Here is a 121896-nt window from a genome sequence, read left to right on the forward strand (position 1 = left end):
CATTGCCTTAGCAACTGAAAATTCTCAGATTATTCTCCCTTGTTTATTGGCCCTTTTGGAGCTAATGTGAGCAGTAAAGATCATCCACAGGCAAAATACAGCACCCATTAACTGCTTGCACCTGCAGGGGCCAAAAAACTTCTTTGACCCCAAAAGGTTACCTGTTCCACACAAGTCAGGTAAGTGTTCTTTGAAACACCAGCCCAATAGATGCACCTACACACACTGACTATACACACTACCCACTAAACCTTCCATGGTGCCCCCAGTGGGGCCTCAGTGCACCAGTACAACAGTTTCCCTTTGCTTTGTGGGTGTACAGATGATTGCTCAATGTGAAAGAGAGGAGGGAATCTTGCTTTTGGAAAACAGCGTGCAGACAGAGCCCTTGGTGTGGTACAACGTCACCTTGGTTTCTTCTCAGAAAGCTCATAGATCTTAGAGAAAGATGTCCAGGATGTTATATAAGCAGGGCATTTGGGTGCCTCTCTGTGTGTATTAAACATTAATAGCAGCCTCACAAATCCCATAACATTTGTGATGTGGCAGTTGCAGCTCAGCAACACCCAGCCCTGTGCAGCACGGGCCCCATGGCTGGCTGGCCGGCGTGCAGCATCCCTGCAGCCGTGGCTACAGCACTGCCAGGAGAAGCAGTGCCGAGCAGCACTCTGCTTGTGTGGAAGTGACTAATGAGGGAAATGCAGATGGGCTTGCTGGGTATTGGGCAAACAGCTCAAAAGGAGCTGGCTCATTAGGTGGGGATGTCTCAGTTCAAGAGCAAACATTATGTTCGTGTTTCATTTTTTTGATTTATCTTTCATAGTGCTCAGTAAAAAAAACCTGTTGGTGGAATCCTTGCTACCCAATGAGTATGCTCCTTGATGCAAAGTCTGAGGATGACAACCTCTCCAGCTCTGCAGTGATGGACCATGGCAGCTATAGACTACTTTTCATATTCATTTGAAACTTCTGCCTAGTTTTCATGCTAGAGAAACCCACTGTCCCTCATTTGGGTGGTTTTGTTAGTGAAGACATCCAAGAGAAGTTACTGGAATGCCTGCTTCTCCTGGCTGTCCTCCCTGTAGGTCCAAAGGTTGTCATACGTGCATCTCCACATCCATGAGTCCTAACAAAAGTCCTGTCTGTTTCTTCTGGAAGGCTTTCCAGGAGGTCTTCTCTTCTCTGACAATCTGTGGTTGCAGGCTCCCCGTGTAGCTGTCTCCTGTCCCCACACACATTGCATAGTGCCTTAAGACCCTGAAAATGCTCAGGAAACAAAGCACTCCCCACTTTTTGCCTTGGCATCTTTTGAAGCCTACCAGCCCTGTGGCAGGTCCTGCAGCCTTTTTTGGGGAGCCTGCACCAGCAAAGGGTCCCATCTCTCCCACAAAGGACAGGAAGTTCCCAGTGGTTATGCCACTTTCCCTATGGGACGTACAACAATTTCACCACTTCTGAAGTAGCTGGTTCTCTATTTTTCTATTTCTATGCAAACACAACCTACCTACTGGTAAACTCTGAGCTTAGAAACATCTATGTGCTGTCAGGTGGAATCTACATTTGCTTCAAGGAAATTAGGTGAGTCACCCCTGCGTCCCTTCTATGGCTGCATGGAGTGAAGTCAAATTCCCCCATGGCTGGGATGAAGCCAACTGCTGGCCATCCTTTTATGAATAAGCCCAATACAAATACCTATAGACATTTCACAGACTGAACTCAGAAATGTGCTTCTTGACACAGAGCCACCATATTAAAGGTGTTGAAGTACAGGTTGTATAAGCCTGAGGGAATGTACAGAATTAATGAAAGGAATGCTGCATACTCTGGGCTTTGTAGACCACAACATGAAATAATATCTGGATTTCTTCACACACATGTTTTCTCACATCTGTGAAAACCCTGATTCCATATATCCTAATAAATAACTAAGTAACAGCCCTCTGACCCTGGCGAGACAATTCCATACTGGGAGATTTTCTTTAAATTTGCAACTGTTGGCTATTAGAAATGGTTTGAGGGTAACCATTTTTAAAGCAGGTATTTTTTCCTACATACTACTTCCACTGCCCTTCTTGAAAGATGCACTGTGAGTTTTTGCAAAAAAAAAAAAAAATTAATATTTGAGTTTCAGGCTATGGGTTTTTTTATGAAAAGAATGTAATACATACTGCAGCTCAGAGCTCAGTGGGGTTGTATTAAGTGATATCCAGAGATGAGCTAGTCTTCTACCTTAAACCAGTGCTTCTCCTGCAAGAATCATGGAATAATAAGAGGAGCTGTCATCAGAGTACCAGGTAAATGTTGCCATGGGCTCAAAGGCTCTCCCTTTCCCTAGAGCTCTTTTTGGAAACAAGCAAATGACTATCAAATAAAAACATATTTACTTGATGCAAACAGCAGCAAAAAGACTGATGTTTGCAAATGCCTCCTTCTGTTTCCAGACACATCACAAACAACAAATTACTGCCTCTGATAGACTGGTTCCCACCAGATATATTTTAATATTTTTTCAGCAGTCAGCTTAAGGGGAGAGGAAAAAGCCAATGCTTTAGAAGCTCTCCTCAGCCAGAAAATGTGAAGAATTAACTCTATTCCAAGTCAATGCTCTTTAAACAGAGCTCTGATAACAGTATTAGTTAATCTTTTTGTCTCCACCTATTGATGGGAGATCACACTGGTTTTGTCTTTGGCCTGGTTTGCTTGAACAGCACAGAAAACCTAGCTCAAATACTTATTTTAGTCAAGCAGCACTTCAGAAAATTACTGATGATGCCTTTGAAAGCCCTGCCTGTTTTACAGGGGGTGGGATGTAAACACTTAAGATTCAGAGATATGAAACTAACTAGATATATTTGAAATATTGATTATATATCTCCTGAAATAGGGTAATGGGATATTCCTGGTTGCTATATGCATGTTTATATGTCTCTGAAATGTTTGATTAATGTGCACCTAATCTTTCCTTCTGCTAATAGACTATCATATTTCTTACTAAGAAATGAATTATTTGACCACTGGTACAAGTGGCTGAGAGAAGATCATTTATAATGCTGCATCTTCAGCTAGTGTTTCTTCAGCAAGTAATCCTTGACCTGGAAAGCTGTTTCACTGAAAATGACTAATTTTGCCAATTTTATTTTTTGCTTTGAATATGTTTTTCTGGTGTGATGCGCGGAAACAAACTCTACAACTTGGAGAGAGTTATAAAGCAGGTATGTTTATTCCAGCGCCAGGATGCAAGGGGATTTCTCCACAAAGCTTGCACACCAACAACACATTTTACCAGAAACTTATAGAGTGTGGATATACATATTCATTGGATTACATAATACAAATATACATATGCATAAGTAAGGCTGGGTTAGTTCAAAAGGCTGGTGTCAGCAGTTTATGCTCTCTTTGCGCCTGCCCATTGCCTCCTGGTGGTTGTTTTCGGGGGTCTTTTGGAGGAAGGCTCACAGTCTTCTTCACCTTGTACTTTTCCTCGGAACATGCACAGATTCTTTTAGCCAATATCTTGAACAACAAGAGTGGTTCCAGCCAGTTTACCCCCTCTATCTTATCTAAAAGCACTAGCCTACTAATTTCGACAGTCCTTATATGGCTATCTATACTCTACAAAGACTCAACTTGTTAGAACACATGTGCTTTCCAAGGACATGTCTCTTATTTTTGCCGAACATAGTAGTTCTTGGTAAGTTTCCACAGAAAACTGCTTTGTTTTGATGAACACAGTAGTTCTTGGTAAGTTTCCACAGAACAGTCAGGGCAAGCAGGATTCTTAAGCAATATTCAGAAATCATTATAAGTTGCTATAAGTAAATAAGTTGCAAAGTGGGTGATCATTTCTCTGTATCAGGTGGCAGTCTAATCTAGCCTAAAAGACTTATTTTATACTTTACAATATTGGTAAAACATAAATCGAAAATAGACAAAGGAAAATACTCATGAAGCAAAACTTCAATTCCATTTGTGGAGATGTTATCTCAGAACTTTGAATTTGGAAGTGCAAACTGATGTTTTGGGAAGCAGAAAGAGAAAAAAAAAAAAAAAAAAGAAAGAAAACCAACCCAGAATTGACTAACCCATGCTTTTCTTTGTTCATAAAATATATTGTCATTCTAAACTGGTTTTGAATTTGTTTTCCTTTTTTATTTTAATATTATCTCACATTTGACTATTTGCATCATTTTCTATACACTTGTTTTGAGCAACTTTTCATATCTCTCAAAATTACTTAGTTAAGAGAATCAGCAAATCACAGGTAGTGAAAACAATAGTTGCTCTTTGCAAGCCTCCTCTGTATCAGCCCTAATCTTGCCATTTATACACTATAAGCAGCACTTCTCCATGCAATCATTTTCAAAATTACAGTGCTAAATTTTAGGGAACAGGGATGTTCACCACTTTTGCACACTTGGTCGCAAGCTCAGCTAGGAACACCCAGCATTATGCGAGCAAACATATCATGGCAACCTACAGCTGTGGGACCGGGTGAATTTTGTAGAGAAGCTGCTGAGATTTAGTTTGATCCTTGGCAATTTCTGTAAGAGTAATCAAGCATTTGCATGTGTATTTTCAAGAGCTCAAGAAATATCAATAACCAATCACTGATGTAAAGGTCCAAGCACTCTGAGTTTGAGTCACAGCCCTGAAGACAAGTCCTAGTGTCCAAATTCTCCTTCCAACCAGCAACTAAAAAGTGGTAATTTGCAATTTCTATCCACTTTAATGAATTGCACAGATTTCAGCCTGCCCTGCATATGACATTCAGAGCCCTTCAGAGAATCACACAAAAGCAGGATCATTTTGAAATGTAGGTCTTTTTTTTGAAAACAGAAAACACCCACTGAATCCACCTATCATTAAAATCTAGCCTTGCATTTTAGCATGACTTCAGCTTTGGTCTGAGGATACCTGAGCCTCTTCTGCACTAAATTTTTCCAGGAATGACGGGAGAAGGCAACGGGTGTGATCGGTCTCTCAATAAGATATCTACTAGGAGCCCTATTAAAAGAAAAAGTGGGGTGTGGAGGGGGAGAAAGTTTCAAGAAACCAGCTGTGTAAGAAGAGCAAAGGATTATGCAGAGCTGGAGCAGGTGAACTAATAACCTCCTGCCCCGCCCTATTCCTCCTCTTTTGCTATTATCTGGGGAGGTGAGAGGGTATCTCTGGTAATGGAAAAGGTTAAGGAAGGTGTTTGGCTTACTTTTTTGAAGACATGATTTTGTAATTCAACAGGGTATTTCTGAGCTGAGAGAGTTGGGAGGAAGAAGCTGTATCTGCCTATGGAGTGAGTAAGTGCCTGTGTTAAGGGCTAATATTGACATTTTTTAGCTGTGCAAGTACTGTAGTTAGCTATGTGTGCTTACCAAACAAAAGGTAAAACAGTCTTCTAATTGGATGAAAAAATTTATGGGTATAGTTTGTTTTTCTTCTCAAAAGCTTCTGTTGAAATAGAAAAGTATCTTTTTGATAAGTGAGAAGTGTCCACTTTCTTTCCCATTAAAAAACATTGCTGTCTAAGCCTGTCTGAGAATCTGGGTTAAATCTTTGCTCTGCATTTTGAGGTATTTTGTTCACTCTTGAGAGGAATGCATGAGGAGCTAGAGAAGGTCTGAGCACCTCCAGTGAAGCTGATTCTGCACTGGTAAGCTATGGTCCTGCTGGTGTTTGCGAAGGAATAAGATATAAGCTTTGCTTGTAGAGAATGATATACAAAAGGGTTTCTAGAGTTTTCTTGCTTTCTCTATTTTGAAAGAGGCCTATAATTTTTTACAAAGAAAAAAAAAGCAGTTTTCTTTTTCTTATTTAAGAGAGATACTTCATAGTGAGCTCCTAAGCATTTTTATCAAGCTCCATACTAAAAGAAAGGGAAAAGAAGCATTGAGCATAGCACATAAATAGCACAGGAAGCTTTGAAAAAATTGGCTATTACAGGAAACATTATCATAAAGTACATCTCTCTTAAAAACAAATACAAGCAAAAATGATCTCTTATCCTGTTTTGCTACATTACTGCTAAGATCTGGTTTGTCTGGGAGAGGCAACTTCTCAGGCGCAGCTCCTGTGCTCTGAGGTGATGTTAAAGCCTCCTGGCAGTGGGACTGAGCGGTGTTGGGCAGGTTCCTGCCAAGAACTTCTTGGTCTCAGTTGGGTATTTGGGTCCTGATGATCAAAAAGAATAAATGCCACCAAGTAGGAAGCCTTGTCCTGAAAGCCTTAGCTCCTCCAGGCTCCTTAGATGTGTTCCTCTACCCCCAGGCTGGCACCCAGCCCTCAGCAAGACCCTCCTGCCACAGCAGCAACCACCCTCCTTACTGGGGAGTGAGATGGTGTCAGTATGTGCTTCAGGACGGCATGATGAGCTGCTAATTAACAGGAGGTGAAGGTGGCCACTGAGTAAGAGCCTGATTAATCCATATTGGAGCAAAAGAGGATGTCTGAAGCCTTTGTAAATTGAATACAACTTTAGGAAAGTGTGTCACTCTCCAGGCTTGCTTGTGAGACAACAGCTCTTGATATCCAGCAAAGTTGAAGGAAAACCTAGAAAAACAATGCTAAGCATTTGAGCGAAAAGTTCACACACGAGAGGCAGAGAAATGTAAACACTTTCAGTTTTCCTCTTTACTTAATTGCATGCAATTTTTCTTTTTCCAGGCTGTGATTCATATGTTCATATCTTCCCCTCTCTCTCTTGAGAGCCCCCGTACCACAGCCAGGCTGTGGCTCTGGGCAGGAGCAAGTACTGGTGCAGCTGAGCTGTGCTGATGTACCCAAAGGCTGGGGGGGACAGTAGTCCCAACCGGCACCCCTGGTCCAGGGAAACATGGGAGCAGCAGGCAAATCTGCAAGATGGACCACAACACCTGCCACTAGTGCAGAGTAATAGGTACCTTCTCACAGTGGCAAGTTTTATTTCCCTGGAAATAACAGATTGCCACCATTTTTCACTTCTATAGATTCTTTTTGTTTTGCACCCATATTGATCTGTTCCACTTGGTTTGGTTTTAGAAATAACTTTTTTATGCACGCAGCTTATCACCCCCAGGTCCCTGCCTGTCACTCCTTAGCAGCCAAAGAAGGGCAGGCCAGGGAAGCACCCTGGTGTGTGAGGGGGGCACCTACCCCAGTGGTACATGCACATATCAGACTGAAACTGAGTTGGAAACTCTCCACGGAGAGCAAACAAATAAATCTTGTAAGGAGATAGTTATGCGGAGAGTAATGAATATCAGCTATTCCAGAGGGAAAACTTAACTAGGGACTTAGGTGTCTGATAGTTAATCGATCTTAATTAACTTCTGATGCCTCTTCTTCCTCTCCAGTGTGGCTACTAGCAGAAAGGAGATGGGAGACACTGTAAGGTCCTCTAAAGCAAGCTACCTGTAAGGCCTCCACATGTCACAAATCAAGCTTTTTGTTCCCTGCATCTTTGGGTAGAAGCTGTTTCAAATGACAGTGAAATATTAGAAGTAGGGAAAGATATTATTTTTCCTTCCTTATTGGTTTCTGAAAAGCGTGGTTTATAAGCTGTCAATCATTTCCAATGATCTCAGTCCAGTGTTTATTCAAAAATCATGTTCAGTGTAGCTGGAAGTGTTGTTACTAACTGATGAGCAAGTCTGAATGTTGAGAATGAGGAATGATTGACATTCTTTAAGGTAAAGAGGGAGACTCTTCATCCAGCAGAAGCTGCCGCTGCAACAGATGCTGTTATAGCTTCTGACACTGATCGTGATGAGTGGTGTGTAATGTCAGTAAAAGATGAGAGGCTACAACAACAAAGTGAAAAGGAAGCCTCTGAACGCAAATCCCATGGCACCCTGGTAGCAGTTAATAGCCATGACTTTCCAGGCTAGAAATATGACTTAAAAAGGTCAGGCATATATTGGTTAACTTATCACCTGTTCAGTAAATAAACACAAGAACTTGCTAATTAGTGATCTATTATTATATGACTCTGGGTTAACCTTTTTTTTTAATTTTTGGTTCCTTTTTCCCATGGCTTTTGGCAAATGTTGCCTGGTTCCTTTTTTTATTTCAGGTTTTCTTTTTGGTTAAATATAGTAGATATTTACAGAGAATAATTCATAGCAAAGCTACACATAGTCTTGAATACTGTGACTTACTTGGGGGTAATACTGCATTTTGGGCATCTTGCTAACAACATCAAACAGCAAGTGGTTATAAACTTTCTCCCTAAGCAGGAACAGTTTTAGATTTCATAACCCCTCCCTCATTTTGCTACAGAAAATCCCTTGCCAGGTGTACTGGAGCAGTATGAGTCTGGTGCAAGGTTTTCAGGGAGCAGTTTAGGAGCTGTGCAGAGTCAGACCATGACTCTTAGCCTCAAGGAAATCTCCCTTGAGCAAGGGGCCTTCTGGGTAGCAGCTTTTCACTGAACCCCCAAACTGTTGATAGAGTTCACTTAAGATGACAGGAAGAAAAAAAAAAAAACACGTGGACTTTTTTCTCTCTCTTTCTGGAGGGATGTTTAGCTTTAAGTCACGATCTAACTCTTGTCCTCCCAGCTTTATTCTTGCACGTAGAATTAAAGTCTTCAAATTGTTCTGTAAATTGTATAAATATTTCCACTGCTGCAATGTGTAAATCAGTCCCTTGTATACATTAGCAGTAAAATTTAATCTGGTTATATTCATGTACCCTCTTGACATGTGTGCCTGTGGTAAGAGTGAAGCAAGTGGAGATCCAGGGCTGAAAAGTGAAACACAACCCCTTGTCAGCCCACAAAGCTGCAGCTGCACACCTATCCCCAACACAGGGATGTGGTCCTGGTGCCTGTGATGGGGGATGTGTTTCTCCATTTTGCTGCCTCTGGTGAGCTGGGAAAACCAACTCGTCACCCTTGTGGGTCCCACTGGTCACCAGTGGGAACTGGACAGCACAGCCTACAAGGTCCCATCCTGCCCATCTCACTGGGGCAGAGCCTGCTGCCTTCACTGGGACTTCACTGGTGGCCAAGCACCCTGAGGTGCTGCTCTGGAGCCAACTCCAGAACTTACCTCTGCTCCCAGTGGGGGAATGTCACAAGGCAGAGCAGGATCACCTCTGCTTCTGCCCTTCATTTCTCATCCTTCTCTTCATGTTCCTTTATGCTTCAGCTTCTTTAATTGCTGAACTTCCTGTTGGACTGTGGGGTAGCTAGAATTCTGTTTTCTTTAAATGCAAGAACTCCCTGTGTTCTCCATTTGGGGATACTGTGTTCAACAATGCAATATTTCTTCATAAAAGTGCTTTCTCTCACATGGAGATTTTAACACATGTTTCTCCAGGAGCTACAGCAAATCCACTTTGAGGGTATGTGTTTTCATATGTTCAGAGTTTAAAAACCCTGCTATCTTCTTCCTTATTTTTCTATTTCCCTTCTTGGCTTCCCTTGGGTCTCAGATATGTGCCTATATCTATCCACACCCAGGGTGTGTTGGGGATTCAGATACATTATGAAGGGCTGGATGGCTGCTTCCCACTGTCTTCTGTTTTTATACTGTCCTATGAAAATAGCTGTGGAGCTGAATGCTAGGATCTGGGGACGTTTTAAGTGGTAACTTCAGTGTCAGTCATGCTAGTCATGCTTAATATCTGTAATCAACAAAATTTTCTTCTTCCAGTAGTGTAGAACATTTGTGCAGTGTGGACGTTTCTGAAAGGCCCTGTGTAGGCATGGCCTCCCTGAATGACCACATGTGTGCCAGGCAACCTAATTTACTTTCTTCCTCTCCCATTGGGGTGTTTGCCTTATGAAGTAGGTACGCTCAGTATTCTGCTCCCCAAGGACCATGCTGTGATTTGTAAAGCATCTTCACCTGGATGGTAGGAATTAGTGCAAGGAGACTCTCACAAAGTTACTAGTCTGCTAGTAGATGTGTTGGCCCACTTCACGTTTTGCATGTCATTAACTCTGAATTTTGAAAGCTGCCTACTGGATAGTGCCTGGAGGTTACAGTTATTTTAGCCCATAAATTCCAGATTCATTCCAGCCTTCTGCACTGAGACTGACGTGGTACCTTCTCCTCCACCGCAGGAGGCAGTGATAGTATCTTTTTGTTATTTGTTTGTGAAATACAGACAAATTAACTTCTTAGAAAGCCTCTTGCAGAAGCTCAGTAAGGCATCATTGCTCTCCTGCTGGATGTGATCACCTCCAGGTGCTGTATCTTTCTGGAGTTTCTGTTGCTTTCCACACACCAAACAAGGCTTCCCTTCTTACTCCAGCCTTCCCCTTAGGAATTGTCCCTAGTTCAAAGATCCTTCTGTAGGACTATGGGCCTTCAAAGGAGACCCTTCCTTTGTACAGCAGCTTTGATACAAATGAACCTCAGAGGTTTAACTGCTAGATAAAAGTAGAGTGCATTAACCCCCACAATTGCTCTAATGAAGTCAGGGTGAAGTTGTGAAGTCTGGGTCACAACTAATGGATGAGCCATTAACACCTCTCAGGCATAACAGCACTTAAAAATATCAAACAGAAAATGCATTTAGTGACTTTCAGGTGCAGAACTGGTCACAGTGTTTTGAGAGCAAGCAGTCATGAAAAGATTGCAATTTCACTGCCTCTCCCCCACTCTTCTTCCTGCCTTCCACATATTCACATTTAAGGTCAACTCTACTCTGGAAGATTTTTGCCAACATGAATTTGCCAGATGGCAGGTAACTTTTTTGTTTAAGCGCTTAAAACTTCAAGAACTTTATTTCAAAACCCCAGCTTAGATCCGCAGTTCTGTACTGGCAGGTGGTTTTGCTGGTATATTCACTGAATTTATATCAGAAAGGTTTGAGGTCCTACTCTTTATCAGAAAGGAATTCTTAATGAACTGTCATGGTTTGAACCCAGACAGCAGCCAAACACCGTAGAGCAGCTCACTCACCCTCCCGTGCCTAGGGGATGGGGAGAGAATTGGAGGGGTAAAGGTAGGGAGACTTGTAGGTTGAGATAAAAATAATTGAAATAAAACAATAATAATAATAGAAAGATTAAACAGGTAATGCACAATGCAATTGCTCACCACCCATTGACTGATACCCAGCCCGTTCCTGGCTAGCAATCCTGGAGAAGCTAAAATCCCAAAACCATAATCCCAGAAGCAAGAGAACCCCCTGCTTCCTGGCGGATCCTCCTCTAATATACTGAGCATGGTGTTACATGATATGGAATATTGCATTGGTTAATTTGGGTCTGGTGCTCTGGCTGTGCTCCCTCCCAGCTTCTTGTACACCCATGCACAGGCAGGACACGGGGAGTTGGAAAGTCCTTGATTTCTTAGCAACATCTGAAAACATCAGTGTATTATCAGCATTCTTCTCATACCAAATCTCATACTAAATCCAAAACACAGCACTGTTCTAGCTACCAAGAAGAAAAAATAACTCTATCTCAGCCGAAACCAGAGCAATAAGGTAATCTTTTCCTCTGACACCAAGGGACTGGATTAAGACCAGTTACTTTCTACAGTGAAGCCGAGCAAAATCGGTGGACAGGCAGGAGGATCTTGTGCCAGCAGAGTAAGATTTATAACTGTTCTGCTGCAAAAGTTCTTGCTCCCACTCTGTCTACTTGCAGAGACACAGGAGCTTGTTTAAATAATTGAGATGATGTTGAACAATGAAGGATGTTTCAGAGGATAGCAGGCTCTTATTGGCAGGAGTTTGCCTTCTTGGACTGCGATGCAAGCTCCAAACATGGTTTTGTGGAGGTGAAGACCTGAAAAAAAAAGGCTCTCCAAAATTTCTTGAGGTTGTTCCTTGTCACAGGATCTTTTGCAGAAGGCCTGGTCATGCTGCTTGCCTCGTCCTGGGTCTTTGGGCCTTTGGAACTGACTTCAGCCTGGATTATGTTCTCCGTAAAACAAAGTTGTTGCATGCTTCTTTTTTTTTTTTCTGGCAAAAAGTTGCTTGAGCTGCAGCTAGCCTGCATGCAAAACCTTCCATGTTCCCACGGCTGAGCCTCTGCAGTGTTTGCACACCTCATCTGTGGGGAGAGGCTTGGCCATGCATGCTTGGAATCTCCCATAGTCTCCTGAGCAGCTGCTGCTTGAGGCATTGCTGCTGCAGGCGCTGCTGAACTGGTCCTCCCCGTGATCCCATGCTCTGCCCTTATGGCTGCTGTTCTCTTGCTAGCCTCTGTGATGCTTTTGTCCCAGGCGCCTCAGAAAAACATATTTATTGCACTTGGTGAACGCTTCCAAGCTGTGGTTGAGTGCGTGTCTTGCATCTATGGCCTTGTTGCAGCTCTGAGTTAATTGTACCTGCATGGGAGAGGATGTGGTTCATTGGGGAAAGCTGAGGGAGCAGAAGGCTGAGAAACTGCAAGTATCCATGCAGATGCATCAGACCCTGCCCCTAGAGTTTGCACTCAGTTTGGATGATTGTATAAGGCTGTAGATGAGAAATTCCCTTTTAACTCCACAGTGCTGTGATAAACTGTCATGGGCATGTTTAAGCTTTTACCTGTGTGTCAAGAACCTCCCTTCTCCAGCTGTGACCAGCCTGTTGCAGATAGTCTTATGCAAAGCCCCTGTGAAACCTGGCTTTGCAGTGCTAGTATCTCCTGGCACTGCAAATGGAAGAAATGTTTGCACAAAATGCTCTCTGTCGCTCCCTTAGCATACTGGAGCGTACAGGTGGGATTACGGAGTCATAAAGGAAAGATGTATGTTTTAATTTCCTGCCAGCAGTTTGTTAGTCTATAAAATTGAAATACTGGATTGTTATTTAAGCCTTCTTTGTATCATTGTTTTCATACTGAGCAAATACTGCATACTAAATTTACAAGGTGGGACAAGAACAGAGTCACTAGCATTCCTGTTAAAACCCTGCACAGTGAGAAGGTGTATCTTGTGTCTAATTCTCCACTTGTGTGTCAAATTTGTACCACTATACACATTCAGAAGGAGGAACTGCTGCTGTAAAACTACAAAGCCTTTAGGCTTGCCAATGAATCCTTAGGGTATAATTTAAGGAAACGGGGTCATGTGTTGGACACTGTTTCTTGCACGATGGTGTCATTATCTCTTATGTATTAGCAGGCTACTAATGCTGACATCTAATTAGCACCAAGAAACTGATTAACTCTCAATAGGGTCAAGAGAAAGAAGAAAAATAGATCTCAGGCAAGCAATTAGGTCATTTATTTAATAAATTAAAATACTTGTGATTATAAGCTCACTCTGGCAATCTTTTTTCTGTACCGCACAGCTGATGGCAGAAACAATGATAAAATTCAAATAGTAAATGTAACACCATGTTAACGGCAGCATAATCAAAACAGATAGAACACAAAAAAACCCACTTGAGATTTCTCTAATGGACAACTTATCATCCAAAACAGATGCATTTATTAGGGAAAAATTGCATTCAAATACCAGTAAAATAAATGGAGTTTGTTCAAATTTCTTATTCTTGTGATTTGGTTGTTCCACACTATGGAAGCCAAGTACATAAAAGATGCTTTAATACACACTTGTTACATGGCAGACATTTATGTTTATTTTATACTGCTTGCAAACTAATCTGAGTGCTCAGAAAGGGCAAGTCAGATAAGTTTTGAGCAGGCAGAGACCACCATCTTTTTATGTGTCATCCTTGCTGATTTTTAGGGGGGTTTTGTTGTTTTTTTTTTTTTTTAAAAAAAAAAAACAAGGTGAAAGATTATTTTTTATTTATTTATTTCTATGCTACTGGGTAGTGCATTTAGCCTGCAGAACTTGGTGTTTACTGCCCTCGTTATAGTGCCTAAAAGGGTTTGGCTTGTCATGCAGTAGCACTCCAGAGCTTTCTAACAGACAAGTCGCCCATACTCCCTTCTTGCATGCTCAGTTTAAAGCATTTCTTAATTGGGTTCATTTAAATGCTAATTTTATTGAATGCAGACTCCTCTAAATCACTGAGGTGAGTTCATGCCAGACTCCTTCAGTAATAATAATATTTCAAAAGGTTTGAAGTTCAGATTAGGTTTGGACAAGCACTGGAAGGTCTGTTTGTGTGTCCAGCATTGACTGCAAACCATGAGGCTTCTCACACCTTGCTTTCTTCTGGCTTCCTCTGCAAGCTCTTCTCTTCCCTGCTACACGTTCAGCTGCTTTATTTACTGCTTTGAAACCCTCTTGCTGGCATTTAAAGGCCACCTTTTCTTAAAAAAAAAAAAAAAACAAAAACATATATATCCACCTGATATATATATATACACACACTATAAGGAAAACCCCAAATTCCTGTTAACTGAGAACTATGCAGCCCTTCCCAGCCATTTTTATGGTTTACAAACAAAACTTTTTGGCATGAGAACTGCATTTTAGTGCACAGCTAATGGCACCGTGTAGTTACCCAGTGTATGTCACAAATACTCCATAGCAGGAGGAAGCGGCGTTTAGCACACTTGTATGGGTATTTGTGGAGGCTTTAGACTGTGATGGAGACTTACAAAAGTGTGGCTTTTTGTTCAGCTTAGAAGGTAAAGCCTGTGATGCCTGCAGTAAGAGGGTCTGCTGGAGGGAGCAGCTGATGGCACGCTTTCTCCCCTTGTTTTTCCTTCCTGGGCTCTAGTCATGTGAAGTGTGGGTTCTGCTCTTGCTCAAAATAAGAGAGCTCCCCTAGCTTTTCTTCAAAGAAACCTTTAGAAGATGAAAAAGATAGTCAGACGTTTTCTGAGGCTTGAGATTAGTTTGGAGCTGGCAGTGACAGGCTTGGAGGGAGCTTGCTGCTTCTTCCCAACTTGCTCCTGTTGCAGTGAGGACAGTGGCTGGGAGGGAACGGTGGGGTCCTGCTCACAGCCCCATGAGCAGCCTCCGGCAACTGCCCTCTTCCTGGTGCTGGCCCTGAACGTATTCTTCTGGGCTGCCAGTGGCACCACAGGCATAAGGGTGGTCCTGGCTGTCGGTCAAAGGGTCTCAGAGGCAGGGAAGTGCCTGGGGCGAGTGAGGCTGAGTCACTGCTGTGCTCCCAGTAGTGCTGTCCTCCAAGAAAGGGTCTGGTCAGTCCCTGGAGGCAGCAGCACTCTCTGACTGCCTCCAGCAGGTCCAGAGTTAATTCAGGGCTAACATAACTATCTCTAAATGAAACAACCAATGCAACAAAGGTTGTTTAAAAGAACAGGAAAATAACCTTTCAAAATGTTTTTCTTCTCTTAATATTTTCCTCTTGTTATTAAAACAAATCTATTGAGGATGAAGTAGAGTATGTAGTATCAAGCAGTGAGAAATTAATCATTGCTATCTAGTCTTAAACAGTTGATTTTTTTTTTTTTGAGTGTGCCTTGAAAAAGTTGTCATAAACACCAACAAATGCAAAGCAGCTTTCAAGATGACTTTTTGTTATAGGCATATTCCTGAACTATTCATCTGTGTTAAATGCATTTTGCCTTGAATCATATGTCATGTTGCCAGAAAAGAGTTGTTTCCATGCCAACTCATTTGCAACATGGGGGAAAAAAATCAAAGCTACTAACATCTGCAAGATGTCAGTACTGATATAAGCCACTTGCAATGAAAAACACAGAACTGCAGGAGGGTTTGCCAAATAGGCACTATATATAGGGTAGAATGTCATAAACTAATCGCCAAACAGTGCATTTCCATTCCTTTTTTGGCTGTATTCTTGATCTAATCTCTTCGCCAGAAAAGGCTTGCAGCAAAAGGAGCATCAGTGTCTTCCACGTGCATTTCTCTTGTAAAGCAGGAATTACTTGGATTTTTTTTTTGACTCAAGCCTCCACAAAAGACACTTAATTTAAAACACATAAGAACTTGTACAAGAAACTGCTGCTTCACTTTCCATACTATTTCCTTTCAATTCTCTCGGCTGTGGGGTCTCCTTTTCCAAAGATCCTATTCATCAGCAAGATTAATGAGACCTGGTGTCTGAAACCGTGGATTCCATTTCACAGCTACTATTTCCTCTGCATTCTTCCCCCCGCCTTTATTTTTTGATAAAAGAAGATTGTTCGTTTATTACCTAAGTATTATGAAATGCCAGAGGCTGAGGCTCCAAAGCCTGAGCAGTTCAAATATCAAGGTATATTTAATTTTGAGATGATCCAGGCATTGTTGTATTGGGATAGACATCGGAGGCAGCACTACCTGTTTTTTTTGCTTGGAGGTATTAAAACAGTTCTAATTTTCAAAACGTTTCTTTAATACAGTGACGCAAATCCATTCTTTTTATATCTGGAGAGTATAGCAGATGCTTAAGTCACCTGTTGCATGTGTTACCATGTTCATTATCATCTTACTACTCATAATACTGTGTCATGGCATTTGCTTGTTGCCACACACCACCCTGCAGAGAAAACCATGTGTGTGTTGGGACGGGACTGAATGCAACCTGCACTAGCAGATGGACCTCCACAAACAAGTGCCCCAGGGAACATGCTGAGTTGGGGTGCCCCATATCTACCTGTGTCAGGTTCCTGCAGCGGTTCCGTGCCCGCCCTCCCTGCTCAACTTGAGTGTGAGCAAATGAGAAGACAGTTTCCTCCGTGGAAAGGCTGCCAGCCAACACCCTCCATGGGCAGCAGGACCAGCTGCTGGGCTGGTGCGGGGTGGCACATCGCTTCCAAACGGCCATTTGCAAAGCCCGTCCCCATGGCGCCGTGCTGGTGATCATGCGACACAAGCCTTCCAGTTATGTGTAATTGCTAAATTTCACAAAGGAATATTCATGCTTTCTGAGTATTGCTTACCCCATGAAAGCAATTACTGGAGTTGTCACGGTGGCGGTGAACGGAAAGGAGTTAATTTCATGGGAGTCGTCTTTGCATAAGAGATTTGAAATATCAAATTGAAACATTTACGGCAAAACCTTTTGTAAAGGGAAGGTCCTGACTAGCTGTACTTGATGGTAAGGTAGAGAGGGGTGAGAAATAACGGATCTACTGCATTTCAGATATTTCTATAATTTCACTTCTATTTTTAGAATGATAAAATTCTCATACAGATCATTTTTATACTTCATAAAGATCTCAATCCAAACTCATATAACTTTGCTTTATTAAAATGCTTCTTCTGAGGCTTTTTAATAGAAGGTTATCACAGGCAAGCAGAATTGAGAGTAAATGTAGGAACTGATTCCTACAGCACATTATTTATTTCGCTGAGTTTTGAAAGTTAAACCACAAGTAAGACCACTTAAGGATATGAAAAATTACCCAGATTTTTTTTTTGAATGAAAATGAAATACTATGTGCTTTGCTATTACAGAGCAGAAGTTCAGGTTATAGCACCAAGGCCCTATAGCACACACCTCATAATGTTTTTCTGTCCAATTTCAGTGTGTGTGTATTTGTATGTATATACACATATACATATCTTGCATATACATTAATATGCATATTAATGTATGTAGTAGGTTGGGTAAGCAATGTGAAATTGGCTTCTGCCTGAAATACACTGTAGTTAAAACTTTGAGACAACAGTAATTGAAAGAGATTAGAAGGTATTCGCTTTCTGCTTCTTAAAATGTATACACTTTGTACAGTGATAATAGCATCCTTATAACTAAGCAGTTTCTTTTTTTCCTGTGTGTGTACTACCTCAGCAGAGCAGAGAAACATGTTTAGAAGAGGAAAATACACCTGTAAAATGATTTTTAAGAGTCCATTTGAAGTCAGTCAGGCACAACACCTAGAAATGCTTTAAATTGGATTTTTTTTTTTTTAAATCAGATTTCAGGTTGACAGTGTCCTGTACTGTTATGCTTAGAATTATAACCTGGAATTCTGTCGCACTTTGCCTATCGCCACTTTCAAACAAGTGCTGCATCTCTTTCCCTTCTCACAAGCGTTAATGCAACAAGAGTAGCTCAGTTTGAGTATGCCGAGCCTTGAAGAAGATTGAGTATATTTTAAACAGGGTTTCAGCTTCAAGAATTTACATGATGAGATAATCTTTATAAAGAAGGGCTGAGCATGGTATGTCAGTTCAAAGGGAGGACTGGCTCAGCGGGTATGTCGGGGAGAGCCTGTGAACCCCTGCCTTGCTCGTTACTCCCCAGGAGGGAGGAAACCAGTCCTTCATCTTCTCACCTTTCGGCCCCTGCTAACTACAGCGTGGGCAAGGCAAGGTCACAGTGCGACAAGAACAATGATGGCCTTTCCACGGTGGGGCTCAAAGTGCTCCTTGTGGGATAATTGACGTCTGTAATTACAGACACTTAGCATGAGGTTGGATGTGCTCTTGACCAAAGGGGTTGATTGTGCCATGCTTCTCACTCAAAATAAATACTCAGTACTGCTTAGATATACTTTTGAGAGAAAATGGCCAGCTGTAGGAACCCAAATAAACAAGTTTCCGGATTAGTATCTTGTCTGGGGACAAAATGTAGAAATGTGTGCAGGTAAATGCATATTGGCAAAAATGCATGGTCCCAAGACACCCCAGCCTGTGCTATAGCTTATGACACTTGCTTCCATTCCTGCAGCAGCTTCCATTCTTGTTCTGGGTTTGGCTACAAATGAGAATGACCCAAAACATAAGTCATGCCCTAACAGACTCTTCTGGTAGCTAGGATTTGTTAATGGACAACTCCTCTTCATTTTTTGAAGAGATGACCAATGGCAGACGAAGCAAATCTGCTGTTGACTGTCTTTAGCCTTTTGCTTCATCTGAAATCCTGTGGCTTCCCTTCTCTGAATGTCAGGCAGTACCATTGCCCAGGTCCCACTCTATCTCTGTGCTGAGCCTCTACCCTCCATCACAGTGATTTTTCATCTGAATTTGAGATGTGAGCTACTGGGTCTTCTGCTGTGTCACAGCCATTGCTAATTTGGTGTGATTTGTATTGTGGTGGGTTATTCAGTCTCTGTTTTTCCCTTTTAAGTTTTTGAACCTATATCTGTCTGCTAGATAGGACATTGTCCTCACTTAGCAGAAGCACTTTACCAATTTTGCTGTGTTGTGATCACAGGGTTGGTTTTAAAATAACAATTGTGTCTACTACCTGTGTTTCCTAAGGCAGTGGTTGCTTGATGAAGTCAAGGATTGCTACTAGGCTCTTTTATTGGAAGTACCTTCCTTGCTGTCGGCTGTAGCAGGGAGAATCCAAATGGCCTCTCTTTAAAAAAAAAAAAAAAAAAAAAATCATCAAGGTAGTTTGATTTTTATCAAGGAATATGCTTTGTTTCTATAAATCAGTTGCTCTTCTAAAGATCTTTGATCCATCAGTAAGAGATGTTATTGTGATTTTGGTCTTTCCTGTGTAAGGAGAGCATGACAGTAAGGTGATGTATGTTGGTGCTCTTTTCTGTGAAGTCTGTGGGCCTGTGATACCGGTTTGGTTTTCAGGACAGGTCAAATAAACAGCTATCTGATCCTGTTATTTGGTGTGGCCCTTAAGTATTTATTTTCTTAACACATTCACAGAATCATCTAGGTTGGAAAATACCTTGAAGATCATCTAGTCCAACCATTAACCTAGCACTGACAGTTCCCAACCACACCGTATCCCTCAGCGCTATGTCAACCCGACTCTTAAACACCTCCAGGGATGGGGACTCCACCACCTCCCTGGGCAGCCCATCCCAACGCCTAACAACCCGTTCTGTAAAGAAATGTTTCCTAATATCCAGTCTAAACCTTTCCTGGTGCAACTTGAGGCCATTCCCTCTTGTCCTATCGCTTGTTACTTGGTTAAAGAGGCTCATCCCCAGCTCTCTGCAACCTCCTTTCAGGTAGTTGTAGAGGGCGATGAGGTCTCCCCTCAGCCTCCTCTTCTCCAGACTAAACACCCCCAGTGCCCTCAGCCGCTCCTCGTACGACATGTGCTCCAGACCCTTCACCAGCTTTGTTGCCCTTCTCTGGACACGCTCGAGTAATTCAATGTCCTTTTTGTAGTGAGGGGCCCAAACCTGAACACAGTAATTCAGGTGTGGCCTCACCAGTGCCGAGTACAGGGGTAAGATCACTTCCCTGTCCCTGCTGGCCACGCCATTTCTGATACAAGCCAGGGTGCCATTGGCCTTCTTGGCCACCTGGGCACACTGCTGGCTCATGTTCAGCCGGCTGTCAGTCAACACCCCCAGGTCCCTCTCTGACTGGCAGCTCTCCAGCCACTCCTCCCCAAGCCTGTAGCGCTGCTGGGGGTTGTTGTGGCCCAAGTGCAGCACCCGGCATTTGGCCTTATTGAAACTCCTACAATTGGCCTTAGCCCATCGCTCCAGCCTGTCCAGATCTCTCTGTAGAGCATTACCATGGTTAAATTAATGTTGGTTTCTGTGATCTTTTATGGCTTCTCTTTACAATAAGAAAGTTTCATTATGCTTTCACCTGATAATTTAATATTTTTAAAATCTATTTTGGAAATAACCTTTGAACTCGGAGCCTTTGAGCATGTTTTTTTGACTTGGATGAGCTTTCAGATACAGACTTCAAGAAAATACTTTTTAGCAAGTTTCAAGCGAACCATTGAAATGAGATCTTTACAAAATTGCTAATTCATCACTTGTTTGAAACTGGAATGGCTTTTACACCAGACCAACCATTTCAACATAACTGAGCCCAGTATGACCATCCTGTAACTGTCCTCTTTAGTCTCTCAGTTGACTACTCACTGTAATCTTTGTAAGCTTCTATTTCTGTATGTCATTTTTTCTATCGCTTTGAGTGAAGGAGTTGCTTCTTTTCATTTAGAGAAAACAGGAATGTTCCTCAAGTTTTTGTGTTGTGCTTTTTACTCTCTTTGCTAAATATACCAGCTACTGCTATCAGTACTGCATCTGAACTTCTTTACCAGTTAAAGGCCCAAGATGTCAGGTATCCTCCCTGGATGTCATTGCTCCTACTGTCAGTACTTTTTGCTAAATCTCTTTCTGAGTCATTCTTAATAAATAAATAAATAAATGGCATTCCTGTCTCCAAAAATTACATTCAAATCTTGGTCCTTGCTTCTTTATTCCTAGTAAATCCTGTTTCTTTAAGTCTTGATTTGATCCTGGTGAACTTCAGTAAGAGAAGATTCCTGCTGTAGACTTCAGTGGGTTGCACAGGGCTCTTGCTTAGGAAGCCATCAGGACCTCTCTCATCTTTATGTTCTCGTACTGATGTTAGTGTTTTAAAAAAAAAGGCAGTAAATCAGATTGTCATCAGCAATGTGTTTTTTCAGGGTCACTGTGGTGAGGTTTCTGTACCTGTAATTTTACAATTAAACTTTAGTTTAAAAATAAAACAATCAAGGAACATGTTCCTCTTGCAGCTTTTTCTCACCATCCTGGTAGTTTTGAAGGATCTCACCTACTATTTTGTTCCCTTTTTTTTTTTTTTTCTCATCATCGTGTGCTATAAGAGCCTTTCACCTATATTTTGAATCAGCTTTTTTCAAGTGCTCAGCCACACTTAAGCTAGATGAGGTTTGTGAGAAGGTATACTTATGTAGTTTCAAAGAGAAAGCAAGCTTTGAAGCATTTCTTGTCTGAAGGAAGATTTGTATGCCTGAACTGCTTTTCTCTATATATTCCCTTGTCTAGTGTAAGATATTACTTCAGCTTACAAAACTTGTTTTGCTTGCATATTTAGGTCATTGTAGTTATAATGATTCTTATTGCTACAGCTACATTTAGGAACTTAAAATTAATTTCTGTTCTAGTGGTCTCCACAACGGGTGCTAAGTCTTTCCAAACACTTAAATGCACTCCTGGGGAGTTTATAATCATCTGTTCCCAGGAACTGGCATCTGATGCTCATTTGAATGTCTTACTATCCACTGAGGGAAATATCTGTGTTGGAGAACCACACAAGCTCTAGTGGGACCTGTGTTCCCTCTATCTCTAGTAGACAAGAAGTATCTCTTGCATGTCTGCTCAGATGAGTTTGCTTTGTAAGAAAAGATGGTTTGATCAAACATAGTCTCTTTAGGTTGTAGTCAGGTTCAGATACTACCTGGTTGAACAACAATGAACAACACCTACAGTTCAAACATTATTTTTGTACAGATTGCCCCTCCAAGATGTTTCTGAGACACTAAGCCTCCCAATACTTTGAGTTGAATATTTTCTTGTGCCTTGATGAAATCAGACTCTCACTCCCTGATGGAACTTTGTCATGACATAAAAAGCACTGCTCTGCAGAGATGCTAAAAGCATGGCTTTGCTTCCCTTGCATAAAACCGCTGTTCCACGAAGCTATATACTGCATGTAGGGGAGCCCCTACATAAACAATAAACATTATGCCATTTTCTGCTTGCAAACAGAAACTATCTGCTTTGATTTCCCTGTGTAAATGCTTTCTTCTGTATCACTTCAGCACATTTCAACCTTCCTACCCTGTGTTAGCAGTTTAAATTTTCAGATTGGAGTACAGGTATTACCGAGGAGGGCCAGAATTAATTCTGTGCTAAAAGAGCTGTTCTAAACAGAAATACTGCTGATGCGCTTTCCCTTTTCACCTTACAGGGGGAGAGGGGAGATTATATATGCATCACCTTGGTTTTACTGTAGTCTGCACAATCATCACTCTTGCAACAACTTGAGGCTATGTATGCCATATTTTAATACTACAAATATACAGTTGTTATGAGCATGCTTTACTGACGTGAAATGCTTTGATCAAATGTATACTAGATACTGTGACTGAGCACAGGAACACACAAAACATTAGTTGATATTGCTAGTGAAAAACAAAACCAAACAAAGCCAACATTATGTAGTACAGTCTACTCTGGAGATAGTATTCCTATTAAGAGTGTGGCTATTAAGTTTAAAAAGACCAAATACATATGCTTCTTTTTAAAGTTTAATCTGGTCCTTGAGAACCTTATATGAGGCCATTAACAATAAGAAGAAATCTACTGTCAAGAAATTGCAGTAAGGGACTAAATTGAAAGCAGAATGGGAGAGTCTTATTGCTACACTGCACCAATTATATTGCCACTTTTGTTTCTTCACAGCAAGACTGATAGGGATCTACAAATGCTTAGATCCCAAGGGATTCGAGCATGTCTGGTGAAAATTGGAAATCAATAGGAGTCTATAATCACAAGCAAACTGCATCATTTTCATTGGGGTGAATGATGGCAGCCATCCACAGAGGTACCATGGACGTGGGTCCATCAAGCGTATTTGTTGGAGCCTTCTGCTCAACATGAGAAGTACAAGGACCCAGTTTCTTGGCAAATTAAGCATATTACTTGCCTCTTAATTAACAAGGGAAGAGGAAAATGTTCACTGACCTTTCATTTCAGATGAATATTTTGTAGCTTAAGAGGAAAGAAGCGGATTCATTTTCTGGATGTGGATTTTAAATGTATTGGCAATCCTGCTGAGGAGGCAAACATTGTTTAGTTTCCAGTCCTGTCAGTAGACTGCAAATTCATCTCAGATCTGGCTTGAAGCAAGCTTCATCTCCAAATCTGAGAGGTAATTTAGTTTCCAGGGTTATTCTGTCCTGGCTTTTGCTTAAGCAAAGGCTACCAATTCAACGTGACAATGAGAATTACTATCCACTAGGGGCCAAACTATGCCCACCAAATGCTTGATTTCCTTTCTGAAGCACTTTTCTTCCCCAGTAGTTGAAATTGCATGCTTTTTTTCTTGATTTTTTTTTTTTGAGCCCACTACTTAATCTATTCAATTCCAGACTGTCCTTGAGCTCTCCAAGTCTCGCTGAAGCCACAAGATACAGTTCACTTGTTCTAGAGAAATATGCAGCAATTATGAATATTATGACTGTATTTGTCTATAGGGCAGGCAGGCAAGATATAAAAGTCAGTCTATTGATGATGAACATAAAACAGATGTCAGTTTTCAGAGATGGGGGAAATTATGTCTATTGAAGGCTCAAAACACATTTTTTCAATGTGTGTAATAACTGAAATGATCTTGCTCACTGTGCTGAAGAAGGGATTGTGAAAGGTCTCAACAGGAGATGGCTTGGTAAAGGTCTGATTCAAAGCTCAATGAAGTCAGTGGGCAGCCTTGAAGCTAGATGTGCTCCTAGACCATGTGCTCCTTGTACATATCTCTGCTTCCTTTAGTGTTTGAGAAAGATGACAAATGGAGGAAAGTACTACCGAGATGCACCAAAGTATATACTTGTTTCAATGTAGATGTTCTTTGTTGTCATTGGCAAATAAAATCCAATGCCATAGGCTTTTAACGGGAATTTGGCATAACCAGTATTCTGTATCTCTCCACAGACTCCAAAAACAAGAATTCTGAGGTTGTTCTTGAGCTTTCTTTCTCCCACAAGGTACTAATAAATGAGCTATTGGATTAGTTACAGCTTTCATTAAAATGTAATTAAAAGATGTCATACTTTTATAGTCGGACTCAGCTGTAGCCAAACATATGGGCATAGTAAAACATTTCACAGAGCTGAAAGATTTTGTGGTCCTGCTGAGAAAATGATAGCCTTACAGCTTCTCACTTAATTATTCTAAAATTAATAATAACAATTGTTAAAGTTCCCCTCATTCTAACAGAGTAGCTTTTAATATTCCTGGCTGAAATGCTCAGTGGTGATGGTAGTTACTCTGCTGTGGATATGGAGAGACTCCAGAGCAGCTCGGGGTCCTCAGTCCTGCTCAGTATTTACAAAAGATGCCTTGCCACTCTAAGCATATGCATGAAACATTTCATGAGTTCAGGGGAAGGAACCTGAACCTCTGCCACTCCAATCTGGAGAGGACGTTCTGTCTGCCAGGTCTGTTGTGCTTTGCTGCATTCTCCGTGGCTGGAGGTGTGGTATTGGCAAATTACTCTGGGATGGGGCAGGCTGGGATGCTACTTATTTGTCATGTCCCTGGAATGGGGAAATATATCTGAGGCTTTATTCCAATACTTTGAAGTTAGTTGTATGAAGTCAAGTAGCTGCAAGAAGAGGGAAATCTATGCTGATAACCCAGTACCTGTTCAGTCAGGGCAGAGGACCTTCAGTTCAAGTCATTGCTCCAGAGCAGGGATCTGAGCAGGGGTTCCTCCGTGTCACAGCAGTGCCCACGCGACTGTAGGTTTATACAGTTTTCAATGCTGGCTTTGGGCCTTGGCTGTGGATCCATACATACCAGTGCCTGGATGGTGGAGGATCTTTCTGCATTGGTGAGTCTTGCTCTGGGCTGCTCATTAGCTGCAGCTCAACGTGGCTGTGTGGTCCAGCTCTGCCCAGCCACAGACATGCATGTACCTGTTGAGGCGGGCAGTGGATCAGTAACTGTTTTGAGGACATTAGCAAGTCCCAAACAGTGGGGTCCACACAGGTATAAAGAAGTGGATAAGCGCTGCTGCCCATCCAGCCTGCTCCTTTCTGCAGAGCTGGCTTTAGGCATAAATGAGTAGTGGAAAATTGCTAGGGGAAACCAAGTGTCTGCAAGACACGGGCCTCAGCGGTGATGAGAAACTTGCCTCCCCTGACCTGGGCAGCTAGAGGTAGGGAGCCAGGTTGCTGCTGCCCCAGGTTGGGGCTGGGCAGGGAGTGATGCCAGCTGCAGAGGGGGTGCTGCAGCTGCCCCCACCTTGGGGTGCAGGGCCACCCAGCATGGCTCCCTGCAGGACGCCTGCTCTGCCCTCTCCTCTGCACCACCCCAAATGCCAGCCAGGGAGGGGCACACCAGGGAGGCACACCTTGGGGATGCAGGCTTTGTTCCCTTCATTTTTTGGAAGACAATAATGTTTCAGCTCCTCTGAAGATCTTATCCATATGTAATGTCCTCTGCACCCCATTCAGCTATGGTATTTTGAATTATAAATGCAAACAGAGTTCATTCTCTGAAAGTAACCAGGGATATGCTCTTTTATTCTAAAAGCTTCACAAATTTTAACATGAATCCAAAAATGTAATTTAAATATGCATTACTTATTGTTATTCACTTTTTCCACTTGCTTGTAAAACTTGTTCAGAAATAAGAAATTGCATCATGTACCTGTAGCAGGTGAAAAAAAAATTATATATATCATAAACAACCTTACTGCAATCTATTTGCATGTATTATCTGAACATTTATAAGTAACTAATCTGTTCAGAGGAACCAGAATCAGCCTGCATACATGAAAAATGCAGAAGTTGCAAAATATAATTTGAAATAGAATTAACGACTCTCCAGTAGCATCACATATTGCTAGTCCCAGGAAAAAAGACCATGTCACCTTGTATATAATACTGGGATATTGAAAGTCCTTGCTCAGCGTGAATGCTGCAGTTGGTATGCGTGCAGCCCTACTCTTATTTGTGTTAATATTAATGAATTGTCATTAATGGCTAGGTCACAAAGCAATGACAACAGGGTAGAGGGGGCTTCTTAGTGCCAGCATCTCCAGCACACGTGCAGGTACCCAGGCACACAGGACCTTGCAGTGTCCATGCCAAAGTCCCAGGCATGAGGTCCTCTGCTTGGCTAGGAGCGAGCAGCCCTGATCTCCCAACCTGCACACAGCTGGATTGCACAAGAGTGAGACTGTCACTGCTTGGGGCCAAGATAAAGGTTTCGGTGGGAGAGTAAGATCAGTAGTGTTGGCAGGATTTGAAATAGTAGGAGAAAGAAGTACATTTCTGCACTCTTGTGACTGGTACATGGAAAATGTTTCCACTTCACAAGAGCTGCTTTCCTGGAGAAAGATATCAAAGTGTTACTTTAAACAAATCTCTTATTCAAAGAACTGTACGAAATCTATTTCATCATGAGTATGTGGTTTCCGAAGGCCCTGACCATGAGCCCAAGCCTTCCAAACACTGTGAATTAGGGAAGGCTAGAACATAAAAATGGCTAAAATATAGAAATTAAACAAGTTGTAGTAAAGTCAGTTTTATTTGGGGTATGAATTCCAAATAAATGATACAGCGTGGGACTGACTGTTCAGATATCATGGACATCTGTCTGGAGATTATTCCCCAACAAAAGAGTCTTAGAAATCATTCATATAGTTTGTATTCATGTCAGGTTTTGGTCACAGACAAATTCACACATTCAGCAATGTAGTTAATCTCCTAGATACCCACCACAGAAGAACAGGGATTAATACATTTATCTTGTAAAACAATGCAGTCCTCCTCTGAATTACAACCAGAAATTAGACTGTAGTTATCAAATATGCTCAGTGAGGTTATGAATCAAGTCACCACATTGTTAAAATTCCCGTCTCTTATCGCCTCCCATTTTGAAGGCTGCAGCTATCGAAGCGTCAGCTGCCAACTGGGTTTGCTGAAGGCAGGGAAGTGCCTTCTCCAGCAGAAAATTTCTGTGTGAGGGCAGAGAGAGGGCTTTGCCTTGCAAATGTCATCCAGAAGTCCAGAAAAGATATCGGGAGACGCCCCTGGACTCGGTGATCCATAAAACCTTTATGAAAGTCAATGACTGTTCTGTCAGGGATTGAAGCCATCGTTTACATGGCATGCCAATGGTGATAAATCTGTCCCGCAGATGTGTGCAGGACTAGTGGCTGTCACACTGCACGCTTGCTGAAGTCTCTGTTAAGCTCAGAAAAACTTATACTAATCTCAACCTAAAAAAAAAAGAAAACCAACCCAAAATAGAAATCAAAAAGCCACTGCTAGCTATAAGGGAAGAAATTCTCCTAGCTTGTAGTTTTGGGAAGGGGAGTGAGGAAGGGTTCTTTCATTTCTTATTCCTTCTAATATATGTGGCACATATATTTATAGGTTAATGGTACCTTTGAGGAAATGCAACTCTTGCAGTGATTAACAGAATATTTATTTTCTACAAGCAGTGTTATAAAATCCACATAGTTCCTGCTTCCTAAATGATAATTAATCTGCTGGTGTGCATTGCCCATCTCAAGACTTCCGCAGTGCAATGCTGGCGTTTCTCATTAAAATGAATCCTGGAGGCACTTTGTTATTGTTTAGACTGTGAAAACCACTGTTTTGCTTCCCCCCCCCCCCCCCCCCCCCCCGTATGTTTTGTAAGTGCTAAACGCAGGAGGAATTTAGCACGGTTCTTTAAAGGACTGCACATTAATAATACATTCTCGACCACAAAAAGAAAGTCAAATTGCTGAATGGTTGTTGTATAAGTCAACAGCATTCAGGAAAAGGCATTCTCCCTTTAATCTTTGCTACAAAGAGATGCCCTCATAGTTGAGACAGTATCATCTAGAAGTTGACTGATTCTTGCTTGATGTGCTGCTCTTATGCCTTTCAACAGTGCTTTAGGGGGTTATTTCAACAGCATTGTAGATGACAAGTCTTGGATTAATGAAACTTTTCAATTCCATCTTTGTTTTCTAAAAGGCTGCCTGCTGTATGAGAGCACTTGTATGGCTTTTTTATGCATCTCTGTCTCTTGCCATAGGTAATTATTTATTAATGTAAACCGTGCAAGAAAGATTGACTGTGTCAAGAGGAGAGCAAGGAAATAATAATCTAATAAAATTCTATCCTGATGCCTTTGTCTGATCCTAATATGAGAGTCAGTAGTTCTTTTACCACATTGCATCAGCTAATTCCCAAATTCAAAAGCAGTTTTGTTCAGTAGTGCTAAGACCATACCAAAACATGGCTGCTATTAGGATCCTCTTTCTGTTAATTGATCAGAGTTGATAACATTAGCGCTGTTCTGCATATAAGCCTGTGGCAATGCTGCAGTATTTACACAATACAGAGGATTAGGGTTAGTGGAGCTGCTGGTAGTTGTCAGAAATCAGCTGTCACATTAACAAAATGAACAGGGGAATACATGCTAGGAAAGTGGGTTTACTCTGGGTTTAGGTTTTGGTTTCACTCCTAACCTCATCAGTGCTGTACGCTTCTCTCACAAATTTCTCTGATTGCAACATTTTCTACTTTGTGCTCGGACAGACACTGCTGCCACTCCCACGTGCTGGGGCTCCAGGCCATGCATATAAGTGTATAAGCAACACCTGGATATAGTAAACCTTGGGATTCAAAGGAGGAGGATGGGAAGCTCATCACTCCATTTGGCAGTTTGGTTACGTTCCTGGTTATCTGTACTCCTGTGATCTATGATCTTCTGTCTAGGTTCTGATATGGCTGTTTATGGACCTTGTTGTCCATGAATTTGTTTAAACACTTCTTGCATCTGCTGTAGTCGTCCTTCTCTGGGCTCCTGTGGCAGCAGCTTTCAGAATTTTGCTGTTCACTGCATACAAAAGTGCTTTCTTTTACCTCTTGTAAATGAATCTTCTTCATGTTCCACCAGGTGCCTCCTCATTCTCACACCACAGGAATAAATTCTGAATAAAACCAGGATGCTGTTTTGCACTTGTTCCACCCACAAGCAGTTGACAGGCTTTATTAAAAACTAAATTTAAATCTTACAGCTCTGTGGAGAGTGAAGGTATAGCGAGGTTTGTGCAGACTGGTGAAAGACGGGGAGGTTTTGAGCTGTCAGGAAGTTTTGTAAAAGCTCTTAAATTACAAATAAATTTTCAGTTTCAAATTACTCTGACTATAGCTTCTTTTGGTCATTTAGGGAGGGTTGCTCAGGTCACACAAAGTATCAGCCTCCTAATTTTACTTTGTCTTAAAATAACTGGCAAGTCACTTGTCCCCTCAGTCATGCTGTATGGCAGAGGGACTCTGTGGTTCCATCAGGTAAAGCTTCCCTTGTATGTGAAAAACTTTGGGTTAGTTAAAAAGCAAAACTTCATGAATTCCTTCTTAGGTTTCTGATTCCACCACCCCCCCACCCCCCAATGGCAAAATGCCCAGTGCAAATCAAATTCTTCAATTCAGCTTCCAAAAAAGAAGAAACTATCCTGTATGCCTGAAATATTAATTAAAAAGAAGCAAAAAAAGAAAGATTTGGACAGATCCCAAACCAGCTACTCAAATATAAATGTCTGCAACTGTCATGTGAACTTCTCAGTAAATGAGACTATAATCCTTCCTTCCTAAAGTGGAAATACTACTTGATTAGCCCAATTAAGAGCGGATTTCTGACAGAATATTACTTTAGGGTATAGTTTCCTAAAGGATGAAAAGGTGCCAATTTTGAAACAACTGTATGTTACTCATGTTATTAAAAAATAGAAACAAGAAATGACATAGTAAATTAACCACTGGAATTACACATTGGCTTGAGTTTCCCTTCAAAGCAATATTAAAGATGTAGTGCAATTAGGCTATTTTTACACAGAGCGAATTTGTAAATCAATATCCTACATTAAGCTTTTAATTTGCACAAGTAGAGCATGATCACTGAAGTATTTTGGTTTGTTTGGTGGTGGGTTGGGTCGGGTTTTTTTACTGGTCCATTTTAAGACTTTCTCTTAGCATGTTCTGCGTAGAGAGTGGACAGAGCAGGTGACCCTTTCCTCCTGGCGCATCCTTCCCCAGGAGGCTCTGGCATTCAGACTCCTTTCCCTTCCTGAATGACAGAATATTTTAATGTGGCACAGAACAGCTCAAAGCTAAAGCCCGTCTCCCACCACAATAAAGAAATGCATTTTCTAATATTGCGTTATCAGGCCAAGGGGAAAAAATTCACTCAAACAAAACACCTCATTTGATCCTGGTAACCTCTAGTTTTTAGGTATTAATTTGGTTTTGTTGCCGTAGTGGTCTGTTTGTTGATAAGAGTTGTTTTGAGAGGTCTGTCTGTGATTAATTTTGGTGAACATACCTGTAAACATACCTGTAGGCATCTCTGAGCTGTCTACTTGCCCAGTTACCTGCATATGAAAGTCTGGGACCATTACTGATCGGAGCCGCCTGTGTTTCGGCTTGCTTATTTTAAATACTCTGCTCTCCCATTACCAAGTTAGCCTGAGGTCTCCTTGCAAGTACTCTTGAATTCTGTGTATGGCACAGAGAAGAGCTACAGGGAAGCCGTGCCGGTCTGAAACGCAGCGTACCGGCCCCGGGCAGTGCCACGGGGCGGTGAGGGCTCCCTTTGGGGCGCAGCCGGAGGATGCTGCCAGGCGGTACCAGCAGGCCGGGGACGTGGCAGGCAGCCCTGGGGTGAGTGCCGGTGGGAGACACCCCGCTCTTGCCCCGGGCACTGCAAAGCTCCCGTTGGCGTCTGCAATGTGGGGAGCTGATTTCAAAACTTTTCTTGTTTTGTGCAGTATCGTGTAAATATTTTACAGGGTTGCTTAAAGTTCCCCGTGTTTGTTTAACTTCATCAAGGCAAGGAACATAAATTTTCTGGGAAGACTTCTGCTCTGCACGATCCACAGAATTTCATATTGAAAGATTGTCTATCCACGCAGCCATGCTTATTTTCCAGTTGCCCAAATTAAGACAATCTATAAAGAAATGTTCATTTATTAGCAACTGGTGTTTGACAGTTTATTTCATGTAAGCCTCCAGCTTTCCTTGGCAAGCTTATTTGCATAATGTGTTATTATGTCTAAATGGAAAACTAAATGCCTCCATGTGGTCTTTAAATGACAAGTGCTTGTCAGCTTCATGCAATATTCAGAAGTAATAGATCCAAATCACAACAGCACTCACTATGATGTACAAGAAGAAAAAGAAACAAAGCCCAAAAAACTTGTTGCGTATCCTTCCCTGACAAATTTACACTTTGGTACAGAATTGTCAATTAGAGTTTTCATGTGTTAAACAGTTGAGTTCAACTGTGAAGGAATTTACTGTAGCTTTATTCTGCACTGCTTTTCAGTAATTACAATTCGTGCTGCTTTTTTTTTTTCTTCCTGTTTTTTTTCCCCCCTCTCAAACAATGCAGCTCAGGGAAAATTCTTCAGAGGACCTTGACAAGATATACCCAAGAATTTCTGCCTTAATTACTTCTGAAAACATGAATGCTCCCTGACAATGGTTATAATAGCTTTGGAAGATCTATTATGAAGTTCAGATTTGAAATAGTCCTTGGGTCTGAAATTTGCAGAGTTACATATTGAATTAATGCTTTCTTAAAATAGAAAACTGGCATGCTTGTGTGTAGTGCCATGTTATTAGAGGCTTCAGGAATGAAAGGTCTCTGAGTCAATGCTCATGTAAACATCCTCTTTACGCACTTTCCTTGCATGTGTATGGTGTGCTGCTCAGTCCCTCGCAGCCCCCTTCCACCCTGAACACACCTGAAACATCGAAGCAGCTTCCATGAAAAGTCTGAACTCTGTGTTTCACACCAGGGCAGAGCGTGGTGTGCTGGTACAATGCAGGGGTGGGGTTCAGCCCAGGAAAAAATCCTGATAACAATTAATGCTACAACATGATACAGTCAAGGACAGTATCAGTGCCGCATCTCCTTTTTGATAAATGCTATTATTTTCATCTCCTGTTAAAGGTTAGAAAAAGTACACAGTATTTTACATATCAGATTAATTTTTAATTTTTAAAGTAAACTGATATCTTGTTTCCTATTCATCAAGCTGCAGAGAATATTTTCAGCTTGGTTTAACATTAGCAAATGCTTTTAAGGATAGCATTAAGTGATTGAAATGGTTTGGAGAGGGAGGTTTGGTTGCGTAAGTTCTATCTTTTTTTCTTTTCTCCCTATACAACAAAAATCCAGAATGAAGATAGGGAGGAAACAGAAGGAATTTGCTGTCTCTGGGATAAATCTGGTGGGGGGAAAGAAATAAAAAAGGCCAGATACTGCATGGAATTTTAGCACTAGTCTAACACCCAGGGAAGATGTATTAGTGTTGGACTGTTTGAGTTTGTTGTTTCTAACTGCCCTCTCTGGTTGCTCAGTGTTGCAGGGCAAGGAGATAAGGAAATGTGGCTTAAAAGGACAGAAGGAGAAGAGAGGAGGCATAAGCTGATAGAAAGAAAACATCAAGTGAGGGGTAGGGCAAGTAGCAAGGACTTGTGTCACACATCCCAGGCTGACTTTGGGATCAGTCTGCTTTCGGGTGCCATCAGTCACCACCATCTGGTCATTTTGCCTCTTGGAAGCTGAACAATGAAGGCTCAAATAAATGCCTGATGGTGCATTTTTTAGGTTTTGGGAAACAATGGAGGTAGTAGACAGGGAAGTAAAAAATAAAATCTGTGCTTCGTCTGTGCTATCCCTTCTAGGCCCTGTGGACAAACAAGTTGTCACCAGCCACACACCATTAACATTGGCTACTCAGAAGTTTGGGGTTTTTTGTGCCTCTCCTCTCCGCACGCGCTAGGTTACCCTTGTGCATCACATTCAAGAAAAAGGGACCAACTTCTGGTTTCAGAAGCGAAGAGAGGCTGGAAACACTCTGGGTTCATGCCCAGTGTGGGATGCTTGGCAGCGGTGAGCAGCTGGAGGCTGGTGTTGCTCTTGAGCAAGCCCTCATTAGGGGAGCAACAGGAACTGCAGTTAATGAGGAGGTGGGAGCTCCCGGCTCGGCAGCATGTCTGCTGTGAAAGAAGGCAGTGTGCAGGTAATTCCCTTCGGGAGGTCAGGGGCACACATAAAGTAAGGGAACAGTTCATCAGTTCTATTAAAAAATGTTTCAGTCCCAGGCTATGGCTCCCCTCAGTAATTTCACTGGCAGCTCTGATTGATGCAATCAGTGTAATTAAAGTGATCGTATCACTCGTAGCAGGCCTGGTGTCAGCAGGGCAAGAGGCATTTCCAGCGCAGGTGACCTGTGCCTCACAGTGCCTTTGACTGCCCAAGCTGAACTGGCAGCCAGTGGAAAGCTGATGCAATGCCTTGCACTGGGTTTCAGTCACAAAGTCAGTTAAATAGGCTGCGTTTTGTGCTCCAGTGACCCATCTTGATGAGGACACTCTGTCATTTGCTTCTCCTCAGGTTAAAACCTTCACTAACCCAGTGAAGGAAAAGCGAAAATGCCAGTCACAAACAGCCAGGAAGGTGAAGCTGGTTTTGACTTGTCCTCCCCCTGGCGCTCTTGTAAGCCCTGGTGGCAACTCCCCACGGCAGGCCCTGGAGGAGGTGGCTCCTGGGAGGGTCTTCCCATAAGCTGTGATGAAATGGGGCTCCCCTAGCTGTGGCAGGGCTGGGCCACCCCAAACGTGTGGCATGTCATGGACAGGCAAAGCGGGCAGATGATCAGGCACTTTGGCTAATGGGATCCACTGGGGGAATGCTCAAATATTCTGAATAGCACATGCATTAACTAGGGAAATCCAAAGACTGGCTCGCAAGTTGCAGCCAAAAAAGTAGCCAAAAATATTCATAATGAATAGTTTCATTAGCTGTGTGACTATGCAAATAACACTATTTGCTATAAAATTTAGAGGTGGATTGCATAGGCTTTGACAGCAGGTGTGCTCCATCTCTAGTTGCTCTTTCAGATCTTTGGCTCAAAATACTGTGCAGCGCTATGTTCTTCTGCAGCTTATATCCCTGGGTACTTTCAACAGTTCTTTTAAATAGTAACATAAGAGTTATCATCTCATCTCAGTAGGTGCATCAAAATGAGGATAAACTGCCTGATGTTAGAAAACAACAAAATACAAAGCTTTCTGTTGCATCAGTATGTACCTTTCCCTTGGCAAAAGAATAGGTAAACTTATCTGAAGGAAATGGCAATCAGACTGGATCTCAGAGTACAGTGTCCAACAGGGTGAACTTTTCAAAGTACCACTACTGATTTTACAGCTATTAAAAACCAAGGCATTTCTTTAAAAATCCTCACCTTTTTTATAGTACCCTTATTTGAGATTAATTATGTATGTAAAATTCTCAATGAAGAATGCAGCATTCAAGGAACTCATGTTGAGTTTCAGTAGCTAGTCCAGTGATATTAAAATGAAACAGGACCAACTTTGCAGGGGGCAATTATAACACATTACGGTGTGAATTGCACACTGTGATTAAACTCATAGGAGGTACTCAGCAGCAGCATTTGCTTTGAAAGGGGCACTGATTACCATTTGTACTATGCATTTTGGTAATCAGAAATCATTATGGAAAATATTACATCAACTAAACAAATACCCCCTTAGCAGCATGAAATATACAGATTTTTTTTTAAAGTAGCCTTATGCATGTAAATAAATAATTTTTTTCTGCATGGGACTAGCACTTGATCAGCACATCAAATCAGTATGCTGTCAGGCTACAGCAGGACCATGCACTGCAGAATGAATGGTTTAAAGTTAAAAAACCTCATGGGGTTGGGTTTGTCTTTCGTGTCTTAACTTCAGACTGGTTGCAATTGCATTATAAACCATCATTTACTTGTGATTTATAAAAATAGCCTTGTGAAAGAATTAAACTAGCAAGAGGTGTTAACATTTACTTTGGAAGTCCTGAGTTATTTCTATTAAATGGCTTTCCCTAGGATTTAAGATAGGGGAGTCTTAAGGTTCTTACGGCCTATAAAATACTAATGGGCCTGTGTTGCAAAGGTACTATATTTTTCTGGCATGTTTTGACACCTAATATTTTAAGGGATTTGGAGAGAACTCTTCTGTCATGGCATTAACAAGTTTTATTAAGGCATTTTTGCCACTGATTTCTGAGGGCATATGGCTTTTGCGTTACCACGTACCCCTCCCAGCCAGGGCTGTGTCTCCCCAAATGTGGTGGGTTTCATTGTAAAGCAGCAGAGTCAGGCTGACAACAGATCCCACCTGCAATTACTCAAAGATTTTGTTGCAAGCTAACAGAAACCAAATAGCTGCTCACTCAGGGATTTCTTTCTTTCATTCTTATTTTCTTTGATAGGTTGTAATCTAGAGAAAGTCTAATGTTAATCCTATAACATTTTTGGCAGTCGGGGAATATGCAATTGCTTTAAAGATGCAAACTCATCTTCACTGTATCTTGATCATCTTCCCTCCTTTTCATCCTGCCGTACCATTTTGATTGCTTAACATAAGGTCTAATGTCAAGTAATAATAAAGCAATTACAAGACATACAATTCATTCTGAAGTGCATTAAGCAAGAACTAAATTAAGGCACATAATTAACAACAACAAAAAAAAGATACATTCAGGACAAAATGTTTTAACCCCTATATTTCTTCCAGCATTAACTAACTTGGCATTAACTCAAAACTGGCAGGAGAAAAAATATAGATTCTACGCACAGACGCAGTAGGGCTTTCAGTGATTTATGTAGGGAAATTCACAGATCTGTCATTCATGATCCTTTCTATATACTAATAGACTCAGTTTAAACTGTCATGCTAATTTCTTTTTTCTTGTCCATCTGGTCCAATTATTAGAAAATTGTACTCAAGAAGGCACCAATAACAAACATGAAACAACTCAATATTTCAAGTTGCCAGTATTTTTCTCATATTTGTTCTTTTTAATTAGAGAGCATACCAAGTTTCAACCGTAGGACCCAGGCATTTATTAAGTGATAGAGGAGCAGCACTATTTTATTGACTAATTCCCCAGGCTTTTATTATGTTTCCTAGCAAAATGTGATTTATAGGAAAGTTAATAAAGGTATCCTCACCTACTGTACCTGGAGACAGGACATCTACAAGCGGAAGACATTTAGACTAATAAGTGAAATCACAAATCTGGGAGCTGAAATTGGATTTTATTTCTGGGAGTGCAGAAGAGAAACGATGCAGGCTTGGGCATTTAACATCTCCATTCCTAACTGGCTTTGTCTCTAAAATGAAAGTAATAGTTTCTCTGGCTTTTCAGAAATGTTATGCTAACTGATTACAGTACTTAAAATTTTTAAAGTTTTAATGCTGAAATCCATCATTCAAGTATTGTTTCCTCTACATTACTTTCCATTGCCTCAGCACAAATGCTTGAGACATTTTTTTTATTTACCTCATTCCTGAATTGAAAGTAACTACTTCAAAACTGTATGCTATTCCCAAATTCCTGTCACATTTTGACTGAATTTTTCCCTTTTTATGGCATTTCCTTCATCGTTTGTGTATGAAGCGAGCATTGTGCCGTGGGGGCATTCCACAGGCTCTGCTGATGCCTGAAGTGTGGCACCAGGACAAGCATGTTGGGAAGCTGGTTGCTGCTATGAACATCAGTTCCAAACCCAGCTATAACAAAAATCATGGTACAACAGAATTGGACAAATGCAATTTAAAATAAATGCATTGATTCTGATTCTTAATAAGGTTAGGCATGCAATTGTGTGATGACTAATTTGTGTGCTTAATTACCATGATTGTATGTGCAAATCAAGTAATTATGGAAGTAAATAACCATAATCAGTTATTTTCATGGGTAATTATTCAATTTTATGCACAATGGCAATAATTGGGTGTGCAAATTAAGCATGCAATTGTGCATGCATATTCAACACACACTTGTGTGTCTAATCTTTTCATAAATCATCCTTTTTTTCTGGGGATTTTTCTCATTTCCTATTTGTTACTCTGGTGTAGTGCTACCAGGACATTATTGCTAGGGGCAAGGATTTGTTCCTGACTTTTTAGTGGTTAATAATTCTCCACTGTAAATGGACCTCTCTCCTGAAAGATGGCTGTTTCATTCTTGTTCTTAACACAGGTGCGCTTTTTTCCTAATTGGTAAGGGAATTTATAAAGAGGAGACTGAAATAGATACATTCCATCTTTTCTTAAAATTTCAAATATGTAATTTTGTAACCTATCAAGAACACTTCAGATGTTTTTTTTTTCCACTCATATACACAATTACCTTGGGTTTTTAGACATAAATAATGGCATCTTTGTTATCAAGAGGGACTTCATGCTGCTCTGCATCAGAGGAGATGTCCCTAAGCTGTCATTAAAGGGAAGGAACACACTGTACCTGCTTGCTTACCACACAGGTCTGATTTACAAAAGCACTTCAGCACTGACCTAATTCAGTTCCCACTGAAGACATGTAGAAAGAAATCCCATTGACCTCAATACAAGTGAAGTTTATCACTGCCGAGCACTTCTAAAAATGTCACCCCATTTTTCTGTCATAAGACCTGAATTTTTAGGCATATAATTATCTTTAAGCATATATGCTCAAATTCTTCTGGCTTCAGGAGCCTGAGAGACATTGTTGACTGTGATCCGCTAGTCCCTGGACACCAGCTTGGTTATTTCAGTGTCGCTCCAGTAAAGGTCTGTCCCAGGCAAAGTTGCTGGGCTGTCCCCAAGTCATGCCTGTGGTCAGGATACAGAGCATGAAGCTCAGCCCAGACTGACAGCAGCTATTCAGGGATCTTGTCTGTACAGTACCCAGTGCCAAAGGAGCTGTTATTTATCAAGATCTTTCCTCCCCATCTCTGCCTGCGGTAGGAAGGCAGAGAAAAGAACCCTGACTTCAGTCTGCCTCGGGAAGAGTGTCTCACTGCTCTGTTTAACCAAGGGATTTAATTTCCATTGTTTGTCTCTTGTGTCCCTTTTTGTTCCCAATAGACTTCCCCAGCCTCATTGATGCTAATCTCATTGTCCAGGAATCAGCAAAGGGTAATTAGCTGCTGCAATAATGATCTATCTGTCACAAGATCATGCCCTTTCATCACACACCATCTCAGATGCTTTCTAACTAAGCGCAGGAATCACTGTCGAACAGGAGCACATCATTTCATGGTGTTCAGTGTCAACTGCAGAGGCTTGGCATGGCATGTGGGAGCAATTCCCACCGCCTGTACTGGGGGCATCCAGGCAGCACAACCTCCTGGTCCCAGCCCAACTTGTCATCAACCCAGAAGGGATCTCATAGTGGGCAGAACCTGACCTTTGTGGCTAAAAAAGGTGATAACAACCACCAAAAAAACCCCTCAACCTGTTTTTATATTTCAAAGGAAAAGCTTTTTAATTTTATATTTTAGCTATGAAGTGACTTCTCAGCATGGTATGGTTTCCTATGGTAAAATGCTAGAAAGGTCAAAACCAGAAGGCATCTTGTTTTCATTGAACTGAAATATCTTGTTCATGTGCAGACCATTTCTTCCAGATGTTTTAATTTCATAGGGAATTTTTAAATTTTAGGTTTTGAAGCATTCTGAAATGAAAAAAGAAAGACCGAACAGCAGAACTTTGTATAAACAAAACTGGTTTGCTGAGTGTTTTCCTGGCAGCAGTGTCACAACTGGGCTTCCCAGCTCAGGATGAAACCTGCTGCCTCATGCAGAGGTGTAGCATGTTGTGTTCCTGTCTCAACTTGACTGTACATGGTGTCATGCTTCAACATGCCAAATTTTCCAGTCAACTGTGAGCACTTCCTGATCTCTTTCTCTCTACAGAAGAGGCACAGAGATGTCCAGATGTTTCTTGGTGTGTTGTCTTTAATTGCCAGACTAACCTGGCCTCCTACTTGATGAGCCCATCAGAAGGTTGCATGCTCAGTTCTCCATCTCACATCATTGAGAAGCTATGTAATATATTCTTTAAAAACATAAAGAATGAGAAACTTTCTTTCCATAAAAAGTTTAGTTACGCATTCAGGGAAGGGCTGTTATTTTTAAATTGTATATATCCTGCCCATAATATTACCACCTTCAAATATACATACGCACACACAAAATCATTTTGAATTATAATCTCTGGGAGAAGATAGTTTTCAAAATATCCATAAATGAGGATAATTGTGCTGGGTTCCTACATAGTAATATGGCCACTGAAGTCGAACTGGAGAGATAAATCACTAATTATAAACAATAAACACTGGATGTTGTCATTTTACAATTCTGCTGACTTCACAGAGCTGCAGCTGCCTTATGGAAAGTCTTGCTAAATGTTTCTTTGTGTCAGAACAATTCTGCTTATATAGCCTATATTTTCCATATTTCCTTATCCTTATTCTGAGTTACTGGAAGCATTTGCATTAAAAAAGTATCTTTGTTTCTTAAGAGTTCATCTGCTTTGCTGCTTATCATGCACATGCCAAGAAAATGAGATCAGCAGCAAGAAACTCCTGTTTCCCCAGGTTAGGAAGCCTTTTGGCGTAACGAACAGGAGTGACCTGGAGACAATTCCTGACCTGGTGCCCTGTCTTCTGCTTTTTTAGACAGATTCAGTCAGAAATATTGCTCCAGCCTGACAGTACGTGACCTTGGGGAATTCCAGAGAATTCAGGACAAACTGGAATTCCAAGTAATTTATCTGAAGTTAAAATATTACTCTGGCCATTCATAGAAATCTTCCCTTTGAAGAGGTATTGATCTCCAATAATGGCAGAATAAACAGTTGAACAAGAATCTTAGACAGACAGTTTCAAATGCAGTTCTTCCTTAAGAATGGGGAGATATGGTAAGTTTATGCTTGTTCAAGAGCCTTTTCTGAATCACCTCTGTCTGGGGAGGTCGGACTATGGTTGTCACACATCAGTTTGGGGATGCTACTGGGTATAATTGCACTGCACAAAAACGTGTTACATTGCTGCTGTTTCTATTGTGGGAACACTCCAAAGTCCAGAGAGAGACAGTTGAACGCAGTTCTAGATTAGCAATTAATGCAATCAAAAGCAACGCTGTAAATGGAGAGTATTGATGGCTCTTAGAATTCCTGGCAAGCCGGGGGGGCTGGCTGGTCCTCCATGCACTGGCAGCCCTGGACAAACCTCTGCCAGTAGCAGTTGTGTGTGGTTCTGCAGGAGGAGGCAGGTTGCTCAGCCATGTAACCAGGCCCTGCATTGTGCCTCAGGGTAGAGGACTCCTGCCTCCTATTCGTAATGGAGGAGAAGTGGGGCCAGTTCAGTCCTGACTTAGACGCAGCACCAACCAACCCTGTGGGGAGCTGGATCTGTTGGTCTCAGACAGATGTGGTCCAGTGAAGTTATGCAGCAGTTGGCTGTAGGGCAAGGGCTCAAACCTCAAGGCAGATATTCTTTTTTTACATCTCTTCTGTTGAAACTTACTCTATTCATCCCTGATGCAGCATCTCCAGAGCAACATATAGCTGGTACATGTAGCCTAAGTAGCATGTTCTGGTAACAGGTGATGATGCTGTGGGAAAGCAAGGAGCAGCCTGCAAGTTCACTGCCACCACTCTGCCCACTGGGCCCCTGTACCACAGGTGGCTGGGCAGGGTAGGAATAGCGAGGAGCTCGAGGAGCAGCCATCTCTAAGGAAAGACTGAAAATAATGTGATTGCATTAGTCGTTAAGGAACAAATGCCTGAACAGGAGATGATTCTGTTGCGAGCAGAAGAGGAAAGGCAGGTGATTTCTCCTGGTGAGGTTGGGACCTTTTGTTTCTTCATAGCTTAACCAAAAGTAAACAAAAGGACTTGGTGGAGAAGCAAGGATATTGCCCCACATGTTTGGAAACAGAAATACAAACCAGAGCATTCACTAGGAAACAAAACCAATGTTAATTTAGTAAAATTGTTTTTAAATGCTTTTCTATGAGAGGCAGTTAAAACCACTGACAGTCATATGTCTTGAAAATTACTAATCAAGTCATGCCCTTTTTTCCCCAGTAAAATGCTTTGTGTCCTGCTGTTTGTCGCACTTGTCTTGTTACTCTTGATTATACCTGTTTGAGACTTATGCTTTGACTTAAACAGAACAAAGCTGTTGTCTCAGTGAAGCCATTACTTGTTTCTTATGGCTACTTAATGCCATCCTGTGGTGCCAGATCATTCTTTTGTTTGCATGTTACTCAGCTCATCTTATGTGGTACTGAAATTTGAACAATAAATGATGACTCAGGCACCCTGTTTCATATACAGCCTTGTCCTGTCCTCCTGGCAATGAAAGGAGTATTCATGAAGTTGAAGTAGGACCTGGCTGATAATGATGTCTTGGATGGCAGAGAGGAGGGCGACTGCTGAGAGAACCGTTCTAAGACCAGTTGTTAAAATAATCCACAGTGGGTTTCTACTTCATGTGCATTTGAAAAGTTAGCCTCTGTCAGCAGCTAATTGTGTTACCTACTTATTTTTTTACGTAAATGACTTCTCCATGTGCAGTGGCTGTATTTCACATAAGGTGTCTATTGCGCTTCTGCACAGGCAGAACAGAGGGCTCTGGAGCTGGTGTCTGTAGCCTGCCAGGAGGTGCCACAAAGCAGAGCAATGAGAACAAGTATAACAATAAGAAGAGTGTAAGTAATGAGCTAACGTAGAACACTGGGAAACCATGAACTTGTTTGCCTGTGCTTATGATAGTCTCTGAAACTGCTTAAGACATGTGAAATGTGAAGCTATGTAAAAGAAAACCTGTAATCTTTGGCTCATCCCAGAAATCTTAATATCAGGACAGTAAAATTAGCTTCCATGTGTATTCTTATCTCACTTGTGTTAGGGAGAACTTTAAAAATACGGAAATGGGAATTTTTAAGTTACTTAAGACCAGAGGTGCTTTTGTAGCTGCTAGCATGCTGTCTGGTAATGCACATGGAGAAGAAGGGGGGAAAATCCTAGCCTTCAGACTGGGGGGTTGCTGAGGCAGGTACCACAGCTATGAGTGTGCTGCCTGTTGGCAGTGCAGGAGCATGCAGCTGCAGAACCTCTGCCTCCTGTTTTACCAGGCTCCAGTGCGCTTCCCCTGGGCACCTCAGAGAAGAGCCCGGCTCCTTAGTATTGAAAGCTAGAGCATCTTCCTCTTGTTCCTTAACTACAAAATAAATTCAGAGTACTGCTTGCAGAGTAGCACTGTACTGGTAAGGCAATGAGGAGACTCTCTATGACCATTTGCTTGAGGGCAAGATTTGCTTCTGTGTTTCTCTTGCTATTATTTTGCTATAAAACACAGGAAGTAATCTTTTCCTATGTCATAGGGATATAGGCAGCTCAATTAAAGTTTATGAAGCATGATCTGAGATCCTTGGAACCAGAGTATTACAGATATGCAAAGCAAGACTTTAAGTTATTCATTACTGTTTATGATACTTTGCATCTTATTTTTTCAAGCAGAACAGTAGCTTGATCAGGAAATAGGTCTGATTTCATGGGAAGGAACATGATTTTGAGGAGGAGAAATATGGTAATTCATCCACATACATGGAACACGCTACACAAACTGGATAGTAGGACTTTATGCTAGGATTTCTCTGTTTCAAAAATGTAATGTTCATGTACACTTGTCTGTTGAAATATGCTTGAAAGTATTTTGTGATGCAACACCTGATTTTTCTGTTGACAGTGATCTGCTTGTGGTCACATAAAACACCTAGCTTAGGTCTGACAATGAACACTGAGGATTTGTTTACGAATGGTTTAGAAAAGAAGATTTACTTTGCTTTAAGGGCAGCTGAGAAGACTCATTTATTGGATTACAGAAAGTGAGAGCAGTAAATAAAACCTGATTCCCAATATTTAATATATCAGTGTCATGAAAGAAGAAAAGATTAAGTGTCATGTCAAGATGCGGTAACTGTGGGTCCACTGGTTGGCTGTTTAACTGGTAGAATTAAAGGAGGAGCAAACAGAACCCATCTGCCCACCATTTGCTTTTCAGAAAACCCAGAAATGGAAGCTTTGAATTTTGACAGGCAAAATGTTTTCTGATTATTTGCCAGCTCTTTCTCATCTCACTGATTTGAGTGGTCCTGCCAAGTTTCATGAAAACAGTATCTTTAAACTGTCTCCAGACACTCTGCTAGATCATTGTAGCTCCATTATTTCAACAGAGCTATGTAATTTTGCATCATCAGAGCACTGTTCCTCTTTATTTATGCTCACCATTAAACCAGGAAATCCTTATCTAACGCATCTGGTTGCGTAGCACTCATGGACATTATTAGGAGCAGGTGAAGCATCTCCAGCCTACTCTCATCCCCTAAATTGAATCTGAGTTTTCTGGTTCATACTTTGTACAGATTGTAATGCTAATGCTCTTTTTCTAACTTGATTTGAGCCTCTATCACAGCCCTGAATCTGTTGTGGAGCCCCTGTAGCAATGAATAAGGTAAATTATGTACATGGACTAAAAATAACAGGGGGATACACTATGACCTGTCACAGATTCTTTCTGCATTTATATGAACAAAAATACATTAGCAGTGAATAACATCCTGTTATGGAACTCTTAGAAGTGATATAAAACCAGTTTTGTTGGCACGTCACAGTAAGAACTGGGATCACGACAGCCTATTTGATAGCACAACAGATACGGTGGAAAAGTTCAGCATTCTGCTTCAGAACCTGCTTTAGTTTTCCTGAGATAACCTAGCATCTGCGGCTTGGAAAAAAAAAAAAAAAATTCAATCTGCTTTTGGTTTACATCAGTAATCCTGGTAATGAATGAATATTTGTTATTTTGCTTAAATATCAGGCATCTACAAAAATGTAGGAGCATGATCATAATTACATTGTAACTACATTTTTCTACCATCTCTTCTTGGTCTCTATGTCAACAGTCTTCATACAAAAGAAGTGCTAAAGGCACTTTGGTTGTAGGCTCAGTGTCACCACTTCAGCTTTCTGGCTTTTGAGCTAAGATTTAATCACAAAGCACCAGGTGAACTTTGTGGATATGTACTTAAAAGATGATCAGGCACCTTTAAATCAGTTCAGCCCATGGGCCCAGAGGAGAGAAAAGTCAGCTCTGGAGTGCACACAGATGCACTGAAGCTTTTTCATCCACCTGTGGGCAAACTTTTATGCTGAAGCTATATTAAATTGCTAAAGGCAAACAAAGCTACTTTGTTAGGTAGTCTTAAAGTTTATTTTTACCTGATGATGACATTTGCATTGGGAGTGAGGTACAGCAGTAGAAAGCCCACAAGGGCAGCATCAATGGAACAGATATTGAAAAGAACAAAAAAACCCCGTTCTTTTTAAGTCCTCCATACTTGTAAATGTGAGACCTATTGCTGCGATAAATGAAAGGGTCATGAGCAAATGCACTAGAGGATGATGAAATAGCATAGGTCTATGAAATACAATACTGACTTTCCAAAGTTTGCTTAAAACCTGCATAGCCTACCCAGTCTGGTCTGGCTTTGCCCAGAGGGAAAGGGTGCCTATCACACTGTCCTGAGCGGCTCTGTGGTCTTGCTGTCTGGTATGGTATTTTCATAATCAGTGGTGTATTAATACCTATATATTTCACTGCCTGCCCTACCCTGGGGCCTGCAGCCCTGGCTCCCCATCTCTTCCTATCCTTTCCCACCTCTTCCTGCTGCCATGGGAGATGGAGCAGGTTCTCCTTCCTTCTCTACGGTGCAGATGGCCTGTTCACAATGAAGTGTAAAATACCACTGTGGATCCTGCTGTACAGGTGCTATCTGTGGGCTACAGGGAGTGTGCGTTGGCTCCACTGAGCTTGCAGGGGCACTTCTGGAGAAAGGTGCGAGAAAAAACAGGGAGCAGCACTGGAGGATTAGCTGTATCTACAGAACTGCTGTCAAAGTACAGAAAAGCTTGTTTTAAAAACAGTCTGACTGCATGTAGGAGTAATTTCAGTGGCCTGCACATCTTAGCTCTTATTTTGTTTATTGCAGTATGTGTCAGTGAGCAGAACTTAATAATACTTCACCCATATGAACCTTGGTGATTGCATGCAGCTTCAGCAGAATAACAAAATTAATTCTCTGATGACTTCACAGTAGTTTTTGGGGATAATAAGCTGACCTTTCGCATTTATTTTGTACATAGAAAACACTACTAATTCATTAAGATAGGGACCTGCAGATTAACATTCTAAGTGTTATTGCAAACAACAAATTTTGTTATTTATAAAGATTTAAAATGCTGTTTACTTGAACCTGTTAGTGCACAAAATTTAAAACACAATTATAAAAATATGTCATATAAGATTCGAATAGTATAGGCTCCTAAAATGTACATGCTATGAATAACAACTACAAATAAAGTCAGTGAAGAATACAGATGATGTAAACCATTATTGGTTTCTATTCTGATGATAAATCATGCATTAATCACTGTTAGTCTATTGCCTCATTTGAAAATCAGTTACGTAGATGAAACATGCTCTCTTTTAGGTCATTCTTTTAATGAATAATTTCACTGTATATCACCACACAATGTCACAATATGGTAATCAATAAAAATAATAAATGCTAACTTATTTAGTAGCTAAACATAACAAATATTGTTCTAAGTAGAGCAAAACTTCATTTCCATCAGAACTATAGTAAAGCCTTGTCCTTAGATTCAGTATTGTTTCTCATTTTCACTGTTAAATAATTGTGATAGCTTGAGAGAGAAATTTCTATGGATGTGAGTTGCATCACTTGTTATAATCAACTGCACATGCTCATCATTGCCTGCTCTGGGATATTTTGGTCCTCAGAGGGGGATTATGGCCAATGCTTGTACTATTATCTCAATTGCTTGAATTCTCTGACACAGTCTTTCTATTAGAAAAAGGTCTAAGTACACAAAAACATAGTCCATTTATAACTCAGACAAAGAAACTAGTTGGGAGGTTTGCTGACAGCAAATTTCAGTTAGCTAGTTTTACTATAAGCAACTTACTCTACGTGTGCATTTTGCATTCAAATTGTTCTTTATTAAGATCCTTCCCTAATAATATGAAAATGTGTTTATAAAGCCTGTAAGTGGTTTCTATAATAAGATTTTTAAGTGAGTTGCAATATTAAATTAAGTTTTGTAGGAATGCTTGAGGTGGCATTATAACTAACTTACAAACTGTATACCATTAACTTTATCATAAAGAGTAATTTTAGCTTCTCTTCATGCAACAATATACAGCTCTGAAGTAGTGACTATCAGCTGCTTTGCACTGCAAATTGTGTTTTGTTGACTATTTAGCAGTAATGTCTCTGGTTGTGATATCTGAGCCCTGCTGCAAGAGTCATCCAGCTGTTCAGTCAGCCTGGCAGGGTCTTATTCTTGACTGGTCCTGGACTGCATTTTCAGGCCCAGTGCTCTTTGCAGCATGACACAAATGAGAACAGCCCCGTGGCACCGCAGCCTGGTCTGCTGGAGCCCGGCTGAGATCAGTTCTCAGTCCAGTGCGAGCTAGATTCACGTCCTCTCTCCTTTGCTTGTAGCTGAGATTCCTTAAAAGTAAGAAACTGTGGAAATGTCCCCACATGTTTGCTGTCTGAATGGCCAGTGCACAGCAGATGAAGCATGTCTTAACCTTATGCAGCTTGAGTGTAAATCAAAATGATTGATGTGATTGCATAGCAAGCAGCAAATCAGAGTTTTACAGAAATATTTTTGCATTCTGTAGTTAATACTGAAGTGTCTGACATTACATGTATAACTTAGATTGCCCTTTCATTACCATATACTGGTGGTATAGAAAACTTATGCTCCTACTTTTAAAAAGCAGGGGAAACCCTACCTCAGGGTATTCCAGAACAACTAAACTTGCTTGTGAGTTGCTGCCCTCTTTGCTCCTGGCAAAAATGCCATATGTTACTGCATGATGATTGCATGCCTGGTCATGTAACTAGGTTTCCACGTATGTCCTAACATATGACCAAATGTATCTTTCCCTTAATGGCAAATATTTCTCATTACCTGGTGGATGAGGGAATGGGGTGTGCTCCACTGTTTGGATACGAGGACAACAGTAGATGAGGGGTGAAACAACCTGCATCGCACCTGATCTGGATGCTAGAAGTTGTCTAAAACAGATGATGTGAGTACCCTTCTTAGACTTCTAACTCATTTGCAAATCTATGGACACCTTCTGTTACTCACATTTCGCTTCACTTCATATACTCTTCATTTGCCTTCTCACTTCTTACTCTTCTGTCTGAGGTTTGTCATACCTCGAAGTGGCAGGCCACTGAAAAGTCTCCCATTGAGTTGGAAGTATAACATATGTTTTGTCTTGATTTTGACTCCAAGAAGCTTGAGATGTATGAGAAAAGCTCCATTCCTCTAAATCCCTGTGCTGTGACAGTGGGCCAGCCACAATAGCTTACTCCATGTCATGGTTTGAGCTCAGAGGGTAACTGAGCACCACACAGCCACTCCCCCGTTGCCCCCCAGTGCTGAGAAGGGGAAAATAAAGCAAAGGCATCATTCACTCCCCCTTCTCCCCCAGCGCTGGGAAGGAGGAAATAAAACAAAAGGCCCAGGAAATTGAGATAAGGACAGGGAGGGATGATCTCATGCAGTTAAGGCACAGGCAAAAACCAGACTTGTTAGGGGAAGAAAAAAAGAACATAAATTTAATACAGACACTAACAACAATACTTGACAGACAGAGTAGGACTGTGAGAAGCATTACCACACGTTGAAAACACCTTGCCCCATCCCTCCCATCTTCCCGGGCTCAGCTTTGCTCCCGATATCTTGACCTCCTCCTCCACAGTGGCACACGGGGGGTGCAGTAAGTCCTGCCGCTTCTTCCATCTCTTGGAGAGGAGGAACTTCTGGCATTCTTACCCTGTTCCAGTGTGGTCACCCTGTCACAGGAGACAGTCCTTCACAAACCAATTCTGACACGAGTCACTCCCACAGGCGTGCGGATCACCCCCGCATGTTGCAATCCTCCCAGCACTGAACTGCAACAGCAGGGCCTTCTTCACACAGAGTTCCAGCCTTCTTCAGGTGCAGTCACCTGTCCCGGCGCGGGGTCCTCCACAGGCTGCAAATCAGCATCTGCTCCACTGTAGACCCCCATGGGTGGCGGGGGGGGGTGGCCCTGCCGTCTCACCACGGGACACAGGGGTGTCTCTGCATCGACACACCTCCCTCCCTTGTCCTCTTTTCTTCCACTGACCTCGGTGTTCGCACAGATGTTCTTCTCACAACTCCCACCACTCCTCCCAGGTTCCCCTTCTTAAATACATTATCTCGGAGGCACAGATAATTGGCCAGGCCTTGGTGCAAAGGCGGGTCTGACTTGGAGCTGGGGGAGCTTCAAGAAGCTTCTCACAGGGGGTCACCACTGTAGCCCCCTCCCCTGCTGCCAAAAAAACCCCCACCACTCACTCAAACCAGGACACCCTGTCTCAACTCCTTCATCTACCAAATGATGGTAATAATATGTACCTCTGTCAAGTACTATGAGAAGAACAGCATTACAAATAAAAACAAGGCATTACAACGATCTATTACACAGATTTAGCACCCAGCATTAGCTGAAGTTTCTCATCCCAGGGAAGCTAGGAGCTGTTGGCTATGCAGGCTTGGAAGTCTAATGCTGTGTGTCACTCTGGCAATATCTACATCCTAACCAGAGAAAACAGTAACTAGAAAAGATGCTTCATGTCATAGGGATGGCTATGGCTTTCTCACTGCAAACAAAAAAGAAAATAAAAAATTTTTTATTGATAACATTTTGTTAAGGTATGTTGTTATTACCACTTGCTTTTAATTAAAAGATATTAAATGCTGCCAGTGAACTGGCAGTGCTGAGAACACAGAGCTGCTGCTGAATATTCAGCAAGGCTGACTGCAGCTATTGAGGTACCTAGCATTGCAGCAAATGGGCTGCAACATCAGATTTTAATATATAGGGGCAATGCTCTTAAACTGTGGTGTAGCTCAACCATACTGCCTCTCTTCATGAGATTGATGGGGATTCTGCTGTGCTTGCCACACTCCAGGGCAGAGCACTGGAGGGCATTCAGCATGTTGAGAAAGGTCAAAGCAAGACCACATCAGCTTCTGAACCTAAAAACTCTGAACTCTTTGCTACCTATTAGGTAGAAAAGCTGTGTTTTGATGTGTGACATCCCAAAGAATTGCTTGAGGCAGATGAGAAAGTTACTGCTACTTAAAGGAAGGAGCAGTTGTCTGCAAGTGAGATCTCTCAAAGCAAGTACCATAGTCCAGCTCCAGCAAGCTGCCATTTCAAACAAAAACTATGTCCTCAGTGAGTTGGCTGGAGGTTCGGTAATGAAGTGCTCATCTCAACAGTCATTAAAATTTTGCCATCCCTTAGTTTGGTTAAAGGGGGAAAAGCTCACTGTTTATTTTCAGGTATTATGGAAGCTGGAATAAACAATGTTTAAAGAATTACACCATGACCTGATATATGCTACCAGTAATTCACACTTTCTACGTCTTAAACGCTTGGAATACATGTTGTTCCATCTTGTTGAGATATATGAGAATCTCTCTTGGCAGAGCATCGAAATAAACCTAAAATAAAGATGGCTTGATATGCAAAACCTTGGCTGCAGAGCAGGGGCAGCAGCAGCAGGGAGGGCAGTATCATCCAGACCTGGGCTGGGTCACACACCAGCTGCAGGGAGGTTCTCCAGTGTTTGGGGAGCATTCAGGTACTAATTAAGAACTTTGTTTACTCCTAGTCAGGGAACCTCTCTTCTCCTTAGAGCTTTGGACTGAGTGTCACCACAGCTGGGCTCCAGTCTCACCTGTGCTACCACTTGCTGGATGAGTCACTTCAACCCTCCAAACCTGACTGGTTCTTTCCTGTGCCAAGGGCTTTGGAAGGACCCCTCCTCGACCCTGAGCCTGGACTGTGCTCAGTACTGACACTGCAGCTTCAGATGCTGTCTCTAATGCAAAGATAGGTAATATATACTCTTGACCTATACTTATTTGTAAATATTTTAATTTTTTGCAAGTCACTAACTGCCCTGTTTGACTTTGAAAAAATATTGTTCTTGTCTTTCTTCCTCACATAAAAAAGGATATTCTAGACACTGGCTTCTAATATCCTGGCTATTATGTTATCAGTACTGATGTGTTTAAAATATGTAGAAAAAAGGCTAAATAAATGTTTATCTCTTTCTTTATGTCCTCAGCCATTCACACTCATTCTGATAACTCTGATACACTATTTATACAAGCTATTTTCTTCTTTTTATGTCACATTAAATGAAGGGTGCTCAGAGAAAGAAAGATCTGTGCTGGTGTTGGCAGGAAGGTGGTGCACAACAAGCCAGGGACTGACTCTCTTAATGTCATGTTGCTATTGATGATATACTTAAGTACTGTTTCTTTCTTTATAAGGATGTAGGCTGGGGCAAGGCAGTAATGTGAAAGACTGCCACAGAATGTGACTCAGGGGATAAGTATGTAACTAAAAGCTTGCCGCATCACAGCTATGGTCAGCATTACACCCACCAGGAATTTCTTCCGGCAGCTCTACCAGGTTGTGAAAGAAAAATATTGTGGAAAGGTTCTGTTTCCCAGCTTTCCGTCTCATCTGTTTAGAAGTCCCATTGCATAAATGTAACAGTTTTACAGAGGGGCTTCTGTTGTCACTTTACTTCTTGGTCTTTTCAAGAGTGCCGTTTTCTAGTTTTTGTTAAAATTTTAATGAAGGGTGAACTAATACAGTGTATAATGTTTTTCAGCTACAAATCATGTTAGAATTTCTGCTAGTCCAACTACATTTAAATTAAGTAAAAACCTGGACATAAGAGCAGCTTTCCCTGTCTTCAAACTATGTTTATTCCTGTGACATTTAATAAAGGTCCTATGTATCCAGAATTAATAACAACTTAAATTCTGCAGCCAGATCTGTGGAGTCAGTGCTGCTCTGCTGGAAATTCTACACCACTTTCAGCTTAATTAAAATTTGCATGCTTTTATTAATAAGCTATGACAATTGCAAATGTAGAGAATAAACCAGAACACAGTTCTTTTCCAGCACTCCTTCCTCCTTTCTGCATGTTCTGCTGTCTGCATGGCTCATGCAGGTCATCCAAAGGTACTTCATGCATCATCACCACCTGAACTGTGCAGCTCGCCTTTCAATACCTAGGGAAATGTAGAGTGGGCACTGCAAAAGGGTTCCAGTAACCTGGATTTATGGATCATTACAGCTACAGAGATGGAATGGTGTGATTTTAGCCACTAACCTTGAAATCTTACCCTTAACTGAAGCCATGTTAAAGTGAAGTATTTCTTTACAAAATCCAGAATAGACCAAATTACAATGGCAAATATAGAAAGAGAAGTACACTTATCTGAAAATCAAATTTAATAGCTTGCCCTTCTTATCCTCTCTTCCCTATATGCAGCTGATTGGCTGTGGGCGGCTAACAAATCCAGGCAGTAAGGAAATGCCCGCCCTCAGTCCTCAAGCTGCAGGACAGCAGAGAGCCACCAGCTGAGACACCCGCCAGCTGGCTTCCTTTTCTTTCCTCTTCCCTGTCTGGTGGATTGCTCATCGGGTCATTCAAAATCAAATCTTCCCTCCCCTCTGCTTTGCCTCATGTATTATTGATTCTTGCCTAATTTAGGAGGCAATTTCAAAGTTCTCCTTCTGGATGATTAAGGGCCCCTACTTTTTCAGAGATGCTTATTTCCCTTTTGGTAGACTTGGTGCCAAAATCCTCTGTACTTAATGAGACTGTTTAAAAATCATTGACCATTGAGAAGTGATACACTTCCTTGGTAAGACAATGTCCAAATCTGCACTGAATCTATAAATGTGTCATACTTTATACAAACCTATAACGGAGATTAATGCTTGTGTCTTATTATTAGCTCTTGATAGACACTATGCATGACAGTAATCAACCATTTTAGGACAATAATAGATTCAGGGGTGTTTGACTTCATGTCCTACATTTTAGAGATACTCTGATAGTCTCTAAACCAGTTAAAAATCTTGATACTCTTATTGCTAAGCTGATGTTTCAGCTTCAGTTTAGTAAGGCAGCTCACACACTTCAGACAGCTAATATGTCAGGCTGTCTGTACCTCCAGGAGTGAAATGGTTTAAAAATTATCTTTCTGACCATAACACTTGGGATCATTATATTTTTCACTGGAAGCTGAGCATATAGAGTGTAATACCACCACAGAGGAAGAAGTCTGTAGCCAATCAGAATCTAGGCATTCTTGAATACTTGGGAATTCAAAATACAATTTTTGAGTCACATCAAATTTGCATTTTAATTTGTTTCTTTATGGAGTATTTTATTGTTACAGAGATGAAATTCAAAGGTATGACTGTCCTGTTACCAGAGAATCCCGCTGTATTACAGCTTTGAAGGTACCATTGTGGTTACAATGAGAGACATAGGACTAGACTCTAAACCTCTTTCTTCCTCTGCTACCACGCTGCTGCTCTGTGACTTGAAATGAATCAGTTTGTCCAACAATAAAAACATATAATAATAATAATAATTATTATTATTATATGTCTTACAGAGGACTTGAGATTTAATTTATACTGGTACAGCATTTGTGATCTTTGGATGAAAAGTGCTTATGACATCTAAGTGCAATGTGTTATTAAATCTTCACATCTTGTTGCAAACCTCTCCAGAATAGAGTGGTGCAGTGAAGCTTTCACTGTACGTGCCAGAGCACCTTAACTTTAGCTAATACTCAGATAGTTTGCTTCAAGAAGAATAAGCCCTAACACATGAATGCTATGAACTTGTTAATTGTTGGGAACCCCAGCCTGCTTTGTTTTACTTGTGTCCTTACGAGAAAAATAGAGCAAACCCAAAAGAATGTGAAAATTAGTCCTGAAGTTATTGTTGTTATTTTGTAACTTTCAACCTGCACTATTAATGCATTGTCCAGCTGAGTATGGATTTAATAGGGCACTGCATAGGGTGTCGCATCTAATTCCAGAAGTGACAGGCTGAGGAAGCATGCTGCAAGTAAAGAGCAAACTGAGGAGCAGACGTGTCTTGGATACTAATAATGATAGGCTGGTGTTTTATTCTACTGTTTACCAGTAGTAAAAATATGTGGTGTCTGAATAAGAGTATGTTGTATACTAAAACTTTTCCTCTTCAACTGAGCATGTATGACTGCTGTTTCTCTACCACTAAGAACATGCCTTTAGCACTGTTAGACAATTGAAAGCTAGAGTTTTTAAGGTTTAGGTCTGGTGGTCCCTATGCTTTAAGTCTGGGATGATCTCAGCAATGTTTTCAAATATAAATACAATTAAGAATGAAAATCAGTGCAGGGCAATTTGTGTCTGAACTAAAATAATAATATAGAGCTGAAAAGGGAGTCTAGAGATATGTAAACAGTCTCTACAGCTTTTAGGACCATGTTTGTGCAGAGCCATATTCTGTTCAGCAGTGCATGTCTTTAATCGGAGGGAGCTGCATTGCCTCGGGTTGGGTTGGAGCTGTGAGATATTTTGTGCTTCCAAATACCGCGTTCATCCTGACGAGCACTTGTATGTGTCAGTGGCCTTGATCCCTTCCCACTCACACCAGCGGGTTCCTGTGCCCGGAGGCCAAGGCTTAACTCTGCCTCCATTTGTGCAGAAAACAGGAGGACTATGACTACTCTGACACTCCAATCCCTTTGAAAACTGGCACCAGGACCGCAGCAATACAGTATTTTGATTACTTATCACAGGATGATGACTTCTACTTCACACACTCTGTGCCTATAATGGTTGTAAATTATCAGTTTTTAAAATCATATTTTACGTCTGTTAAGTCACCACATTTAACTGCAAGTGCAATATTGGAATGATACCTGAACTAAAAAATAAGTGAAGAACTATAAACATGTAAATTTCACATAAAGATGATTGCTATGGTCCAAGTCTTGAAGAGTCAACATATCACTAGGCTGCATCTCATACTGCTGATGGTATTTGTTAAAAGTTGCTGCTGTTCATGGGGGGAGTTGAGATGATAGCTGCAGTTTCTTCTCAAAATGCACATATCTTTGTTGGATTCAGATATTGCAAAAGGTTAATGAGACATTATGTCACATGTGGCCAGAAATTCTCTGAAGTTTGCAAGCAGACAGTTAGTAATGCAGTGTGACAAGCTGCTCTTGTTCTCCAGCTACATCGGCGCTCCTAAAGGACAGCAGACTAGACAGAAGATTACTCTCAGAATTATGAAGTACATTAGTTTTGGGGAGGGCAAGCTGAAGATTACAAAAAAAATCCATTCTGGAAACATAATGAATTTAAGAACAGGATTATTTCTGACTTCCATCTCTAATCTGTTGCTCTTCTATTCAGCACTCATTTTCAGATTTCCTGAGTGAGTTGATGTGCCTTTTACCACATAATGTTTCTGAAACTGTTTATGCTACGTAAGAAAGAAAACTGTATCTGCTTTGTATGGTCGATAGAGCAAACTACAATTTTCAAATGGAAAATACCATTTAATCTAGAAAGAAATACTTGCGACCTCAGAAACATTTTGATTTTTCTATTATTTCCAAATTCCAAAGACAAGAAGAGTTAGGTTTGACAAGGAAAATTACTGTGGTGCCCCTGATCTGTTGTCCCTTCTTCACCATAAGTAAGATTTTTGTTTGCCGTAGCAGGTCAGCTTTGAATTACAGCTAACATAGCATGAAATTCCTGTGGAGCATGAGGAATAGAAAAAAACCCCAAAACATTAGCTTATGGATTGCTTTCTGGTGCTTTTTTTAGCCTTGTAGCCTAAGGCACAGCAGAAGTCACTAGTTCTAATTGTGATACTGAAGTCTCGTTTTAAGATTGCTCAGGCATTCTTGCTCATGACATCACAGCTCTACGCTCACCAGACCAGCTGTGCCATACCAGAGCTGCAGGGCTACCCACCTCTCCGAAAATCTTCTTTGGAGGATGGGAGTAAATTTACCAGTCTGAGCTTGAGCAAGAACCTGGGAAGGGGCTTTGGTATTTTCTCATGTATTGATGTAAAGCACGGGGTGCTGGGAGAGTTTTAGATGCAGAAAAACTCGACAGTGGCTGCAGTTAAGGACCCAGACTATGGCAGCTCTGGGGGCTGTCTGGGGGCTGCATGTTGGCTGCAGGAGGTGGGAGAATGCTGCCAGCACCCGCAGCACAGTCTGCTCTCTGCTTCGGTGCCTGCAAAGGCAGAGTACTGTGTCTACGCTGGCTTCATGGGTGGCAGAGGAAGCCTGCAGCCTAGTTCAGGAGTTTTGGTGTTTTGAGAGGCAGTGCTACAGAAGGGTTTTTATGTGCAACTATTTTGGGCAGATTGTCTTCATATGGTCTCACAAGGTATTTGTAGCTTTTACTTAAATTCTCTAAGCGTTGCCAGCTGTGTTTATTCAGTGACTGAAAAGACTGTAATAGCAACTGAACACTGTAACTGGTCCTCGCAATCTGGATTTTTTTTCTGATATTAGCAAAAATACTACTCAGTCTACCTTCTAGCATGCCAGAGACTTCTACTTTGTGTGGTTGTCTGTTTTTCTAAAACTCAAACCCAGATCTCAGTTATAAGCTATTATTAAAGAACTCTGTTGTATAGGGTATGCCAATTAGGTCAAATTTGCCTCCTATGTAAATGTATTGAATCTCCTACTACCGCACGCTACAGGAATCACAGTTCTGTGAAAATGATAAGCTAAAAAGCATTTCAGCTGAGTAGATCTGAAAGAATAATTTTATCTAGAATATTTAATACAGAAAGATGTTTAAGTGATCCTAGTTAAACTGCTGCTAGACAGACAAATGGGAAGAGTATGTACAGTAAAGCAATTAACAAACAGAATGCCACAATGCATCAGCTTAGCTGCATTTTCCTGAGAGTGTTTATGATACCCAAATCCTGAAATAAGGAGTGTGTGAGGACAGCATGAGAAGATAATGATGGGGTTACAACATTGGTGGGTAAGGGAGGATCAACTGATGTCATCTACCTGGACTTGTGCAAAGCATTTGTCACTGTGCCGCACGACATCCTTGTCTCTAAATTGGAGAGACATGGATTTGATGGATAGCCCACTCAGTGGATAATGAATTGGCTGGATGGTCACACTCAAAGAGTTGTGGTCCACAGCTCAATATCTGAGTGGAGAGCAGTGACAAGTGGTGTTCCTCAGGGGTTGCTGCTGAGCCAGGGATGTTCAACATCTTTGTTGGTGACATGGACAGTGGGATTGAGCACACCCTCAGCAAGTCTGCAGACAACACCAAGCTGTGTGGTGCGGTTGACACACTGGAGGGAAGGGATGGCATCCAGAGGGGCCTAGACAGGCTGGAGAGGTGTGCCCAGGCAAACCTTATGAAGTTCAACAAGGCCAAGTGCAAGATCCTGCACATGGGTTAGGCCAAACCCAAGCACAAACACAGGCTGGGCGAAGAGTGGATAGAGAGTAGCCCTGCAGAGATGGACTTGGGGGTACTAGTGGATGGAAAACTGACTATGAACCAGCAATGTGTGCTTGCAGCCCAACTGTATCTTGGGCTGCATCAAGAGAAGTTTGGCCAGCAGGTCGAGGGAGGGGATTCTCCCATCCTACTCTGCTCTTGTGAGACCCCACCTGGAGTCCTGTGTCCAGCTCTGGGGCCCTCAACATAAGAAGGACACGGAGCTGCTTGAGCAGGTCCAGAGGAGGCCACGAAGATGATCAGGGGACTGGAGCACCTCCCCTGTGAGGACAGGCTGAGAGAGTTGGGGGTGTTCAGCCTGGAGAAGAGAAGGCTCCGGGGAGACCTTATAGCAGCCTTCCAGTACTTAAAGGGGCCCTACAAGAAAGATGGGGAGGGGTTCTTTATCAGGGAGTGTAGGGATAGGGTGAGGGATAACAGTTGTAAACTGAGAGTAGATATAGATTAGATATTAGGAAGAAATTCTTTACTGTGAGGGTGGTGAGGTTGCCCAGAGAAGCTGTGGCTGCCCCCTCCCTGGCAGTGTTCAAAGCCAGGCTGGACGGGGCTTTGAGCAACCTGGTCTAGTGGAAGGTGGCCCTGCCCATGGCAGGGGGGTTGGAACTAGATGATCCTTAAGGTGCCTTCCAACCCAAACCATTCATATTTTATGATAATAAGGAAGAGTGGGGGAGATGCTATGTTGTTTGATATCCACCATATTTTTGAGTGTAGAAACTGTGTGAAGGTAGTTGGCACCATTGTAGATTCACACAGCCAGGAGCAGAAGCTGACTAGAACGCTGTTTCCTTGAGCCTCACAGGTAAGAGAGAAAGTGGCCACTCAGGTGGGCAAATATGTACTTTATCTTCTAATTTCTGAATTTCTTAGTTCAAAAGAGACTGTGTTTCTCCAGGCTGCTTTAAACTCCAGTGTCTTGCCCTGAAAATAATTTTGGATTGCCCTTGGCTTTGGGTCAGCTGCAGTTGGCTCACACTCCAATAGCTAGTCTAGTACCACAGCAGTCAGCCTCTTTAAATGATACTATAGATCCATCTCCTTGCGTTGCTGAAAGAAATGCCTCAACAGCAGTCATCTTAAAGGCCATGACGTTTCAGCATGGCACAATGAACAAATTGTCTTTTCATTGTTTCCTTTCTAACCTATATATAGACTATTTACTTTGCTTTTTTGTCACATCCATGCTTCTACATCACTCCCCTGTAAAGCTTTTAACCAGAAATGACTTCATGGACTGTGCTAGTTAGAAAAAATTTGGAAATGGATTCCCATCCTGGAAAAATAGTCCAGATTCCAAAAAACATACTGTTCTGAATTGGTAAATATACTGCAAAGCTGCCATTTTCTGAGAAAAGTCTTACTTTTACAAAGAAAGTATTACTCCATGGAATATAATTCACAGAAATATTTATAGGAAGCTCCACTCCATGGACTTTCTTACTTATATCTTTAAAAATGAAGAAGCTGTTTTCAAGTCAGCGGTGTATATGAAACTGCCTGTCCAGTGATAAAAGAGTATACTGCCACCAATACTTTTTATTGTTAAAAATATTGTAATTAGTTTAATAACTTCATGATTATGATAGAAGGTTTTAAAAAATCTTTATTTTTTTTTGTAAGAAAACTAGGGGTTTATCACCTCTATAGTTAACAATGATGCAGTCATTTCTCCCTTTAAGAACACCATATACTCTGCCAAGGAAATATTAACTTCAATTTTAGGAATGGTTTATTGCTTTCAAAGTTTTCATATCAGTTAAGAGATTTCATTTTCAAAGATTCACATTGTGGAGGAATGCCCCTTCCTCACAAAAAGAGGTACCTGCTTTGAAGATTTTAATTTTTTTAAAAACAGTCACATTTCTGGGGTATCGTCTTTGAAGACATTTTTCTGTAACACTTAAAAGGTTTCCATTTTGAATATCTTTCACCACTGTGGACAGCATCCATTTGAAAATATTTTTTCCTCTATGACATTCTTTTTGATAATTTATAATTTATCTACTCTTATAGAGTTCCATAAAATAATCCTTATTAATAACCCCAGGAACAAAATGCTGTTCCTACATAAGGTGGAAAAAGATTTGGAAGAACTTCTGTAGGATGGGATGTTATGAGAGCACAGTTTTGGAAAAATTTTACAAAAATAATTCCATTTTCTAACATCAAAGAGTAAAGTGGAAAGGTGAGCTCATCTGTCACTTACATAACCTTTTAAAAATTACTGAGAGACACTTTTTAATTATTTTATAATTATAATCCTTTTAAATTATTTAAGTTCAGAGTCCAAGTTCTCGTATTCCTGAAATCAATAGCAGAAGTCCCATTTCAGTCCACCTGTGCAAAGAACATTCTTTAAAATTGCTGTGAGTTTTCTTTCTTTGCTGGAGGACATATTGCTTTAATTTATTATGTTATTGGGGATTTGGAGTCTTTTCTTTGATGGTGTTGAGTTTTTAAAAAATGTACATTTTCTCCATTTCTTTTTTGTCACCTTTTTAGGAATCATAATTATCATGTCTGTAAAAGTAGGCAACCTCAGATCTTGTACAAGACAGGGCTCACCATGTATGTTACATAAAGTCTTCTGTCCGATGTTGGTCTGTGAATTAGAGGGTGAGTCAAAATACATCTAAGCGGCCCCTTAAGCTTACATCTAAGCTTAGTTTTGGGACATTTACTCAGGCTGTGGCTTAAACCTCTGGCCTGAGCTTGCTCCTGTCTGCAGGGTGCAGAGCAGGGAGGGCTCTCAGACTGCAAATGGAGGCAGGAGAGTTGAGGTCTTGGGGCTCTTTGATAAAAATGACTGTGAATCCATCCAGATAGCTTCAATGCAAAGTCAAACCAGCCGAGTTTAGATCACCTGCAGCAGTGGATTTGCTGAAAAGGTCCCCCCTGCCAAAGCAGACATATTGGATGCGGAGGTTAGTCATTGCCACCTCCCAGCGACCGGTCACCACCTACCTGCTGAGACATTATGCCAGACTGGACACTAATTTGCCCAAAGCAACAGCCCACCAGGGAGTCACTGGACTAAATGCTTGAGCTCAGTTAAGTTTGCCATACCCTTGTGTATGTATATGTATTAGTACCATTAGCCCAAATTCAGGCATCTTCACTTCAGCTCAAAAATAATCTTGAAGTCCCTAAATTTATACTTTGGCAGATCCTTAAATGCAGAATCTTTGTTACCTGCAATACTGACTGGCAAAAACTATTGTAGTCATGAGGGAGTCTCTAAGAATTAAAGCCAGTCTTTTCTGACTGTAGGTCTTATATGTAACCCACACATAAAAATGAACATTAAATAATGATTTTAAAAGTATTGTGCTTAGAGATTTTTTTTTTTTTTTAACGGGTTGTGTGACTGTCCAGTAGGTAGAACAGCTATGCTGTCTGCAATGTAAAGATCTAGGCTGATAAAAGCACACATCAATAAGGGAGCAGTCCTCATCAGTACTGGTCAGTGATATTACAGGCAGGTGAAAACTAGGTTCGCACAACTGTTTAAATTACTTTAGTAGCATACTTGGAGAGCAATCATAGCTTTAGTGTCAAGATATTTCACCTGTGTCTTGTAGAGTGCCAGGCCAGCACTTAGACACCTCTTTGTAACAACGGAAGGATCTATAAACTTTTTTAGGTCAAGAAGCAGAGAACTTCCTACTCTTTGTCTGATAACCTCAACAGACATCTTTGTATTCAGACAAAAAAAATTCATTTCACTTCTTTTCCATGACAGAATATAGCACTCTCTTGCCGGAGCTGCAGCCCTGGCTGTACAATACCCACAACATGATCTTCACTTCACTACCAACCAGCTGAGGCAAAAACCAAGAAGACCCTATAGTATGAAAGTTGTTTGCAACCACCACTGGCATATAATGTTTGTAATAAAAAGTAAAACTGATCTCCAGCCCTGAAGAAAGTAAATGCATGTGTATTTAATTTCCAGTGGTGGAAAAAAGTGAATTTGCTCTGGAAAATAAATTTCCAGGTGGATATTGTAAAAGCAAGAGAGGGAAAGTGGGCAGGCAAATAATAATCTAGTTGTCAAGAATGGACCTTTGGACCCATACAAATGTTTGCTGTACAGTATGAGCTATGTCACATGTTTTGCTGTTTGAGATGGTAGAGAGCAGTAACAGTCCCAGCCTGCCCAAGATAAGCTGTCTTTCTAGCAAGGACGCTAGAAATAAAATGCTGGAGAGCAGCCTGTGGGATTCAGATCAGCAAGACAAGTTCTGACCTGAACTTGAAAGAGAGACATTTATTTAGGGCACTGTGCTTGTAAAAGCTACTCAATAGCTTCAAAACTTAGTTCAATAAAACAAAGTAAATCAACACAGACTGCTGGGAAGAAATGTTGATTAAGGATATTGTTTACAGGAGCACAAAAAGATGAATAGCTACTAATAAATGTTGGGACTTTGCTCAAAGGCATCTGGGGAATTTATGAAGTTGATAAGAACTGGCTTAAGATAGAATAATGCGGTTTAATATAACAAAGACTGGTAAACTGAATGATCAACCTTTCCCATAATATCCAGAGGATCTGTTGTACTAAGCAACACCATTCAATGACACTACTGTTAATAATATGAGGAAGCTAAAGAGACAGGGCTATTTAGTGAAGAGTTGTTATTATGTAAGTGCATCTAAGAGAAAAAAGTGTATTAGTTGAAAGAGTCCCTAAATCTGAGTTTTAGCATAGTCTGATTGAAACAACGTGATATAACCTCAAAAAAAAAAAAATTGTTGAAATTCTCTGCCCAATGCTTTTGAGAGAAACTAAGATGATACAGGATTAACAGGTACATCCTTTGATATATTAATAAAATAATAATTATTCGTTATTAATACTGGATTATTAAAAGATATTAAATGAAGGGCAAGGAAAAATGGTCTATTTTTTACAGTAGAGGGAGGTCACCGGTAGTGTACCACAGGGACCTGCGCTGTTCAGCATATTCTTAAATGATCTGGAAAAAAGAGTGATTATCGAGGCAACCAAGTTTGCTGATGATGCTGAATTATTCATGGTAATAAAAACAAAAGCTGACCGTGAAGAATTGTAGAAAGCTCTCATGATACTGTGTGACTGAATGATAAAATGGCAAGTTAAATTCTGTGCTGAGAAATGGAAGTAATATGCAAGGGAGAAAACAAGCCAAACTATACATGCAAAATCCTGGAATCTAAATGAATGACTTCCACACAGCAAAGAGTGCTTGAGTTGTGGCAGTTTCTGTGAAAAAATCAGCTGATAGCTTAGCATCATTCAAACATGCAAATGAGATTGGTATTAGCAGAAAAAAAAAGAATATAAAACCAGAAATAAACCAGAAAGCATTTATTATGCACCTATATAAAGCCATTGGATTTGTAACTTGAATAATGAGGACCATTACGGTCTTCTAGAAGAGGATTAGGAAAGGTGTAGAAATAGGCAAAACAAATTATTGAAAATATGGGATGACTTCTGATAGAGGAGACATTTAATTTACCAGGACTCTTGAAATAGAACTGAAGATGATATGATGAAGGTATATGCATTCATGAATGGCATGGTTAGGTGTGCAGGGAAAATTATCCATTTTTTTAAAAGAAAATAACTGATGGACATTGAAGGAAATTTCACAGAATTTCACAGAATCATCTAGATTGGAAAGGACCTTGAAGATCATCTAGTCCAACTGTTAACCTAACACTGACAGTTCCCAACCACACCGTATCCCTCAGTGCTATGTCAACCCGCCTCTTGAACACCTCCAGGGATGGGGACTCCACCACCTCCCTGGGCAGCCCATCCCAACGCCTAACAACCCCTTCTGGAAAGAAATGCTTCCTAATATCTAGTCTAAACCTTCCCTGGCACAACTTGAGGCCATTACCTCTTGTCCTATCGCTTGTTACTTGGTTTAAAGAGGCTCATCCCCAGCTCTCTGTAATCTCCTTTCAGGTAGTTGTAGAGGGCGATGAGGTCTCCCCTCAGCCTCCTCTTCTCCAGATTAAACACCCCCAGTTCCCTCAGCCGCTCCTCGTACGACCTGTGCTCCAGACCCTTCACCAGCTTCGTTGCCCTTCTCTGGACACACTCGAGTAATTCAATGTCCTTTTTGTAGTGAGGGGCCCAAACCTGAACACAGTAATCGAGGGGCAGCCTCACCAGTGCCAAGTACAGGGGTAAGATCACTTCCCTGTCCCTGCTGGCCACGCTATTTCTGATACAAGCCAGGGTGCCATTGGCCTTCTTGGCCACCTGGGCACACTGCTGGCTCATGTTCAGCCGGCTGTCAATCAACACCCCCAGGTCCCTCTCTGACTGGCAGCTCTCCAGCCACTCCTCCCCAAGCCTGTAGCGCTGCTGGGGGTTGTTGTGACCCAAGTGCAGCACCCGGCATTTGGCCTTATTGAAGCTCATACAGTTGGCCTCAGCCCATCACTCCAGCCTGTCCAGATCTCTCTGCAGAGCCTCCCTACCCTCGAGCAGATCAACACTCCCACCCAGCTTGGTGTCATCTGCAAACTTACTGAGGGTGCACTCAATCCCCTCGTCTAGATCATCAATAAAGATGTTAAACAGGAGTGGCCCCAAAACCGAGCCCTGGGGGACACCACTCATGACCGGCTGCCAACCGGATTTAACTCTGTTCACCACCACTCAGGCAGTGGGCTTGAAACAAACAAAAGAAAATATCTTTCACACAGTGATTTCTTAAACTGCGTAACTTGTTGTCCTAGAATGCTGTGGATGTCAGAAAGTGCTCAGGCAAACTCTTGGACAAGATATTCTCTGAGAGTGTGGATGTTGTGTTTTTTTTTCCCAGCAACTCCAGGGACTCAGTTTGATACGATATACTGCAGAAAAATATATTGTGTGCTTCCTAATTCCTACTGCTAATTTCACTAATTCCTCCTCTAATTCCTCCTCCTAATTTCACTAAGCATACACCACTAACTGCTCATACTGCTGCTGAACTACACACACTATTATTTATTAGCTGGTTTTCAAACAAAATGGAAACAACCAATGAAAGTGAGACATAGAAATATATTGATGATCAAAAGAGATTATTTTGGATAACAAAATATTATTGCAGCAAAAAGATTATTAGGGTTTAAAAAGTACAGAACTTTTGTACAGCTAATAATAGTATCTACATTTAGATTTTGGTCAGAATAAAATTGATAGAGGGTATAAGCCCTAATGTTTCATAATATAACAACTGAATGTGGAGGGTTTTGCTAGAGGTGTTTTACTGGATGGTTGCCTATTACTGGACATTTTAGCTGCCTTCTGAAATACCTGATGCAGGACTTCTGCAAAAAGTTGACAGGTCCTAAGCACAAGGGGGTGTTTTTGGCAACAATTTTTTCTGAGTTTCTAAAACACGAGAAAGACAAAGCAAAGACATACTCTAGCAACAGAGAAAACAGATGACAAAGTCATTGTTTATACTATCGCAATGTCCAAAATATGGTAGATATTTTACAAGGAATCCAAAAGCATACTAAAAATAATCTGATAGTATAAAAAGGCAAAGCTGCATGAAGAGGAAAGTGGAATACCACACTGAACAAACAAATGAGCAAGAGGATGTTATGGCATTTTATTAGTAACACACTGACTGTTGATAATGTTTTTCCCTTCTAAAATTAAATGCTCTAGATAAAATCCTGATTAATTTTCACTTTTATTGATGGTTCAGGGGGACCAGAGTTTTGCTCCATAAAGTCACATCCATTACTTCACCAAGATTTGAAAACTCAGTTCCAGTGTCTTTTTGCTATGAACGCTCAACACGCGCTCCTCAGTCTCCCTTATATGGAAGAACATCTAACTCAGAGGATAAACTGAATGCGTAGTAGCTCACTTAATCAGATGGATTCTGGTAGGTGTCATGAAAGAAGTAGAAAGCAGGAATATTAGAAAAGATATGAGAAACACAGGTTCAAAGATGGCACTGCTATAAAGGCAAAGGATGTAATTAAGACGGGCAGTGAGACAGATAACTCAGATTTTCTGCTAATCTGAAAGACAGATTTTCTACTAATTGCTAAGAAGTAGAAGGATCAGTACTTCTACCAATACAAAACCAAGCAAGATGTATTTACATTTATAAGGGGAAAAAAAGACAAAATATCCCCAATACAATGTGGCAACAAACAGGAGAAAAGGCAGTGGCAAATGAGAGAAACCAGATATAATCCCAACCTCCAATGGTGCAAAGCCTACTAAACATTCCAGAATGTACAGGAATGATATATGTATGGAGTAAATACATAAAAATGCACTGGATTTATAGAGATGGTTATAAGCAATTCTAAATCTCTGATGTCCTCAATGTTACTTTCAAGCATACTACTTCTTTAACACAATCAGTAAAGAATGCTACAACCACATATTTTTTTAAAAACATAATAATGTTGAAAGCAAAAAAGTAAAGAATGGCATTTGGAATTATGAACTTTATATACAATCTAAGCAAATTAAATGTGTAAGAGGGATTTTATAAGAATGAGAATAAGAAATCATTTAGTCCAGTGGTCAGTGCTGCGTATCGAAGACAGTTGCTGAGAGAAGGTAGTTGCAGATATACAAACTATACGGGCATTTAGGAGAAGCAATATAGTTATTTTCCCTCTAGTAAATTGATCGCTGCAGAGAAGCAGAGTGACTATTCCAGAACAGAACAAAAAGTCACAGAGTAGAATTAGAATTTGCATGTACTTCTAATTGCTAAATTAGTTACTGGGTTACTCATGGGGTCAGTTGGAGGAGAGGGAGATAGGGGTAGTAAAGCGTTGTAAAAATTTTCTGGTTAGGGAGATAGGCATAGGGGTTTGGCTCAAATTCTTTTATCAGGCTTCACTGCAGTAGTTTCAGTGGCAAGGGACTTACACTAACCTGAAAAAATTAAAGTGCAATCAAGTAACGGGCTACCCCTTTAAAATGTGTTTTTGAAACCAGTATTGCTAGATCAAAATACAGAGAACACAGAAGATGTTTTGATACTTTTTAGTATCCATCCCTTCTGGGTTTGGGATCTTTTAGAACATTTGGATCACATTTTCAAGTTTTCCTTCATAGGTATAAAATCTCTAGTTTGACTTTGAATGCAATCCAGGATTGTCCCATGAACAGCACTTTCTCGAAACTCTGTATCAAACATTGTGAGATTTGTGATGAAATCTCAAATCCGGGCAAGGACAATGGGGAAAAAAGCCTATTTCCTAACTGCCATGTAAAGCAAATGGTTTGTATCCTGATATGGTAGTTTACAGAGAATCTCGGCTACGTCAATTTCTGTGAAGAAACAACTCACTGCAATAGTTAATTTGTACATTCATCTTAATTATTTTTGTAAATAGTATTAGTGGTCAGCTATACAGTCAACAGGTTGCTTCTTTATAAATGACTGTATCCGAAGGCACCGAGTGATGAGGACAGGGCTCCCGGTGCGGGCTGGGCCCTCTGAGGGGACGGGCTGCGCGGGGGTGCCTGGGCCTGGCGCGGCCTCTCTGAACGTCTTCCATGACGAGCAGGGACAGGCTCCCGGCACTGGGAAGGGCTGGCGCCAAGTGCGGGAAGCCTCTCCATGCAACAAGTGCGGTGCGGCGGGTCAGCTGCGGCCCCGGGCGGTGCGGCAGCGGCCGCCGATGGACTGAGGAGCCCGCGGAGCGGGCCCGTCCCCACCGGCCTCGGGCGCTCTCCTCGGGCGCGACCGGCAGCCGACCTCTCTCCCTCGCACACACGCAAACGCCCCTACGGCGGTGCGCGGGCGAAGCAGAAGCGGGAGCGGGAGCCCCCGCCCCTCCCCGCGCCGCGTCCGGGGTGCGGGGTGAAGAAGCCGCGGCCGCACCCGGCCGCGCCCCGCTGCCGGCCCCAGGCGGGGCAGGCTCGCGCCGCCTCACGAGCCGACTCGGCCCGGGCAGCTGATGGCAAAAGCTTCAGCGGCGCCGAGGGCGCATGCCCGGGCGGTTGGCGCATGCTCTGTAGCGGCGGGGGACGAGGAGCGGAATCCGGCGCTCGGCAACGTTCGGCGGTTTTCGTGCAGGCCAGGCCGCCATTTTCTCACAGCCTCCTCGTACGCGTTGCCTGCGCGGCTGTCTGTCCCGCTTGTCCGCGCTTTGTCCTGCTCGGCGATGGACGGGTGAGTAACGGCAGTGGGAGCGAAGGCAGTGCCGCGGTTCTGCCGCCGGCCGGTGGTGGGACGTGTCCCGGTGCTGGGGGCTCGCTCCCTGCCGCGGCTGGCTGTCGGCGGGCGGGCGGCTCCAAGGGTGTGGGGAGCGGCCGCTGCCCTGGCGGCGGTGGGGACAGGCGGGCTTCCCGCTGCGGGACAGCTGAAGCCCGAGGCCCGGTGCGGGGTTGGGGGGGGAAGAGGGGGCTCAGCCTCTCCCTAACGCGGGCCCCTCGGTAGGGTCTTCTGTTTAAATTGTCGAGGGCTTTGAAGGCCGCCCCCTACTTAGTGGTGTGCCCGAGACGCTGGATCTCCTGTGAAGAGGGAGCGCGATCTACCCCCATCTGTCCCCTCCAGAGCCTCTTGTTCTCGCCTTCTCTCCCGCCTTTGCCTTCTCTGCTTCCCCGCTTCCCCCCTCCCTCGCCCCGAGCCGTGGGGTTAGGAGGGGCGCTCTGTAGGGCTCGGGTTTGTTTTGGAGCTGGCTGGAGAGGAGGAGCAATACCAGCAAGAGCCAGATGTCGAGCTCTTTTGTTTTCAGAAACTGCCTAATAAGCCCTCTGGCTTTCCCTCCTCCCCAGGTAGAAAGACGCCTTTGTGTATGCCGGAGACTGGCTGTAAAAGCCAAAGAAGGGCAGGTTTTGAAGGAGTCAGCCATACGGGATGGCAAGGGCCCTCGGTCCTGGCCGGGAGCTGGGGTGGGCAGTCGCTGTACACAAGGCCTTCTTACTGTTGGACCTGGAAAATGAAGCTGGTGGTTGTAGCCTTCGTCAGTGTAAATACAACATCTTCCACCTTCCAAATTTCCTATTAAGTTGTTTACTCTGCTTCAAATAGAGAAGCAATCTCTTTGGTATGCTTTAAGCATATAACCTCTCAACTGTAAGAGTTTTTAAAGGCCTTTTATGGTTAGTGGAGTTTATAATGTTGCGAGTTCCAAATCCTCTTTGAGAAGTCTTGTCAATAATGAGTATTGTGGAATGCTTTCACATATTAATGTTTTGCCTTTTTGGGTTTTTTTTGGTATGGACTTAGGTTTCTTTTGGGATTGTGTTGCACACTGTGAATTATGATGTCATAACCTCTAAGAAAAAGATGTACCTTGACATAACTGTTGCAGAGTTTTGTATAGGTGTATCTGATCAAATGTCATTAAATTCAAATAGGTGTACCTGCCAGTGTGTTCTTTTTTTCAAGCTAATTTAAAAAGATTTCTGCTGTAAGAAGGTCTGTAGGGTAAGCTATGTTGCTGAACTAGCTGTGTAGTTAGTAGGGGTGTGTGAGAAAAGTTCTTGCTTACTTTTTAATTCTTTTATTTTCACCCTATGATCTCATGTAGTCCAGAAACCCAAGTTTCCTAAATACATTTCCTGGCAGTGCTGCTTGGAGTAATGTTTAGTTGAAACTTTGGACTCTCTTGGAGAAGCTGGGGGAGCTCAATGGCTATTGTAGGTTTCTTCTGTACTTCCTCTCAGTCCTGCTGTGTTCTTTGAACATAATTTCTCGATTGGGGAAGTTCTTGGCTATTTTGATTCCTTATTATGTTGGCATTGCAGTACATTGAAACGTTGGTTTTATGAGGATAAATTGATTGACTTGTGTTCTTGTTTTTTTTCTTTTTTTACAGCATTGTCACTGATGTTGCAGTTGGTGTGAAGGTAGGATGTACACTTAGCAAATAAGGGGGCAAATTGTTGATACAGAATGAACTACTTTGAACATCAGTAATTGCAAGTTGTAAGATTTTAACTAGTCATTGTCAGCTGATACTTAGTCAGCAGTACATGCTTTATTAACCAAAAATCCCTAGAGGTAAACTGGAACCCTTACACAAAAGACTTTTCTAGGCACTGAACTGTAAACAGTGGTTCTAGATTAATGTAGTGGTATCAGCTTCTTATTTTAAAGCTTAATTTTGCAGATCTTTTTTTCAAAACACCACTTTCTCATTGTTGCATGGTGACTGTAAAAGACATGTTTTCTTCTTCCCCACCCCCCATCTTTTTTTTCAAACCAGTTACCACTGAAGTTAATAAAGAAAGAAGTGACTGTCTGTAATAGGACACAGAAATATTGGAGGTAGAATTTGTTACATAGACAGAGAAGTGGACATGTGCTTTGCTTTACTTTTTATTAAGTTCAGTTATGAATTTATCATATTTGTTAGATCAAGGAAAGAGCTTCCACGTGGTTGTTAATTTAGTGTTTATTTCACTTTTATATTCAAATCTGGTTCAGGAATTATATCAGTACTTTGTAGAAGCAGACTGAGACATGAGAATACAAAGATATATGGGACAATGGAATTTTATTATGTTAATGAATGCATGCAAGCAATCCTGTTTCAGTGGTAGAAACAAGTTTTGTAGTGCATACAGCTAAGTCTCTGCATTTGTCCAGGGACTTTGTAGCTGTACCACGTAGCTGCCTTTTCACGTGAAGCTGATCTGTGTTAACTGCATGGTAAGCCAGGTTTTGTCTAGTAGAGCTCTTTGGCTCAGATTCAGTATTGGTCTCACGCTGGATGTCGACTAGTTCTTAGGTAATACAGCTAGTCTGTAGATACAGCAGCTATTCTGTCAGATGTACCTGTATTATGTTTCTGAGCAAGCTTGCTTCTAGGAGTAGCTGTAAGAAGTCACAGATTCTGGACCCATCTGGCTCCACATGTTGTGCAGTATTGGAGACAAGCTTAAAATCACTCTCTGAATCAAGAGGAGAGTGTAGTTATCAAAGTATTTCTGTGGGAGCTAATCCCAATCAGAAATACGAACTGGCATGGTTGTATCTCTGTTGCCTGGGAGGACAAAGTGTTAACTGATTAAAATTTTGGGAATGTATTTAATAATTTGGAGGAATACCTAAGGAAGGTCAAGTCTTTCAGAAGTAACTGTCCCATGTGAATAGCTTTGGGGCAAAACAATTTATAAATTGCCCTCAATCATGTCTAATGAAGGAGCAATTTCAGGTAGACCATGTATTGCTGGAACCGTAAATTCTGACATTCTCACTTCAGGAGAGGTAAATGGATTCAGTATCCTTTCATTCTTAACTGTGACTTAAAATCTTACGATAACTTGAGAGTTCATGAAATATGTTGTAAGCTTGTAGTGTGACTTTTGGAACCATATTCTCAGGTGCTAGACAGACAATGAATTAAAGACACTTTAATGACATAACTGCTTCTTTTTGTTGACTGTAGAAGTTATATTATGAATATAATTTAAGAAAGAAGGCAAAACAGGTGTATCAGAGGTAGTGATTAAAATAAACACAAGGAAAGGCACAAAAGTGTCAAAAAGGTGTGCTCTTTGCCTTGTAAAAAGGGACTTACCTGGATTTTAAAAGGACGAAATCCATTTGTGCGTGGAATTAGTGGAAAGAAAAAGAATAATGGTTTTCTGAAGAAAGCTGTTAAATATGGGAGGAGTAAACTGGATAGTATTTTGAAACCTCTGTAATTATCTTAAGATACTAATAAGAATGGAAAATGGAATTTCTCACTAATTGAATATGCAGTTTGGGTAGCAGTCTAATGCTAGCTTCACTCATGTTTTGTGGAAGACCATGTGAAACATTTGTCCTTTTATGTTCTCCAGTGGCTGTTCATTGCTCTTGATGAGCTGATGTTTTAAAGTTGAGGAATACTTTACCTATAGCTGGTATATAAACAACTGGGAACATGCATTTGGCTTTTCCTTGACTGTTATCTGTGCTTTGGGAATGTGTAGGGAGGAAGTTTTGAGTCCAAGGAGTTGCATCAGCAGTCTTAATGCTCTTTTGACACTGCTTTTATTGTGACTGGATAGCTGTTGGAAGTGGACAGTGATTTACCTGTGTGAAATCAGCTTGCCCAGGATATTTGTTTGACCTGATGCTTTCTGGCGATTTTTCGCCTACTGTATATATGCTGATCAGTTATACAGCATGTTTGTGATATATTGAATTACAGTTGGAGAAAGGGATTGTCATGTATGACCCATCTGTTTGGAAAACTTGCTTTATTTTATCATCAGTCATGTCAATACAAATTTGAAAATTTTATTAATTATTGTCTGGCTGGTTTGTCTCTTCAACAGAAAAGTGAATATGTTAGTTACCTTTTTAAACTCATTCATAAAATAGTAATAGTAGAAGTTAACTACTGCAGTTTGGGAATTGTCTTTGTATTAAAAAATGGCTTTTGAGCTTTGGGGACTGTATGTGGGCAAGGCAAGTATAAAGTAAAAGAAATACTTGTTTACAATGTTTTATTAGCGGTTTTATATTCTGAGTTACCTGCTGATGAGGCTGCTGAATTTGAAGCTATTGCCACTTGTTCTGTACACTTTTATTTGATTGAAAACATTTTTGTTTGTCAAACCGTCGAATGTTCAATCTTGATTTTGTGTTAAGTTGCCAGAAATTAAAGCTGAGGAAAACCTAAAACTCAGAATGGAGGTGGAAAAAAATGACAAATACTATTTGAGAACTTGGCTTACATAGAGTAAATATGGGGATTTGTGCAACTGGAAACACGAAGTGGGAGCATGCTTCCCAGCTAAAATCTGTCAGAGGAGCAGTGTGCTTTATTTTCTGAAAGCATTAGAACATGTACAAACCTAATCATCTTGTAAGTACATATGAAATAGTTCATATTTGATTTGGTCTGTAATGTCTTGTTTTGCTTACCTAGAATTCATGGAGGCAGGGAAATGTCACTCTGCACACAGTTCACCCCTTATGTTACAATTTACAAAATAGTGCAAAAAGAATGAGTTTAGCGCTGTCTCTGATGTTACGTTGTGAACTCTCTATATAAGCAGTTTGTGTAAAGTATTTTTGACTAGCACAGAGCTAAAGATTCCAGTAATGGTAGTATATTATATAGTTCATAGATGTTTTTAAAATTTTGCGTTTCTTGAAGAAATTCTATACATCCTAAATTTACGGATTTCTTCATGCATAGTTTTAAAAATTGCCATATTATATAAAATGTTTGCTTTTTTATTTTAAAGAGGTAAGCAGTTGCTCTGTTTATTACATGAGGTCCTTAGTCACTAAAAATGAAATGGCCTGCTAGTTTTAGCTTCTAGCCTCAGACTTCTCATTGCTTACTCTATATGGGTTTGAGTATCAGAATCTAGTAACTGTAGTTTGATTTGCTGTCTTGTGTTTTCTTTACAGTTACGGTGCTTTAATCTGGATAAGTAAACTGATTTGGCACTTGGAGTGATAGAGCCTTTTTCAACTTGAAGTAAATGTATGAAGTATATAGTGTATCTTTTCTCGAGAGTAATTAAAAGACTCTTTGGAGAGGTATAAAAAGTGATGTAAAGAATTTACATCACACAGGTGCAGGGAGTAACTTAGGTGTATATTGAAGATGATAGTTCTCTTTTACTGTATTTCAGTGTGTGCAACTTCAGTCTAATGCATCATTCTCCTGGATGGCGTGCGTAGCTGTGCAGTAAATGGGGCCTGAACAATTGAGTGACTCATCTTGTGTACGTGCATTGCACATTTTAGAATGGCTGAGGTATATTTCTACCTGACAGGAGAAAAGCAGTCATTCCTTCATGGATGCAGTATTTGGTACATAGCATTTGGGAATTTGTGATGTTGACACTGCTTTGGGCTACACTGGCCAAAAACTGAGCTTCAGCTGCCAAGTGTGGACAGTCCCAGTTGTACCTAGGGAGGAAAACTCGTATATTCCTGTAAACATAGTTTTGTAATGTTTAAAGTTGTGGGAATAGCCTTTTTCCTCAAAAGTCAGGGCATCAGCCTTTGCAGTATGCTTAAGAAAAGAGGGAATTCTTGGTGTCTGTGTAGTTGGTTGTGTTAGGGTTGGGTAGAAGATGCTGAGAAGCACTGTCCTAGTACTTTCTAGTAGTTTTCCAAACAGCAATGTGTCACAAAGTTCACCTTTTTCCCTGGTTGCTGAAATTTGACATGGGGGAATACAGTAGTATGGGGGAAGGGCAGTAGGTAAAACCAGAAGAGAGAAGCTCATGGAGAAAAGAAAGGGACCATAAAGAAGCAGTGTCTGTAAGTACTTTTGAAGCATTGTCCACTTTTTTTTAACTCAAGTTCTGAGGGGTAATCTCTTCTCTTACAAAATTACAGAATGCTGACGCTTCTTTGCTACTGAGAGTCTCCTTGTGGTGGAAACAAATATTGTGCATATATTGTGACTTTTTATTTGAACTGTACACTGTATAATGAAAATGTATAGAAAAATGTCAGTTAGAAATTCGAGCAAGTTGTCAGAAGATAAGTTTAGACTAAACTGAAGAAATGAGAAAATGTATTTAAATAGCTTTTTCCTTACAGTTTCTTCTTTTTCTGAAATCTATTTTGCCTTCACTGTTGTCGTTCTGGATACCTAAATAAAAGGGAGTAGTAGGATAAGAAACTTTGACTCATTCATACAGACAAATGCCATTTGATGATCTGTTTTATTGTATTTACAATAGTAGAATGATAGTTTTGAGCGGTCCTTGTGTGTCCGATATATTTGCTAGTAGATTAGACAGAGTCTGCTGAGGGCAGTGATTTGAGAAAAAGGGGTTGTTTCTGAATTGGAGGAGCTTTTAATTTTGTGTTAGCTAGGATAATGTTTTACAATCCACTTTTGTGTTCAATACTTAGTCGTAGCAACAGTAGACAGCAAAAAATATGTGGAACATTCTAGTAGTGAAGAAAGAATGAAGTGTGACCATGTTCAGAAGTTCAGAACTGGCATCTGGATTTGTCTGTTCAGCAGTGGTATGGGGAGCATGTCCTTGGTGACAAAAAATAACTTCTTACAATGAAAGACGTCTGCTCTCTTTTTGACAGTAACTTCTGTAAATTGACCCTGTTTGAAATGACTTTCATATTTATTCCCAGAACAGTCTACTCCAATTCTTTTTTCTTTGTAACTTGGTGGCTTTTTTTCACTTAGTGTTCATTCTGCCACCATAATATATGTAGAAAAATAAGGAGAGCTGAAAATGGAGAGAAAGGAAAAATGTTGAAAATTAGTTTATGCTCTGTAGCAAGTATGCATCAGTGTAAGGAGGGCTTAGTATACCTACTTGATATGTTTTGATGTCTTTCACTAATTGGAAATCACTTTTCATTTGTAACAGAACACCTATATTTGCATCTTAATTGAGGGGGTTGTAGAAAGAGAAATGTGATCGCTTGCACCATCTGAAAAATATGAGCCAATACCAGCATGAAAATACCCTTCCCATTTCTTGGAGCTTTGGGCCGTGCTTTCACAAGCAAATCAAGCTGCATTCCAGTTTTCTCTGTCACTGTAATACTTGGGCAACAAATGTTTGGGTAGCCGCTTCACAAACCTCTCTTGGGAACTTAACCAGGATCAAGCTAAGATGACACAACAGTGAGTTACATCTTTTTAGTCAGATTTGTACCAAAGTGTGTGTGTGTGGTTGCATACATGCTTGTAGCAGTATAGAACTGGGGAGGACAGAATAGGAACAAGTTGCTGGGGCCAGGGAGAGGGTAGGACTGTTGCTTTTGGTGGTAGATGGTTCAGCTGAGGTTGTGGTTTCACAAGCTGTTCATGGGACTGTGATGTTTGATTTAGGGGGTTGGGTGTTTTTTATAGCTGCAAGTACTTACAGCTGGTTTTAGCTTTTCATAAAATCAGTTTTTCTGTGAATGCATAACATGAGTATTGAGTTACAGACAAAATAGCACTAGTGCTTTTAATTTGTTATTTTGAAATAGCAGAGAATCAAGTGGAAAATACCTTTCTTGTGGATTGTATTTTGAGATGTAGAAACTGCTACTGAAGGACCAAATCTGTACATCTAGGTGCCATGATTCTCTAACCAGAAAGCCAAGAACACATCCAGGTGGTAGCTCTAGTGAGTTGTTCTCACCTGTTTTAATTTACTACCAGTTACGTATAGCTGCTTCAGAGTAACAGTTGCTTTCCTGGTAAAAGTAGAATAGAAAGTCTGACATGCTGAAATAAATCTTATTGTTTGTGTAATTCCGCCTGGTTGTTTGAAGCGTCAACTGATACTGGACTAGACTCTTGCCTGCAGTCTTTCATTACAATTGAAAGTGAGAAGGTTTCTGGATGAGGCTGGGTGGCATGGTTTAAGTGCAGATTTGATTCTTTACTCTGGTTTAATAGTCCATCTTGGTCTTGAGATGGAAGAGGATTTGAGAAATTTGGCTCCTTTTCCACATAGTATTTTGAGAACCTGGAGGATTTTCAGAGGATTTGAGACTTGTCTCTTTTCAGTCTTAAAGACTTTTCAGATTCCTTTGATCGCTCTCCCTCCATTTCTGTAAATTTTGTATGTTTTCATGAATAAGGTACATGGCATATACTATGTGTATAGTTGCAAGAAAAAATAATAAAAGCTTAATTTTCCCCTAGATACTTCCTTACTGAAAAAAACCATGAGTGTAAAAATGGTGAAGTTAGTTGTTAAGATATATAAACAATGTATAGTTGGTTGAGGACAGCATGAAGAATTGAAGTGGGGAAAAAAGAATACAGAGAGTGAATGTGGAAAGGTGGTCATATGTATCCAGTTAACTCCATACTGAATTAGAAGCAAGTGATGTTATCAGTGAGTTATTAAGCACTCATGGAGTCCATGGCCTTATTTGATAAGATTTCATGCTAGTATAGTTAAATAGTATAGTCTTTAAAAAAAAAAAAAAACAAGTAGACATACTCCTTGTATGTAAGGTTCTGATGAAGTGATAACAAGCTTATAGTTTAAACTGTATGCTTTGTAAAATACCTATGAACCTGCATGGAATTGCTTTTGGATTATATATTTAGGCTTGGCTTGTCCTGTCCTGAATGAGTCCTCTGTGATCCTATATGTATGAGAGGTGTAACAGTCTATTCGTTAGGTAATTGGATTATGTGTTTTGATAGTAGTGCATATAGTCAGAGCATAAGGTGGATCAAGTATTTCTTCACTAAAGAGTATGTGAGGGTGTATTTATGCAGTGTTTAATTAAAAATGTATCCTGTTAAAAATGAAGCATTCATTAAATTCTGATCCATCACATGTAAGCTGAACAAAGTGTATAAATGCTGTGTTTGACGGTTTAAAGTGTGTTGTCGTGGTGTTTCCAACATCCAGTCCCCAAAGTTAATTCAGACATTGAATATTGAGGCAGTGTGTTTACAAGTGTGTATCTGTTAGAGGGGAATGTTTAATGTCTGGAATTCTCATATGCTTTTATTCCTCTCTCATGCCATCAGGTTTCTGGCTTTTTCTTTTACATTGTTCCCAGATGTTGTTAGAAATGAACTGTTTTACAATGCTGTTAGATTTCTTTAAATCATGAGATCTGTCTCCTGGCATGTCATACCCCTTGGGAAATTCATGCCTGTAGGCTGAGAATGACAGTAGTAAATGCACAGTGCAGCTAAAGTTCTCCTTTTTTCTTTCATCTGGGGGAGGAGGAGGGATGAGAAGGCGGGGGGGGGGGGGGGGGGGCAAAAGCATCCTGTTCTTGAGGGGTTTGTAAAATCAGCAAATTCGAATACCACAAATAAGAGGATTTATTAGAAAATGCATTTTTCGGTATCTTTAAGTCTACACTTTAACGGTATTTTAAGAAATTATTTTAGATGATACTGTTGACTTTTTAACAAAGTGTAGTTTTGTCACTTATTTACTGTTCCTAGTAGTATTGGTTTAGTGTTCTTGTAGTATTGTAGTGCATCTACACGTGCTTCTAATAAGCCTTCTGTAATACACTCAGTTTGTTACGTTAGGTTCAGCCATAATGTCTGATAAGGAGTCTCCGTAGCACTGAACTATTGGGAAAAGAGCTGATAATCCTTCTCTTTCATAAACAGTTGTCAAAAAGTACTTTGATGATTAAAAGACTAAACCTCTTTGGTAACTCTCAAGCCAAAGTTGTTACTATTTGTTTTGGTTTTTTTACCTTGGATATAATAAAATCTGGGGAATGTTTGAAATATTTAAAGCCCTGTCTGGAATGTGAGGAAAATAGTTGGCAAAGACTTCTAAATAGCATTTTTTTGATTAGCCTAGAAGGTTAGTATGACTGTAATGACTTCCTGAAATTACATAGCTACTTAATATAACCTGTGATAGCATGAAGCTTTATAGTACGTCTGTTATGTGGGGGGAAAAATATCTGAAATCCTGCTATGTAAATCCGGTTTGTATAGTGAGGGATTTTGAGTTAACTATGACTGTTAAGGCAAGGAGCTAGGAGATTAATTTACTAACCTGGGGGCTTTTTCTTTCTCTATGTATAATTGATTTTGTAAATTGTAGAAGAGACAAAGTACATACAATAACTGTATTATCAGTTACAGAAATTAAGTGAAATATCAAAGTGGTATCATCAATTTACAGCATATAAAATCATTTTTGTATATATGATTTTTAAGTTTCTCTGAAATATGTATTCAAATTTTTATCTCTTTCTGAAAGTGATCCTACATGTCAGTTTTATGTAATTCCATTGGTTGAAGCCATACATTAATAAGCTGTTTTCTCACCATGGATGGAAATGCCTTAATGGGTGCAAGGGTGTGGTAACATGGGCTTCATTGAAAGGACACTGTTGATTCTACAACACAATTAAGGTTCACTCACTGCAAGAAGCTAGTTTGGCAATTCCCTTGTTTATTTTGTGTAATAGTATTTTGGTAGATGTGGGTTTAATGAAGAAGTGTTCTAGATACCTCTGATCTGAATAGTTAGTGGTTTAGCTTCTGTGGAGAATTAGTATAAATTAATGTACTCGACATTGGTAGGAATAGAAATACAGCATTTAAAACTTGTGCTGTTGAGGACTAGCTGTCAGAAGATGGCCTATTAATAGTATAATAGGAGTTTGTACTTCTTATTTTATACTTTATCATCTCTTTCCCTCATGCTAAAATGGGTATTTAATTAGTCTCTGCCATGTTGCTATTATAGAAACTTTCCTTTGCACTCTGTGATGAAATAGAATCATTGTGGTGTTTTTTTGTTCGTGTTTTATTTTAACTTAGATTTGGACATTTCTGTGATCTGTGTGTTTGTGATTTTCAGTCTTGCTATACAACCTCAAACTTGCTTTGATTCTTTAGAACATAGTAGTTTGCACAGATGAGGAAAAAAGTGAACACTGCTCTTGGATCTTCCACTCTTCATCAAATCTGATTTGCAATGGTCTTCAAAGATCTGGGTTTAGTTTCCTTATCTCTGAAACACTTGATAAAATTCACCTGAATTAAAGGTTTTTTTGCTTTGCATGATTTGACTAGCAGAACTGGCATGCTTAAGAATAAAACTAACATGCTCAAGATGCTTGGAAAATGGGTCGTAATTCTGAAATTCGTGTGTGAGATAGCGGAGTGATGAGGAGCTTTGCCCTTTGAGCAAGATGCCAGTCCTTTTTGGTTTAGCATCCTCTAAAAGAAGATGCACATAAAACCAAAGCCAAGCACCCCAGACCGCAAACTGAATAAAAGTCTTATCTCTGCTGAATAAATGTAAGTAAAATAAGTATTTATGTCTGTGTTGTAATTCAGGAGGTGCTTGTGTCACATAGTAGTGCCAGTCTAAGAGTAACCATTGGCTTGCTTGAAATGCTTATGTTAAATTGCTTCACTAGATAACTGTCATCTTAAGATAACCCTTCTGAAGTAAATGACAATTACCAGACAGCTACTGCTTTTGATTTTGTAATTTAACCGTGCTGTGTCCAAGTACATCGTGTGTCTTTTGCTGCATAGGTGGTTTTAAAGTTACATACTGAATGAAGTGCAGAGGTGTCTAGGCTGCTTAAGAACTGATAAGGAAAAATAACCATGTATATCTAATAAGATGATTACTCACACAGTAAGAGACACCTTTGTCTTTTACCAAAAGCTTTGCAAATATGTATGGGAGTGAGTTAGCAGAGGTTTGCTATACGTCTGTGATTTCATGGTGAACTGAAAGAACGTTCCACATACAAACTTGTACATCTGTGAATTAGACTTGTGAACATTGATTTATGAGGATAAAACAAATGTAGAATTTATGATACATGCCAGTGTAAGGAATTCACATTTACTTGTTCTTCTGAAGCAAAACTGTTAAAAATTTTTCAAGTGTAATGACAAAATCTTGTGATTGACTCTGAATGTATTCATGAAATGCAAAATGATATGTTTCAAAATGAAGAGAAAACTCTTTTTAACTGTTCATGACACACAAATACAGTAACTGAATATCCACTCTATTGAGTAATTTGTGTTCCTTTTGGATTTTTCTGCTGTGGATTAAGAAATTAACAGCTTTTTGAAAGCCTGATTTACTAGGAACCAGAAGTTTATGTAATCACTCTTGTGTTCTGCTAGTCAGCAGTTGCTGATGTAAGTAACTTTTTGAAGCTGAAGACAGCTTAAATTTGAGATATTTCAGAATTGTAAAGTTCCTGCAGGTTTTGGGAAGAGCACTCATTTGGTACTGGGGATGCTTCAGCTGTTTACGTAGTAACTGCTACACCATTGCAAATTAATGCCTGGCATATTAAAGAAAAAAAAATCGCTACTGGATTATCTTAATATGCTTGACTGTTCAGTCTCTGCTGCTACTTCTTGCCTATTTAGTTGAGCTGTCCAGGTTACAGGCAAGGGCTTCCAAGCAAGGCTAAATGGGTAACAGAGCAGAAATAACTGCAGTTGTCACTGGGTGATCTAATACTGCTAGTAATCTTGAACTTTGCAGTGTTCTACTATGTAAATATTATGTTAGAAAAATAGAACATTAAAGAGAAAGAAGGGATGGTTATGTTTCAAATTATACCGAGTGCCTGGGTTGGTGTATTATATTTACAGTAAAAAGCAATGTAGTTTGAATAGCGGAGAGTTTCCGTAACTTCTCTAACTTGTTTCTCAGTTTTGTCCAGCTAAATTTTTCCTTAGTTATATCTGATCAGAGATCTGTCCCTACATTGAGAAGGACAAGATGTGGTCCTTCTCCTGGTCCTACCTAATCTTGGTGTTAGGCATTACTCAGTTTTAAAGCAAATGTGTTGTTGATTTGATAGGCACAGCTTTGTTGATTGCTATGTATACCTAAGAGCTTAGAGTATTCAATAAACTGTATCAAGATTCTCCAGAGCTGATGTTGAAGACTAATTAAACTTTTAATGGCGCTCTGTGCATACACATACATACTATTTTCAAGAGCTTCTGGATTTCTGGATTAAACAAACTTTAACATACAGTTCTGTGTATGGACACACATACAGTGCACTACGATAAAATGGTAAAGGTTTGATTTTATGCATCTTGCAACCATGCTGCCTAAAAAGGTGATATCCTCAGGTTAATTTAGTATGCAGTGTTGAGGTGCCCTGTAAAACATATTGACTAACTATTCCTGAGATTCTATTGTAGTGTCCACAACAGAATTTAAAACTTTTATTTTTCTAAATATTGGTAGTAACGGTTTTCTTTCTTCGTTTTCATTTTAGCAGTGACCTGGATTAGTGTTACGGGTGCTGGGGAAACACTTTTGAAGTGGGAAAAGAACCAATAAGAAATTAAAGATAATCTTCAAAGGATGTCAGGTTTATTCCCTTTTAAAATTTTTTTAATGAAAGATCACCTAAATATTTTGGGGGCTTTTTGAGACATGAGGTCTTGAAGGATGGAGGAGGTTGAGGGGTAAAAGAAAAAAAAGAAGGCGTGAAAAGAAGCAGAAGCCTCTTCAACTATGTCAAATGCCCGTCTTGCAAATAATTTGAGAGGAAAAGATTATCCTGTATGTTTTCACTATAAAACCTCCTCTGACTTTTGCAGTCCACTTTTGAGTAATTTTCAAAAAGACCACTTAATTGATATTTGTCATCTTTTAAGAATTGCAATGAAGATGTAATTCCCTGCCCTAAATTGTGTTTTGCAGGACAAATGGATGACCCCAAAATGAAAATTGATCATTTCCTATGAAGACAATTTTTTTTTTTAAATAGGGGTGTTAGAATTGAGCTAAACTTCATGTTTCTATTTCTGTAGATTTCCCTTGTAGTTTCAGCAAGATATAATAAATTTAATATGTATATTAAAATATTAAAACAATAAGTTAATTTAAATGTTATTGAAATAGACTAAATATACTTAATAATTAATTTGAAATGCTGGACAAAATTATTGTTCAGCAGTTCTCATTGTGTCTGAAGGTGGCTTCATTTCAGTGGTGGGTGAAACAACTGTGCTTAAGCTGCTCTCATTTCAAAGATTGCCATGTAAATATACTGCTTTACTTAGATTTCAAGTTGTTGCACTTATCTGAAAAGAGGAAGTCTGCCAAATCTGAATAGGTTTGGTTATGCTTGCTTAAGTTCTTCTAAAGGTTTTCCCTGTCAAACTGACATTTTTAATATCATCTTTAAAAATCACAAAATATAGGAAAAAAAAAATCTCTTACTGTCTCTTTCTTTTTAGAGAGGATCTGACGAACTTCTTTCAGGCAGTGTACTCAATAGCCCGAACTCTAACATGAGCAGCATGGTAGTTACTGGTAAGTGATGCCCTTTCAAAGGAGAAATCTATCATTTATACTTGGACTCATTTCCTGTTTACAAGGGGAGAACACTGAAACAAGAATCCGTTGTGCTATAGAGGGATAAACTGTTGGCATGCATTAGACTGTAGTGACCTTGTATATACTCACAAACCTTGGTACCTGAGAAGAATGATCCCTTAAAACAAGAGGCAACTTTCAGATGTCTGTACAGTAAATTGTTGTTGGGTAATGGGATGAAAAATTACACTTGTCTTGTACAGCTGCCTTCAAAGTAAGGAATCACAACTACCGAGCAAAGGTAAACAGCTTAACAACTCCTATATGACATCAGCTTTTTCACACACAGACATCTGTGAGTCTGGGCATTACAGGGATGAACACTGTGCCAGTTTCATAATACAGTATGGATTCAGGAAAACAGAGTTTTGCTCTGTTCTGGTTTAGACTGCTACAGCAGGAAACTTCACTTTGCTACTTCAGTCTGAGATCACAGCAGTAGAATCTCAGAATGTCAGTGTAAAGTGAGTGTGGTTTTCTTTAGTCAAATTTCTGGTCATGCTAGATGGAAAGGCTTCTCATGAATTGGCACATACTAAAATGCCTTCTATTGCAGTTAACGCTTCTGTATGTTGAACATGCATTGAGTTCCCTTGGAAGGCTTACTTCAGAGAAGGTCTTGATTTTTTTTATTTTTTTTTTCCCCCCTCATGCATGTGTTCTGTTTTTTTCTCCCTTGCCTTAGAGATGTGGAGGAATTGGTTCATGGCATCAGTGTTGCTGGGCTTTCCAAATACTTGACTGGTTCACTGCTTTTAATATGCCTGATCAATTTTTCTCTATTTGTGCTGAGCAGTATAGTCACTAATATTAGTAGCAGACTCTTTCCTTTTAATCTAGTAGTAAAAGATTGGGATTCAGAGTGCAGTTTCATGTTATGTTTCGGGTGCTGTGGTGGCAGCTGTTGCCGGAATGAGTAGTTCTGCACCTTATCATCCTACATCCTTAGCACAAGCAGAAGAAAACCCCCAACTCCACATGTTTCTGCTCCACTCTCTATGCTGGAGTGCTCATACAATTGCAGGATGAGCTAATCCAGTGTTAAACTGTACTGCCAAAAAGTATTGTTTTCCTTAAGCAATTTACTGATCAGTCATGTGGCTGTACAGTTGCTAGATTCAGCGCAATGTGAAGTGGAGGAGTGGCAGCAGAAGAGAGGAGAGCCACTTCCACTGGAAGTTCTGTAACCAAAGGTGAAGAGATGTTACTTCTTTGGAACAGACCAAAAATGCAGTGTAGTGTATTCATAGCCATTTCAGAACCCTAGAACACTTGTTTATCTCCCGTGCTTTTTCTTAATTCCTTCTGGTTCTGAAAGAGGTCACTCTTCTTGTTTTCATCTTCTTGATGTCCTCTGCAGTCCTGGATATTAGTGCTTTGGCAGTTTGCTTTACTTAAATGAGAAACTAGAATGAAAAGGAGTTTGGGTTGTGTGTATGAGGGTTTGGATTTGGGCAATGAGAGGGGGAGTGAGAGCACCGTAACCAGGACAAAGTCCGGAGTGTTACCAGTTTTCCATGAATTTTCAGAGAAGCTTTTCCCTTAGTTCAGGGAAACTAACTGCAAGTTAATTTGTCAAAGGAAAAAAAAAAAAGCTGAAGGGCAAAAAATTGAAATAAGAATTATTATAATTTTGAGTTTTCATAAGAAAAAAATTACAGAAGCTTGTCTAAGAAGTCTCAAACTTTCAAGAAGAAAAGAATTTCTATTTAAAAGTTCTTAAAATGAAAAAGAGTGCTTTGATTCCATTATGTGGACTTGGGAGTCTGATGTATTTAACAAATACAGGTTTTCTTCCCCACCTTGTTTTTGGTTCCCCCCTTTTTAAGCTGATTTAGCCTTTGCGTTTTGTGGTGGTGTTTTGTTTGTTTGTTTTGTTGTTTGTTTGTGTTTACCAAATGATAAGAATTTGTGAGAGAGTTTTCAAATGAATTGATTCTTTACATTGTATACAAGGAGGACCTCTTGACATGTCTCTAGGCATCCAGAACCATAAATGACTTCTCATCAACAAACAAGAGTGGTCTGAGTGGTGGCCTGCTTCCTGTAGTATCAGTTGCCTGTTATAAAAGTTTTCATATTAATTGTGTAATATATAAAGGAAATTGGTGGAAAAATAATCCCCCCCCCCCCCCAAATACCCAATCTGAATCCAGTATCATAATTCAAGCCATTATTTATAGATGTCAGTGGAAAGGGGGCTAGTTTGGTTTGGGGGTTTTGTTTGTTTTTAAGCAGTTTCTTGGGACTTGTGTTCAAATTTGTCTTCTGTCTGCCTTTGTTAAAGAGCATACCCCCCCCCCCCTCCCCGGTAGAGTGGGCTAAATCTACAGTTCAGTGTTATTTTTAAATATATCCTTCCATAGCTGTCTTGTTTATTGTGAGACTGGAAGTGCTTTTTCCAGACTTACACAGTTTACAAGTTCAGGTTGTAGACTAAGAAGTAATCAGATCTGAAATGTTAATTTTTCTGTACCCATCTCCTGAAGCCAGATGAGTTCAGGTATTCTTTATGTCCGAATGAATCACCTCCTTTTGCTTCAGTTTTGTTAATTTCCTCTTCAGAAGAATTTAAAACTTCTGTGAACAGTTTTTTTTTCCGTGGCCAAGGCATGGTAGTGATGAATCTTCCTCAGATTTTCTAGGGCTTAAGAGAATCTGTAATCATTGATTAAATTCATTGTAAAGGAGACAGGCCTACTCTATAACTCTTGAAACTAATACTTGTTTTTGCCCTTTCATTCTTAGAGTTTGGAATTGTCATGATTTTATGAGACCTGGTCACTGCTTTCTGAAGTACAGAGAAACCTGTTCTGGTTTTTGACCTTATTTTCCACATCTGATCACGTGATATTTTTCCAAACAGACACCTAGATGAACAGAAGAAAGACACAGTTTGTCTTTGTAACTCTCTGAGCCTTATTGGTAAAAGTATGCACAATCAAAAAACCAGTTGTCACTAACAGTGCCCTAGCAGGCCTAAACTTAGAGCAAAAACTTGTGAACCACAGCCTCATTTCTTTCTAAATCTCTGCTATAGAAATAGTAACCTAAAACAAATTGCACAAGTTGTCAAAAAAAATGACCTTTTCATGGAAGTGGGTGTTTTTTGTAGAACTGGGGGCTGTCTCTCTAGGGCTGAGACTGGAGATGAGGTTTTAAAACGATCGTCCTACCCTTCTATTGTGGTAACAGTTCCATTAGGTCTTTTTGGTATTCAGCTGCCATTCAGTTAGAATACTGTAGTACTTTACAGCTTTTATGAGTACTCTAATTCTCTTTCTTAGTCAAAGGCATGGAATATGCATGCTTTCTGTGTCCTATAGGGAGTCTTACATATGAATCCCTCCCTGTTTTTTTGTGGAAGAAACTTGCAAAATTGTTGGACAAATGTTTGGTTTGCATTCTTATTGATTATTTGAACCACTGGTAATTTGATAAACAATACATGATTAAGGAAGGTGCTAGTGTGTTGGACTGTTGTCCAAAAGACCATTGCTCAAAACACGAGGCCTGATCCTTGAGCATTTTCTAAACAGCTTTGTCATCGGTGTCCATCTTCAAGACTGTATAGATGAAAGGAGATTGATAGTATGTTATGTTAACATTCGTTACAAGTCAAGTTACTGTCTTAAGTCCTTTGTGTGTCTCTTGTAAAAGAACAGCCTTAAAAGGAATGTAGACTTGGATTATTGAGGATGACTTCCATGTGAGTTCTTTTACCGCTTAATTCTGAACCCTTGTATCTACTATTTTGGACATAATTTGATTACTGTCCTTATTGTTGTGGAATTTCATTTCTGTTAAGCATTTATATTAGTACAAGAAGTATTTTTTTTCTGAATTAGTTTGAGCAGTATGGCAGAACATCATTCTGTAAACATGGAGGGAAGAATCCTGTCTACTAGATCAGAATTTGTTGCAAGGGAGGACAGCTTGTAAGTTGCAGCAAATATCTAAGCTTTTCCAAGAAGTTCTCTTTCTAATGTCGGATGTTTTAAGTTTCAGAGCTTTTTAGCACCAGCTGACATTGATATGTTGAAGTTGTATTGTCAGAACCACAGAATCTACTACTACTGCTTGAACTGCTACTAGTGTTTTCCTTCAGCTTTTCTGAAAGTACTGTCAAAGTCTCTTATTATTTTCTATCATAATCTTGCTTGGTTCCAGTCTCTTTGGAGAGCATATCCTTCTCTTAAAAATCTATGAATTCATTTTTTTTGTGTTGGTGCACAGCAGACAATGACTAGAAAGGCAGGTTAGGTAAACTAAAATATGGTTTGGTAGCAGGATTCGGAGAAACCAGAGCTGAAGCCAGGATACTTTAAGAATATTTTTGACTCTGGATGTTTTTAAAGACATTTGTTATGCATATTGTAAATGATGGCACATAAATAACTTTTTTCACCTTTCAGTGCTGTATGTTCAGTAAATACATAATGGCAGTTGCTTCTTCTGCAGCTTTTAAATCTAATAAAAAAAGTCTTTTTAAGAATAGAAAAGGTGTTTGTGATGGGTTACTTTTATGCCAAACTTCTTGTGAGGCGGTGTTTTTAGTTTCAGATGGAGGACTGTTTAATGGAAGTTTTAGGAACAGTTATATGTATGAAGATGCTTGTGCCATGAACTGTATTGCTGAAATCCACACAAAAAAAAGTAAAATTTTTAAGGGATGTAGATAAAAGGTGAAAGATGTTGATGAAAGTTTTATGAGAATTGGCTTGTCAAAGACAAGGGATTGAAGTGGAAGGATTGGCAGTTTTTTTTACTATAGATGCCACCAGTTTCATTGTTCACATTTGTGTGTTTTAAGTTCAATCAGTAAAAACAGTTCAAAAATAATTTTACAACTGAGCTCACCAAACTTGTGGAGCTTTAAATGATACTATTAATCTTGATCTTGTTTTTACTTCGTTAGCAGGTAATGTTAGCAGTGACTTTGGTAGGTAATTCATTGTATTAACAGAATACTTAGCACTGAGGCATAGAAGCTAATAATACTTCAAGTGCTATGTTTAACTGGGGGAATAAACATAGATGTGCTGTTTTTGATGGCACATTAAGTAAAATTGGTTATTAGTTAACATTAATGATGCCTAAACATAGGTGATTTACTTCTGAAGTTTGCAAATTGATTATAATTAATAGTAATTGGAAAGATTTGAAGAAGTACAGTACATGTGATTGGAAAGTATAATAATTTAATAATAGACTATAATTTACATTTTTCTACAGATATACATGGGCATATGCATGTGGATGAGCTAAATTTTAATGCTCTCAATGCCTGAACAATACATCTTTTTGTAAGTTAAGAAACTGTAAAAAAACCCCACCAAAATGCCAAACCCCTCAAAAGACCGCAGGATGGGAGAAATAAAATGTGACTATTACTAATTTAGTTAATTTCTATCTGCATCACTATGCCATGATAATTCTTTTTGTGCCACTTCAGCTGCATTTCACTCTAGCTGTAGTATTTTTACATATTTTAAAGGGCCAAAGGGAAGTGCGTTAGTTTTAGACTGTGCAATACTGAACAGCCACTATACCATATTGTGAGTGTCTTAGCATAGTTGCTTAGAAAACTTAAGTGCTCAGTGGGTTTCGAAACAGGTGCAGCCTATGTGCAGATGTGCCAGTTAAAAGCTGTGCAGTTAATTTTTTTAATTGCATGACCATGTTTATTTCCTTAGCTCAAATTCCTGATAGGCAATATTCTTTATAGTATGAGAGTTTTATAATTGGTTGGTCAAGATTTTCCTTTGCACATGGCCCAGGTCCATGGTAAAAATCCACCTATTACTATTGGTTAATGCTTTAGTTCAAGTGGTAAGACTTCCACAACGTAGTAGTGGCCTAGCGAGGCAAGGATAATGGGATATAAAGTACTCTGAAGTACAAAGTCTTGCAGAACATACTCCCACCACCAGGCCCCAAAACAACAAAAAACCCCCACCAACCAAACAAGCATAATCATATATAACCTTTAATTTTATGGTTAACAAATGGAGACTTCAGAAAACTTCACATTCGTCATGTTTTTATCTTATTTTTTAGTATCTCCTTTTTTGTTCTTTCCAACATTTTAAATTGCAGATCTTGCCTTTAGCTTGAACTTCTGAAGATGCCTGTACTGAAACAAAGGTCCTGTTTTTGTTTTGGGAACCCGTTGTCACTTGTGGAAAAGTGTCACTGGATCAGACCAAAGGTCTCCTTACTACATTCTATCTGTGACATCAGGCAAGGTGTATATGTATATCTTTATAGAAGGAAAGAGGAAGGAGGAAAGAAGCTCGGAAACGAAACCACAACTGTCTGCCCTCCTGTTTTGTTTGCAGTTCTTTTAGCTGTTTTTTTAATGGAGATGATTGTGTTCAGTAGCTACTGCAATATTTAATCTTTCTGTCTGGTCATAATCCACAACTGTAGACTAGGTATCTTCATAATTCCATTGCCTTTCTCTTGGTCTGATATTTCCCGTGTGGATGGATATGTGTCCTATGTTCTTGTTGATAACATTAAATTTCATGTATTTAGCTAATGTGAAACAAGAAGTACTTTCTACATTAGCAACAGCAATGCATAATACTGTTAGTAATCTTCTTGTCTTTAATGTATAAACTGATTGTATTGGAGGATGAAATAAATGTTTCAAGTAAATACTTAGGCTTTCCTCCTCCCCCCCCCTCCCCGCGCTGCCCTGAATTTGGCTGTTGGTGTATACTGACAGTTGTGAAACAGAGATTGACTCCTACAGAAAGGATGTTTATTTATCAATTATTTCACTACTGCAGATACACAGGGATTTATAATCAGCGACTTGTGATGAATTTTTAACATTTCTTCCCCTTCTTTCCAGGTAATTATAGGTGAAAGCAACTTTTTATTGTAATCTTTGCCCATAGCCACAGTTACATTTTTATATTAGGAGATTGTGCGAATATGCAAGAAGGCTATTGTAAAGGAAAATTACACATCTAAAATAAAGGCTTCTTATATTTTCAAGGTAAATTGTGTATTTTTGGCCTTAGAACACTTTAGGTCGTATTTATGTATTTCTTAAAATTAAAAAAAAAAAAAATGTGTGCAGAGAAAAACTTGAGGATGAAATCTTACTAAAACATGCTTTCAAAAATAGTTATTCACTGTTTGCTAGGAGTTATGCTGAACTTTAAGATCAATTTTTTCTGCAAAAACTACTTGGGAGCATTGAGCCTTCAGAGCTTGAACAACTGAATGCCAGGGATTTAAAGTATGTCTTGCATACATTGCACTTCATTCTGTTGCTTCTATATATAGGTTTCTATTTCTGTGTTTAAAATAGGAGTTTCTAACTAAAATGACAGGGACCCAGGTTGTTTAGATAATGGCCATTTGTAGGCTTTGTCAACTCTTAAGCATTCAATTTCAACAACTTGATTTATACTAAGTTGAAGGAAATCTGTGCAACAGGGATGTAGCTTATGTATCAGTTATGTTTAGACTGTAGTATCTTATTTAGATGGGAGAATAATGCTTTGAATGCCATTTGTAGGCATGAGATTTTATTTACAAATAGACAACTGATGTCGTATGGAAACTGGATTTTTCTTCTTGGTGGAGAGCCAAAGAGGGCTTACATCGGTGCAATGGCTGTTACAGAAAGGATTTTTTTGGTAGTCTGCATTGAATATAACAAACATTCACAGTTAGATTTCTGTTTTTTTGGGGTTTTTTAGGTATTTTTTTTAAACTATATGTTTAAGGCTGTAACTTGATAAGTAAATGAACTAATACTGATACCGTGTTTTAGTCATGCTATTCTCATGGTGATTTTTTTTTGTTTTCCCCCAACACAGATATTGTAGCATTATGCTCTTCAGTGCATCCTTATATTTGTTAAAGCTTTAACGGCAAGAGTTTGAATTGGATCAGGCATTTCAAGTCTGGTGAAGGCCAAACTACCTGATGAGATAACTACTTGCCAATAAGCTTCCAGTTTAATAGTTCCTCAGCAGTAGTTACTAGTTGGCTTGTGAGGTTCCTCCCTCCTCCATCCCCTTTCCCCCCCAGTTTTCTTCAGTTTTGTCTTTCTCCTGCTGTATAGAGAAGGATCTGCTTGTTTATCTCCATAGGCTGCATTTCTACTGCAAGACAATGTTACTCTTCTAGTACCTTGCTCTTCTTGACTTACCTTTTAACCTTTATGGACACTGAATATGCTGATACAGTTTGTTAGAGAATGAAATTGTTGTTTTAACAGTAGTTGAATTCACCTTTCAGTGGCTCTGAACAAGTTGTGTTCCCATGTTTTAAACATTGTGTTTTTCTATTCCCAAGTGCAGTTTAATGGTACGTCACCAGCTGAGAAGTACCATTTAAAATGGCAAATAAGAGACTAAAGTTGGGGAGGAAGGTTTCATACAGTACCAAATTGTTCGTAGTTGTTAGTAATTGTTCTAAAAGCTAAATTTCATTTGTCCCTCAAATGTTTTGAAAAATTCACTTCTATATGTGCATGTATATTTAGTATGAGACACACACACACTTTATTACTGCCATTACTGAAATTAGCGTTAGGCTATGCTGGCTGGATAATCGGAAGTAGAAGCAGTACATGTTCTCTTGGCTTTCAAGAAAAGCAGTAATAACTGATATGTTAATTTCTTCCATCATCTTAAAAATCCAGTGTTAAATGTTTGGGGGTAAATTAGTTTACTTTAAGAAGGTGAACTTCATTTTTTTTGTGAATGTTACCAGTTCAGCTTTCATTGTGAAAGGTATGCTTCTACCAGTAAGTAATAAACAGCTTTTGTCATGGTTGCTTGCCCTACTGCTGAAAAGTTTTTGGGCATTTACATAACATTGAGAATGCTTGTTGTCAGTCCACCCATCCTGTCACCCCTCTGCCCCATTTTGCTGATTGCTATATGTTTAGTGCATGATTCTGTATCTTTTTGTGTATATTAATATATTTATGTATCTACTTTTTCACTTAAATTTTTTAGCGCAAGCACTTGCCTATATATCTGTTTTACAATAAGGAAAAAAAGTTTGAAGAATAGTTTAGTAGATGTTTAGTTTAAGATAGTTTAAAAAAATTGTGTAAGACACATACATGAGTTAAGTTAAAGCTGTTAACTGCTCTTCAGGAAAAAAATATATTACAACAAAATATTTTAAACTTGCTCTTTAAATCTACTACAGCAAAAGTTGAAAAACTAAAATGCAAATATTAGATAGCAATGCTAACAGATGGAAAAACAATTTATTCAGGTAACACAATAATTATTAGAGGAACGTTTCTTTGCAAATACATATATGTGAGTGATTATATGCTGACAGTGGTACTTTTACTAGTAACAGTGGGATTACCTAAAGCCTAACCCAAATACAAGCTTTAGGTTAAAAAAAAAAAAAAAATTCTTGGACATTATGTTGTGGAAAAGTTAATATGTCAAAATTATGTGTTGATAGTCACGCAACAGACAAAACAGTTGTGTAAGTACTAATCTTAGCAGTCATGATATATAGTTTTCTGGTGATGTAATAAAACCAGAGGTTTCTTATCAGTTTCAGAAAATCTTTTAGTTTAAAAACTTTATTTTCACTTTTTCATTTCTTATTAATATTTCATATTTAGTTTTTGAAACTTGTAAGGAATTCAAGTTATTTAGAAAGTTTAAATATGAAAGGCTTTGGAAATCTAGTTTTAATGTTACCGTAATTCTTTTATTCTTTGCGAGTTTGTAATGTGTTGTTTGTAATACATTAAGCCTGTCACACTTTACAGTGTTTTCTTCTAGTTCTTTGTAGAGATACAAATTGAGAACTAGGAAAGAGTGTTGTGTAATGAGCTTCCGATGAAAAATAAAAGTACTTTTTCATAAACTTTGGTTGTCTGTCGCTTTGAAGATAAAATGCTGTGTTGTGCAATTTGAACACGTGAAATCCAGCTACCTGGAAGCCCAGTCTTGCCATGTTTGCCAGAATGATATAGGTTAGAGCCTTGTGTAGACTAGGGATGGACTTCAGGTTCTCGTTCAGTGTGTATTTTTAGAATTTTGCTCTTCTGTGTTTCATCAAAATTTGTCCTTCTGTGCAGCAGACCAAAATAAAATACATACTATTACATGGATTTGACCCCTTCTAACAATGTCAGTTCGAGATACTCCAAGCTGAATTTTTACCAGTTCCAATGCCATTAGTTTTTTGTTGTTTTGTCTGCTGTAGTAAGCTGGAAGAGACTTAGAATGTGTTCCACAGTGTAAGTACCTTTTAAAAAGCTCAGTCCTGGAATTTCTTTTGGGGGGGGAGGGGGGGGTGGGTGTTGGAGGGGTTGGGGGGAGTGAGTTAAGGGGTGACCTGCCTCTGAGGCATACTATTTTTAACTAAGAGAGTATCTTGAATTGTAAATTTAGCTAAATCCAAATATAGATAGCTGAAGTGGAAGGTCAATTCCTTCAATTTAGATTGAAGAGGTTTAGCTGTTAGAAGAAGATAGAAGGGAGTGATGGAAACAGTTCTACTGTATACATTTATGCTTTTTCCATCAGTTCCTTTAATGGACGTATGAAGAATGACATTATTCTTGGAAAAAGTAAAAAGTGTGTTCACAGGTTTGGTCAGAGACCCCTGAGTTTGCCAGTTTTCCTGATAGCATCGAAAAGGTACTTAAATGTCATACCTGGTTTGGTGTTTCAAATCCAGATCTGGAGCGTGGATGTTCTTGACTTGTAAAAATAAGGGTCTGTTTCATTCTGTGTTTTTAATCTTGAATAAGTTGGTTTGGTTTAGGCAAACTGAGTTAAGAACTTGAATTCTTGGTTATGATTTAGGTATACCCTTAGCAAAACTTTCTGTGCTCAAGTCAGTCATAAATTAATGCAATACTGTTATGCAGGGAATCAGATTAGGTGTCAATGACTTTCCTGGCACAAATTCAGAATTAGATTCTGTAGTTACAGCTGAGTGATAATTGAGGACTTCTTTATTCTTTCGTCTGGAAATCACAGCTGTCAACTTTCTTACAAAGATGGGGCTTTTGGAGGATTTAACATATATATAAATACTTCTTACTGATCATTCCCTGCCTCAATTTATTGTTTCTACTTTTATAGTCAGTAAATAAAAGTAGTCTTGTTCATAATTTTCTTTTTTTTTAAATCCTATTTGGTATAAACCCTCAACGCATGAATTTGAATCCTAACAATTACAATTATTTTTTCATCTAGTCACAATTTGTGTGCTTTTTGGAAATACAGATAGCTATTGAACTGCTCTTCTAACATGAAATTGGAGGTTGAATAGCCACACAGACCTGTACATTTTATAGCCAGAAGTAGAAGAAAAGGAAGTCTTAATGCTTGCTTCTCTCATATCTAAATGCATTCTGATTTCTAGCATTGATTGATTCATTAATACCCATATATCTTATGACAATGTTGTTCTTTAGCTCTTGACTCTTTCTCATGTTTACTCCACTGATATATTTGTAGGCAGTAGTTGTACTACCTTTTAACCACAGTAAATAATTATTTTCTGGCCTTCTTTCCAAAGCAAGACTTCTTCCATCCAACTGGCTTGCTCTTTATTGCATATGTTCAAGAAAAATAACTTGAGCTGAAATTTTGCTGGAATTCTGTACAAGAATTCTAGACAATATTTCAAATAGTATCTTCCTGGTGCTTTGTACAATGATGTTCATGCTTCCCTTTTTCTGATAGGAAAATCTTGTCTGGTGCTTTTTTATTATTTTTTCTTTTCCTTCTTCCTCCTATCCATGTTGGCTGCATCATGTTTATTACTTGGTTTTTCCTTTTCTGTGGGTGAGCTCGTAGTTCATAATGGACATTTTTGTACTTGGTCCTTAAATTCTGAGGCTGTGGATTTCATCAGACTTCTGTGGTGTCAGTCCTCTGGGTCATCCCCTTTCTCCAGTGTGATCCTTCTCAGCATTAGTAATGCTTCCTCTCTTGCTTTGGTACTTTTCTACTTTTTGTGTCTGGTTCCTTAGTGCAAACAATCATTAAAACTTTCTTTTAGGAGCTCTGCTAGTTCACCACCATTTTTCTCCTTTCACCACCATTTTTCTCCTTTCAAAAAAATTCTGGGTAACCTCTAATTGTTTTTTTTACATACTTTAGAGTTCTTATGCAAGCTCATCTGAGTCGTAATTATTACATGGTATTATATGGGATACTTCACTGAAAGTGAGATGAAAAGGATTTGCTGTGGTTTTTGTCTTGTTTAGAAAATGAGTTATCACAAAGGCCTATTGAGTTGGTCTTGAACAGTCCACCTTTCATGAAACTATGTAACATTCGTCTCTTCGGAATTTGTTCTGAACCCTTGAATTTTATTTAGATCAAACTAATAGATGGCTTACTTATAAATTATCTCATAATTATAATGAAAGGCATTTTTTAAATAAAGCACTAATGATATCAGTAAACTTTTCAAATAGAGTCTGAATATGTCTTTCAGCCAATGGTAATGACAACAAGAAATTCAAAGGTGACGATAAAATGGATGGGGCTCCTTCTCGTGTTCTTCATATCAGGAAATTGCCTGGGGAAGTGACAGAAACAGAAGTTATTGCTTTAGGTTTACCTTTTGGTAAGGTAACCAACATCCTGATGCTGAAAGGGAAAAATCAGGTAATTTGCTGCTTTTGATTTTTTTTTTTTTTTTTAGTATGCTTACTGTCCAATTTTAAAATATGCTGTTAAAATGCTATTGAAATAAGCCATGTAAAAGTAAGTATTAAAAAAAAAAAAGTGCCTTTGTTCCTTTAATTTTTTTTATGAAGGTATGCTGTCTTTTAGTGAATTGGGGGGGGGTGGGGGGAACAGGGAATGTTTGGCAGCTACATAAAGCAGAAAGTTATCTATAAGAGAAATATTTAGTCCTGCATCTTCACAGATGAATTTTTGGAGATGAAGTAGCTTAGCAAATAAAATTGGTATGTAGACAATGACATCTTCTGAAGACTGGCACTTGTTAAAATGTGTCATCAAATCCTTTAAGTGTTTGGGTTTTTTTTTATATGCTGCTAATACGAAGATTATCTACTTTGTAAATAGTAAAAATTGACTGTTTCATTACAGGCATTTTTGGAACTTGCTACAGAAGAAGCAGCTATCACTATGGTTAATTACTACTCTGCTGTGACACCTCATCTTCGTAACCAACCTATCTATATCCAGTATTCCAATCATAAAGAACTAAAGACTGATAACACGCTTAACCAGGTATATTTCCTGTTATGTCATATTACAAATGCAGACAGTAGAAAATGAGGCATGGCCTGTGTTCTTGGCTCATGTGGCATATGTTTAAATCATTTGGTTTTGTCAACATTTTAACACTACTGTAGTCTTACCTATGATCATTCCATTTTGTGACAGTGAGGGGGATTTGCTTTCTGTGTGATCTTTCCGTTACAATGAATTTTCTTAATGTTTCCTTAATGTAAAGAGATTCTGAAGTGTCTTTTAACTTTAATTTTTTTTTTCACAAAATAAGTTTTCATCTTAGTTTAGAGACTGTAGGATGAACAAAGTAACTTTCTTATTCTGACACCTGAGATTCTAATGCCAATTTGAATTTCCCTAGTGATAATGACTAATGCCAATGCCTACGTTTCAGTGCTTTGAATGATCATTCTGGTAGCACTGGTAACCTCAGCTTATGTGGTCTGGTGTTCTGGAGAAGAATACCTTAATGATCACTGTAGAGACAAATATACTTAATAATAAAAAAAATGTTTTGCTCTTGCCTCTGCAGAACCTATTTCACAATAAATATAGATACGTCTGGTTTTAGTAGAACAGGAAAATTAGCAAAAGTAATGCGGTGATCATTTCATACAAATTACAGGGGGAGAAACGAGACATCAATTTACCACAAGTCAGATGATTATTTTAAAGTTAATTTCTTATGTTTTCTTTTTGATGTTATAAAAGGCAGTGTAAGTACCAAGTTATAGTTTCTGTTGCTTGTGTCCTGTCTTAAGTAAGGTATGGAAATACTAAAATTATATCTGTTACCTTTTAAAAACAGTTTCAGGATGGTCTCTTGAAAGACATCTTGGTTCAGATCAAGCATAGTGTTGATTTTCCTGTTGCTCTTTCTAAACATTCCAGTTCCTTAGAATCTTTTGATATTTGTCTGCTAAAGGTACTTCTTAAAATTTGAGATCCCCCCCTCCCCCATCCCCAAAAATGTCAGTTATAAAGAAAAATAAATACCTTCATTTACTTCTGAAAAAAGAGAATAGAGGATGAATTCTTCTGCACATGTAGTGAATGGACATACTCCCTTAAGCTTTCTTTTACGTTGTCCTCTGGCTTCTGTGGTGATTCTGTTTTTGCACTTCACACGTCCACCTTTTCGACATACAGGATGTGCTGACTTTTCAGCAGCTTTTATGCCACTGTGTGCATTTATACCCAAGTTTAACATAGTCCCAGTCTTTCAGGCCTCTGTTTCTTTAATGTAGAATGAAATAATTTAAATGGGTTCTTGGCAGTAAGTATTCTGTAACTAGTATGAGGCATTCTATAAAACACAGGATGGTTGGATATTCTTTTTTCTGTAAGGAAAAATAAAGGTGGTGCAGATATTGCCTGTAGTCTGCCCTTTTTTTTTCCTTTGATACTGAAAACTTAAATTTTTAATCTGTATTTGAAAGCTTTCTCATTCAGCCAAATTAATTTTGACATTGTCTTTTTCTGAATGTTCAAGCAGGAAGAGGTGAGGAAGTCAGGATGCTAGTACATGTAACTGGAAAGATAGGATAAAAAAATTGGAGAAAGGTGCAGGTATCTTAGTTATAAAGAAGATAGCAAAAAATGTATTTAACCAAGGGGTTCTTTAAACAGCCAGGCCTTTAGAAATAATGAAAGTAGGAAAAGTTCCATTAAGCTATGCTATTCTGAATTTCTCAATAATAGTAGCTTCCAAGGTTATTTTTAGTTATGTACTCAGAATGAGTTGGCTCTGAATAAACATTCAAAAGGGGCCATTTAAGTTTTCATCTTAGTTTTATAATTCTGTGAAAATCCTTTTCCTGTGAGACATCAAAACACTGAGAGGAGCATTTAAACTCAGATTTTAAACAAACATCTCTTACCTTGTTTCATACAGTATCTAGACTCAGAAGAATTGAGAATAGAATGACCTCTGTAACTGTAATTCTCTTTAATCATTAGCCTGTCATAAATGCATGGGTTTAGTCTCTGCACAGACACTGCAGCATTTATAAATGTTACACTTTCTGAATGGTGTAGATGATCTTTTAAAATTAATTTCAATTTTGCAAAAATAAGAAAAAAGCTTTACTTACTACTCATGTCTTCAAAAGTGTCTATTTGATTATGATACTAAATGTTATTTTGAACTTGCTCGACAAAATACTCACTGTCATAATTTACAGATTTTATCCTTATTTGCCAATGTTAAGTCCTGTGTTCCTTCATGTATTCACATTAACTTTAGTGGAATGGAATATGATCTATAAGCATAGCTGGATAGTGCTAACAAGGGTCATATGATAAAATTGACTTCACAAGTTTTGGTTCTTAAAGTAATACAATCTAAACTTTTCCTGTCACTTTAAGGAGTGAGTTTTAATTGCTATGTGCTTCTGTGCTTACAGAAGGAGTAGGAAGTAATTATGCAACTCAGCCAAATATCTGGCCAGCTTGAAAGTTGTGTATTTCATACATTAGGGGAAAAAAAAAATGTGTTGTTATCAAAAGATGTTTTTACGGAGTTACAGTAATTAATGTTAAATGTAGAGGTAAATTTCGTTTTCCCAACTAGTGTTCACCAGGTCTTTTCTTTTTCCCCCACATTCTTTACTCATTGATTCGTTTCAGTATGAGGAGTATCATGTAAGTTGTGAGACATGAAATTGTGTAGTGGCTCTAATACCTTTAAAATATGCAGTATGCGTTAATATGGTGGTGGTTATTTTTACCTGGCATGCTCACTTGTCTCTGTTTTGTATTGTTTTGCTTCATAAGGCTACTGTAATGAAAGTATTAAATGGAACCCCTTTTTTCTGCACTTTTTCTCAGAAAAAGGCATCTAATCTTTCTGATACTGTCTGTTTTGGCAGTGGAAGTAGTTACATAGATGTGTGTTCTTGTGATGTCATCATGTGGTTACCTTTGAATTTCTAAAACCCTGCTTGTGTTTAAAAACCAAAAAAGTCCCCACACATGGAGAGGATTTTGTTTTTGTGAAAGAGGGTGTATAACAGACACCAGTTTGTTTACCCCCCTCTGTGGATAGTACACTCTGACACTTGTCAGTCAGTCTTGTGTATTATTTCATTGTGTTAAAGCTAAGAAGCGTAGAAGTGTTAGTTTAGCATTATCCCTTCCTATCAGAGCCTTCTGCATAATTCAAATAGCAGTGAAATGTTAACTATAATATACTCTCTTGAAAAACAGGATAAATACTTCTGGTTTCTGTACGCTTGGTTTTTTTTGTTGGTTGATTTTTTTTGTTGTTTTTTTTTTTTTTTTATTAAAGGAAAGGAAAAAAGTCTGTAAAGAGTTTTGAAACCTACAAAATCCTTACTTTCTTTATCCTTACTAGTAGAACAATAAGCTTGCTACTAGGAAGATTGATAATGGTGCCTTTGAAGCCCCTCCTTACTGTGACATGAGGATTAATTGATGTGTTCATTTTTATTGTCTCCTCTCACAGAGTCGGACTGCATTGCACTTAACGTTGTGTTATGTCTATAGTTCTGAGTTTTAAATAAGTGGACTACTTTATGTTTCTAAATTTAATTATATTAATACTGCTAATTAATTTCTAGCTATCTTGAAATATTAAAAAACATGTCTTCTATTTTTTTTTTTCTTTTTTTAAGCGGGCCCAAGCTGTTCTTCAGGCAGTGACGGCTGTGCAGGCAACAAACGCTCCCATTAGCGGGACCACTGTTAGTGAGAGTGCAGTGACTCCAGCTCAGAGTCCGGTACTTAGAATAATTATTGACAATATGTACTATCCGGTAACCCTGGATGTTCTTCATCAGGTAGGCCAAATTTCATTTTACCTTGAGGTATGATTTGGAGGAACTCATGTGTAAAACTTTACAATGTTTTTGGCAGATATTCTCTAAGTTTGGTGCTGTATTGAAGATAATCACATTCACAAAGAATAATCAGTTTCAAGCTTTACTGCAGTATGGTGATCCAGTAAACGCACAGCAAGCAAAACTAGTAAGTACAGCTCTTTTTTAAGGCTGGAGACCTTCCTGTACTCTAAACATTTGTAAAATGTTAATATAAATAATGTGTCATACTCCTCCACCACTTGTGTGAATTTTTGAGATTAAAAAATAACTTGGAGTTATTATATAATGTTGTTAAATTGCATAAAATCAGTGTTTAAAGATACTTTGTTTAAGGAGACTATGTCTAAAGAATTGTATACATCTACAAATATGAGCAAACATTGTAATAAGACTGCACAGAGATTAAATAATATGCAAGACTGCAATAGTGAAAATGTCAACCAGAAGTAAAAACGTAGGATGTAATGTTGATGCATAATTAATTCACTGTAAGCAGCAAATTTAGTAAGCCCATTGGATTATTGTCAGTAGATGCTTTCTAAGCATCAAAACAAAGATGTGATTTGTGGATTGGATATAGGTTTTGTGAAAGTACTTAATTATAGTATCTTAAGAAAAAAATCTAGACTTCATTATAACCATAAATGCCCATAAGAGAGAGTGCAGCCTTACTTAAGGGACCAGACTGTGAAGAAGCTTTGCATCAGTGACAGATGTGAGCAGAATCCTACTTTTGTTTTGTTGGAAACTCTCCTATCCTGAGTAGGAGAGGCAAGAACAAGTAACTGGTTTTATTCATTATAGCAGGAGAGAGCCTATGGATTAATTATGACAAAGAACAACAACATGTCATCAAACCAGATGTTTTGAATTAATTGAATGGGATATGTTCACATCTGTGGCAATAGGAAAGTTGAACCAAAGGGGAAGGCTAGATTTTTTTTTAATTATTTTTTTCAAGAGATAAATGGAATTAATTTATATTTTCAAACCTTCACATGCAGTCTGGGTTTGTGGAAGGCTGATTAAAATCGATGTGCTGGTTAAGTGTTGCTTGGCAGCACAGAAAGTGCTTGTTGGCCATGGATGACAGAATAGCTGAGAACTTCAGGAAAAAGTGAAAAGCTTGCACCTCAGACTAAGTTGGCAATGAATATCTCTAAGTAGAGGAAGGAAAATATAGGCTTGGTTTTATGTTGTAAATAATGATTGCTGTATTGAAATAGAGACCTTCATAAAGAGTGGAGGATGGTCACTTTTGTTCTCATCACCAAATTAAATACTGGGTATTGTTTAAAAAACTGTGAGATGGTCGAGACAGGAAATCACAAAAAATAAGAAACATGTTTTCAAAAAGTAGGGTGTTAAGTTTTCATGCTATTGAGAAAAATAAAGTTAGCCAGAGAAAAGAAGATTTGCTACTTGATTTATGGTGATCTATTTTAAGATAATAACCTCCTGAAAAACAGTCTGGAAGTACTTGTAGATTTGGAGTACAATTTCAATTAGGGATATCTTTTTCAGAGATTAATAGTACCAAATATTAGATCGTGTCTCAGAGTAGAGGGAGATGCAGATACGTCACTGTAACATGTAAAAATTTGCTTGGATGGGATACGCCTTTCAGGTTTTAAGTAGGTTTAAAATAGTAATTCAGAAACTAGATCTTTAACCTACAGTTGCTGCAGAAATTGACTATAGTCATTTAGATTCATGTTTGAAATATTTCATAAACAATTGGATGCCAGTGTGTTTGCACAGTGTTGTAATTCAGTCTTGATTTGTGTTTGGAAAGTTATTTTTCAGTGATAGATGTTAATGCTGCCTTTAAAGTGCATTTTTGAAGCATAATATGACATCAAGTGATAAATCTTTTGACTTCGTTTTTTGAGTCTTACATATATTATCAGAAGATTTAATGGAAAGATGACGTCTGTGAAATGGACTGTAGTGATTTGAAAATTATCAGTGTAATTCTAGGAATATATTATAAAGAAGTGACAAAAAAACAAAAGGATGAGGTATGTAAAAGTATGAAAGGAACCTAAGAATCTCTTGCTGTTGTTGACTTTTGACAAACTGATACTAGCTCGTGGGACTCTGGTTGTAATTTAAAAAAAAAAAAAAAAAAAAAAGGCAGCATGTATTTGTTTCTCCAGTTGCATGTTTTGATGAGGGTAGCTGTTCACTAGTGGTAGCTCATGTGTGAATGACTAAACTTCATTGAATAACAGCAACGCCTGCATGTACGGTAATTGTCAGAGTGATTTTGGAGCCTCTTAGTGACAAACTGAAACGGTCTTAGGTTTATAATTCCATATTTTAACCAATCTATACATAAATAGACAAAACGCTAAGAAGAATACCAACTGCAAGTATTGAAGAATGCTAAATTTGAAGGAAGGTTTGATTTCGCTGCTACCCTCCCAAGCTAAATAGAGTAAAATAAGTACAGTTCTTATGGTTGAGCTACTGTGGTAAAACACGAAGTGCCACCAAAACAAAAATACCTAAGGGAAAGAAACAGATGATAGGGGAAAAAACCTTCCAGTTTAAATGCAACGGGAAGTACAGTGGAAGCAAGAGGATGTGGTGGCTACACTTAAGTTGCATGGAGATCAAAATTAAAAGCATGGTAAAAGAACAAAGAAGTTTTCAATGTTTTCCGTCAGTTGTTAACTATAGAAGATAATGGGGAAATGTAATTTTCCACTGGCACTCTTCACAGGAAATCAGAATGTGGCCTTAATAGAAATTGAAGACTTATTAAGGAAGTTAAAGAGCAATTTGAAAAACTCAAGTGATGTAAGTACCGAGGAGAGATGCTATTCATTTGAAGGTTCTGAGAAAATAGTGACACTGACAAGCATGTACAATGCGAAGCCTCTAGCCCTATGGGACCACTTTTGCTATTTGAATGAGCAAGTAGTGAAAAATTGCATTACTGCTCCACTTGCTTTGTGAGAAACTCATTTCCTGTAAAAGTAGATTATGGCTACACTGATTCATGTTTCATCTCCACCCTGAGATTGGATCATTATAGTTCGTTATACCGGCAAGTAAAGGTAAAGATGACAAACTTCAGGTTCTGTGCCATGCAGCAGTCTGGCTGTGGGTTAGAGAAAGTACTGAGAATGTGCAACAGTAGAGCACATCGAACTACTGCGCTTCTTCTAATGAAACAGAAGGCGATGTCCTGGAGATATCTGTATGCATGAGGAGATATTCGAAGCATCAAAAATAGCTCATTATCATAGTAAATGATCAGTGCCCTCAGCATAAGCTGCAAACTTAAATATTTGAATACCGGTAATCTGGTATACTATAGAAAGATTAGAGTGCCAGTGTTTCTGTCTGAACAGCTGACTAATCCCAAGTGTTGTCTTTGTGTAAATACACCAGAAGTACTCCTGCCAAATCTTGGATATTGACAGTTATTAATGCCTCGTCTGTGGAGGATTAACTGTAGTGCATGACAGTCATCTTGACCCAACATGGATTAAAAATATTACAGGTCTGATTGAGAGTTTCTATTGTAGTTGGCCAGTTGGTCCTTACTTGACCCGTAGGTGATTCAGAGCACCTCTACAGAGATTCTTTTGAGGTTTGACTCTACATTCCAGGTATCTTCTTTTGAGTTGTTTTGAGTGACGGCTTCAGGGTGGCTCTGCACTGGTAGCAGTCTGCAAAACGGGCTATATTGCCCTAAAATCTGTAATGGGAACTTGAGGTGCTTGTTGCCATAATGGAAAACAAGGAGATCTCCAGATAAGATATTTAGCTTCAGGGCAATTATCCATGATTATTGCATTAAGGATTTTCAGGCCTCTTGAATCCTAAAGAGCACAACTTGTGCTCAGAAATGGTAAGTAGTGTTCACGTAAACAGAAGAATGCTGGATTGTGTCCATTGTATCAGAAAGCCCAGGAAGTGCAGCAACAGAGTTTGTGTCCTGGATTTTCCAATTTTGTAGAAAAGAATAAGGTATGCAACTTTTCCTTCAGTCAAGGAACTGCACGTAATAAAAAAATAAGATCTTCGTTTTGGAGAATGGAATGTGTTTTACATACACTTTTTAGCTACAGAAACTTCTCGTATCCCAGACACTTGGCTCAAAAGAAATTTATTTAATTCAAATGCATATCTGTAGGATGCACTTGGGATGCATCTCTCCCAAGAGGTATTTACCATATGACCTTCAGTTACTTTGAGGTACTTATTTGAGCTGGAGTATGTTTTGTAAGGATTACTTCATTTTTTAATGCCTTAAACTGTTAAGCCCTTCTAAAGATCTTGTTTCTAGTTTCTCCTTCTTCGTGTGCTTTGGAAAGAGAGTAGGGACGAAATTTCTCTTTTTTTTTTTTTTTTCTTTGAGATTGGGGAGAAAACAGTGGTTTTGTTGTGTTGTTCCTCTCTGCCGCTTTTTCTCACCACTCTAATTTGATTTTTCTTTATTGGACCTTGGTAAATGCTTTCAAGCTGTCCTCATCCTGCAAGAGATCTATTTCCTGTCTTGGATCATCATCTTAGGTGCCTACAGTGCTTGACAAAGAGGGGGGCATATACACTATTTGTTGTGGCTTGAAGCCATGTGACTCCAGAAATATCTGCTAGATATATCTCTGGGCTCTTTTTCTGAACTGGGAAATGAGAGTAGCAAAATGTCAAATAATTTTCTGCATCACAAACTGTTTCCTTGTCTGTCTTCTAGGTACTGTATGTGAATTAGCTAAAGAATATTGTAAGTGGCATATCTCTTCCTGATTTTTAGAGGACTACCTTGACTGTTCTCTGTAGGGGGATTTCATTCCACAGATTCATGGTCTATATAGGCCTTAGGAGAAGCTCATCAAAGCATAGTACCTATGAATATAGCACTTTTCAAGGGACTTTTCTTTCACAAGGATGTTCAGGCATCTTGAACCCTGAAAGTAAAAAGAGCAGCATTGCATCAGAAAGCCCTTCATTCAGGTGAGGAAAGCCTGAGAGAAGAAATGATTGTGGGAATGTTCTTCCTTGGCTTCGGAGCCTGCCAGTAGATCTGACTCTTCTCTGACTGAAGCTGCATCAGAGAGCTGAATTGGTCATTCAGGATATTACAACATTTTGTAACTTTGTAGAGTACTTTTGCCATCTGAGATTGCCTTTGCTGTTATCACTTCTCTCAACATCCACAATCACAATGGGAAATGAGAGATCATAGTGTCATAAATCCATGTTGACTACGTAGAAATTCTTACTGTCCTTTTGCAGAAAAGCTTGTGTGTTGTTGATTACATTAGCAGCAGGAGAAAGTACTGTTTATTAAACTTTTTTTTTTGGTCCCCTTTTTGGTTTTTTGTTGTGTTTTGGTTTTTTTTCCCCCCATTGGAACAGTCTTTTGTCTCGCTTCTTAATCTGTGGGATCTTTTCCCAGTCAGCAGTTTTCATCTCTTCATCCTCCTGGCTGCTATGAACAAAAAGAGAGGGTGGTTTGATGTTATTTTTAAGAAATGGGGAGAGTATTGTGTTTTGTGGTGCAGACCTCCATTTCATCAATATTCCCTGTATGGTCATTTTTACTGTCTGTGACAGTCATAGCTCTCTGTTCTGGATCCTTATGACTTCTGCTATTTTCTGTGTTGTTAGTCCTTGCTTGCTTATTCTTGCCTTCTGCAAAAAATGCTGCCTTGAGACACGAGCAGATTTTGGATTCTTTGTGAATATAACCCCGGTTGTTAACACCCTTTCTAAATATTTTGAATGTTTCTACTGTAGTAGTTGTCTAGAAATACTACTTTCTTTCCACCCACCTCCACTATTTTGGAATTTTCACTAGTATTAGGGTTTGTGATTTTCTTTATTTCTGATTTGGTCCCTTTCTTAACTGCTGTATCTGATGTAGAACCATGCAGCATACTTAGTGATTAGGAGTCATCTTTCTTTCTTTCTTTGTGAGGTTTTTGTTTGTTTTGTTGGCGATGGTTTTTTCCCCTCCCAAAACCAATCTAAGTGGCCATAGAGAAACCTGTACAGATGATAGTGTTTGCACTGTTGTGTTGAGGTCATGCACTGGAGTACACTCTGGAGTTGGAGGTCATTGTGTCAGTTCAGGCACGTGCCTCTCTCCTTGGGTTACGTGTCAGTCTGAATTGAGAGAGGGATTTTTGTTTGTTCTTTACCACAGTTTTCTATTGGTCTTCTGCATGTTCTTACTAGCTGTCTTTGTGTGCTCCTAAATACCACAATGTGTTTTTCCAGGAATCTGTCTGCTGATAGGCTCTTGGCAGGAGGTGGGCCACTAATCAGTATAACTTTCCCCTTTGGCAAAGTCCAAGAGGAGGGTACTTTTTAGTAACAAGGTGGAGGGAGGAAAGGCAGAGGCCTGGAAACGATTCAGTATCATTACATTCTTAGTATTGCATGATGACATAAGTTTTGCTGCTTCCATTGTTGAGGCTTGAGTAATAGGTTTACTGGCACAGGCAAGATAAATAATGATGCATTTTGCAGAAGGGGTCCCATGGTACTTGATCATCTTGGTTTGGAATGTGTGTGGTTTGGTACTGTCACATGTGAATATGTCTAGATAAATGCTTAAAGCAAGACAAGTTTATTAGCAGTAACTAGAGTTCTTTGAGATGATGTCTGTATGTGCATTCACTAATGGTTTAGCTACTGGCTTCTGATTTTTTTTTCAGGATGTCTGTTTGAGAGGAACAGGGTTTGAGGGTTTGTTGCACATTCTTTTATTGCCATATAGGAAGGAGCTCAGGACACATGCATACACAGTTGTGACTTTACATGTGAACAATTAACCTTGAAAAAACCCTAGTTGCTGGTAATCTTTCTTGCATTGTTGTTGGAGGTGTATGATGTTGCTGGTAGAGGTGGGTGGGGTGAGGCATTTTTGGTTTTTATCTGTTCTGAGGAGCCTTTCCCAGAGCGTGAGTAAAGTGCTCGTTAAAAAGTGCGTCTCCTTCCTTTCCGGTTCGGGATGTTCTTTCAGGCTGCATCTCAACTACAAGGGATTTCTCTTGTGCAGTATTCTTTTGTATGTACTTTTGGTCACTTTGAATTTGTCAGAAAGAAGAGGAGTTTTTGCTGTTTCAGTATAAGTTTTAGTCAGGCGTGGCTCCCTTTAAACATTGACTACTCTGGAAAGTACAAACACAGGTATAGTTTTGGTTTGCTACTTTTTAAGACTAAAAGATTTAATCAACAGCCGTCTGCCAGCTGTAAATCAGTGTGTCTGCAGACTCCACACAGATGTATAATATGAATCTTGATTGCGTTTAAAGACTTAGAGCTTTGTGACTTGGACAAAGCTAAAAGATACTGCCTTTTGGTCTCATTCATCCCTAGTTTTCTTCATTATATGAGTGGATATTTCCTTGATGGTAATGGCATTGTCTTTGACAACAAGTAAGCTCTGGCTGTGTAAATTGTACCTACCTTTAATCCACATCTTAGTGGATTTTAGAAGGTAAGAAGTCTTCTAAGTGGTGACTGATTCTCAGTGTGTACTTTTTAACATATAAGTGTTCAAGTGAGGTTCTTTTCCCAAATACCAGCATTAGGAGTCTTAGATTCTGGTTTGCCACTGTGTATAGCAAATCCTGTATTCTGTAATGGTGACACCCACCACCCCAACAATAAAGAATTAATCCTCAGCTTGTATTCTGTGAATTGGGACAGTAGGTTTTGCTTTGCCAGTATTGTAAGAAGCATTGTTTAAGCTGATTTTCAAGCACAGGAGTTTCTCTTTAATTGCTGAGTATGTCTAGATGATGTCTAGATTGTCAGGTTTCTATACTTTTTTAAAAAAATTATTTTCCCATTACTTAGAAGTTCTAAGAATACTGACTTATTCTTGTACATTGACTGCTAATGGTGGTAATTCTTCTAAGTGATTTCATAAGCCCTGGAGATGTCAGCTGTGATAATACATTTTGTAGGAAGGGACAGCCTTGTTGGCCCAGACCTAGCAGAGGGGTGTCTGCAGGATGTTCAGTTTCCAGATGCATCACTGTATGAAAACAGTTATGTTGCTTCCATACCAAGCAGGCACACTAGGTTCATGCAGTGCTTGGCTCAAAATAATAAGTTCTGCCAGAATTTGAATGTGTTAGAAAGTGCATTGCAGATGTAACCAAGCTAGCTGTGCAGGAGCTAGCTCAGGTCCAGAAGTGGTACATTGCAGTCCAGCATTAATCAAGAGAAACAAAAGATCTGATTATTGTATTTGACAGTGTGATTATTTTTTTTTTTTCACCTTGTGTGTATATATATATAAATAAAGTAGTTTTATATTTAACATAATGACTTGATTGAATGGGTTAATTTTCAAGATGAGCTGTATCTTCACTTCCTAGCATTTCTTCAGAATATAAACCAACTTAGTTACAAAAGTTTCCATCTTTTTAAATCTCTCATATTTAGCTGTTAGCGCTTCAAGCGAAAGGAGGGTATGCCCAAAATGTAAGCAGAGTAAGATCCAAGTATATCAATTTGCCTGGTATATAATGAAGATGGACTAAACATGTATAATTAGGCCTTTTTAGAGAGTGTTTTCATAGAGTTCTAAGTGGTGGTACGTTAAGAGTTCACGTGAATTTCACTGTTAATAGGCATCCTTTCAGAAGTAGCAATTAATTGTGAAAATAGGATTTTTTTATGAAGTGTTAGTAACATTAGGTTAGTAGATAAAGTTGCTTTTCTTTCAGTTTTGGCACTAATTACCTTTAAGGGGGAAGGAAAACATGCTGGAACGATGTAAATATTCTGCTTTAACAGATAGCTGTCTACCATGGTATTTAAGTCTAGATTTATTTTTTTTCTTCCTCAGGTCAACTGTCTGTGTACAAGAGTATTTCTGTGATTTTAATTTTTTTTTCGTTGAGAAATTTATTTGGCATTATGTCTGAATTAAAGCTGTACTATGGAATACAGGTTAATTATGTTCAACAGACTAACTTTTAAGTTTGCATTAAAATGTCTGTTGCACTTTGGTGCATAAACAGTGTCTAGGTAAGAGAAGTAAACATCAAGCTTCCTGGAATCATGTTAAGAGAGGTTAATACATTTTAATCTTAATTGGTTTTAAGCTAGACTAAGAAGGATAAATACCTATACACTGACCTTGTTTAAAAAAAAAAAAAAAAAGTTGTGCAACCAACCTGTATTGTGTATTTTTAAAACTAAATTGACTCCCTTTTCCAGGCCTTAGATGGTCAAAATATTTATAATGCTTGCTGTACCCTACGGATTGATTTTTCCAAATTGGTGAATTTGAATGTCAAGTACAACAACGATAAAAGCAGGGACTACACTCGTCCTGATCTTCCATCTGGTGATGGACAGCCAGCGCTGGACCCAGCTATTGCTGCAGCATTTGCAAAGGAGACCTCTCTTCTAGGTATGATTCTTTTGTATTGCAAAGTCACTTTTGATGAAGATGTTTGTTAATTCTTCTAACAATTAAAGATCTTAATTTGTGATAGTGTGCAAGGGCCCATTCAGGGTTCAGTCTACATTGTGATCTGAATTGTAGTAATACAATTACGTTGTCTTAGAAGTCCTGCATAAATTAGAGAATGCATGATAAAATGAAAAATGCACAAACTATAAGGAAAAGTCAAGTTAGTCCTATTATTTCTGAATCTGTCCTCTGCTTTTGTATGTTCCTGTCAGCTGCTCCTGCCCACCTTGCCCGTCCTCCCACCCAAGTTTGTAAGAGAGATTTCACATGATTTTCGTGTTTCATTCATGCTAATGCTTATTTGTAACATCAGATTATGAAAATAACACTTTGTTGGTTTCTTTCAATGAGGAAAGATTATGCTCTTTGCTTAAAAAAAAAAAAAAAGCTAGTCTGTGGTTTCTGTAAATAAAAGGAAAAAATCTGTAGTTGTACTTCTAGTGCTATGGGTACCTGAGTTCTAATATTCTGTCAGCTTTTGAGTTGTCAGGCTGTTGAGTTTTTGAGAAGTAGGTGAAATGCTCTGAGAAAGATACAAATAAATATATCTTCTTACTATTAGCAAAGTAATTCATGCATGCTTTGAGAGAAGTTTGTAATTTTTTAAATGTATCACAATTCATTGCATAAGTTTCACTCCTACTTCTGTCAAGTTGCTGTTCTTTGAGAACACCTTTCACTCTTCAAAATTTAATAGTACTCAGACATAATCTCACAACTTATAAAACCTTCCAACTTAGTCCTTTTTTTTCATCATTTCCCTTTTTTCTTCTAAAGAAAACAACATAGATTTCATGCCTTGTTTTTTGTACAGGATGGGCCAACTTGGCGTAAGTCAGAGTTAATGTAGTAAAGAGGGACCTCTGCTCTCTGTGTTACAGAAGTTAGAGGACACTTAGTGAATGATGCGAGCCCAGAAAAAGGGTGAATGTTGTAGTTAAGCCTACTGAATGCTGCACTATATCTGCCCATTTCCAAAATCAGATTACTTGAAGGATGTATTTCGTATCTAGTTGGGAATTCCACATACACCCACTTCCCACAGATTTTGGAGTGCTTGACTTCATGTCCTCCAATATGACTTGCAAAATGGTGTATCACCATTTAGGAGAGGGGAGAGTTAAAGATTCATGATTTATAAGACGATGCCAAATGCAGCGTTACTTACATAACTCTGATTCTGACATTTTCCTGAATCCCAAGAAGTTGTTTTTCAGTCTCAGGCTTACTAATGTATTTCTTTGTATATAATGTTTACAGTGTGCATCAAATTAACAGGTTTAATTTGCTTGGCATAGTGGAATCACACACTGAGGATGCTTGGATCATTGCATCACTTTGAATATGTTTAATAATTGGGGTTACTATACTTGTTTGAGTTATCCAAATGACTTTAGCTTTAGTGGCCTTTATGTTCTAGTGTTTTAGGCTTTAAAGTCACTTAGATGCTTTTGTAATTTTTGTCTACAAATCTATGTAAGTTTTTTCTAACCTTTTGATTTTCATGACATTCATTCTTTTGTGTATATTAAACATTTTTGCTAGTAAAGTTATGAAGATGACAGTCATATTAGCTAATTAAATATTTTAGTTCTCACTCTCTGAATGGACCTCTTTAAATGCAGTTTTTCCAAGGAGAGGAAAATAAAAGGTACACAACATCAGTAACTTTCGTTGCAACTGTGAAACATTTTCAGAGCATCAGTGAAGTCAGTCATGTTTAGTTGGAGTAGTGGAGATTATTTATCATGGTTGTTTTTTTCCTCTGAAAAAGCATTCATTGTTTTGAAAGAGACTTAAGGGAGCTGGATGTATTTTCTAACTCTACCCATGACCAGTTGGGTGAGCTTGGTATATTGTAACTGCCTCATCTGTCAAGTGGGGATGATGATACAATGTTTTTGTTGTTGTTGTTGTTTGGGTTTCATTTTTTTCCTAGTTACCTTTGTTTTTTTACAGAATTTGAGCTCTACAGCTGAAAAACCCTATAAAAAGGCTCCATATTACCGTTGGTGCCTTAGCCATTTAGATAGTTGTCAAAATGGGAATGGTGCTTGTTGGAATATGGAGGAACAGGGTTCTCATTCTGGGCTGTTTACTGTGCAAAAAGACACAAAATATAAGTGACATAAAAAATAAGGACAAAGGATAGAAAAACTCAAGCCTAAGCAGATGCTTGTACATGCATTTATAGCTGCATTTTTATTCAGATACTCAAAAGGAGAAGGCTGAGAACATTTAAAAGTTCAGAGAGTTATAAGATGGAGGTTGGCAAACTATGTGTGAAATATGGCAGAATGATAACAGTGACCTTCCTCCTTCTTGCTTTTATCTTAATATTTGATTTCCTTTTATTTGCTTTAGAATTTTGATTTCTATAATGTCGATAAAGATACCTTGAGAATGTACTCCAAGTGTCTGCCATGCCCTATTCACAGATGGTTCCCAAAGGGCATGTTTCTCCATGAAAGAGTGGAGCTCCATTTTGAGCTTAATGTGATGCTCTTCAGGTTCTTTTGCGTGCTCAGAAAGAATACCATAAGTTGAACCTGTGGCATTCTTGTTAAAATTCTTGCTGTAGCTGTTCTATTATATGTATATAATGAGATCACTAACAGAAAATGTTGTAAGGACTCAGTTCTGACTTTTGCCTGTGTTATGCTATTATATGCTGGATAGTTGTACAACTTGGGTGCCTTTTTGTTGTTGGCTTTTTAACAGTATACTGTAATTTATATGTCAGAAGCAAGGCTTAGGTTCAACATAATTTTGTGAGTTGAGTTTTAGTGACAAGATGTGAGTCTTGTTAGTCTTGGTGTTTAAATCTGCATTAATACTAAACCATTACATATCTCAATTCCATTCTGGATAGAATTAACCCTCCTCTTCAGTAAATGTAACTTTATGATGTAGTGTAGTAACACTTGCAGTGTTACTACTCAGCTGTTATGCAGAGACTTGAAAAGAACCTGCTATCTCCCCCAAACCCTTTCAGGCTAAGTATAAGAAGCAGACCAGTAACAAGTACAAAAAGATGGTAGTTACTTGACATAAAGCCACGAAAAAGGTTCATAAAAGGACTAGGGACTAAATTCAGTTCTCAGTTGCAGTTATGCATATACCTGCATTAAGATGACTGCTCCTACTGCCTATGGTTTTCACACATAAGTTCACCATATATTTTTAGTACTGCTTTAATTTTCCTCTTTAAAAATGGCATTACTAATTTGCATTTCAGAAGTCATGCAAAAAGATGCACTGAGGGGGGATAAATAATGTGACGTGCTGCGTTTAAACCCCATTGAGGAAAACAATTTCAAAAGACTAGGAAAAAGGTGTATAACTGTATATTTTCATTAATATCCATAAGAAGCAAAAATTTGTTACCTACAGTTGTTGGAAACTAAAATAAAGCTAGTGACAAAGCTTTCTAATACCAGTTGATCATGTTGACAAAGTAGCTTACATTTCTAAATAGTTTCAGATAAGTCCTCACATCTTAAACAGCGTGTTGCGTGGTAAGTAACAATCATAATACAAGTTGTTCTTATTTTTATTAAAAATTTTTGACTTGTTTAAACCAGAATGGCAAATCAGAGTGCAGTGGAGACCTACAGAACAAGAATTGTTTTCTTTGGGTTTGTAATTTGTCTGACCTTTCCAGGAAATGAGGTCTCTGTGTGCTATGTAATCGGTTAGAAACATATCAAATAGATGATCCTAGCCCGCATGCATCATTACTCATTTGTCTACTGCCTCCTCAGCTGTGATGAAATAAGGTGTCAGAAATCTTTGAGACTGTAAATTGGACATCTTTTCAATGAGTCTTGTTATCTTTTGAAAGAAGGAGAAAATCACTAATGGACAGAATGGGCTGGCTTCAAATGAATTATCAGAAGCAGATGGTTGATCTTTTTTTTTTCACCTCCCATATGAAAAGGTATACACATCCTCCCTCCCCTCCCCACCCCAAAAAAGTTACAGGAGATTTTAGAGGAAAAAAACCTTTGCAAACAGCAGCTGTATTGTACTGAACCACAGCAAACAAAATGTTTTAAATAAGAAGTACTTAGTTGCAAATACTAATATGTAACAATACTTGTAACTCCAGTTCAGATATTTGTTTAATATTACAGCTGGAAATATGTTGTTGTGGTTAGGGCTTCCACAGCTTTATCCCTTGCTGTCATTGCTGGCTGTCTTTATTAGTCCTTTCCACTAATGCCCCTTCTTAAGATTCTTGTTAAATTAATCTATTTCAAAGGATAGCAATTGAAAATATTTTTGTATGAATGGTGTTGAATTAATCTTTGTTTTTAACTTCTTCAGTGGGACCAAAGAATGTCCTGTAGAGAGTCTGATGCTATGAAGAATTTTCCCTTTTAACGTATGAATTACTTGGCTATACTCTGCCAAACTATGGGAAGAGCCATAAAAACTTCACTAGTCATCTAGATTCCTTTAATCCTAAAAATGCTGGACTGACTTAAAGCTTCTAAGGTTAGGGAGAGGTGCCTAGACATGCTAGAAGATTTGAAATGCTTTAGTGTCTTGGCATTTTCTAATACCTAAATGATTGCAAGTGACCTAATATAGAAAAAGTTGTTTCCCTTCTGGTGGACATCTGTCACACCTTACTGTCATTCTTCACGTTATGTTTCTGTCTGTATGACCTCTACAGTAGCTGAGTGTAAATAAACATGATGTTCAGCATATGCAATACAAAGCACTCAAAAGAATGTTTCCAAAATGATTTTTTAGAACAGAACTGGATTTTTTTAAAGTTGTTTGAGGAGTTTAATATTGACAGGTTTCCCTGTGTATTACAGTCTGATTTTTGGGAATAAACTATTTCTTCCACAGGGTTACTTTCTTTAACTGCATCCTTTATTAATTGTTTTTTCTTGAAAGTAAAGCTATTTCTTCAGCTTTAACCCAAGAGCAAAACATGCATCATATTTATGTTAGATTTTTGCCTTGCTATTAATATATGTAAGTATATAGTACTACACTTCCCTTTCACACACACTGGATTTCGAGAAACAAAGTTGCCATGCTTGGACTAGCAGTGGTCCATCTAATTTCACGTCCTTTCTCTGACAGCTAGTGTTACTTCTGTGTTCTCTGATGGAAGACCAAGCGCAGCCCTCATAAAGGGTGATCAGACAGTAGCATAGCTGGGGGGAGTGCTTTCATAACCCCCAGCTAGCTAGTGCTTGTCTTACGTGATGGAAACGTATTACACATCACTTTATTGCCTATATAATGTAACTGGCGGCTGTTTCCATACACACCATCTAATAGAGTCTCAAATCTGTTAGACAAGGTAGGGTTTTTCCTTCTTTTTATGTATTACAGTCAGTCCCACAAATACCACATATAATGCAATAAAAGATCATATTTGTTGCCTTTTGATTCAAGTAGATTTTTCTTTTATCTTGTGGCATGAGAGATGACTAGAATTGTCATTACTCAGAACTTTCTATTCCTCTGGTTTGACCCCTGACTACTAACATTTTTAATCTTTTCAACTTTATTGGAAAGCATTCCATATCTTTAATTTCCTTTCTTAGAACACTTACTGGTTTTTTTTCTGCATGTGCTTTGACAGGAAATGACCAGAAAATATTTTTCAATGCTTGATCAGTAATACTGTTAAGCACTTTCACAAAGCAGTGATGAATGTCCTGTTCCCTTTGAGGGGTCATTTGTCCAGCCCAACAAAATCTCTCTCTCTCTTTTTTTTTTTTAATTACTTGTTTTTCACAAATTTGTGTAACAAAACATAAGTAAAGACTTAGAATGAAGATAGAAATATTTGCTAGGAATTTAAAAAAAAAAATAAATTGTGACCTTGCTTACTTCCCCCTTCTGTCCCCCTGTATGTTCACTTTTGATACTAAACCTGGGATTAATCTCTTTAAAAAGAATGGTTGAATATATTTACTGTTATCTGCTTAGTATTTGGGCATTGACTGAAACTGAAGAATTTATTTTCTCTTATGACTTTGTTTAAAGTAAAACTTTATGTGGGAGGGAAAGTAGTCTTGGGTGCATAGTGTAAACATATTTAGACTGTCTACCTGACAAACTGGAAGATTAGTTGTGTTGTGTTAGCTTAGTGTATGCTAATATATTTTGCATGATCTTTAATTTAATATCATTCACATAGCTTTGAGGGTTTATCAGAAATTATTCTTTTCAAAATTCACTATTCAAAATCTTTTATCTCCTTTATTCATTTGTGAGAGTGGTGAGTTTGAATGAGTGGTCTTGTTGTCTGAATGTTCCATTGACATGTCAAAATATATTAACATACAAACATTAGAAATTTTGCCAAAATACTGAAATCTTAGAACCCAATTGCAGTAAAAGAACATAAAATACTGAAGTTACATTTCTTTATTGTTTTTTACACATTTTGCTACGTCGGTGTCTGTTTACTGAACTCTGAAAAATGTGCAATTTTTTGATGAAATATGATAAAGCTGTTCCTGTATAAACTATGTATAGTGCATATGTATCACAGGAACCTTTCACAGATCCTGGGAGTAGCACACTCGCCTAGTAACCCAGTGACTTGACCAGGCAAAACCAGCAGGTCTCTACAGGATCTGAGTTTCCTTGTAAGAGAAAAAATAAACACAGGTGAAGGTTTAGCTAATGGTAACATGCGTCTTCAGGGAATTGGATTACAAAAGTCTCAGAGTATAATCAGTGGTGCTACTTTGAATCTTGCATTTTGAAGGTTGCCGCCTCATGTCATTTAAGCTAAGGCTCTGAGAGATATGTAGGCCTTCTCACATGACCAACTCCAGTGTTGCATATTTAGTCTGAAGCATCAAGTTGAAGTAAGGAATGCCTCTCAAAGGGTGATGGGAAATAAGGATGTAATGATGCAGAGAGCACAATTAGTGTTTATTCTTACAGATTTGATCAACATCTACTTCAGACCATTTTGATAAACTAGACACTAAGCATTTGGGAGTACAGTGGAAACAGTTTTGGTGCGCAGGACTGCTTATTTGAAAAGAAAGAACTTTTTACATCTCATCACTTCTTTGAAGACTTGATCTGAATCAAAAAAAAAATTCGCATTTCTCTTATGTTAATTTAACAACCTGTTTCACAACCCTTTGGACGAATTGAACAGTGGAATGGTCTGCTTTGTAGAGTGTTGTATGCAACACCTGTACTGATGTAGGTACTTTATTATTAAACGACTTGTGTGTGTTTCGTAAAATATGCTTTATTTTAAAATTAGGGCTTCCTGTTGCAGCTGTTCCAGGAGCTCTGAGTCCTTTGGCTATTCCAAATGCTGCTGCTGCAGCTGCAGCTGCTGCTGCTGGCCGTGTGGGAATGCCTGGAGTTTCAGCTGGTGGCAATACAGTCCTCCTGGTTAGCAATTTAAACGAAGAGGTCAGTAAAACAATTCTACTTTTTTTTGTTTCCCTCTTTAGTCATACTTCATTTGTCAGTATTTTATAATTTCTTTGCATTTGGCCTCTTACATTTGGATTTTAAGCTCAAAGTATTTTTGCTGTTCTTTTTAATAATCCCCCAAAGTTAATTTTAAAGACATTATTGTTGAATACTTTTGTTTTCCCAGGTAGCTAACAATTTAAAATGCCCTTTGATAGTCGGCTACCTATTTTTTCTAAGAAAAATGTGGTAACTACTGCATGTTTGACATTTGAATTGAAAGCTTTATTTTTACAAAATAGCAACTATGCTTTCTTTTGCAATTATAATCACGTAAACTAGAATTTCTGTTTTGTTTCTTCTAATTGTTTGCTATTTCATTTCATGCTTGTATCTCACATTTTAAGGTCTTAATTTATGTGAACTACTCTAACACATTTTTCTTTGAAGGTTCTCCCAAAGATCTTGACGAGGCAGTCTTCCAGTCTCTCTTAGTAATTTTTTTCTTTGCAGTTATTCATTTGTCTTTAAAAAATAATAATAAAAAAATGGTGGCAAAGCATTTTCACCTTAACTGTATCTTTCTTGCTAACTCTGAAATCTAAAGGGGTTTATTTAGTTTTGCATTTTTACTGTCCTTTATGTTTATTTTGATGGCTGTGAAAGCTGGTATGAAATGTGGGAAGTTTGTATCAGTCTAGCTGTTCCATTTTTAACTGGCCTCTGTCACTGTAAATCATTAAGCTTTTTTTATCATCCGGTACTATTTTGTCATCCACAGTCTTGCATGTTAAAATGTTTTAGATCAGAGTGCCATTTTGAGAGATTTTTTGCCTGCATTTCATAACCAGCCATGCTTACGCAGTTAAAGTTCAAAGTTTAAAATTTCTATTGCATGCTTTTTTTAATTTATTTTCATGTTGAGATGAAATGCTGTAGTTTACTCTTGATATGAATGTACTTTACCCATATTTGTCTTGGGTGACTACATTTTACTCAGTTTTTCTTGTACAGTACATAAACCAACCATTTTCTGACCAAATTCCTGCATTTCCTATGTACTGACCTATATTTTATTTTTTTTTTGTTCCCCACTTCCTTATTTTTTTCTTCTGCATTGCTGTATTCCCTTCCCCATTTCATCCTTTTCCCTTTGTGTTCAACTTCCCTTTCCTTGTCTTTACCCAAATTCCCATGCCCTTCCCTGTCTTACCCTTCTCCTCGTCTTTGTCTATGTTCCCTGTCTTCATTCCCTATGTTCATGCTTCTGTGCTTGAACAAAATGTTCCTCGGACCAACTTGCCCCAATTAACCGCCTTGAAACCATGATCCATGACCACCTCACCATTCTGCGGGAACCACCCTTCGTTATGGATGATCTGTTCATCTCCGCTCTTCCTCGACTCTTCTCTCTTCTTGTCTTACGCTGCTTGCTCTTCTCTCCTTCTAAAGATGGTTACGCCCCAAAGTCTGTTTACCCTCTTCGGTATGTTATTGTTAGCACTATACTTTTATTATTGATTTGATTTTGTTTTGGTTTTTGTTTTTTTGTTTCACCTTAATTCTTATTTGTAGCTAGCACTTTGGCTTAAAGTTGAATAGTAAATCTTTTGCTATTTTTCTTTTGCTGTTTAAAACTCCTCATAGACACAGATTTTCTTTTAATGCATGCTAATATATTTTGCATGATCTTTAATTTAATATCATTCACATAGCTTTGAGGGTTTATCAGAAATTATTCTTTTCAAAATTCACTATTCAAAATCTTTTATCTCCTTTATTCATTTGTGAGAGTGGTGAGTTTGAATGAGTGGTCTTGTTGTCTGAATGTTCCATTGATATGTCAAAATATATTACTTAGGTGACTGGCTTTAAAATGAACTTTTTCTTTTGGGTTACCTTTGACTTTGAAAAGGTGTTTATGGTGATGTGCAGCGTGTGAAGATTTTATACAATAAGAAAGACAGTGCTCTTATACAGATGGCTGATGGGAACCAGTCACAGCTGGGTAAGATTAGTTTTCTGTTTATATTCCCATTAGTGTAGGTACTTGAAATTATGCTGTGTAAAATCAGGTGAACTAAGCATGCTTACATTTGTCATTTTGTCTTGTATTCTGGTTACCCACAAAATCCAAAATCTTATTTGCATGCACTTGTGTTCCAGAAGGTCTGCACAATATCCTAAATGAATTGAACAGCTGAATTGCATGGGATGGTCTTTATGCAAATTTAAATACCGATGCAGATTCTGCAGACCTAGTTCTTGATGCTAGTCTTTTAGCACATTGACCCTTTGATTTGCTTGAGTATTTTTCTTGTTTGCTTGTGTGATGTACCACAAGCTATTGAAAAGCAACACTGAATTGGGTAAACTTCTTTGTCTTTTTCAGCCATGAGCCATCTTAATGGACAAAAAATGTATGGAAAGATTATTCGGGTTACTCTTTCTAAGCATCAGACAGTACAACTACCTCGAGAGGGACTTGATGACCAAGGGCTGACTAAAGATTTTGGTAATTCACCTCTGCATCGCTTCAAGAAACCTGGTTCAAAAAACTTTCAAAATATATTCCCTCCTTCTGCAACACTTCATCTATCCAATATTCCGTAAGTGTTGGCTGTCAATAAGCCAGTAGTATTAATGTGGATCACAACACACTGAATTGACTAATAATTTCTTGCTTATGCTTATTTTCTTCCTGTGTGTAGACCATCAGTAGCAGAAGAGGATCTACGCACATTGTTTGCTAACACTGGAGGCACTGTGAAAGCATTTAAATTTTTCCAGTAAGTAACTTTTCTGTGCATAGCTCTAACAAAAGACTGCCTAAGTACGTTTTTGCAACATGTCTTAAGGGAAAGCGCATAGAGGATAGCAAATGTTAGGAACAACCCCTGCAGTGTTCGAGTTCCTAATGCCATTATTTTGTTTCAGAAGAGATCACAAGATGGCACTTCTTCAGATGTCAACAGTAGAAGAAGCTATTCAGGCTTTGATTGATCTTCACAATTACAATCTGGGAGAAAATCACCATCTGAGAGTTTCTTTCTCTAAGTCAACTATTTAAAAAGGCAGATTGAAAATGAGGGTGCATTGCATTGTTTGGTGTTGTCACCTATTGACTGTTCAGGAAAGTGGGGACCAGAGTTTGTCTTCTGTTGTGGTTTTTTAATTTTTTTTCATGCTGTTATCATTCCTTGGTTGTTTTAAAAAATAATAATTAAAAAAGCAGTGATGCTAACTGCTGTTGTTCAACTGATGTTTAGACAAACCATCATTTTGTTTAAAAGATTTCAAGTTAATACCACAGTTTTTCAACTTAGTTGACGTACGTGCCTTAAAAAGGAAAACTAGTACTGCTGGAATTGCATAACTAGTAAAAAGCAAATTTGGTTGTCTGGGGCACATTGTTACATGATAATTTAAATATGTTTAGGCAGGGGTGTGTAAAAAGGTTAAGCTTTTCTTTCTCCTGCTTGATAGATTTCTTTATCTGCTGGCTTGTCACTTATTTTTCTTTTTAATTGGATAAGATGCATTACGCTGAAAGAGTAAAATGACATTATTTGATTTCTGCTACTTTTTGCTTTGTGCTTTTTTAAAAAAAGGCCTTTTATATTTCATGGTTCTGGTCTAGATTCAGTTATGAATGTAGGCATTAGTTAAAATTAACAAGGTACAGAATATTAATTTCTTAAAGGACAAAAAGTGACTTCTGTGACTTTGAGCCCTACGTGAAAAGCATTGTGGAATCTTAACCTTTTTGTACACACTCTTGTGGGATGTATCATATAAATGTCGGCACTAAGTAATGTCTTGTTTGTGGCTGAATATTTTTCGTAGATGTTTTTGAAGTTGACATGACTTATGTGCATTTCAATATATATTGCCATCTTTAGTTTGTAATTAAGATATGGAATATGGTCGTGGATTTCTGAGCATGTACAGACTGGTCAAGCTAGTTCAGGAAATGGTGCATGTATTTTTCAATGATGAAGGAAGTTTGCTGCAAAGGCTTGCAGGAAATTTTGTGGCAGTTTTCTAAAACTGACAACCAGGTGGGACCAAAGTTTATGTGCCTTTAGTCTTAATTTACCTTGCATTGTAATATTCAGTTTTAATAAATCTCTTCAAAATATTTTGTATTTAGAAACTGATCTGACTTTACTATAAACATGGCTCAGAATCTACAGATCCAGTTAATTTGAAAGCAGTTCTCTGTCAGTCTGAACTGTTACCTTGATTCTGTTTAAATGACCAATACTTTTTGAAATTGATGTACTTAGTTTCAAGATTCATAGATTCTGTTATCTATGTAGAAAAAAAATGGTCATGTATATTTTCTATTAGTTGAGTTTTTACATCTTTAGAATTGTAAAATTCAGTATAGTTTGAAAGTGGCACAATTAAAAATTAATTTTCTAACAAAGTTGGGAGGTTTGACGGTTGTTTAATTTCATTTTGTGTGTACTCTGCTTACCTCTGTAGCATGCTCAATAAACACTTCTGTAGCTCTGTATTCACCTTTTCTGTCTTTCTCTGCTGCTTTCTCTCTCTCCTCTTCTTTGTTTTTCACTTCTACTGTGCTTCTAAATTCATGTTTATTCTCTGCCAGGGTGGGAAAAGCATAATATTAAAAAATACAGTTTATGGCTTTTTACCATAAATTGATGCTGTGAAAAATACCAGCTCTTTATTTTCAGAAAGATAGTGACCCCTTTGCAGGCATATGTGCATATTAAACATTTCCCACCCTGTTATAACTTACTGCTTTAAAGACATAACTTTTATTGTAGTTTGTTAGCTCTCTCTTTCTATCTTTTTAGTTTTTAAGCAGATTTATGCACTAATAGATCTCTCAGGTTTGCCATGCTCTCTTGCTGCAGTTTCATCTTTCATTTTTTTTTGTGTCTGCTAAAGATTTTTCTACTAATCATACAGTATACTTATGGGTTAAAGTAACAAAGTTTTTAACATTAGATTAGTGGACAATACATATTCCAGACCAGGATATTTCACCTTTTCAGAGGTAGGGGTTCAAATGAATGTAAAACCAGTTTGGGCACTTTAATAGTGTTTCTTCATACTTCTTTGAACTGATTGTTGTGGGGTTTTTCCCCTCTATTAGAAATAGGATTAAAACTTTTACATAGTCCCCTTTTAAGTGTAACTGTATGATCATGAAGCATTACATTGGTAGAAGCTGTCAGTGTTGAATTTGAAGCATTTTTCTGTCGCTTCTCCAGTACAACTACTGTAGATTTATTGATGTCAGATTACTTTGTGACCTGATGTCTGATCTCTGGGTTGGCTTTCGAATCAATAAATAGCTATCAGCTTTTTAAAGGTCATGGTATAACATAGGGGGTTTGCATTAGTCTTCACTACATTAAAAAAAAATGCATTAGGTTCTTACCTGTTTTATCTTAAGTTATACTCCAGGTAGCACAGTGATCACCCAGTCTGAAATGCTAGTAGGATCAGATTCATCCATACATGAAATTTGTGAATCAACATCTTTTTACAACTCGGGCACCCAAGCGCGTTGATAGGACCATCTCCCTATTAACTTGAACAGTACTTACAAGGTCTGACTGAGCTGATCTTTTAAATTTTTCATCTATATAGTATGATGTCCTATATTTTTAAAAGTAAAAATGTCAGATTTCCTTCTCCATATCAGAATGTGCTTGCATGTTTCAAATAGAAATGTGAATTTAAATTTACCATTCCATGGGTTCAGCTTGTGCCGAACTCTTTCCACTCTAAAACATCTGTATCAGATAGCATACAGTGATTGCCATATGTATAATTCTGAAATAACTTTAAACATCTGCAGTGCTTGAGTGTTTACAAATACAGGGTTTTTGTAAAACTGTAACTTAACTCATCTCTTGCCAGGCTTATTTCCTTAAAAAGAAGTTTCTATACTTCTTTTCTCATTTTGAAAAGTTCTGTGGCAAAAACCTCAAGGGAAAGAATATATATTGAATTTGATTTGTTATAAATTCAGTAACTTTTATTATGAGGTTATATTTGTATCAGACAAAAGTAAAAGTAATGATAGTGATAATTGTCATGGAAACTTTTTTAATTAACTCAGTGAAGAAAATCACTGTTCAGTTATTGATACTTAGTCTTTAAAGTGGTATCGCTTCAGAAAATACAGGTTTAATGTCGTAACTGCTAGAACTTTCAAAAACTTGTTTTTCTTGAGATGGTACTGCATTTTGTATAGTAATTTGTACATTTTTGTTGTTATAAAATGTAAATAAGTTTTTGTTGTATTTTTAGCTCTTTAAATGTGAAAATGCAAAGCATCATTTTTATTAAAATTTTACTAAAAAGAAGGTTTATGAATAACTTCTTACACTCTATGGAATGTGAGTTTTCAGATTATGTTAGTAGAACTGTACCATAGGCATGCTGACGATGACCAAACTCAATTTCAGATTTTAAAAATAATTCTAGTATTTTGACAGAAGGTGGTTGCTGATTTTTTTTTTTTTTTTGTGAATTATTAGATTTTTCTCTAATGGAGCAATGAAATTGGTTGG

General features: G+C 39.0%; 1 protein-coding gene across 6 annotated transcripts; it reads left to right on the top strand.

Annotated features, from left to right (window-relative positions):
* Window positions 1-66607: 66607 nt before the first annotated feature.
* Window positions 66608-119858, top strand: PTBP2 (polypyrimidine tract binding protein 2). Of its 6 annotated transcripts, XM_074832561.1 has the most exons (15): window positions 66690-66774; window positions 68426-68456; window positions 80266-80361; window positions 81236-81311; window positions 93843-94015; window positions 94466-94609; window positions 98248-98412; window positions 98489-98599; window positions 107656-107851; window positions 115179-115333; window positions 116789-116822; window positions 117252-117344; window positions 117729-117945; window positions 118048-118125; window positions 118274-119858. In XM_074832561.1, exons 4-15 carry the CDS (start codon window positions 81290-81292, stop codon window positions 118404-118406), a joined length of 1521 nt encoding a protein of 506 aa, XP_074688662.1. In that variant the 5' UTR covers window positions 66690-66774; window positions 68426-68456; window positions 80266-80361; window positions 81236-81289; the 3' UTR covers window positions 118407-119858. The 6 variants fall into 6 exon arrangements, with proteins under 6 accessions (XP_074688658.1, XP_074688659.1, XP_074688660.1 ...); XM_074832557.1 differs by lacking the exon at window positions 80266-80361 and having other exon boundaries at window positions 66608-66774; window positions 115194-115333; XM_074832558.1 differs by lacking the exon at window positions 80266-80361 and having other exon boundaries at window positions 66643-66774.
* Window positions 119859-121896: the final 2038 nt, after the last annotated feature.

Source organism: Strix aluco, chromosome 8 (assembly GCF_031877795.1).
Source record: "Strix aluco isolate bStrAlu1 chromosome 8, bStrAlu1.hap1, whole genome shotgun sequence".
Classification (NCBI taxonomy): Eukaryota; Metazoa; Chordata; class Aves; order Strigiformes; family Strigidae; genus Strix; species Strix aluco.

Excerpts from the sequence above, each read along its gene's own strand:
- PTBP2 (XM_074832558.1), top strand. Across the intron at positions 81,312-93,842 it reads GAGCAGCATGGTAGTTACTG|CCAATGGTAATGACAACAAG; the intron begins GTAAGTGATGCC and ends TATGTCTTTCAG. Across the intron at positions 98,413-98,488 it reads CCCTGGATGTTCTTCATCAG|ATATTCTCTAAGTTTGGTGC; the intron begins GTAGGCCAAATT and ends TGTTTTTGGCAG.